Source organism: Symphalangus syndactylus, chromosome 3, assembly GCF_028878055.3.
Source record: "Symphalangus syndactylus isolate Jambi chromosome 3, NHGRI_mSymSyn1-v2.1_pri, whole genome shotgun sequence".
Lineage (NCBI taxonomy): Eukaryota > Metazoa > Chordata > Mammalia > Primates > Hylobatidae > Symphalangus > Symphalangus syndactylus.
This window is the reverse complement of record NC_072425.2, coordinates 113,855,001-113,997,106: the sequence shown is the minus strand read 5'-3', so window position 1 is coordinate 113,997,106 and position 142,106 is coordinate 113,855,001. Positions and strand designations below refer to the sequence as shown.

At 39.1% G+C, this 142,106-nt stretch overlaps 3 protein-coding genes and 1 long non-coding RNA gene across 20 annotated transcripts; 2 read left to right on the top strand and 2 right to left on the bottom strand.

Moving 5' to 3' along the window:
- The first annotated feature begins 1,680 nt into the window (after positions 1-1,680).
- Positions 1,681-7,734, top strand: LOC134736026 (uncharacterized). The gene is made up of 3 exons (XR_010119688.1): positions 1,681-3,210; positions 3,519-3,596; positions 4,307-7,734. It is a non-coding gene; the product is annotated as an uncharacterized lncRNA (long non-coding RNA).
- Positions 7,735-36,546: 28,812 nt separating this feature from the next.
- On the bottom strand, positions 36,547-40,223 carry LOC129478562 (uncharacterized). The gene is made up of 5 exons (XM_063636649.1): positions 40,154-40,223; positions 40,041-40,065; positions 39,333-39,669; positions 38,573-39,238; positions 36,547-38,030 (listed from the first exon to the last, which is right to left on the bottom strand). The coding sequence occupies exons 1-5, from the start codon at positions 40,221-40,223 to the stop codon at positions 37,878-37,880; spliced, it is 1,251 nt and encodes a 416-aa protein (XP_063492719.1). The 3' UTR covers positions 36,547-37,877.
- DMTF1 (cyclin D binding myb like transcription factor 1) lies at positions 38,799-82,793 on the top strand. Of its 14 annotated transcripts, XM_063634868.1 has the most exons (20): positions 38,810-38,928; positions 40,753-40,891; positions 46,263-46,450; positions 50,148-50,270; positions 51,546-51,662; positions 53,079-53,201; positions 57,581-57,675; positions 60,106-60,220; positions 61,160-61,236; positions 66,023-66,180; positions 67,785-67,817; positions 68,703-68,812; positions 70,883-71,111; positions 72,320-72,471; positions 74,574-74,783; positions 77,384-77,469; positions 79,650-79,805; positions 80,171-80,548; positions 81,138-81,282; positions 81,481-82,793. In XM_063634868.1, exons 5-20 carry the CDS (start codon positions 51,554-51,556, stop codon positions 81,588-81,590), a joined length of 2,286 nt encoding a protein of 761 aa, XP_063490938.1. In that variant the 5' UTR covers positions 38,810-38,928; positions 40,753-40,891; positions 46,263-46,450; positions 50,148-50,270; positions 51,546-51,553; the 3' UTR covers positions 81,591-82,793. The 14 variants fall into 14 exon arrangements, with proteins under 14 accessions (XP_063490936.1, XP_055128838.1, XP_055128840.1 ...); XM_063634866.1 differs by lacking the exon at positions 46,263-46,450 and having other exon boundaries at positions 38,799-38,928; XM_063634877.1 differs by lacking the exon at positions 81,138-81,282.
- Positions 82,624-107,441, bottom strand: TMEM243 (transmembrane protein 243). Of its 4 annotated transcripts, none has more exons than XM_055272870.2 (5): positions 107,220-107,441; positions 106,120-106,412; positions 85,489-85,539; positions 84,425-84,529; positions 82,624-83,243 (listed from the first exon to the last, which is right to left on the bottom strand). In XM_055272870.2, the coding sequence occupies exons 2-5, from the start codon at positions 106,195-106,197 to the stop codon at positions 83,121-83,123; spliced, it is 357 nt and encodes a 118-aa protein (XP_055128845.1). In that variant the 5' UTR covers positions 106,198-106,412; positions 107,220-107,441; the 3' UTR covers positions 82,624-83,120. The 4 variants fall into 4 exon arrangements, with proteins under 4 accessions (XP_055128845.1, XP_055128844.1, XP_055128841.1 ...); XM_055272869.2 differs by having other exon boundaries at positions 107,054-107,285; XM_055272866.2 differs by having other exon boundaries at positions 82,624-84,529; positions 107,054-107,283.
- Between the last annotated feature and the right edge of the window lie 34,665 nt (positions 107,442-142,106).

Genomic DNA, 142,106 nt, shown 5'->3' with positions numbered 1-142,106 from the left:
TTAGATATGCATTAGCATATAAATGCTTATATAATTTTGAATTCATAGAGTGCTCCCTGAAAGAATCTTATGTCCTAAAAACTTATACTCAAAATGGCCTGAATGATAAAAGACTTTTCACTGTGAGAAATGTGCTCCTCCCCCAAAAGCAATTGGGAAATGAGAAGCAACAAGCAAACAAGAGGCAGATAAGGCATGTCTTAATCAAATATATATATGGAGTCTTAAATATTCTTACATACTTTTACATTCTTACATATACAGAAAGATTCTTTAGGAAGATGGCTATTTTTGTTTATATATATATATATGTGTGTGTGTGTATCATAACTTCCTCCAGGACATTTTAAAATACAGATCTAATTTGATGGCATCTAGACTGCCGGAAAAGAAGTAGTTCACAGCTAAGATAAATAAAATTTAAAGGGCAGAGATCAATGTCTGTGGAATTCAAAATGCTTTGAGCCAACATGTAAAAGCTATATTATAGCCTATGGCTTAGGACAGAGAAGTCCTACTTACAGCAAATAAAAGCCTGATCCAGGCAGTTAAGGTTTATAATCTCCCTCCCTTCAGTGTGGGCTGGACTTAGTGACTTGCTTCTTACAAATAGAATATGGCAAAAGTGATGGCATGTCACTTCTGAGATTTGTTTTCATAAGTTGTGGCTTTCATCTTAGATGCTGTCTCTCACTCCCTTGCATACTTGCTCTGAGAGAAGTCAGCTTGCTATGTTCAGGGCCCACATAGCAAGGAACTGAGGGAAGCCAATAGCCAATAAAGAACAGAAACGTAAGGCCAACATTCCAAGAGGAAGTGAATCCTGCCAACAACCATAGAAGGGAGCTTGGTAATGCATCTTTCCCCAGCCAAACCTCAGATGAGATTGCAGCCCCATCCAACAGCTTACCTATAGCCTCACAAAAGACCCATAGTCAAGACTCATAGAAAATATGAGATAATGAATATTTCTTATTTTAAATCATTAAGTTTTAGGGATAATTTGTTAGGCAGTGGTAGAAAACTAAAACAAAGGATGATTTGGAGTCCTGAAGAGAAGCTAAAATAGAACTCACCACTATAGCTCAGCATTGACTCAAACTTGAAAAGGGGAATGTATTTTTGATGTGTGTAATGCAAAGGTCAATCTTTAGGTAAGAGAAAAGATCTTGAGACTCAGGTAGTAATGACAGCAGAAGAGATTGGAAAGATGAATCCAGGTTCTATATCTTTCTCAAGTAACCCAGTAAAATGAGAATTTACTTTTAATTTTCCTTAAAATATATGCCTCAAAATTTCTTTGTGAAATATAAACATTTAGTTGTACATTAGAACTAACTCTTCTGGACTATATTAAAGAAAAAGGTAGAGAGGAAAATGGGGAACTGATATGGTTAGGTTGTGTCCCCACCCAAATCTCATCTTAAATTGTAACTCCCACAATTCTTACATGGCATAGGAGGGAACTGGTAGGAGGTAATTGAATCATGGGGGTAGGTCTTTCCCATGCTGTTCTCCTGATAGTAAGTCTCATGAAATCCGATGGTTTTAAAAAGGAGAATTTCCCTGCACAAGGTCTCTCTCTCTTTGCCTGCCGCCATCCATGTAAGATGTGACTAGCTCCTCCTTGCCTTCCACCATGATTGTAAAGCCTCCCTAGCCATGGGGAACTGTAAGTCCATTAAACTTCTTTTCCTTCACAGTCTCGGGTATGTCTTTATCGGCAGCATGAAAATAGACTAATACAGTAAATTGGTACCAGTATAGTGGAGCACTGCTGAAAAGATACCTGAAAATGTGGAAGCGACTTTGGAACTGCACGACAGGTAGAGATTGGAACAGTTTGGAAGGCTCAGAAGAAGGCAGGAAAATGTGGAAAAGTTTGGAACTTCCTAGAGACTTCTTGAGTAGCTTTGACAAAAGTGCTGATAGTGATATAAACAATAAGACTGAGGTGGTCTCAGATGGAGATGAGGAACTTATTGGGAACTGAAACAAAAGTGACTCTTGTTATGTTTTAGCAAAGAGACTGAAAGCATTTTGTCCCTGCCCTAGAGATTTGTGGAACTTTGAACTTGAGAGAGATGGTTTAGGGTATCTGGTGGAAGAAATTTCTAAGCAGCAAAGCAGTCAAGAGGTGATTTTAAAGCCACTCAGTTTTATAAGGGAAGGAAAGCATACAAGTTCAGAAAATTGGCAGCCTGACAATGAGATAGAAAAGAAAATCCTGTTTTCTGAGGAGAAATACAAGCTGGCTGCATAAATTTGCATAAGTAATAAGGAGCCAAATGTTAATGGGGGAAATGTCTCCAGGACATGTCAGAGGTCTTCACAGCAGCCTTTCCCATCACAGGCCTGGAGGCATAGGAGGAAAAAGCAGTTTCATGGGCAGGCCCTAGGGTCCCCATGCTGTGTGGCGCCTAGGGAGTTGGTCCCCTGTGTCCCAGCCACTCCAGCCATGGCTGAAAGAGGCCAATGTAGAGCTTGGGCCATGGCTTCAGAGGGTGCAGGCCCCAAGCTTTGGCAGCTTCCACATGGTATTGAGCGTGCGAGTGCACAGAAGTCAAGAATTGAGGTTTGGGAACCTCCGCCTAGACTTCAGAGGATGTATGGAAATGCCTGCATGCCCAGGCAGAAGTTTGCTGCAGAGGTGGGGCCTCCATGGAGACCCTCTGCCAGGGCAGTGCAGAAGGGAAATGTGGGTCAGAGCCCCCACACAGAGTCCCTACTGGGGCATGGCCTAGTGGAGCTGTGAGAAGAGGGCCACCATCCTCCAGACCCCAGAATGGTAGATCCACTGACAGCTTGCACTGTTCACCTGGAAAAGTCATAGACACTCAACTCCAGCCCATGAAAGCAGCCAGGAGTGAGGCCATGCCATGCAAAGCCACAGGGATGGAGTTGCCCAAAGCCATGGGAACCCACCTCTTGCATCTGTGTGACCCAGATGTAATACATGGAGTCAAAGGAGATCATTTTGAAGCTTTAAGATTTAAGTGCCCTGCTGGATTTTGGACTTGCATGGGGCCTGTAACCACTTTGTTTTGGCCAATTTCTCCCATTTGGAATAGCTGCATTTACCCAGTGCCTGTACCCCATTGTATCTAGGAAGTAACTAACTTGCTTTTGATTTTACAGGCTTATAGGCGGAAGGGACTTGCCTTGTGTCAGATGAGACTTTGGACTGTGGACTTTTGAGTTAATGCTGAAGTGAGTTAAGACTTTGGAGGACTGTTGGGAAGACATTATTTGTTTTTGAAATGTGAGGACATGAAATTTGGGAGGGGCCAGGGGTAGAATGATATGGTTTGGCTATGTCCCCACTCAAATCTTATCCTGAATTGTAACTCCCACAATTCCCACGTGTTGTGAGAGGGACGAGGGACCCAGTGGTAAGTAATTTAATCACTGGGGCAGGTCTTTCCTGTGCTGTTATCATAATAGTGAATAAGTCTCACAAGATCTGATGGTTTTAAAAAGGGGAGTTTCTCTGCACAAGCTCTCTCTCTCTTTGCCAGTTGCCATCCATGTAAGACATGACTTGTTCCTCCTTGCCTTCCACCATGATTTTGAGGCCTCCCCAGCCACCTGGAACTGTAAGTCCATTAAACCTCTTTTTCTTCCCAGTCTTGGGTATGTGTTTATCAGCAGTGTGAAAACAGACTAATACAGGAACTATAAGAGGAAGAAAAAAAGATTAGAGAGACATTTGACCCTACAAGGTTAGCCTTTGAGAGAGAAAGTTTCCTACTTGGGCTTTCTAAAAAAAAAAAAAAAAAAAAAAAAGGCTCACTATAGCACTTATTTTGTAGTACAATTATTGGTTTATCTGTCATATGTACCAGACAGAGAGAAACTTGGATAGAAATTAGGCCTTATTTAGATATGTATTCTAACACACTTTTCAGGGTAGAACAAAGTAAGCATTTATGTATTTAGTGAATAAATATATCAGTGAGTAACTTTAATGGTTAGGGTTCCTTATTATGGTGTCATATTGAAAGTATCAGATTACACAGAATGAGCTATCTCAATTTAAGAGATAACTTAAGAAGTTCTTGGTTCCATTTAAGATGGTGTTAAGCCCACCACACCCTAACTATCCTATTGTACAGCATTGAGTTTGCCAGCTTAGACATCAGGGCAGCCCAAATCCTAGAACTGTGCAGCAAGTGTGGGCAGGAAAATCTCCAAAAGAAGTATTATTTTTATGATATCAGAAGACTGGGTAGAAGCATGCCTGAGAGTGTGGAAGAAATCTCTGGGTTTTGGTTTATTTATTTATTTATTGTTTTCTCTATTCCAGCCCTACCCCAAAGTAAGCCCCCATGTTTGTGACAATGGTGGTTATACAGATTCCGAAAAACCTCAGAAAAAGCACTTATCTGTAGCCAGAAGACCCAGGAAAGAGCCCTTTGACCACCCTGAAGGGCGTGGCAAAAAGTCAGGTTATTCCTCTTTCGTCTTGCCACTGTGTGGCAAATAAAGACTCAGTTACAGGAAAGGCACAACAGTGTGAGAAGACTAAAACTCAGGGAGAAACTGCAGCTTTCTAGCCAGAGAACTGGGATAAGAGATCCCTGGAAGCTGGGGAAATCACAGAAGAGGTGAAGTGCTGAAGGAATCACAGAAGAGGTGAAGAGCTGAAGAAGGAGATTCTCTAAATCTGTGTACCTCTATATGTACTGACAGAAGTCTTAGGCTCACCTGCAAGATGAACATGCTTAAGACAGGCCAAAAAGAGCAACATGAAGGCTTTAGAACGGACCTAGAGTGTAGACTCCACAGAGGTCCCAGATTGGCACCCAGTGGCACACACATGGGATAGGTACAAACAGCTGTAAAGTCTTTAAAAGCTGAACCACTGCCTACAGAAGGTAGTCAGAACATGTAGTCTAAACCTCTCCGGGTTGATTATCTACTAAAACAACCAGAACAACAAAACAAACGATTTCCAGGAGATTTTTACATGACCCCAAGGCTCATAACATAACGCTCCAAATTTTCAGGATAAAATCCAAAATTACTTGGCATATAAAGAACCAAGTAAATCTAAATGGATCATAAGAAAAAAGCAATCATGAAATGCCAATCCCAAGATGCCAGAGGTTGGAATGATCAGACAAATATTTTAATTCAGTTATTATAATCATCTTCAAGTATAGTCATCTCCTCTTGCTAATGTGATTGTTGTAATAAACTGTCTTTCATCTTTGACCTGGCGGCTTCATGTTTTTCTGCCAGTATCTATGAAGCTGTGACAAACTTGTTAGTTTACAAGTAGAGTAAAATCTCAGATTCTTCACAATTCCTGACATGAGAGTTTAACAAACATCAAAAATGAAAGAAAGAATATCACGATTCCTGACATGAGAGTTTAACAAACATCAAGAATGAAAGAAAGAATATCACAAGTCCTAAAGACATTTAAAAAAATAACAAAAGAATACTACAAAAAATGATATGTCCATTAATTCAACAACATACATGAAATGGACTAATTCTTGTGTATTTCACACAAAGAAGATTCAGTACTGTATAAAAAGGACAATACACCTAGCCAAATGTGGTTTGAGAAATGTAAGACTGCTATAAAATTTGAAAATCAATCAATGTAATTCACCATATTAACAGAATAAAGAAGAAAATATACATGATCTTTTCAGTAGATGAAGAAAAAGTATTTTACAAAATTTTATGAAAGATTTTCATCCATCTAGAAGAGTAAAAGTTTGTCTTAAAGCAAATGAAAAGATTAAAGAATATACAAGGTCTCTTGTTAACCAATAATTATGCAAATTTATTTGATTATATAAACACTTTCACAGAACCAAGAACCATGAGATGACTATTTTAGATAAGAAAGCCTCTGGGCCAAAAGTAGGAACCCTTAGAAACCATCAAAACCTTGAAATCTGCTCTGAATACACTCACATTCCATGGACACTGACAGCACAGGACAATGATCAGGAACACAGACTGATGCCTAGCTGACTGAGGTCCATCCTGGCTCCAATATCCGTCCATCTGCCAACTTTGTAATCTTGGGGATACTCAAGTAACTTTTTGGTGCCTGTTTCTTTTTTTTTTTTCTTTTGTGTGTGTGTGTTTATTTTTAGTGGAGACGGGGTTTCACCATGGTGATCAGGTTGGTCTCAAACTCCTGACTTCAACTTATCCACCTGCCTTGACCTCCCAAACTGCTGGGATTACGGGCATAAGCCATCACTCCTGGCCTAGTGCCTGTTTCTTAATTTACAAATGGAGATAACAATAGTGCCTAACTTATAGGACTGTTGTGAGGATTAAGGGAGTTAAAACATATAAAACCCTTAGAGCAGTTGCTCAGGAAGCCTTGAACTCTGCAGAAAACAAGGCAAATGGATAGCATCGTTTATTTATTCTTGAGCCTGCTCCTTCCTTTTCCACTCCCTCTAATCATAGTGAACATTTACTGACCTCTTATAATGTAACAAGTGCTATACTAAATGATCTACATTCATTATTCCATTTAATCCTTCCAATATCCCTGTAAAATAAGTACAATTATTATTTACATTTTTCAAATGAGAATATTGGATTGATTCACTTTATATAGAGACAGAAGTACAAATACAAACATACACACAAATCACCATTTAGGTTATCATCATGTCTTACTTTCATTTATGAGTCTGTCTTCTTGGGTAATCTTTTATGTCTGGCTCATCCAGTATGTATTAATTTTATAGTTTAAATCTCTAAGAAAAAAAATCTCATTTCATTATGGATGGCAAACTACTATTTTGCTCACATACCACCTACCTGATTATTGACTACTTTTTACTTTAAATATGTTATTTTGTAACTTTTTCCAAGGGTGTAGCTATTTTGGCCTAGCAATGGGCATACTGTGGTATGTGTACAGAAACCTGAGTCAGCAGGGTGCTTACTGCACCCAGGAGTAGGCATTTGTGGAGTCAGTGTGGGAACATCTTTCAGTCATCTCATCATGTGTTAATAACAGAAACACAGTATTAATGAACAGATCAAACTCTCCCTGATGTTTGGAAGCAGACCTGACTCTTTTGGAATGTTTTCTTAGAAATAAGTTGATCAATTTTTTCTGTACTTTATGCCAATGGCTGTGTCAGCATGGCTGATTTGGAGGCTAATTATGTGATTTTTATAGCTATTCTGGGAAAACATGAACATACTGGAAATAGAATGGGGGAGGATATGAGAGTGTTGACCTAAAAATGGAGACAAACCAGACTGTTAATGATTTCCATGCTGTTCAGCAGAAATCATCTCCCATGGTCTCTGTTGATAGTTTGAATCTAGGGATGACAGATTTCCAAAATATGGTTACTTAAGAAGTGATTATAGGAAATCATCTCTTCCTGTCATTAAAAGAAAATAAATCTGGGGCCGGGCACAGTGACTTACTCCTGTAATCCCAGCATTTTGGGAGGCCGAGGCGGGCGGATCACAAGGTCAGGAGATCGAGACCATCCTGGCTAACCCAGTGAAACCCTGTCTCTACTAAAAATACAAAAAATTAGCCGGGCGTGGTGGTGGGCACCTGTAGTCCCTGCTACTCGGGAGGCTGAGGCAGGAGAACGGCATGAACCCAGGAGGCAGAGTTTGCAGTGAGCTGAGATCACGCCACTGCACTCCAGCCTGGGCAACAGAGCGAGACTCCATCTCAAAATAAATAAATAAATAAATAAATAAATAAATAAATAAATAAATAAATAAAATGTCTGTGGTCTACTTTAAAATAGATCATTATGGGCTGGGCGTGGTGGCTCATGCCTGTAATCCCAGCACTTTGGGAGGCCGAGGCGGGTGGATCACGAGGTCAGGAGATCGAGACCATCCTGGCTAACACGGTGAAACCCCATCTCTATTAAAAATACAAAAAATTAGCCAGGCATGGTGGCACACGCCTGTAATCCCAGCTAATTGGGAGGCTGAGGCAGGAGAATCACTTGATCCCAGAAGGTGGGGAGCTTGCAGTGAGCCGAGATCATGCCAATGCACTCCAGCCTGGGTGATAGAGCGAGACTCTGTCTCAAAAATAAATAAATAAATATTACCCAACAAACATTTTATTGACCAAATTTCTGCCTTAGTCCTTATGTGAAGGAAGTATAGTAGATTTCACATAAGAAAAATTAGTTGTAAGAACATAATCTCAGGCAGTCCTTCAAAATTAAATAGGAGGAAGAGGTGGAAGTTAGGTAGCGATGAGAATGGAACTATTTATGAGAGTTAAGGCATTGAAACCTTTCATTTAAGTAGCTCCTCTCATTCCTAAATTAATATACAGGTGAAATCAGGTAAAACTATATATCTATATCCTTTAAAATAATTTAACTCTTGAATTCATTAACAATCATTACATGTGAAAGAAAAACCAGCTCAAATTGGCTTGAACAATAAAGGTATCTATGCCATCAAAGACTCAGTTTCTCTCCATCTCTCCATTTTGCCTTGCATAATATAGGCTTTATCCTCAGAGTCTATATAGTGGCCTTCCTGGGAAGCTTTAGGGTTTTCCTGATGGTGACCACAATAAAACCAACTTTCAAGCTATACCTCAATATCTCGGAGAAAAGAGATATCTCCCCTGGCATTTTCCATAGAATAAAATGTTTTTTTTTACCTTTCTTTTCACAAGATAGCTCAATAATGTCACCTTAAATATCATTGTTCTTATCCAGTTATGCACATAGGTCTGCAACAATCACTGTGGTCAGAAGGATGTGATAAACAGATTGGCTCAAACCAGCATGGACCACATATTCTACAACAGATGTGTGATGGACTCAGCTCTGCACTTACGCACCTCCAAGCCTTGATTATCAGATCATGTCTTTCTTCCCTAATGTTTAATTTCTCTTTGGGGGACTTTGAGGACATTCTGTCATTTGTCCTCCATCAGAACTAACACAATCCATTAAAGAGGTGCAGTAATATTGGACCGCAAAAGAAAAGCACTTGCTATTTCTATTTCTACTCTCCCAGGATGTGTCTCTTCTATATAAATTACCCACCTCAGTGATCAGCTCTGCAATACCAAGTGGTCATGGGAGAGATTGTTCTTGTAATGCCACATTTCCTCCAAAGAAATTGGTAGCTATTGGCTTTTCTTTGCATAACTTTACTCTGAACATAAGTTAATAACCTACCTCTTAAAAGAAATTAGGCATGTTCACTTTTAACCTTTGTATAAATAGAAAAAAATAGGGAAAGAGAAAAGTGGATAAGTCACTACTGTACAACTAGATAAATTTTCACAAAGTGAACATACTTTGTAACCAGCACCGAAATAAAGATATAGAACATGATCACTGGCCCAGTAGTCTCCCCCTCATATATGCTCCAAGTTACTCAAACCTACCCACCAAGACTAATGAATATCCTGTCTTCTAATACTGTAGACTGGTTTTACCTAGACTGACTTTATATAAATGGAATTACACATAGTATCTGTTAATATCTTCCCAGTTTCTGTAGCTCAACATTATATTATTTTATACAGTTATAGTTTCTTTTATTCTTGTGTGAGAAAGAAAAATAACTGATGAATATATGAGTTCACTTAGAGAAATACACAGGAGGGCCTTCAAGTAATATAAACTTCCTCCAAAGAAGTAGCACTAAGCCTGATTCTAGAGCTCCACAGGCTGCTAGGTAGTTAGATGATAATGAGTGCAGGCCACTCTGTTCAAAGCAGATGATAATAGTTAACATTTATTAAGTGCAGCCAGAAACTGTAGTAAGTGCTTTACATGGATTATTTTATTTAATCCTTACAACCTACGATGTTTGATGTTTTATAGACTGAAGAAATTGGAGCTTTAGAGAGGGTATCAGATTTGTCTAAGGTCATGGAGCATGATACAGCTTGGATATGAATCCAGAAAGTGTCTCTGGAGCCCAAGCTCTTTGCCATAAAGCCACGCTCTTCTGTGAGATACTAAGTGACATAACACTTTCCCACCATTCAATCCAAAGTACAAATTTATCTCCACTACACTACAGATGCTACTTCACATCAGTAATAAAAATAAAAGGAAAATTGCCCTAGATGAATTTCCACTGGTGTAAAAATAATGCCTGTAATTTCAAAGATGATATTTGATTAAATCAATCAACTAATTAAATAACTTATAGCCTTGATTTTTTATCCTGTAGTGGACATTTCCTCTTTCTTCCTCCTCTTAGTATACCACAATTCTCACTTCAATATCTTCCTCCATCCATTCAGTCCATGAGTATTGTTATACACTGATGGGTTTAAGCCAAACCACACATCCCATCACCTGGTCACAGGAATTAATACAGAGAGGGCACATAATCCAATTCAGGCCAATAAAACAAGAGATGTTTGCTGGAGGCTTTTGGGAAGAAAGCTTCACTATTCGCCTACTGAAGCCTCACTGAAGAGATAATCTTGAGCTTTCTGATCAGTGGGACATTTGAATGTGAGGCCTAGAATTGCAGCTGTTTTGCTAGCATAAGGGAAGTCAGCCTGAAGATGAAGCCAAGGTATGAAGGAAGGAAGAGCCAAGATAATCACTCAGGAATGAAGAGCCCTGATAAAACCATTCCTGAAATCCCCCTCCCAATGTTTCAATTTAAATATTACATAAAGTTTCAAAACTATAATACCAGAGCTATATATGACGAATTTACTCAGTTGCCACTTCCAGTAATATCTCTCAACCATCATCCACTTAACTGCCCTGCTGGTAAAGTGATACTGTCTATTTCTTCTGTAAAACATACTTACTAAGGCCCTTGTCACGCTGAACACTCATGTCTAATACTCCTCTGCTTTACACCCACAAACTTATGTGCCCATCAGTTAAAGTATGTTGTCACCAAGTCAGTTGGGTTTGCTCAAACCTGTTTACTCTATTTGAGCATATTATTATAAATATGTAATTCAAATAAAGATCTCAAAAATCAATGAAATATAATTTTTAAAGTTGTTTTAATAAAAACTGAGTTAAATATTTTAGAGAGGATGAGTAATAGAATCATACTATCTCTTAATCATTTTAGTGATTACTCTCATTGAATTAAGTGTTAGCCAGGCACTCCTAAAGATAGGTGAAAAAAAAATTACCATAATATAGGAGCTTTCTCTCAGTTTACTACACAAGTATTTTAAAGTTTCCATTCTGTTTTAAAGAAACGTAGGTGATAACTCTTGTGTATATACATTATATACATATATACATGTAAAATATATATAGTAATATATAATGTAAAATATATACACATGTGTATATATGTATATATGTATATATGCACATGTGTAAAATATATGTACATATATACACATATATATACATATACATGTAAAAGATTTTAAAACTCCAATCATGAGAACCATGTGCAAAAAAAAAAAACAAAAAACCATGACTCTATTTTGTAAATTTAGCATGTAAATATACCTTTTTTTTTTGAGTTGGGTGTCTCGCCAGTCACCCAGACTGCAGTATAGTGACATGATCATGGCTTGCTGAAGTATCAAACTCTTGGGATCAATAAGTTTGATCCTTCTACCTCAGCCTCCTGAGTAGCTGGGACTACAGCTTTTTAAAAATTTTTTTAGACATGGGGTTTTGCTATGTTGCCCAGGCTGCTCTTGAACTCCTGACCTCAAGCAACCCTCCTGCCTTTGCCTTAAGTATACCTTTTTAAGTTTGAATTACATATATACTATATTAAATTTAAGGATATTCTGTAAATAAAAAGAAAAAATATTAAGAAAAGATTCTAGGTTTTTAGTCACATTGCTGATTAGCCAAGCAGCATCAGTCCTAGTTGTGTCAGGTAAGTACATTTCCACCGTTGTTCAAAAACAAGTAAGGTTGTCCAGTATACCCCTTTCTGTCCCCAGCAAGTATCTTAGGCCCAAAGTGAGATGCAGCAACAAAGTGTGGATTATTACAATAAAATCCAAGCTTATATTGAAAACAATGATGACTTACGGAGTCATGCTGTCTTTTATTATATGTCTAAGAACTGGAATGATATCTCTTTCATAATTGGTGATAAAAAATTTCTTCTCAAATAAATATTTTGTTTAGAATATGCTATTTGTGTTAAAGACTGCCATTTAAGCAGCTGGACATCAGTAAATCATTGAACTTTTAAATCATTCTTCATATTGTACCCTAAGGGGTCTGAGATTTTTTCCTTACCACTTCTTCAAAAAACTAAAGTAGGAGAAAAAGCCAACAAAAATGTCTCCTACACATTTACTTTTAATTATATTCAGCCTCATTTTTAGTCATTCGTTTTACCTGGAAATAATCTTTATAGTGTACTAATTGTTCCAGTATACTAAATGTTCTAATCTCAATGTAATTGTCTCACTTAATATTGAACTATTAAATAGCCACACATTGGTTTGTCTGTATTTCCAAAACGGTTTCATTTAATTAATTTTTACCCTGAAAGGTAAGGGTACATATAGATAGTAACATTTACTACCATGTACAAATTGCTAAAACAGAACGCTTTTCCTTTATTGTTTTTATCATCTATTTTATGTATTTGCTGTTTCCAATTTATTTAAATAAATTAAACATTTGAGTTAAAATTTTAACTTCTGGGATAATTTTCAAAGTAACTAAGATAATATAGAATAGAATATGAAAAAAGGCAGCTCCTTTAAAGGTAACAGTATAATTTATATTCCTGTTCACATTTTTTCCTGGTTATCTAGAATTACAAATACATCTGGACTTTTTAAAAATATCATTAAAATTTGTCTTTAAAATCTGTGCTTCTCAAAATATTTATCTATGCTTCCTATTTCTACCTCTATACCTCCCATACACATTTTTCAAACTCCTAGAATCTGGTTTCTGCCCCATCACTATCATCACCAATGAGTTGTATGTCACTAAACTCAAATAATATCTTTCAGTCCTCAGATTTCTCAAAGCCTTCAACATTTGGACCAATTACACTCTCTTTCCTTGGATTTTTTGACTCCACATTCTCCTGTGATCCTTGACCTTTCTAACCACTCCATCTGTGTCTTCTTTGCAGGCTTATTCTCTTCTACCTGGCCACTAAATGTTGGAGTTCCCTCAACGTCAGTCCTAGGCTGTCTCTTCATCTCACTCCTTACTTTGTTTCTAGGAAATTTCACATTCACACAGTGGTTTCACACAGCCTATTACACCCATCCTTATACACAGATGGATTGCAAATTTATATCTTTGGCCTGGACAAATCATCTAAGCCCCAGACCCAGTTATCCAATGTCTAATTGTGTCAGACACTGAGAAGCACTGCTTAGACCTTACGCCTTTCAACAAATGACCCATCATTCAGCTGCAAATAATGTGGTGAGCTGACAGAGCTTGACTATTGGCTTCATCGGGGTCCATCTCAGGTTTCAAGACAGTCCAACTCCTCAGGAAGGCAGTGATGGTGGAGCAAGGTTCAAGGCCTAACCATGTCCACACAATCCAGGTCTCCTCTAACAAACAGTCTTTGCCCCACACTACCCACTGGACTTTGGGTAGTCTTTGCTCCAAACTACCCACTGGACAGAGACTTGTTGTCAGCTCTGCATCATCAACTGATGGCTCCCCTGCCCAATCCTCCTTCTTCCACTTTTCTTTCAGAAGTGTTACTCCTCAATAAACCTTTAAATTTCTAACTCCATCTCAGCATCTGCTTTCTGGAAAACTCAATATTTTGTATTAGGAGTCACCCATGAAAACCTATATGGATAGACATGGGAATGGGTACAAAAAGTAGATATCTTTTTTTTTAAATTTTTTTTATCATTATACTTTAGGTTTTAGGGTACATGTGCACAATGTGCAGGTTTGTTACATATGTATCCATGTGCCATGTTGTTTTAAAATATCTTGGTAGCACATTAACAACCACTGGAAAGCACCCACTGTGGAAAAGGACTACACAGCTTAAGCAAAATGAATTGACTGATTGGTGGTAGCCAGACTCTCAGCAGCCACTCCAGTGCTGGCTAATAGCTCTAGCAACAAGTTGTCAGGGTAGTCGAGATGGAGGCTATGCATGAGTCCTACACTGTAGATTCCCATGGCTACCTCTGAATGTCTTACCTGCCAACAACAGAGAGCAAAGCTGAGTCCCTAATATAGTACTAGTCTTTGAGGAGACCAACTGGCTACTTGGCAGCAAATTGAGTATATTGGACACCTTCTATCTAGAAAGGCAAGCAATTCTTGCCATAAGAATAGATAGACACCTGTGAATTTGCTTTTTCTATCCTCAAAGACTCAACCAGAACCACTATGCCTGATCTATAGGCATAAAATCTCACACAACATAGCATCTTACCCAGGAAACCCACTTTATAGCAAAGAAAGTACAGGGATGGGACAATAAGCATGGGATATACTGGCCATATCACATAACTTGCCACCCAGAAGCTGTCGGCCAGATAACATAATGAAATGGCCTTCTCAAAGTACAGCTGAAGCATCAGCTTGTAGGCAATGTCCTTTAGAATGAGGCACCATTTTTCTAGGACACAATATATGTTTTGAGTCAGAGATCTTTACATAGTTCTGTGTCCCAAATAGAAAAGAATACAAGGGTTCAGAAACCAAGTGTGGAAAAAGAAATGGCCTCAATTTCCATTATTCCCAATGACCTACTGGGGAACTTTGAGGCTTTCCATCCTCTCAACCCTGGGCTCTGTAGGTAGCACACTCTTCCAGGGGACACAAGGATCCTCTTGAACTAAAAGCCACAGACACCACCTGGGCTCTTGCACCTCTTTGTGTCTAGGGAGCAGCAGGCTTGAAGAACAGTTACTTTAGCATCACAAGTAAATGACCATAATCTGCAGCAGATGTAGAGTTCTGTGACACATTCACAGCAGGGAGGAATAAATGTTAAACTCAGGGGATCCACATAGGCGCGCCTTTTGGTTTCTCTCTCTCCAATTGTGATTGTGAAGAGAGAAGTGCGGTAACCCTAGCCTGAGACGAATATGATTACCAGCAGCTCTGACCCCTCAGGAATGAGAGGCTACCACCAGGTAGCTCATGGAGAGCAGCAGAAATGCTATCTGAGGTTGCAAATTATTCTAATAGAGAAAAGTAGTGAAAGAATTGAGTCATCAAGTGACAGGCATCCTAAATTCAAAAAACCTATACTAGATGGGTCAGTATCATATTTATGTTGCAAATAACAATTTACTTTCAGTAAAAGAGCAGCATCTTTCTCACTAAGTCTTGTTAATGTGAACTTATTTGGTTTTGTTAGATATTTTTGTATTTAATTTGTAAATTAACTTTGGGTTTGTGAATGTGTATCATCTACATACATAAGGAAATTCAACCTAGTTTTATGGTTATATTTATACAGTAACATTTGTCATCACTGGGAATTCATGAAAACTGGTTTCTTCAAAAGAGATTTATTTATAAATTACTGGGGTTTGAGAAAACACTATGCAACATTAGTACTTGAATGACTGGCCCAGTCTCCTTAAATTTTCTCTGAATCGGAATAGGGTCAGCTTGGAGCCTGAGCTAAAACAGCTCTTCAATAAAAATTACATGGCTCTGGGGGCATACATTGGAAGGCCAAAAAAAGAAAACTGCACTGGACAAATCCTAGTCTAGCTTTTGCCGTGGTGAGTTTTTCTGATCCTAGTCAAACAAAAATGATTTCTGACAATTTGTTATCATAGAATGATTGCTACTCAGCATGGAAAGTTTAACTTTTTCAACATGAACAAAATTAGATCTGTCCTTGCAGCCATCTCACATTGACTTCTTTCATGTTCAAGAGTTTCATCCAACTCATTTCTGACAGCAAACCTAAGTGTGTTCTCCCATGTGGCTTGGAATGTGATTATTTCAAAAATGCAAATAATACTATAATCATCAACAAGTTTTCAAATATCCTATTCAAATGGCGTATCAAATACTACCATCAAAGAGTCTTTTGCGCTTAGGTTATGGGAAACTGAAGCCTAAACAATTTAAGTATGGTCATAAAATGTCACTGAATAGCATGTCAGCAAAACCAAGCTCAATATTTTGGCAATCTAAAAACAGTATAGATTATGACACTGAAGAAACTGGGTGGGGGTCTACATAAAACAAGACAGTCACAGTGACTAGAACAGTTGTATTTTGATTCCGATATTTCTATAGAGAAAGGCTGAATAAAAAGGAACCACCTAGGTTTATCTTATCAATATAGAATCTGGAATTTAGCAAAACTCAGGGAGGTTGCTTAAATTAAGTAAATAAACACATTAATTTCCTACTTTTTCATCTAACTTTGTGAGAGAAAACCCAAGCCCCAAACTTATATAGTAACTGACAGAGATCCTTGCTCAGAACAATACTTTTAATATCAAGAGGAACAAATAAACTTTAGGATCTGCAGAATAGAAGGGACAGAGGCTGTCATCAGACCTAGCTTTTTTTCCAGAAAAAGAAAACAAAGGAGCTATTTCTGGCAAACTGGTGCTGAATTCTTTTGCTAAAACAAACAAACTCGATTAATTAATTGATTAATCAGTCAATTTAATTACATTAAGATAAAAAGTAAAAAAGAAACAAAACTTTTAAAGGACACCTGTCAGGAAATCCTTTCTTTTATCTAATTTCTCATTTGTGTTCATAATATCCCTATGTTTCCTGCTGATACTTTCACCCCAAAATGGAGGCAGGAAGGAGACTGTGAATGTGTATGAATACCAGTGTGCCACTAATATTGATACATTTACTAGAGAGTTACATGGATGAGAAATCTGCAGAAAATGTGCTCACAACGTGGCCACAATCTGGAGGGAGATGACTAGGGAAGATTGCCTAGCTACTCATTTAGCTGCCCTCAGGATGGCATTAACCTTAGTGAATTCCTCATAGGCTCAGCTCTCAGCCTGGAAAGCTCATAAACCTGGTCTGTCAGTTCACCAGGTAGTATCCCATTAGACCAGCTCACAAAGACTGACGTATAAACGCAAACTCATGTATGCTAATTTGCAAAGGAAAGCATTTACTGCTACTCAGTCTCACAGCCTACACCTTCTTTAACTATAGGAGCACCATATGAAAAGTTAAATTACAATCAAAAGGTTTCTTGGTAACCATAACCTTGGAGCGAGTATTGTCATTTTTCTGCTGTCTCTGCACCAAGGTCTCTTGTCTCGAGATACATTCCACTTTTGCCCCTGTGATCTTTCTCTTTCTGAAATTTCAGGGCTAACCAAGCTCCCATACCTTCTGGCTGACACGTTCTTTCTTTAGCTACTAAATACATTCAATCAGGTTACAGTCCAATGTTACTCGCTGGGAAGCCATTCTTCCTATTTAGAGAAGATTTTCCTATTCAATGCTGTGATCCTTTTAAAACATTAATTCTCAACAGGCAATCCAAAGTCTCTCTGAGGAGGAAGGGAGCTCACCTTCACCCCCAAATATTCATAGCACATCGTAATCTTGAATTTTAAAAAATCCTCTTTCTTTAGCCTCCCTTACATGTCTCCAAAGTGTCATTTGGATAGAATTCTGTTTTAAGCAAAACTACATTTAAAAAGGAAAGAGAAATAATTGGGAAGTGTTAGTTAGTACTTAGATGTGGGATTTAGCCAGTACTTAGATGTGGGATTTAGCCAGTACTTAGATGTGGGATTTAGCCAGTTTACTTTAGCCATAGTCAGTCCCGAGACCAATAGGTCAAAAGCTCAAAAGCACACACAAGGTGAAAGTAAAGACAAGGAAACCAAGAAGAGTCAGAAACTAGAAAACAGAAGTCATGATCCATAAATAGCGAAACCCTGAACATAGAGTCAATCAGAAAACTAGTGCAGGCAAGAAGGGAAAGAGTCAGAGCAAGATTACAGCTGCCCCACTGGACAGTTCTAGGGGGCACTTTTCAGATCACCATCTTTGTGAATGGTGCCTGCTGGAGTTTTGCCTGCACATGCATTGTGTTTACAGAAGGCCTGGAGAGAAGAATTAGATCAGAGGCCTAGATAGTCAGGAATAAATGAACTGAAGAAGAAGGGAAAAACAGGCAGGTCAGAAGATGTGAAGTCATTGCACTAAGAGGACTTTAAACATTCACTTTGTTTTAGGGAGCTTTACTATATTTCTGCCAAAGTGGGAAAGAAATTCCCTGAGTACAATTGGTCTATGACAGCAAATTGAAGCAGGCTACATACCCTGCTATAGTGAGGAGAGGCTGGGTGAGGAAGACGGCAAATCCCAAAAGGAAGATGTGTTTACTGTTAGGATTTCATTCCAAGGTTCACCCTTAATCTAGAGTGATGTTTCCAAACATATATTCCAATCCAGCCTGATATACTATTGAAAACAGCTTCTGTGGCCAAGAAATGTTTGAGCAATGAATACAATGTATTCCCCAGAGGGAATTTACAATTCTCAATCATTTACTATTGTTCATACATATATGGTGAATGTAGTTTATTTGAATATGGGATATCTTTTTGGTAACATTAATATTCCATGGAATACAGTTTAGGAATAGGAACTTACTATCATGTGAGATAACTATTTAATTCTTCCTCATAGAGTTGATAGTACATTTAGGTTTACAAATATACTGTATTCATAACCAGACAAGATGAAAGAAAAGGAGATCGGGGAAATGTATCAGTAAGGAAATGGTTTGGACTGGTAACTGAGTTTCAGCTACAATGGCTTGATCCCATTAGGATCTCAATCTCTCTCTCTCTGTGTCTCTCTCTTTCTCATGCACACACACACACAGGCACACACTAAGGAATTCACTAAGCTTAATGCCATTATGAGGGGAGCTAAATAAATAGCTAGGCACTCTTCCCTAGTCATCTCCCTCCAGATTGTGGCCATATTGTGAGCACATGCATTCTGGAGATATGCAGTTCAGGGATGCTATGTGATGCTACCTACAATGCTATGAGGAACTTAAACTTTGTCTTTCTTTCACCACTCATCTTGTGGCTGCCATCCTGTGATGGTTAATTTTATAATGTGTCAACTTGACTAGGCCATGGGGTGCCCAGATTAAACATTATTTCTGGGTGCCTCTGTGAAGGTGTTTTGGGGTGAGATTAGCATTTGAACCAGTGGACTTAGTAAAGTAGATTGCCCTCCCCAATGTGAGCAGGCATCATCTAGTCTATTATGGGTCTGAATAGAACTAAGATTTATGCCATCTGCTCTCCTGGTTCTCAGGCCTTTGGTCTCATGTCTGTACAAAACTATCTCATGTACCTCATAAATATATATACCTACTATGTACCTACAAAAATTAAAAATTAAAAAATTGTAATTTTCTAAGCAGTATTTCATTGCATGAATATACCACAATTTTTATGCATTCTCCTGTTGAAGACATTTGTGCTTTCAGCTTTGAGCTTCTATGGATAAAGCTACATAACTATCCTTATCCAAGTCTCTTTATGAAGATATATCTAAAGTTCTGTCCACTGAGAGGACCTCAGAATAGCCACATTCCAATAGTAACGGCCACACCTAGTGTCCACTTCTTTATTGGCAAATACCATTCTCTACTAAAAGAAAACCAGGCCTTCTTGGAATAATGACTGACTTAAGGTGTGGGGCAGAGAAAGTACAAAACAAGCCTGGAACAAGAGGTTTGTTTGTTTACTTATTTATTTTATAAATAACAATTTATAGAATTTTATTTCATAATCCACCAAAACCCATAACAAAATAACTAACTAAATAAATAAATAATTCTATAGAGAATGGGATATTTGCATAATACCAAAAATTTCACCCATAAAAGTTATTATTTATATTGAGAAAACAAAGTGAAGGAAACTGGCAGAGATATCTGCACTTCCATGTTTGTTGCAGCAGTATTGTGAACATCACTAAAAATGGGTGTGGTAGGCAGAATAATGCCCACCTCTGATGTCACATCCTAATTCCCAGAACTCGTAAAGATGTTACTTTATATGGCAAAAGGAACTTTGCAGATGTCATAAATTAAGGATTTTGAGATGAAGAGACTATCCTGGATTACCAGGGCTGCATCAATGTAATCACAAGGATCCTTAAAAGTAGATAAGGAAGGCAGAAGGAGTCAGACAAGAAGATGAAATGGACACAGAGTTTGAAGTGATGTGATTTTTGGTTCTGAAGATGGAAGGGGGCCATGAGTCGAGAAATGCAGGAAGCTTATAGAAGCTAAAAAAAAAAAAAAAAAAAAAAGGAAGGAAACAGATTCTGCCCTGGAGCCTCTAGAAAGGATACACCTATACTGATACCTTCATTTTAACCCTGTGAATTCGTTTCAGGTTTCTGATATCCAGAAGTGGAAAATAATAAGTTTGTGTTATTTCGTCCATTAAATTTGGGTTAACTTATTACAGTAGCAATAGGACATTTTTTAAAAGACAGCATAAATCAAAATATTGTGCCACCTGATAGGATACAATGTATTAAATAAGGCATTTTTTTCTATGTTATTTCTGACAAAGCCAGGGAACATAAATTTTCTCATGAGGACACATTAGTCAATTTCAAATGGGGAGATAGTTTACAAAATAACTGGCCTGTAATTTTTGTAAGTGTCAAGTTCATAAAAGTCAAGGAGAGGCTCTTCCATATTGAAGGAAACTAAAGAGACATGACAACTAAATACAACACATGATTCTGACCTGGATTCTCTTTCTATAAAAGATATATTGGGACATCTGGTGAAATTTGAATGATATCTGAAGATCAGATGGTAGTAACGTGTTGATTACAGGTATCTAAGAAAATGTCACTGTAGGAAATAACACTTTATTCATGGATGATGGTGCATATCAGCAACTTATTCTCAAATGGGCTTAGAAAAATGTTCATTATACTGTACTTGCAACTTTTCTATAAATTTGATATTGGTACTATTTGAATAAAAAATAAATCAAAACTGGGTGGTGGGGGGGACCAAACTCAAGTCTTCAGAACTCTGTGTATTAGTAAACTGACTTTCAAGTGTGAATTAACTAGTCCAAGAGCAGGTAACTAGTAAATGACAAAAAGTAACATTAAATAACAGATGCAAACTTCTGGATCAGATTTATAAAGACTTTTCCCTGCAGGAGACAACTCTATTACATTATTTTGGGTCATTTTAAATTGTCCAGTTTTTCATTTCAAAGATTTCAAATGTTTCTGCCTTCAAAATCGAGTTTAAATCTAGTTTCTGATTCTATTTTCATTGTGTTGTTCAAAGCAGGCACACATAGAGATCTTTGATCTCTTTGGGTTTAGGACATCCAAATTCAGTTCTCTAGTGGTGGGGGTGGGGGGAGATGCTAGGGGAATGAGAAATGGGAAGTTAGGGAAGATACTCTTTTTCTCCAACTTAACTCTGTGCGCTTGCCAGCATTCTTCACTTTTTCCATTTTCTATCATTCTCCCCAAATGAAAACCCCACATCAGAGATGGGTACCAAAATATTTGGGGAAAGTAAACAGTATTGTGGGAGAAAGAGAGAACCATTACATTTCCTTCACCCCAAACTAAGAAAGTATCACAATATGGCCCATATATCATTCTATATTTTTTTCACACATTATAAAAAGTATTTCACATTATGACTTTTCCACTTGATTAAAGTGCCAGTGTTTCCACTGTGTTCTCTGAATGCATTCTGCAAGATCTTCGATCTAATTTAATATCATTCCATTTTTGTCAACAGCTCATCTAAGTGCTGACAGGTCAAATAAGCAGCATATGCTCTTCATTCATTCTGTTCTCAATTATTTGAGTAATTATTAGTTAAAATTTGCCATTTGTTAGAAGTCGTTTTTATTCCTTTATTTAACTATCAAATCCCTAGTCTGTGGCTTACACTGAGATAGTGTAACTTCTTATAAGTACGTTTTGCTCCATGGAGCTCAATACCATCTCTCTCCCTCCCTCTTCCGTAGTCCTCTACCTTGGCCTAACACTCACTAGCTCTTGTTGCATTCTATTGCATCTCTAACCAGTTGTGAAACTCCTTGCACTCTCAAACACTTTTCCAAAAGTGTTCTTTCAGTTAAAATAACATTATCAAAATCTATCTTCCCCCGATTATATCTTTAGCCTTGAAACTTGCTATAATGGGTTAATTATTATTTTCTCCAATTCACATAAAAAGAGGGATAAACTTTTCCCTGCTTCCCAATGCCCTTTAGTTGTCCTCATGCCATTTCCTCTTTTTGCCAGCCATGCCTTAGGCCATCTGCTCCTTATACGTGTATGGCCTGGCTCGCAAGGCCACATAGTCTATATACTAACTAGATCTGTATGATCCAGGCTAAATAAAGGCCTATGACTATGATACAATGTCATGATAACTCTGAATATGCCCAAATTATATTAGTGTGGCATACCACTGCTACCTTGATTACTGGATTTCATTTTCCCTTTGTAAAATTTTCCAACAGTTATTTCATACATGCCTACCATTTACCCTGCCTGTACAGTTACTGCACTGTCTTCCATATTCTTCCATTTGTCCTTTTCTAGTTCTCTCCAGGTGATATAGACTGCCCTTGAAGTTGCCCAAAGTGACACTATTTTTCAATTTCTACCTATGAAGTTCCTTTTTTTGCTAATTCATTTTTATTTTTCCAAACTTGTCCCCACTCCAAGTAGTCCCCAGGGTCTATTGTTGCCATCTTTATGTCCATGAGTGCCCAATATTTAGCTCTCACTTATAAGTGAGAGCGTGCAGCATTTTGTTTTCTGTTCCTATGTAATTCACTTAGGGTAATGGCCTCCAGCTGCATCCATGTTGCTGCAAAGGACGTGATTTCATTCTTTTTTTATGGCTGTGTACTATTTCATGGTTTATATGTTCCATATTCTCTTTATCTGATCCACCAATAATGGGCACCTAGGTTGATTCCACGTCTTTACTATTTTGAATAGTGCTGCAATATACATATGAGTGGATGTGTCTTTTTCATAGAATAATTTATTTTCTTTTGGATATATATCTAGTAATGGGATTCCTGGGTTAAATGTTAGTTCTGTTTTAAATTCTTGGAGAAATCTCCAAACTGCTTTCCACAGTGGCTGAACTAATTTACATTACCACCAACAGTGTATAAGTGTTCTGTTTTTTCCGCAGCCTTGCCAGCATCTCTTGTTTTTTGACTTTTTAATAACAGCCATTCTGGGATAGCTGGCAAGCCACATGCAGAAGAATAAAACTGGAGCTCTACCTTTCACCATACACTAAAATTAACTCAAGATGGATTAAAGATTTAAATGTAACACCTCAAACTATAAGAATCCTAAAAGAAAACCTAGGAAACAATATTCTGGACATTGGCCTTGGGAAAGAATTTATGACTAAGTCCCCAAAAACAATTGCAACAAAAACAAAAATTAACCAGTTAGACCTAACTAAAGAGCTTTACACAGCAAAAGAAATTATCAACAAAGTAAGAAGACAAGATACAGAATGGGAAAAAATATCTGCAAACTATGCATCCAGCAAAGATCAACTATCCAGAATATATAAGCCCCTTAAACAATTCAACAGACAAAAACCAAATAACCCCATTAAGAACTGGGCAAAAGACATGAACAGGCACTTTTCAAAAGAAGGCATATAAGCAGCTAATGAACATAAAACAATGCTCAACATCATTAATCATCAAATAAATGCAACTCAAATGAGATACCATCTCACACTCATCAGAATGCCTATTTGAAGTTTCTAGGAGAAAAATTGTAGGGCTCAAGAGATGTGGTCAGGGAACCCTTCATTACATTTGTAACCTACTAAATTCCAACACTGTCCTACCTTCAATTATTATTTTACCCTCAGGTTTAGATTCTTCTCTCTAATTTTGGACACTATTATCTTTTGACTTCAACATCTATCCTAATTCATTTAATATTATGGACTCATATCTTAACCACCAAAACTATACTCAGCTTCTATCAACCAACACAGCCATATCATAAAAACTTCCTTCTAAAGTATACTTTCTCCATTGCTAAAATCTGAAATTCTGAGTTTCAGCTCACTGTCCCTTCTCTTCAACTCTATTCCATCCTCATGCTCTGCTCCCCAAGGGACTTTATGTTCAAGTAGAACATTTAATTACAGATAAAAAGATCCCAACTTTGAAACCAAATTATTTTTCCCTTGCCTAATGTTTTTATTAAACTGAGATCTTCAAGGGCAGAAACCATACATTTTATTATTCATCATTATATCTATCCTTCATTCTTTGACAAATGATTAGCACATATAGAAACTCATAAATGTTTGATGAGTGAATGGTCACTCCTGAATTATTAAATATTGTACATTATTGTCAGGCTTGCAGACATCTTTCATAATGAGTAGAACTGGGAGAGGTGGAGGCAAAGGAGGGACAATAACCAAATTCTTTCTCAAAAATGTTCCCTCTTTGCCCTTCCTCCATGAGATATATTTATATTATTAAACAAATCTAGAGCCATAGTACCTGAATATCTTATGTGTAAACTATTGCATGATCAGTATTAATCAAAGAGGGAATTCAGAGTACAGAAAAGGATTAATTGGTAGAAATAAAATGAGGTAAGTCAGTAAATTCAAGAGAAAGGATACATGCCAGTGAGATCCCGGGGAGAAAAAGACAAAACAATGTTGAAAGTAGAATAGTGTAGGATTTTTTTTTCTTGCAACCATGCTAATATATTACAAAGCTGGAAAAAATTGAGCAAAAAAACAAAATAAAGTTGTATTATATTATAACACAATGTATATGATAAACATCTATGAACTTATACTGATATAAATGGTTGAATACATTAATAAATGGGAAAGAATAACTAAATCTCCCATGTAGAATAATTCCTAATAATTTATGTAGATACTCTACCCTAAAGATGGAAGGTGTAAAATAACTCTCTAATCCTTAAGTGTGGGCTAAGAATAGAGACTTCCTTCCAAAAAGTACACAAAATGAGTGCAAATGTGTAACTTTATAGTAGAGAACAAAATTTCCTCAGCAGGTGATCAAGATTCACATTAACTGTGGGAAGTCATGTGAATAGTGTGTACCTTTGATACAATGCAATGAAAATGGCAATTTAGCTCTGTGGTCTTCCTCCCAAAAACCTATAATCTAAGTCTAATCATAAGAAAAACATCAGACAAATTCCAGTCGAGGTGCATCCTAAAAAATATCCAACCAGTACTCCTCAAAACAGTCAAAGTCACCAAAAACAAAGTCTAAAAAACTGTCACAGCCAAGAAGAGCCTACGTAGATGTGACAATTAAATGTAATATGTCACCCTGATGATATCCTAGAACAAAAAATGAACATTAGATAAAAACTAAAGAAATATGAATAAAGTATAGACTTCAGTTAATAATACTGTATCAATATTGGTTCATTAATTGCAACAAATATACCATACTAATGTAAGATGTTAATAATAAGGAATACCTCGCATGGGGGATATAGGGACTCTTTGCACTGTCTTCTCCATTTTTCTGTAACTCTAAAACTGTTCTGTAAATCAAGTCTGTTTTTTTAAAGACCTTTTTTGGTTACATCTAAGGTTGGTCTCTAAGTTTGTGCCCTTCCTTCCTCACTGCATACCAATTAAAAGTCCAAATTTCTTAGCTTAGTATCCAAGGACCTAGAAGATTGCAAAACATTGTCCCTTGATAATTTGCAGCTCTCCTTATCAAGCAGTGAAAGCTTTTCTTTCAACTTTTGTATGTGGTCTTGGTCAACGACTTGCTAGTATAAAACAACTAGTGGCTTGGAAAGTGCTTGAACACTGAGTCCATTCTTATGCTCTTGGAACATTGCTGCTATATGAACAAGACCAAGCTAGACAACTGAAATGATGTTATGGAGGGAAACTAAGTCATACTAGCCATCAACCTGTCAGCTACACATGTTAATGAGGTCATCCAATCCCAGTTGATCCTCTAGCTGACTCCAACTGCATGGGTAAACCCAGGTAAAACAGCACAAGAACTGACCAACTGCTGACAGCCCCAACTGCCCACCATTTGGTAATGAACTAATAATTGTTCTAATACACTAAAAGTTAAGGTGTTTTGTTACGCAGCAAAGCAGCAAAGGTTAACTAATATACCTCTCCATTACTTTATCCCACCCAAGTCACATTTCCAATGTTGTTTTCCAGAATTCTCCTATGTCCCACCTAAACTGCATGATGTTTTTATTCCATAGAAATGCTTTGCACTTTCCGGAATATTTAGTTATGAAATTTCCCTCTGCCTGAAGTGCCTTTATTCTCAAATCTCTACTAAAGGAAATGTCACTTATCTTCCCCTTCTACAGAAAGTAATATATAAATATAAGAAAGAGGAGAAAACTTGGTTCACCAGATTTCCTCTTAGAAAGAGCATTGTATTCTTAAGAAATGCTGGGTGAGAGGCTGAAGAAAATGGTATTGATTAGGATGTAGACTCAGCTGCAGAAACAGAGACCCAAACTATAAATTGATTAAACAGAATAGAAGTTTACTTCTTTCTTGTGTAACAGGACGTAGTCAACCAAAGATAGGCATGAGGATTTGACAGTGTCAATCTATCTTCTTGCTTCACTATTCCTGTTGGCCTTATCTACACAGTTCCAGATGACTCATTACCACCACATGCCAGGCAGAAGGAAAGGGTCAAGGTGAAAAGGAGGGTGTGCTCATTCCTTTAGGGAAAAAGACAGACATTGTACTTCAGTTCTGCTTGCATCACATTGGCCATGGTCATATAATTATACCTCGTTGCACAGAAGGCTGGGGAATATATTGTTATCTTGGCACTCAAATATTCTACTATTACTATAGAAGAAAGGAGGAATGAAAATAAGGCTCAATACAGTCACCAGCACAAGGAAGATCAAGTATATCAGCCTATTAAAATGCTATATAAAGGGCAAGAAGACAAATTGGCTTTGTTCCTGAGAGGTAGAAGAGTAGGAAAGACAAAAAGGAAGCCACGGGAATGATAGAAGGCTGTGATTCCTCTCAGAAACTTTTAACTCTATTATGAATTTCTTTTCTAAAATCTTGGAATGAGAACCCTGATGGAAACTGGTAAAGAAACTCAATTTTTTAAGGTAAAATAAAGTACTATATTCCTGAATGCAAAAATTAGAGGAAGAGAGAGCCATGATAGTATGAAACCCTGATAACATACAGAAGACTGTGGAAAGCTTTGAGTGTAACTGGACTTTGGAATTGGACATTAAGAAAACCTTACACTGATTTCATGAAATAGGAGATAGGAGGCCTTGCTGACGTCTGAGTACCAACAGTTTCTTTTAAAATCTGTAACATTTAAACAAACAAGGGTGCTAAAAGCAGAATTAAGCATAAATGAAAAAAACATGGTTTCTTTAAAAATAATCAGTGTAGAGTTCCTAATCATGCTACATATAGCAATCTTAAAGTTGGCAATTTTAGAGAGCTTTAGTTAGACTTAACATAGTGTTAGTTTTAGCTACTGGAAATAGAGATGAAGTATGAATCACTTTCCTAACTGAAATGTAGGCTAAATGTAACTATCACAGATTTTAAGAATGCCACCTAAATTTCTTCTCAACCACATTTTGTGTACTGACACTAAGACATCAGTAAAGGAAACAGGATGAATTTCCAGTCTTCCCAAAAGAGGCCAAATGGACTATATAGCTTATAATGTTAGTGCAAACAACACAACAGATGGACAACTGTGCACTTCTGACAGATTGAGGCATGCCTGATTACAAAATAATTCATTGCTGAAGAGGCCTCGTTACCAGTAGAAGCTCTCATGGAGAAAGTTTAGTCAGAAACAAATAAATATTAAGTCATCAGGAAAACTTAGGTAAGCTTTGATGTTTCATTATTCATAGAAAGTGAACTTTCAGATGTTAACCGCGTATAACACAGGCAGTCATCTTAGAAGAAATTGCTGTTGATCAATTAGTCCACTCCTTCCTATATAAGCTGTGGAATAATAAAAGTTTAAAATATCTGGTCAACTGATGTTCTATACAGAACATCACTGTGTCCTATTTTGAACTACTGGTGGGAACTTCAGATTTCCGCCCAGATACTCAGGTAATGTCTATGTTACTAATTACTGGCATATAGAATTCAGGTAATTTTGATAACTATTTTACTTTGTTGCAATATAATAAATACGGGAATATCTATTACACTGACAAACACATTTCTTTTCTGCACACACTATGACTTGCAAGTGCTTGTGTCCATTATATATTAAAATATGTTGAAAGTAATAAGCAACAAATTCAGCTTCTAACATGTAACGTTTGCAAAATCCTCATCTTTTTAATCCTTTAATCTCTTGTGAGCAGGCTCAACGTCTCTGAATTTTGCCCTATAACCACTTCTGATCTTGTCTCTATCACTTGGAAAGGACTGAGGTAAATGCTCCATTTCCAGCCCTTTTGGGACTCAGGGGCATCTCTATAGTCTTTAGAATACCCTCAGCTGTGCTGCTTGTCTCCTAAGAATACTGGAAATTTCCAAGTACATGTTTCTGCCAATCTGCATTTCCTATGTTGCAGTGTTGTAAACTGGAACTCTAGTCCTGGTTATCCATTCCGTTTCTCCCAAATCTCAAAATCTTTTGTAAAGAAAAATAACATAATGAATTATGCCATATATACATATTTTGTGCAAACTTGTAACTATGTAAAACCAAATACCACTTAATATAAATGCTACGTGTCAAATATTTCTTTAGCATAATAGTATCTTTGAGCTATTAATTGGTTGCTACTTCTTCCTGCACATTCTTGTACCCATTATGATTCCCCCATGTAAAGGCAGCTTTGATACTTTCTATACTGAGAGAGAACATATATATGAACTAGAACAAATAAATATTTAATGGATTGTTATAAATTTATATGAGCCAATAATATTGAAATCCAGAGCTTTTGATCTTTAAGAGCCAGGAATTATGGAGAAAAAATGGACTTGGAGAGTCTAAAACCTTTCATTTGAAAACTAAAAGAAGGGCATAGATTACCTAGATCAGAGTTTATATCATAAACCAGAGCACAGGGAGACTGCTGATGACATAAGGGCAGTTTTTCCAACCAAAACAAAATGAAACTTTTGACAAACTTACAAGTACCAGTAGGTACCTGAGAAAAGCCCCCCATATGATACTCCCTTCTTGGAGTCAAAATCCTAGGGTGGCAGGGGAGAAAATAATAGAAACCCCATATTTTGGGGAAATCTCAGAAAGAGGGAATTACTTTCTGGTTTTTCAGAGTTCAGTCCAGAAGATTCTATGTTCTGGTTAGCTAGTGCTAGGGAAAAAACGACCTTGAAACATAATGGCTTAAGACAACAATCATCATTTTATTATTATTCATAGTTTCTGTGGACCAGGATTTTGGGAAAGGCTGGGATAAACTTCTGGGTGTCTCATGCTTTTGCAGTGAGATGATGGCTGGATCTGCAACAGTGGATGGAGGGTGTCCACAAATCCCTTCGAAAGGTAGAGTCTCATCTCTGTTCCCTTGGGTGTCTGCTGGCCTTAGTGACTCACTTCTTTTTTTTTTTCGTTGAGACGGAGTCTCACTCTGTCGCCGAGGCTGGAGTACAGTGGAACAATCTCGGCTCACTGCAACATCCGCCTCCTGGGTCCAAGTGGTTCTCCTGCCTCAGCCTCCTTAGTAGCTGGGATTACAGATACCTGCCACCACAACCAACTAATTTTTGTATTTTTAGTAGAGACGGGGTTTCACCACATTGATCAGGCTGATCTTGAACTCCTGGCCTCAAGGGATCACACAGCCTCGGCCTCCCAAACTGCTGGGACTACAGGCGTGAGCACTGTGCCCCGCCAGTGACTCACTTCTAATGAATAGAATAAAGTCGAAGTGACAATATGAACTTCTGAAACCACAAAAGGCATTGCAGCTTCCTCCTTGCTGTCATTCTTAGATCACTTGCTCTCTCAGGAAAGCTGGCTGCTATGTTGTGAGGACACTCAAGCAGCCCTATAGAAAGGCCCATGTGATGAGGAATTAAGGCCTTCAGCCAGTTGCCAGGGATGATGCCTCTCATCAATAGCCATGTGAATGAGCCATCTTGGAACTGGATCTTCTCATCTCGGTCAAGCCTTTAGATGACTGCAACCTCAGCTGACATCTTGATTGTAACCTTGAAGAAGTCCCTAAGCAAATCAGACAGTCACACCACTCTTGAATTCCTGATTCACAAAAATTGAGCTCAATAAACTCTGTGGTAAGCCACTACATTTTGGGGCAATTTGATATTACTATGAGGCGACAGGTAACTAATATGGAGGAGAGGCTGGAGCAGCTAATGGCTCTCCACTCATTTGCCTCTTTTCATATAGTCTCAGGCCTCTCTGTGTGGCTTTTCTGCATGGGCTAGTTTGGCCTTCCTCCTAGTATAGCAGCTGGACTATTTACATGATGGCTGATAGGTCTTTTATGACCTATTTTCAGAAGTCACATAGTGCCACTTCCTGCATATTCACTTCATTAAAATTGCCACAAAAGCTGTCCAGTTTCAAGAGGAAGGAGTCATATACCACCACCTGTCACTGAGAGGAGTGTCAGCGTCACATTATATAAAAAGGTTGTTGGATGGGAGATACTGCTGTAGCCGTCTTTGAAAAAATATGACCTGCTACATTGCAAGCCTTATAGGGAAGTTCCATAAGGAATAGGGCATTTGAGTAGTAGATTAGCAGTTATAAATTTAGGAGTCATCAGTGTATAGAGGGCAATTGAAGCCATTGGAGTGGATGACATTACTTAGGGAAAGAGGATAGAATAAGAAAGAGACATGGGCTTAGGGGTCACCGTGAGGAACTCTAAAATTTAAAAATCAGGCCAGCAAAAAAGTGTTTAAAGAAGTAGGAGGAATTCCAATGTACTGTATCAGAAAGTCTAAAAAATGCATTTTCAAAGAAGGAAGACGTGGTTATTTCAGGGGCAAATGTTGCTGACAAATTAAGTAAAATGATCATAGAAAATTGTTCATTGGATCTAGAAGTGTGGAGGTCACTAATGATCTTCATGGCATGTTATGAGCAGAAATCAGACTATAAGGGGTTGAAAACATATAAAAGGAAGTAAGCGTAGTTCTGTGGGGAGATGAGATCAAAAGCACAAAAGGAGGAATTAGCCTTGAATAAGAGAAGGAACATCTCTAGGATCGGAGGGAAGGAATTTAGAATGAGCACAGATGAACGCATGGGGATGGAGGCAGGCTATTGAGGGAGTTTATGCTTAAAAATCTCTGTAAAGGTCATTTATTTATAGAGAATTAAAAGGAACATCCATCAGGGTGTGAGAAGCACTCTGAAAGCTCGTTACAGGGTGAAAAACAGTTACATTCCTTGCAAACCTGTAGTGTATGATCCATGACTTCTAAGATTTCATTGGAATTGAATTTCATTTTTTACTTGTTTAAACAACAATAAAAAGAAAAACAATCAACCATTTTTCTATTTAAATTTTCAAATAAATAAAGGATTTAAGAATATCACACTGTAACACCAAGTGAATATGAGAATGGTAAGAAAACTCTGGTCAGTTGTTGCATGCTACCATCAGTTGTAAGCCATTTACCCAAGAGAAATCTAAAATCCTTCATTCGATTTATTACTTTATCAAAAATATTGTTGCGGTAAAGACAGATAAGAAAGCCCTAAAAGTAAAAGACTTCAGATTTATTTTCAGTGTTACCCATAGCAGGAGACGGATTTCTTATATCATACTATATTTACTGTGACCTTTTCAAATAACAGTTATTTATAACATTATGTATGAGACGTTGTTGTATCACATATTTCTCTAGCAATTGGTCTACAATGGTAAAGTACCATGGATTCCTTCCCAGAGGAGATTCTTGTGAAAATTTATCACAGGCTCAAGATCAAGAGTGTTCTCAGAGAATGATTCCATGGCAGACAGCTGTTCGGCAAAAGAATAGAAAAAAAAAAAAGATTCCAGCATCATATGAAAATAGACTTCTGTTCAACAAAAAACAGAGCTTATCGAACAGAGATAGAGAAAGGAGTTTCACCTTATTTCAGAAAATGACTGGCCGGGCGCGGTGGCTCACGCTTGTAATCCCAGCACTTTGGGAGGCCGAGGCGGGCGGATCACGAGGTCAGGAGATCGAGACCACGGTGAAACCCCGTCTCTACTAAAAATACAAAAAAAAAATTAGCCGGGCGTAGTGGCGGGCGCCTGTAGTCCCAGCTACTTGGAGAGGCTGAGGCAGGAGAATGGCGTGAACCCAGGAGGCGGAGCTTGCAGTGAGCCGAGAGGGCGCCACTGCACTCCAGCCTGGGCGACAGAGCGAGACTCCGTCTCAAAAAACAAACAAACAAAAAAAACAACAACAACAAAAAAAAAAAAAAAGAAAAGAAAATGACTGCAATAGCCTTGTCTTGCTACACCAGGTTGAATTAACATAGGCCAAAAGTTCTACATAAAGTTTGCTGAAATAGATATAATACTACTGAAATTACAAAATATGATTATATATAATGTTATTTTCAAGTCTAAACAGCCCATAGAAACCCTCCTTTCCTAATCCTATTAGCCCCGATTTTATTAAATTACAAATTATATATTATATGACTTCGCCTCTGCCCACTTAAGATGCAGTCACTATAACAAAAGTACTATGCTATGGAATTTAATTTGATACAGTTATATTTACTACAACTTACTACAATGTAATTCTTAACTTAGGTATTAAAAGACTGGGTTGATATTTCAGGTAATTTTAGAGGAGAAATAACATGTTTGGCAGTGTTTTCTGTTGGTTCAGATCTTAACTCTTAACAACTTCAGGTCCACAAAGACCTCTACATTGCCCGTGTTTATGTACATACGTTGTATGTCTATTAAAGGGATTCAGAGAACACCAGCCAAAGGAGATTCAAGAGGACATATGTGTTTCTCTTGTGCATAAAACACTTTGCCTAGAAAGATGAAAACAGAAATTTCCAAGAAGAAACACATTGACCCATCTTTTCTAATACTAGTAATTTAGCTTAATCTGATGATACCAAGTGATTTTGTCATAGGATCCCTTGGGAGTCACGTCGCCAGCCGGAAACCTCTGTGGCCGGCAGCACCTCTGCTTAACTTTCACTCGCACCCACTGGGCTCCTTCTGCCCACTTGGCCTGGCAGACTGCCCTCGGCTCGCACTACCAGCCTTGATCCCAATGCCTGAGGATGGCAGGCCAGGCGTGAAGCGGTGAGGGGTGTGGGAGTGAGCGAGCATGAGGTCCGGCCACTGCACACGGATAGGCACACTGGATGCTGCAGGGAGGCAGGCAGTTTCAGGCATCAGCACAGGCACCTGCTCCACGCGAGAGGCTGCAGCTGGACCGGGCATACTTCAAGCGGCTTCCACTGTGGGCACCGGGGTCTGGACGAAGGGAACATGGTGGCACCTGAAAACTTGGGAGTCACCAGCAACTGCAGAGCCCCCCAAGGGTGGGGGGTGGGGGTCATGCTACAGCTCTCTTTCCCACTGCCTGCAGCTCAGCGAACCAGGGCGGGGACATGTTTCAGCTCACTCAGTCCCGCTGCCTCACTCCAGCCCACCACTCCTGGGATGGCTCAGCCCCACCACTGCTTCCCATCACGTGGGGCAGCTGCCCAACACCGGCAGATGGCGGGAGGGCTATAGTGTTACAGCTCTGGCTCAGGGAATCCCAAGGTCTGGGCCTCCAAAAGAGTCGCTGCTCTTCACTCCCCTAGTCCAGCAAGTGGGAGTGTGTCATCGCCCACTGCTCAGTGAGCCAGCCAGGAAAGCGTTATAGCCCTTTTCATGCCCTCTCTTCTGCAGGTCATGAGTTCTTGTCCCGCATCCAGGAAAAATGAGGTTATGTGGATAATCAAGAGGGTGAGCAAGGCAGAGAAGAGTTTCATTGAGTGACAGACAGCTCTCGGCAGAGAAGAGACCCAAGTGGGTAGCTTCTACCTGCAGGCAGGTAGTGTTGACTGGTGGATGAGTCCAGGGTTTTTATGGGCTCAGAATGGAGGAAGTGTGTGTTAACTGGCCTATGGGTGGGAGGAAGTGCGTGCTGATTGGTCCATGAGTGGGCCTGGGAAAAGCACCATTTGATTCATTGAAAGGCATTAAGAAAGTTCTCACTCTGGGTACTGGATTCTACGTGGAACTGGCGGCCCAGTTTTCAGGCTTCAGGCTGTCTTTGGCTTGAAGTTCAGGTTTCACTGGGACCTGTCCCATCCGCCGAGGAATTTGTCTGCCTCCTGCTGCTATCAATTTGATTCATATTTTGTTTTCATCCCTTATTGTTAATTATAAGCAAGTTTTATAGGCAGTTGCCAGTAATTTAGTGAGTACTTTACCCAAAAAAGTTTGGCACAAAGATGCACTATACTACTATAATGTAAGCTCTTCCATTAGAATATATGTTCCTGGAGAGCAGGGATCTTGTCTCTCTTGTTCTCCATCATATTTCCTGTGCCTAAAATAGTGCTCAGCCCAAAGCAGGTGCTCAGGAAGAGCTGCTGAATGAAGTGACCGAGTGTATCACAAATGTGCTAACTCCTGAAAGTTATAAACATTATCAGAGTTCCTTGTTTCTTCCTCTTTCACTGCATATTCTGTGCAAAGGAATTAAATGTACAGTGAATAGAAGGGAAGGGGATTAATCTACAAGTCTTTTAATTCTAGAGAGCTTTCTCGTATTTTGATTTCAAAGCAGAATCCTTATCCCTTTAGCTTTATTACTGTTGAGGCTTGTCCTTGGTCTGCCACAGCATATCATTAGCAATGAAGGCCCCAAAATTTCTATCTACTGTTGAAGTTACTACTTGGGAAAGAAAAAACAAACAAACAAACAAAAAAAACTCCTGCTGAACAATAGGGACATCTGCTGGCTAAAATGACAAGCTTCTATTCTTAAAATACCGCATCTAGATGCACAAGACTTGGGCAATAAGGTTTAGAGTAACATCAAATATGTGATGTGTTAAAATAACTTCTTTCCACTTGAAAAATAGGTAACGTGTTTGTTTTAGTCCAGAATTGTCCAAGTAGCAACACTATCTGGAAAAATACTGTGTGATCGCCAGTAGTCAGATGTTCTTGCCAAAGAATAGAAATGGCTAGCTTCCAAGTCTTATGGCTTAAGACAATTATCTTTAATATCAACAAACATTTAAATGTCTGCTAAGTTAAGGTATTGTGCCATATATTAGCAAATCAACGCTGATGGCAAAGGAGTAAGATGGCCCATTTCTGCTATGTATGGGCATGCACTGAGCTCTAGTCTTAGAGGAATAGGAATACTATTCAGTCTTAAAAAAGAAGAAAATTCTGCAATATGCAACAACATGGATGAACCTTGAGGACATTATGCCAAGTGAAATAAACCAGTCACAGAAATACAAATACTACATGATTTCACTTACGTTAAGTATCTAAAATAGTCTAATTTTTAGAATCAGAGTGGAATGGTGGTTTACCAGGGGCTGGGGAGAGGGGATGGGGAGTTAGTAGTCAGTGGGGATAAAGTTTCAAGTAAGATGAATAAGCCCTAGAGATCTGCTGTACAACATTGTACCCATAGTCAATGATAATGTTTTATACACTGAAAACTTTATTAAGAGGGCAGATGTCATGTTGTGTTCTTACCACAATAAAGTTTTTTGAGAAATTCAGCTAACATTTTCAAGGGACAGGCTATCACCTGGCAGTGCTGTGCTTTCACCATTTTATAAACATTTTACAAGCCAGTTGCTTTCTGCAAATATGCTTTCATGCACTAGCTGGACAAATGCTTTCCCACCTTGCACCCCCTACTATGCTTGTTTATTCTTAACTTTCTGCTTAAGTATCTTCTCAGAAAGGCCTACTCTGAACTCTTTATGTAAAAGTTCACTTTCAGAGCACCCAAGTTGTATCTCTCTCAGAACTTACAAAACATGGCAATTATTGCTTAGTTAACTAATACATTGTCCCTCTCTCTTCCATGCTAGATTATAAAGGAATAGGTCTTTGAGTCTGGGTCTGGATATTATCCTGTTTTAGTGAAGTATCTGAACTGTTTTATTTTGTTTTGCACACCAAAATTACAAAGACAGAACAAAAATTTTTATCCTTATTGGCTAGGAGTATTGGAAGTCTTAGCTCTCCATTCCCTTGATAAGGAAACACTTTTTTTGGCTAGTATCCTATCAATAGATCTCAACAAAGATTTACCACAAAAGAAGAAAAAAGTGAAGTGGATATAGAGAGGTGGTCACCAGGCTGAGGTATTAAAAGGATTGTAGAGATGAGACACATAGGCAAAATGCAAGGTGGGAAAAGGATTGTAAGATGGAGTGTCATAAGGCCCAGAGGGAAGCCTACAGGAAGAATCTGAGACAGGAGATCACCTGGTAAAGCCTGGTGTGTGGGCTTAACTGGGACAGTTTATTCGTTCCTCCACTAGCACAGCAATCCCCATCAGCTGGAAGGCCCTACAGTGTATACCCATCAGCTATATTAACAGGACTCAGAGACGATGTAGAAAGAAAATTACTCAGTAATTGTATTTTTTTTTACTTTGAACAAAAGCTTATAAACATCTTTTTTTTTCTGAATTAGCACAAGATGATCATGAAACAACAGAACCTGCTTCTCAGTATTTGAAATACTTTATATTAATATATCAACCTGTCATAAAAGGCAATTTCATCATCAATCACTGATGAGGTTCACAAAAGTGTTATAAACATCTGGAGTCCAACAAAGTCAATTTTAACTAGCAAATGCAGTAAATACCATAGCTACGCTATAAATGCTTTCATAATTATTGTTTAGGATAGAAATACTTCTAATGATTTTTCTACAAAATGTTTAATTCCTAAATAGGTAAATCCTTGGATAATATTTGAAATCTCATCCATTCCCTAGGTACACATTGACTAAGTAATGAGGTACGGATAACATAGAAGTATAACTGCAGAAAATTGCTCTGGGAATCAAGTTGTGTTATGGATCGTCTTTACATTGATTATTCAAGCTAAAGGGATAGAGATGTTATTATATTTTTTAATTACGCATTAAGCTAATATTAAAATACATTTGTCATCCCCAAATAAATACCAACTGACTTGGGAAAAGGTAGTTATAAAAGAAACTCAACCAGAAAGGGAGAATTTAGTTATGAGGATGCACTTGACTTTTTTGGGGGAATTAGCAGCGTGCAGGCTGACCTAAAATTTAGCAGAAGAGAATGGACAGCCCGACTATAATTTATCACTATTTTATGCCTTAGCGAAAATAATCTTATATGGTTATGTCTTATGAAAAATATGGCTCATTAGGAACCACCTTCTAATCAATGTTAAATGTCAACAATTTTGCATATGTAATTATTATTTTATTAGAACGGCTCTTTGAGTAGCTGTATTGCTTTCCTGGCTTTAAGGTTTATTAGTTACCATTTTTAATGCTTAATACACGTCAGATTCTATGCAAACTACGCTGTCTACAATATTCTGGAAGGTAGATCTTATTACTCCTATTTTTCTAAAGTAAACAAAGCTAAAAGAGGTGAAGTGCCATATCCACTACTGAGAAATGGAGCCAAGATTCACACTCAGGTCTGACTGCCTGAGTCCACAGCACGATACTATTCTGTCTCACAGTTTTGCTTACATAAATATTATGTACTTATTAAAAAATGAAATGATACATGGCTTAACTCCAATAGAATGCAGAGTGCCACAAATTAGTAATAAAGTTATCAACACAAGAAAATGCTGCTTCTGAGACTTATTTTTGAAAATTAGTCAAACATGTCGATCCTCCAGTAAAGTAAAGCAAAGCAAAGCATTTGTAAACTGGTTGTAATCATTTGTTTTCGTTATGAAAGTACTGCCAAAGTGTATTTTGTGAGCTGCAACCGGGTAGTTCAGAACACAGGCTTTGGAGCTGAGGCTTCAATTCTAATTCCACTGCCAACTTGGGAGCCCTTGGACACATTCCTTCACTGCTCTTTGGTTCCTGTGTAAAATGGGATTCATTTGTAGTAATTGTAGCGATGCACTTAGCACTTATGAACATTAAATGAGTTTAATACACGTAAAACATTTACCTGTCACATAAGCACTCAAAGAATGCTGGCTCACATTACAGAACCCAAAGGCTTATTTATCCTTTTCGTTTATAAGGGTATTAAAACGCATTTTCGATTTAGCATGGGTTTATACGGCTGCAAACCCAAGGAGCATCTGTACTTTTAAGAGGAACTGGGCACAGCAAAACAGCATCTTCCTAGTCTGACAGTGAGACTACACTCACAGAGGACACATTTCATCAAGAACGACTTAACACGCCCAGACATCTCATATTAAGCCCCTGCGGCAAGGCAAATCAAGTATGAAGACACACACTCCCTGTTTTCTTCAGCACTGAGATGACTGGTTCCCTCCGTTCCACACCGCGGCTCCCTCGGCTGGAAGCCACAGGGAACTATGAAAATCGGCACGCTGGGCCTAAGTGTCCCCAGAACCAGAGGAACCACAGTTGCGTCATAGCAGAAGGACCTCTTTTACAGCATCAGCAGTGGGATAGTCAGTGCTGAGTTTTCCCGGCAGGACAGCCGACAACCACCGCCACAGACCAGTACCAACATTCCAACGCAGGATTTTTTTTCGCGCGCCGACACAGCCGGAAGTGACGCGTACAGCCAGCACGCGGGCCCGCCAGCGGGACAGACGAGCGGGAGGGGCAGCGTGCGGGGAGCTGGGGGCGGGGCGCGGCCGCAGCTCCGTTTCCGGTGGCTTGTCGCGCTCGCTCACTCCAGCTGCAGCCACTCTCGCCCGTGGCTGCTTCCTCCATCCTGGTATTTTTTGGAGCCTCCATCCTGGTTCTTCCAAAGTGCCCGGACCCAAAACAGGAAGTAAGTGCGATGGAACCTTCAGGTCCCAACCACCGCCAGGGCCGCTCCGCCCAGTGGAGCCTGTCCGGCCCCCTTGCTGCCCGCTAGCTCCCGCCGGCTGGCTCAAGCTGTCGGCGCCGGGGCACTGCGGGCGGGGTCGGAGCCTGGCCTTCCTGACGTTGCAGCTGCCGTCCCCGCACGTTCCGGCCAGGGCCTCCCTCTTAGGGCCGGGCGGCGCCCGTGGCTCAGGCTGCAGAGTAGGGAAGCGAGCTGCTGCCAAGGCACAGCAGCGATCCGGCGGGGGCGGAAAATGGCGGCGGCTTCGGAGGAGCTAAATGGCGCCGGGACCCCTGGGGGGTGGGGTGGGCCGGGAGGTTGAGTAGAGAGCTGGGCCAGAAGGAGTGGAGACAGTAAGGAAGCCCTACTTGTTTTCTCGTGGTGTTCTTTTTTTCGTTTTTATTTTTGTTACGTTTTTGTTTCGGTTTTGTCCAGTGTAGGAGAGGTAGGCTTGGGTGGGGTTGAGAGAGTGGGGGTGGGTCTCGACCCAACTTCCCCCCCTTTGCTTTTTTGTTCTTTTCCCTCGTTTGCGCTTTAGATTCTTCTGTAATTTTGCGGGGGTTCAGCCTTGATCGGCGATTCACGGCCCAGACATAGAGAATCGGGATAGCTGGCCGAACCGTCTCTGTCAGTCTGAGTCTCTTTAAAGAAGGGATGTGGGCTGGGGCGCGGGGACAGAGTCGTGGTGGAGCACGGAAAATGCGTCTATAAAGTAGTAATTACCCTATTGTGCCGAGTTCCGAGAAAGTTGTTAAAATTGTTAAGTCCACTTTGTTCTCTAAAATGGACTTCGCTTTGAGAATTTCTTCAGGGAGGTATGTAGAATGTTTTACCACAATCTCCAGAGCAGATTTGAGAGAAGTGGCCAAGTGCCCTTCTGTGCAATTGAATGATAGAGCATATGTCTTTATATAAAATATTCGGTGTAGATAAGGAAAAGGATAATAGTATACAGTATGAGTCAGGACTCCTCCCTTTCATTGAATTTGTGTAGTTGTTTTTTTCGCAACTCAGTTCATCTTTGTGTACCTCTTTTTAATGTACACGGATTTGATTATGTGTGCCTCCTTTCTGACAGTCGAGGCTGCATGTTGGGACGTCCTACAAAATGCATATTATGTGTAATTATTTTTTAATATGACATGTCTTAAGCTTAAAGTGATGCCATTTGGAAAATTTTAAATTATACCTGTATTTTTAATTCGTGGGAGAAAACCATTTGTAGCTTTTAAGCTCCAAATACGAGAATATTCTTCCATTATATTGAAAGTATTACAAAATCTGTTTTTTTCAGTTAAGGGTTTTCATATTTTTTCATTCAAATTTCTTTAAGCTGGTTTTGAATTTATATTTCAAATAGCTTTCTGAGGATTACTGTCTTTTAATAATTTGAATAATTTGCCATCACTTTAACATTTAAAGAATGACTATGGCTATACACCAAAATCTTATCTTTTTGCTCTTATGGTGTACTTAGAGACAGGATTTCATGTATTTGGTTAGGATTTAGAAATTCTGTTAAGATTTAGAGAAAAAAGGTTAAAGCTACATTCCTTAACGTTACAAAACCTGTCATGCTGAGAGAATCCAATTTGGTTTGAGAATAATTTTTTTCTTCCATACAGAAAGCACAAAAACCAGCCTGATTGTATCTGGAAAAAACCATTATGTTATAGGTGTGAAAAATACATTTCATGATTTGTGGTGATTTTTATCTCATTTTAACTCCCAATATTAGGTGCTTCTGTATGCCACCAAACAAGCTAATTTTTTTTCTTACTATTTTAGTTGATAGGCTCACCCCAAAATATGCTTTTTGGGACTGATTTAGCACCTGCATATTCTGCGTGAATCTCTTTAATTGGTTGCAGTTGAGCTAATGGTGGAACCAAAATGCTATTGCCCTGTCTTCATCAACATTTAATCAGTAAGTACTGGGCATTGCATCTTTCCTAGAGCTTTAAGTTCATACTTTGCAGTTATATGAATACATTATTTTATGTAAACATTTTTCTGAGTGTTCAGGTTTTAGAAGTATTTTGAGGGGAAGAAATCAAAGTTTGGGCGTTACGACTTGAGCTTTGAAAACAGCATGGCTGGGAAATGTTTACTGGTGGAGAATCATATCAAAAGTAGGTAGCTGTCCTCTAGTCCTTTTTTTTAGAGATCTCTTTTTTCAGTGCTTTAGTTATCTCATTACACCCCAGGGGTGCTTTAAAGGTGGGGAGATAGTGTATGTATTTTATAAGGTTAGTTTGATATCACTAGTTAGTATTTAAATAACAACAAAAAACTTGCCTTTACCTCCTCCGCAAAAAATCTTACCTTTCTGTTAGCCTCATTTATCTCTCCAACATCTATAGACTCTAATTTTTATTAATGGTGTAATAAACTTACATGTCCTGAAAATAACATCTCATTATTTTAAACAGTTGCCTTTGCCGTGCTTCATTAAGTGCATTGGCTTAAATTAACACCTGTGAGGATGAATGCGATAATGTGAAACAAGTGCCTGGCACATAGATGTTAAAATATTGAGGGAGCTTAGAAGTGTTTTTGAAAGTATTGACGTCTTGCATCACTTGTATTAAACACACACCTGTCTGTTGCAAAGACATCAAAAGCTTAGGAACAAAGTTTGGGGAGGGTTCATTCTACTTATTTTTATATCATATATAGAGACTGCATATTTAACACTGAGGTGTTGTTCTGCCTTTCCAAAATGGACTTTTCCATTTTAATAGTCCATTTTTTTTCTTACCACCATCATATTTTTCCTGTATGAAAGGATTTCCTAGGAATTGATATACTTTTAAATGCTTTGCAGTTTCAGCTCCTTTATGTCTCCAAATGATACAAGAAGACCCGAGAAAGTGGTAAACTAAATGATTTTTATTAAAGTAATTGCCAAATATTAAAGATAAAATATGGATAGTTACCACATGTATGTGGCATCTGTCTGCTTTCATGTCATTTCTCCGTTTATCTTGATGGTGCTTTCATTTTGTGAAGAAAATTCCTGTAATAGAAATCACAAATGGATTTTGTGTTTGCTTTGATTCTATAAAGGTAGATAAGTTTAAAAGGAGGAACGTGGTTAGGTCTCCCCCGCCCCACCACCCAAGTTTGTAGAAAGATAATCCATTCCATGACTGAATACTAGAAATAAATTGTCAGGGAAAAGCACAATGGAGAGCTCATTATGAACAGTTTAATTTTCTATCATTTCATATATTTAAATGTCATTTTGATTTTGTACACTGTTAGGTCATTCTTCCAAGCACCAGTGGTCAAAGTTGATTCATTCACTTCCCATCAGGTGTTATGTATCAGAAATGCTCATTAGGTTTATTTTAGTGCCGGTGTATATTTTAGTATCTAATGAGTGAATGTGCTTTAAAAATTAACTTCACTGTAAATCACAGGTGTCTGGTGATACTGTATATTTCCATGTAAAGAGCCTCTGATGGTGCCTTGTAGAAAAGTACTCAGTTTTGAATGGATGAAATCTTTCAAGTGTAGCCAATGACACATTATAAGTTCCTGAACCATGCATGAAGTGAAAAATAACATTTTTGCTTTTTGAATAAGCAATATAGTTTTACTGTCAAACCAGATATGAAATGCTGCACCTTAAAATGATCCTTGCTATCAAGTAATCCTCTTTACTCAAGTAATAATGACTTTCTTTTCAGTAGTTGGTAATTTTTGTTTTTTTGGTTTTTTGTTTTTTTTGAGACGGAGTCTCGCTCTGTCGCCCAGGCTGGAGTGCAGTGGCACAATCTCGGCTCACTGCAAGCTCCGCCTCCCAGGTTCATGCCATTCTCCTGCCTCAGCCTCTCCGAGTAGCTGGGACTACAGGCGCCCGCCACCACGCCCGGCTAATTTTTTGTATTTTTAGTAGAGACGGGGTTTCACCGTGGTCTGGATCTCCTGACCTCGTGATCCGCCCGCCTCGGCCTCCCAAAGTGCTGGGATTACAAGCGTGAGCCACCGCGCCCGGCAGTAGTTGGTAATTGAAATCAACATAAAGCCTGCTAGAATAGACTCCACTAACAGCTCTATTGACATTTTTATGATATATAGTCATATTTTACCATCTTAAAACCAAGGCATAGTAAACATTAATTAGGTACCTTAATTGAATATGCCTTATGTTCATTTATGGCTCTGCTGCTCAAACTTTTCCACAAAGTATATGGAGGAACAAATCCCATGGGGCCTGGCATCATAGTCCAAAACATTCTTCTTCAAGTGTGTAGTGTTCCTATTCGTATCTTGAATAAAGTTTGTACTTATGAAGATGTTATGCTTATTCTATGACCTTACCTCTTGTCTGACAGCCCTCTGTGTACCCATGTTTAGGGTGTATGAATTTGTTACCTATTATCTTCACTAAGATTTCCTACTTAGACTTTCATTATTTCAAAATAAAAATATCTTAAAATTTATCTTCCAAATTCCTTAGATGTTACTAAGCAAATTCTCTTTTAAGTAGTTTTTAAAGCATTAGTTATACAATGATAGAGTAATAGTCCATTTGGAGTTTTATAATAACATAGCCACAAAAACAAATGTTCAGTAATAGGTACGAATTAGATAAATTTAGATCTATGTGCCCATTCAAAATGTAGAGTAGTAATGATACTGGAAGATGCTCCTGATACAGTAAGTACAAAAAAGATGTGACAGTGTGATCTTAATATTGTGAAAACAGTAAAAGATAGGCATGCTGATACATGGGTAGAAGATTTGCAAATCACACAAAGAATATGAATGATTTTTCTTATACTGTACTGGGTCAGGAGAAAAAAACATCTGAAAACTGTCCTTACTGCTTTATTGGTTGAACTATGCCAGACACTGTTTCTCAGTCAGTGTTTCTCAGTCTTTAACTCACCTAATAAAATTGTGGTGCTGTATGTTCTGTAGCTTGCAAGATTTCACAGTATAAAGTGAGTATATTAAAATAGGGAATGTTTTATATCATGTGGTCTCATCCAGTGTTCCAGTTTAGAATCACAGCTGCAAGCATCTAGGGTCAGCAAATGTTGGTTCCTGTGCTTCTCATGATTGCCACTAATAGCATCTAAACTCTTTCATACTTGTATCAGTACTGTACTTGGAAATGAGTATACATCTGTTTACAGAATTAGCCCCCAAAACTGGGAAGAAAGGTGACTTTATTCCTTGATTCTGGTTTTTAGAAGATATCAACACTTAAATGCCCAGAAAAATCAGGACGATAGGTAGACTCAGTTGATGGAAATACCAGTCTAAGATAACCCATTGGATAAGAACTTTACATCAATACTGAAAGGAAGAATAGCATGAATAACTCATTTCTTTAATTGAATTCTATGTTAAATAACAGATCCAAGAGTTATTTATGCTTATCCCTTTTTGTTCTTCCAGGTTGTAGTATATTAAATAGGGTCATCTTTTTCATTGGGAGCTATAAGGTTGTATTATAATGAAGACACAACTCCATTATAAGAGTTTTGTACCACACTTAAGGTTGTGTGCTTTTTTTTTTTCAAGCCACCAGAATGGTTTTATTTTTGTCATTGACAACATGTATAAACCTGCAATTGTATAATTGTTTTGTTTGGTTTTTAAAATACTAAGTACACCTTAAAAGTATGTTTTAAGAAATATGATGCATTAAAGAAGTTCACTGTAAACATAATTCTCAATGTATTTTCCTGCCTTGTTTTATTCATAAATAACAATCTAAGTAGTCATAAATAAAACTATCAACTTTCGTGGCCCAGAAGTATATACAAATTTTGAAGTTTGGCAGAAGGTGTTCGGTATGGTTTTATAAATTAAAACACACAGCATTTGTAGTGATTATTAATGAAATGACTTATCCCAAGTCCTTATTGTATCCCAACTTGTTCTGTCAATAATAAACCTTCGAATGTACTTGGTAAAGATGCCATATGTTTAAAAACTCAATGATTAAAATAATTCTGAAAGGTAATTTAAATAGTACTCAGTCTAATTAAAACCACTTCAGCTTGTCTGAAAAAATGCTAAGGAGTGAATTCTGTACCATTATTTAAATGGCATCTAACAAAATCTAAAATTTAAGGAGCAAATCAAATACATTTTAGTCTTGCAAAAAAACTTCATTGAGATTGTTACAGGAACAGAATGCTATCCTGAGTTTTCTAAAATTTATTCTTGAGTTATCAATGAGTTAAAACTTTAAGAGTTATAATAATTTTAGCCATAATTCTTGATGCAGAACATGATTAGTTTTTAATGACCAGAAATTATTTCTTCAGAAAGCATTAAATAACTGTTGAAACATACCACCTATCTAGTGATTTATCAAGTAATCAATCAAGATTTATTAAGTACACATTTAAATTTTATGTAATAAACTGGAATTTTGTACATTTCACTGTATTTCATTTTATACTTTTTTTTAGGTCTTCATTTGTAGGGTATAAAACTTAGAAAACATTCTTAACCAATATCTTCCTTAGAGTTAAATGATTCAAACTACAAGTAATGCTAAGCTAAGCACTGTCGTTAATACTGAAACCTAAGTTTCTAAAAGTTAAGTATTTTTCAATCAATACAAAAATGATCTGGTTCACTGTTAACTGCCTGACAAACTTTAAAAAACTTTGTTAAACAGCAGATTACAAGAAATGTTTCCCCTGTTCTTCTAAAAAACAAGATTATGAGATACATAATCTAAATAAAAATTTACAGATGGTGGCAGAAATCCTGTCAACTTTGAGCCCAGTGAAGCAAATTCCATAGTTATGCATAAATAATTCAAAATTAAAGTTTTTAATGGAAATGTCAATAAGGCATATAACTACATTTGTCAGGCACATGATAGACTAGAAAATTAAAGCTATCAAAGCTATAAATAAGGAGTGCATAAATAACAGCAATGCCAAAACATTAGGGCTGTTTAAACACATCTGATAGTTCTTTCTGTAAGCCACTCTCCACTGATAAAGCTATGGATAAAACTTAATTCCTTGCACAGCTTTCTAATAACTGATGATAAAGCTGAATTCCTTGTTCATAAAGCTGTACACCAATAGACAGAATTTTCATATCCAAAATTCTTGAAATCTCAAGCAGATTGTCCATGGTCTTCCTAACTGCATTTAGATTTGCTGCTACTCTCAGGTATTTTTTTCTTTAATGTACTAAGGGTATCGTGCTATTTAAAGATACTCAGCAAATGATGAAAACATGCAAAAATGCCACTTCATTTAAAATGGCTGTTAAAATTGTGTTTTTCTTCTATATCTTCTCGTTTTTAGTGTAAAAATAGTACATATGGTATAACCCATTACAAAGAAGGAAAATTGAAAAGAGCTGATGTGCAGTCATGTGTTGCTTAATGACAGAGTTCTGAGAGATGCAGTTTGGGTGATTTCATGTGAGCATCATAGAAAATGCACAGACCTGTACAGCGTGTGACTGTACTGAATACAATTTTAACACAATGGCAAGTATTTGTGTATCTAAACATATCTAAATATAGAAAAAGTACAGTAAAAATATACTGGTATAATCAATCTTTCAGGCTTACCATATATGCACATTTGATTGTTGACCAAAATGTTATGTGTTACATGACTGTCTTTATTTTGCTCCAAAAAGGACCAAAAAAGTGATAGCAGAGTTGGCGATTTTCCTATTTCCCAGATAAACCAAATGGGGAGGGATTCCAAAAGTTAACCGTAGGTTCATGTATAATGAATTGCAATAAAGGCACTACATTAATAAACTTTCTATCCCACTATCACAATTTGATTTATTCACCAATGTTTCTCAGTCCAACATCAGAATACAGATGTATTCTATGTAACAACTGTCTTGATTGCACTTGGTCCTTTTGTTCTAATTTGAAAGCTAAACTTCGTGATAAAAGTATCTGTGGTTTGTCATTTCTTTTCTTTTTTTTTTGACGAAGTCTCACTCTTGTCCTCCAGGCTGGAGTGCAATGGTGCGATCTTGGCTCACTGCAACCTCCACCTCCCGGGTTCAAATGATTCTCCTGCCTCAGCCTCCCGAGTAGCCGGGATTACAGGCTCCTGCCACCACACCCGGCTAATTTTTGTATTTTTAGTAGAGACAGGGTTTCACCATGTTGGCCAGGCGGGTTTCGAACTCCTGACCTCAGGTGATCCACCTGCCTTGGCCTCCCAAAGTGCTGGGAGCCACCCAAAGTGAGCCACCACACCCGGCCTGTAGTTTGTCTTTTCTTCCCTACTTCTAATTCTGTACATATTTCAGTAAGGCTTCTGCCCCTACTACTCCCACTAAAACTACTTTTGTTAAAGGCACCAGTTGTTCTCTGTATTGCCAGATTACATAGCTACTTCTCAGTTATCTTTCCTCCCAGCAATTTTCAATAGAGTTAACTACTTAATGCTCATTGAAAAAACACTCTTGCGCTTCTTAGTTAACACCTCTTAGGTTTTCTCCTGCATCTCTCTAGCTGGTCCTTCTCATTCTCCTTTGCTTGACTCCCCAAATTTAGTAGAGTGCTCTAGACTGTAATCTAGGCTGTCTTCTCTAATCTCTTTAAGAAATCTTTAAAAACAATGTGTATGCCAGTAAGATTTATAGGTCTAATCCTGGCCTGTTGAACTCTCGTTTTATATATTTAACTCTCAGTTTGACATCTTCATTTAGATGCCTTATATCTTATTAGTATTAATACTAATATTAATAAAAATAACCTACCTTTTGAATCTTGAACTGTGTGTGTTACCCATTAAAAGTGAAACTAGGTCAGTTTCTTAAATATTAATAAATGTACTGACCACATAGCTCAGAATAGAGGGGAAAAAAGTCAAGAACATATTTAAGATGACGGGACCAAGCGCAGTGGCTCACGCCTGTAATCCCTACACTTTGGGAGGCCGAGGCAAGTGGATTACCTGAGGTCAGGAGGTCGAGACCAGCCTGGCCAACATGGTGAAACCCCATCTCTACTAAAAAAAAAAAAACCAAAAAATTGGCCGGGCATGGTGGCACGCACCTGTAGTCTCAGCTACTCGGGAGGCTGAGGCAGGAGAATCACTTGAACCTGGGAGGCGGAGGTTGCAGTGAGCCAAGATCATGCCACTGCACTACAGCCTGGGCAACAGAGCGAGACTCCATCTCAAAAACCACAAAAAAAAGATGACAGCATAAAAACAAAACAAGTGACTGTATCCCCGGTATCTGCATATAGTAGAGGTAATATATTTGGATATATTTGTTGATTGAACAAATAAGCTTGTTAATTTTCAAAGTAGCATAGAATCATTCACTAATCTCTAACATGAGTTGCAGAACTTTAAAAAAGGAGCCAGGATTCCTGTTCTTTTTCTCAACGTTGTGGATTAACTTGGGTCCTGAAATGATATCATTAAAATGCTTAACCTGTGACCATTTTGCACCTATAAAATAAGCATCGTACTTTTTGCTTTGAAGTTTTTAAAAAATAACTATTGGCAAGATTACCAACAGTAGAGTTTGCATCTCAATGGTTGGGATATAAATTTGTGCAACTTTTTGGGAAAATATATTGCAGTATGATTGAAGAGTTCTAAATTTTGTCATATCCTTTGATTTAACAATTTTTATTTACAAATATTCAAGGAAATAGTGTAAAAATATGTTTTTCAGTATGGTTTAAGGAAATTAAAAATTGGGAACAACATAAATGTCCAGTAACGGAAAACTGTTAAATAATGTCACACTTTTTATTGCAGCATAAGTTTTATTTTTTGCTTTTCTATTTTTTGAGACAGGTTCTCGCTCTCACCCAGACTGCAGCCTTGATCTCCTGGCTGCAGCCATCCTCCCACCTCAGCCTCCAGAGTAGCTGACGTTATAGGCATACACCACCACACCTGGCTAATTTTTTATATTTTTCTGGAGACTAGATCTCACTATCTCAGGCTGGTCTCAAACTCCTGAGCTTAAGTGATCTTCCTACTAATTACAAGGGTTTGTAATCCCAATTACTGGGTTTATAATCCCAATTACTGGGATTACAAGGGTGAGCCACTATGCCTGGTGCAGTGTAAGTTTTAAGTAAACTTTTGTTAAATGCCTACCTTGGTTTCCTTCACACTTTTCAATCTGAGCAAATTCTAAAAAGCAGGATATAAAATTGCACAATACACTATAATCACAGACACACATACACCGGGAGATGAGATTAGAAGGAACTACACCAAAGAGTATGAAAAATCATTGTTTGGGAAGTTTATGGATGATTTTAGCCTTTCTTTTTTTACTTCTTTACATTTCTTTCCCCCATCTTTTGCAGTAGGTATTACTAAAAAGCCAGCCTTTAAAAAATTAATGGATTCAGAAAGATAACAACATGAAATCTAATAGCTTAATGTTTCTCCAGCAGGATCTGTACCTTTTTCACTGAAAATGCAAAGAGGATCTAATTAGAATGCCACAAAAATTAGAATTTTAATCTCTAATTTTTACTGAAACGTCCCCTTGAACCTCAAATCTTGTGCTTTTTTTTAAGCTCTTTGGTTGGCTTTTGAGGATAAAGATGAGAAGCTTATTGAAAGAAACCTTTAAAAACCATTTCACATAAAGTTTCACACTGCTTTCAAGAGCTTGTAATTTGTCTTTTCTGGCCTAATTGTTTAAGGTTTTTTTTTTTTTTTTCCCACAGATTCCTAGATAGGGTTGTTCACCTGTCATCTTAAAAGGGTTTTCTGGATGAATAGGTTATTATATAATTTTTAATGCTTTAAGGTAAAACATAAAGAGAGGTGTTAATAATTATAAAGAACTATAGTTACTAATAATATTTATGGTACTGTATTGATTGATATACACATCATGTTACATAATGGTACCATGGTCTACAGTTCATAGAACCACCAGCATAGCTGAGCCTGTTTTTTTGTTTTTTTCAGAGAACATTTGTCTGCCTGATGAGAGCCACTTGGGTTAAGAAACTGCCTGTGAATAGTCATCATTTCTGTCCTTTCTTTATTGGGGAATACTTTTAGAGGCCAATTTCCAAAAATTCTACTTAAAAAAGAATTTTGGTTTTGTCTTACTCTTCTAGATGAGATACCACAGAGGCTTGAGCCTAGACTCATCAGCATACTGCTATACTATTCGTTTGTTTTTATTAAGCCTTATTGTGTGTAATGCTGTTACTTTTTCAGAGTGTTGCAGAGATAGGAACATGGGAGAGAAACAATCTGGATAACATGAAAGTGATGCTGGTGGTTAAGGGAAGGCAACTTGATTCTGTGGGAAGGGCTGTAGCTGATCCATCCGTTGTCTAGGTAAGTCTGCTTTTGTTGCAAGGATCTCACATGATTTGCAAATTTGCCAAAACTAGATCATGATTTCCATTTACCTTTATTTTGGGAGTGGCATAATTACTATTGTAAAATGAATGACTTCCTTTTCAAATAGTAATTTGTATAGTAAAATTTTAATGAATTATTGGATCTTCACCATGTAAATGTTAATATATTTAAGTTTTTGTGCCAAAGGAAAATACATTCACTTCAGTGGTAAATATATGAATGGACTAATACTTTGTGTATAGGAGACAGAGAGAGCCAGGTGTGTTGGCACATACCTGTACCCAGCTATTCGGGTGGCTAAGACAGGAGTGTCACTTGAGCTTAGGAGTTCAAGGCTCTAGTGCACTTAAGATTGTGCCTGTGAATAGCCTTTGCACTCCAGCCTGGGCAACAATGAAGACCCTTCTCTAAAAACAAACAAAAAAGCTTAATAAACATTGAGTAATTATATCAGGGTTTATGTCCTCTGTATTATTTAGTTGGTAAAATATACGTGCCAAAAGTGAGTATTGAGGCAAGAACCTCCTTAAACCTTATAAGGTATTTCTGAAGACTTCAACCAGGCTATTGGTTATAGTTTCATACCTTTCCCCCCACTAGCCATGAGATACTGTATTCTGAAACTAGTTATTCCATCTGTCTGAACAAGAGGAAAATAATATTTGTGTAAAATAGCAGGTAAGGATACTTTGAACAATGTTCAAAGTTACCTGTTTCAAAAGAAGGACTAACTCATCTCTTAAAATTACAATATTTTGAAAAGAACACAGGAAGAATTATTTAGTGTTCCTATTTTTCAGATAATAGAGCTTGAATACCTGCAAAAAAAATGTTTTGGAAAAATAATTCTTAAGATAAAAGTTTTGATGAATCTACTGCTTAAAAAGAAGTTAAGCATCTACAAAGCTGTCCATAAAAACAAAATTAAAAAGTGGGGAGAGTTTTGCTGATAAGACAGATTCTCTTTTGTTGGATGTTGCAAAAACGTTTTTTAAAGTATTACAAATGTTGTAGGTTTTTAAAATTTATCAGAGCAAACAGATTCTTTCAGATATCTAATTCTAAATAATGGGTATAAATTTGTGAAAGGCAGTTTTTGAAATCCGAACTCTCATTGCAGTTTTACATGAAGAATACTGTAGGCAGATACCCAAATAAATGTGTGTGGTATTTCAGGGGATTATAAGGGAATACTTCATATTTGGGAATAATTTTTGAAATCCTGATCTGGAATCTGTTCTTGTACAGATTTGAGTATGAGCACAGTGGAAGAGGATTCTGACACAGTAACAGTAGAAACTGTGAACTCTGTGACTTTGACTCAGGACACAGAAGGGAATCTCATTCTTCACTGCCCTCAGAATGGTAGGAGAACTTGCTGACATATAATTCTGACTCTCTGAATTTATGAATTCCTGTCACTTTTGACCCCTGTTGCCCAAGTAGGGGTCTAGGTGCCTATGAGTTTAGGCTGCACAGTAGAAAAGGAGATTATCTCTTTAACATAAATGTTAGTTTTTGTCAATCTTGTTGCTATGTTATAAATAGGATCTGTTGAGCCCCCAAAGGTAATGATGGAATAACTATAATGTATACTTCTTTTTTTATACTAATTGGTACCAGCAGCATATTTAATACATTAGAAAACGTAGGATTATTCCTCAATGCAAGTAGACTTTTTTGTTAGAAACTGTGTTAAAGAATTGTACACAATCATTTGAATATGACTTAATATGCTGATCTACAATGAATTAAGATTCAATAGCCTTCCAGCTGATAATTTTGTTGTTACTCCTCTGTTTGCTCATTATTTATGTCATTTATTTATTGTGCTCTTAAGTTCACCTTTACTCAACCTAGGTTCTGTCTTCTCACTCTGTACATAATTCATAGGTTATTTAATTCAAACAGGATTTTAAGTAGCACCTACCTATAAAGATGACTCAGACTCTGTCTTTATACAGAATTCTCTGTGCTTCTCATAGGCATCTTAAGTTTCATACGTCCCAAACAATCCTTACATGTACTTCCTAAACCTAGTTCTCTTTTTTCCTTTCTCTGTGAATTTCATTACTTAGTGTCCAGATCATGAATGTGGTTGGGAATAAATTATTTCTCTCATTGCCTGCATCGTTTCATTTGAAGACTTCTTGATAGTATTATGTTTTTTAAATCCATTGCATCCTGTTTCAAGCCCTCCTTTCTTAGTTCAGTTTCTCATTTCTCATCTAGGTAGCTCTAATAGCCTTTTAACCAGTGTCCTACCTATAATTCGTCTTTCAAGCAGCTGATGAAATTGTTTCTGATACATTTAATAGCATAAAGCTTCCCAAGGTTTTTAGAATATAGTACAGGTTCTTTAATTTGGCCCATAGGCCTCCAGTCATTTCTGCTTTCCTCATAGTCTTACCTCCTGCCACATTTCATATACCTGTGTTACAGCAGATCACACTATCTTTATTTTCCTAACATACCTATACCTTAAGCTTCTCATACTTCCATGTCACTGCACATATTGCTTCTACTGCCAAGAGAGATAGTAGTTTTCCCCAGGCTTCCCTTCTCCTTCAAGTTTAAGACACCGCCTTCAGGAGTTGAATACTGCAGTAGGCATAGAAAGGCAGTGTCCTTTTGAATCCTGTTTGCACAACTAGGTTTAGTTAAATGAGCAAATTGGTAAGAAAATTTTTTTAATAGATAAGAAAATTGTAGAGCCATTATTAGAGATTTTGTTTTCCCTCATTGGTTTGAAATTTTTGTTTGTTTGTTTTCTTCCATTAGAAGCGGATGAAATAGACTCAGAAGATAGTATTGAACCTCCACATAAAAGGCTTTGTTTGTCCTCTGAGGATGATCAGAGTATTGATGATTCTACTCCTTGCATATCAGTTGTTGCACTTCCACGTAAGTCACTACGTATTAAGAGCCATAGAGTTCCCTTTTAAAATCAAAGTTTAGCTTCCAAGACATTCAGTTGGCATTTCTAGATAGACTTGGACTTACTGCTTTTTTCTTCATTTAGTCAAAACACCTCTTTTTAGCTAACAATAAACAATAAATACTATGTGCCAGGCATATTGTTGAATACTTTTACGTATATTGCCTACTTTAATCTTCCCAACCTTTTTTTTTGTCAATTGCCCCATAAGGAGCCTTTTTAGACTTTTTTCCTGATAGTACTTTTCATGAAAAGTACAATATATCCTCAAAAATTGCTTGTATTTCTTAATGTACTGTCTGTATGTCCTTGCTTTGTTCATAAAGATAATAAAATTGTCACATGCATTTCCCCCCACCCCAAGAACCATGTTTGCCCTCATTGAGAAGAAAGCATGCTTTACAATAGGTACTAATATTGTTATTCCTATTTTATAAGTCAGGAAACTGAGACACAGAAAATTATAATAACTTGACTAAGAGCATATCTAGGCATTCTGGTTCCTGTAGTACATACTCTTAACCCCAATGCCATATTGCCTCTTCAGTATGCTATATGACAACATGAAAGTTAGAAGCCTAATTAGTTTATTCTTACTGAGAAAGTTCTTAATGTATTTCTATTTCAAGATCATTTAGAGTAGACTGGCTTCTATAAGAGGTATAATATTTCAAGTGCAATACTGTTGGCACAAGACAGCATACCAACTGCAACATTAGGTTGTATTTCTGATTTGCTTAAAAAAGAGTATGGAGTGTTCAGGAAGATTCTGGAGTAGATGCTTTAGTCCATGGCAATGGGGATGGAACACATGGCTGTTGGCACTCTTAGCACAAAGGAGGGTTTTGCCATAGCTGAGAACTTTGATTTTACACTCAGCATCAGGCAAAATCACATCTTCATCTTTTGAAAAGGCAAGACTAGGTTTTCAGCATGGAAAATCATATCTTAACAAGTAGGTATGTACTCTGAATTTAGAGTTAATTGCTTGCTAAATTGAACAGAAAAACTTTTAGTTTATTATAAGACTTAATTGAAAAAGTGTTAATATTGCTTCCAGTTGTGGTATAAACTGGAAGCATAACATTTCTAATTAAATATTCTTTCCTCCTGATGATTCCTATTTTTTTTTAAGTCTTTCCTAATTTGACTATCATTATGTTGTGATTCAATTCTAAAACTTAATTGGCCTATCTATACAGATGTAATCCTAAATATTTTCTAAGCTAGAATTTTTAAGTGGCTATTTTGATATAAATTGACTTCAACCAATTCATTTTATTAAAGTGCAATGCCTTGTTCATGATTGTAGGTTCAAACTACACTTGGTATTAGTTTTATTTTATGGTGGTAAACCAAATCCTTCATGGCGCTGTTCACTTAGCTTCAGATAATAGAGGTATGTTGACATGAAAGCACATGAGCTGCTTAATGTTGGGTCATTGCATCATCACATATGGAAGACACACTGGAGCCTAATATTTAGCAATAAGACTGATAAAGTTTATCTTTCTGGATCGTAAAAATCCTCACAGCATCAGCCTAACTCTCATATTAATCATTGTAACTCACCACTTCTTTTTGTAGTTATCTGCCACTACATTTATCCCATTCCCTATTTATAGTTGTAACTATATAGTGATTACTGTATTCGTCTAGATGATTCTTTCAGTATCTTAGCCTCTTATTCCTTTTGTTCTCCATTTATTACTCCCTTGACCACTCTTACCTATTACTAGAGTCCATTTGTGATCTATTTCAGACTGTTTTCCTACCACTACTTCTGTCTTTCCAGCTCACTTCCTGTAGGAGTCTAACTCCTGTAGTCTTTTGCCACACTGGGCCCCATTGATCCTATTACGTTTTCATTGTTTCTTCTCTACGTGTTTCCTTTCTTTCCTTTTTACCCTGTTTTATGGTTAATCATTATAATTACTGTCTTGCATTCACCAAGTCCTTTTTTTTCTCTCACTTATTTGGTGAAATCATAACTGTCTAAATCTGTCTTTGCCTGTTTATGTCTGTACCAGTGCAGCTAATTGAAAAGTATTAGAGAAAAATGGCACAAGCAGGCTGACTATTCTCACTCTAACTCCTGATTATTAACCTTAAGTGGGCTCATAATGCTGCCCACCAGTAATGACAGCTCTCTAGTGTTCTTTTTCCCACTCTGAGATGACTATTTCATTTGTCCCGAAACTTGCAAATAACTTTTCCACCTTTTTACTCTGAGCTGATAACCCTACTCCCTCTTCACAAAGAAAATGGAAGTAACCAGAAAATAATTTCTGCAAATTCCCACTACCACAAATACATACCTACCTGCATCTATGTCCATCCATATATTTGTTGTCCTATCTTAGGCCTACCCTTCCATTTACTTGATTTCATCCCCTTTACCTACTCAAGGACATTGTTCCAATAATTATTTTGTCTCTTCTGTATCACCAGTTTTTCTTCTACTGAGTCATTCCCACAGTATCGCAAACATACTGATATTTTTCTTTAAAATAAAAAGTCCCTGGTCAGGCGTGGTGGCTCTTGCCTATAATCCCAGCACTTTGCGGGGCAGAGGCGGGCAGTTTGCTTGAGCCCAGGGGTTTGAGACCAGCCTGGGCAACAAGGCAAAACTCTGTCTCTTCAAAGAATAGAAAAATTAGCCAGGTGTGGTGGTGTACGCCTGTAATCTCAGCTACTAGGGAGGCTGAGGTGGAAGAATTGCTTAAGCCTGGGAGGTTGAGGCTGCAGTAAGCTGTGAGTGTGCCACAACACTCCGGCCTGGGCAACAGAACAAGCTCCTGTCAAAAAAATAAATAAAAAGTTCCTTTAGCTCACTTTTGGTTCTTATTCAGTTTTCCTCCTTGCCTTTAGAGCAGAATACCTTAAAAATTTTCTATATTTGCCTTCATTTCCTTTCCCCATTTTTCCTTAAACTTACTCCAATCAAGCTTTCACCCCTTAACTAAACTGTTTTTCCCAGCTCTCCAAAGACCTTCTTGTTGCCAAATTGAATGGTCACTTTTTTAGTGTTTGCCTTACTTGATCTGTCGGCAACTTTTGACAATATTTATTACTCCCTCCTCCCTGAAACGTTTTCACTTGGCCTGTAGAAAACATTCCTCTGGTTTTCTTTGTGTTTTTCGTCTATTTCTTCTCAGTCTCTACTGCTGACTTTTCCATGTCACCAGAACCTCTAAATGTGGAGCACCCCAGGACTAAGTACTTTAGACTGCTTCTTTGTTTTCTTTACTCACTTTTTAGGTGATCTCAACTCAAGGTTTTAAATACTATCTGGTGTTAACTACCAGATTTATTCCAGACCAGACTTCTCATTCTCTAAATATTTACAGTTGTCTAAAACTATTGTGTTTAAAGTAGAGGTTCTATAACTTCCTGAATCCTTAAATTTGCTTCTTTTACAGTCTTCTCCTACTAATTAGTAGCAGGTGTATTCTTCAGTAGTTTTGATTTTTTTAAAAAAAATTTAATGTTATCCTTGGCTCTTCAGTCTCTTCCATCTCTTCTTTGTCTACAAATCATAGTGGCTCTGCCATCCAAAATACATTCACAATTTGAACTACCAGCCACTCTCACTTGCCTTCACCCTAGTCCAAGCCACTGACCTTTTTTGTGTTTGCCCTTCAGACTGTTTTTCTTACAGCAGCCAGAGTGAGCCTCTTAAAATAAAAGATTATATTATTCCTCTATTTAAAATCTTCCAGTCGTTTCCCACCTAAGAGTTAAAACCAAACAAAACCTTTTGGCTTACAAGGCCCTACGCAATCTCCTACTGTTCTTGTTTAGTCTGCTTTAGCTACACTGGCCTCCTTGCTATTCTCATGAACACTCCAAGCATACCCTGTCTCAGAGCCTTTGCACTTGGCTCTCCTTGAAATGCTCTTCCTTGAGATACCTGCAAAACTAGCTTCCATCCTCACTTGTTCCAAGTCTTGGTCACTTTTCCTAGCCTCCTATATAAAATTTCAAATGCTGTCTTCCACCCCAACACATTCCCTTTCCTGTTATGTTTTTTCTCACTACTAATCACCATCCAACGTAGTATCTTATCCATTTTGTGTCTTTCCCCAATAGAATACAGGCTCCATGAAGAAAGGATTTTTGTTTCCCTTGCTCACTGCTATATCCCTAGCACCCACAGCAATATCTGCTATGAATTAGGTGCACATTAAGTATTATTAAGCAAATGAATATATACATGCGAAGACGTATTAACAAGGAGTGTGTTAGGAAATTAGATGATCGTGTTTTTTTTCCCATGGATATTTTTAGAATAATTAGAACTTGCCATTATTATTCTGGAGATGAACTGTTCCTTTTCTTGAAGTTTCAGAAAATGATCAGAGCTTTGAGGTGACCATGACTGCGACCACAGAGGTAGCAGATGATGAGGTTACTGAGGGGACTGTGACACAGATCCAGGTATAGTAAATCTTTTAACTGGCCTCAGGAGGATGATCCTTTACACATTGCTTAGCTGATAAAATGATGAGAAACCTCAGCCTCCCAAGTAGCAAGGACTACAGGCACATGCCACTGTGCCCAGGTTTAGCCCTTATTATGAAACAAATTACAAAGTTCTTTTGTTTTGATTACTGCCAAAGAGTTAATGAGTTATAATTTAATATTTAGCCTCTTGGTTTGTTATCACCATTTTAGTGAACAAAAAACTTTTCATAATAATTTCTAATATTTGTTTAATAAGATTAGACACAAAATGGACAAGATGTGGGCTGAAAGTCAGCATAGTTAAAAACCACTTCAGAAATAGTCTGTTTCTTACTGTATCTTTCCTGTAAACCAGGTGCAGCTATTTTGACATAGTTTGGTAGTTAATGTACTGTGTCTCATTCCAGTGATGAGACTAGCTTGAAAAATAATTAGAAACTGTTATAAGTCCCTAGGTATATAGTACTTTGTGGTTGCAAGAGGTCTTTAGTGGGCTGAATATTTTAGATTTCTAAGCCTTATATATATATTATAGGCATGAAATCCTGCAACCAACTCATAAAAGCTTCATTTTAAAAGCAATAGCATACTAAATAAGGCTGAGTAAACTTAATAGATGCATAAAGCAGTGAAAAATGGGGGTAAAATACTGTAAGACATTAATATTTATATATCATGTATAGGTAGGTACCCTTCAAGGTACCTGAGTCTCCTGCTGTTGTACTCACTAAACTCATTGAATGAGTTAGCAGTGTTGAATACTACTGCTACTGCTTAAGAATTATTTGCTCATTTGAGGGAAAATTTGAGCCATAAAGCATTAAATGTTTGCCCCCAGATAGTGGCTAATCAGCGTAACAGACTTATTCCTAAGGTTCATGGAATGGGCTCTGCTATATAGACATACTTTGAGAAATGGTGATTTGATTCTCATATCCAGCTGATTAAAAGAAGATAATTTAAGAGTATTTTCTATATTATAGTTCTTAAAAGTGAGTATTTTATGTATCAAGGTCTTTTGATATCTCTCTGTTACACTCTTTACTGATGTATAACTCTAGGATCAAATCTTACAAAATTGTGATCGTCATAATATAAGAAGCCTTAGACACATATAGTCTGTCTCAATTCTTAGCTTTATACAGGTCCCTCTTGATTTAAAAAATCAAAAAGTATGACACAAATAGAGGGCTATAAAACTTATTCACACTTGTTCCAGTGATTTCCAGCTTTTTGCCCATGGATTCAAAAACACTTTCATAAACACACTATATGTATTACTGCCAGATATAAAAGTAAAGTAGTAGGCAACAATAGAAATGTGGCTTTTCTCCTAATTGTACCTTGGTTGTCCACTGACAGCTTATCTCTTTCCAAGAGAGATGAGGACAGCTTATCTCTTTCCAAGAGAGATGGTTTCAATTTCTCTTCATATTAGAAGTTCAGTTTCTGTTTATTCAAGAAGTAGTAGTCCAATCCTTCTTAGGATTTACCTTCAGCCAGTGACATTGCTTAGTTTTTTTTAGCCCAGAGACTGAATTGGGTTGAGTGGTCACTAAACACGTGACTCTTCCTTTATTCTGCCTATACCTCAGGCTAATACCTCATATGGTAGCACTGTTGCCAGGTCTTCCTCATTTACATTATGGTTCTCTTTAGGCCAGGGTCAACTCTGCCAAAGGCAGCTTTTTTCCCCTGCAGAATTTGTTAGATTAGATATGCTTGTAACTGAAAATATAGCTAGTGGTGGTTGCACAGAAGACTTAGCTGCATTAAGAATAAGTAGTACCATACAGTTCTTTGAGAGAAAGGTGCATTAATAAGGCTCTAGAGGTTGACTAAAGCAGTTGTCAGAAGACAATAAGTGGACCATGATTTTGCAATAATGACTTATGATTGAGCCTGTTAATATTTTAAGTTAAGAGATGACATTATTGGTGATTTAGGCAGCAAGCTTATCTCTGAGGGCATTAACAAATCATAACACCCAGCCCTAGGACTTCCATTTTCCTATCTAGAACAGATAACAACTGTATATTGTATATTATTGAGCTCATTTATATGTGTAAATATTTAAATTTCCCTGAATATTCTATGTTGATTTAAATATTTAATGGACTCTTGGCCCATTTTATATAAAACTGAAGCCAATAGTACATTTACTTACTTAAATGAAGGTCATATTGTGTTAATGCATATAATTTTGTTTTCATACTGCCATAATAAAAACAGCAAGAAATATTTTTTTGTAAATTGAATATATTTTTACTATATCTAAAACAAGTGAATTCCGTATGACTATATTTAAGTTTTATAATGCTTAGCATTACAAAGATGAATCCGGTTGGGCATTAAATCAAGCTGCCGTTTTTGTTTTTTTTTTTTTACTTTTACCCTTTCAAGATTTTGCAGAATGAGCAACTAGATGAAATATCTCCCTTGGGTAATGAGGAAGTTTCAGCAGTTAGCCAAGCATGGTTTACAACTAAAGAAGATAAGGATTCTCTGACTAATAAAGGTAAGATACACTGTGAATTTTAGTGCCTAGTGGAAAAAAATGGAGATAGAAAGGGTTTATAGTCATCAGGATTCTGAGCTGGACCTTCATCACTGGGATTGAGCAGTTAGAGTAATTGAGCTTTTCTAACTGAATTAAATTTGGCCCCAAATGACTTTGAATTAAGGTTATGAAACCACCATTTGTTTTTCAGTAATAATTATTTTTCTCCTGATTTGAAGTAAATTTTGTCTTGTTAATTTTTGAACAAATGCATAGTGGTGGCATTTAAGACAATATAGTTATTGCTTATGAGAGTAGGAAGACAAGCCTTTTCAAGGGTCTACTAACTTTGGTCTGATAAGCAGCTTAGAGGCTCAAGGTAACATAGTGTTTATAGTGTTGGCTATGCTCAAGCATAGCTGGGGAAGGTGCTACAAAAAAGTGAGGGTTGTGTCTGTGCCACTCTGAAGTACAGAAAGGAAGCAGAAAAACGTAAATAATTTTCAACCACTGTATAGTAAATACTCACTAAGAATACATTATTCACTTGGTATTCAATATTTACCTTGCCCTAGAGTTTTTTGTATATGTTCTTTTTGCCCATAAAATTTTCACTGGAGAAATTTTTCAAAAAGTTTTGAGCATGTTTGGCTTTTTTTATTTTTATGTTTCTTTTTAGCAGTTCTATATTGTTGAAAGGCTAAGAGGTAATATTTTTTAAAATCTTTTAATTACCATTGTCTTTTTTTAGTAGGGTCAAATAAATGTATTCTAGCTTAAAAACCAGAAGTTACAAAAGCAAGTTTACCTATAGACCTTTCAGATTTCAGAGGAATGAGAAATGAAATTAGCTAAATTTTATCCCCAAATATAATTTAATCACAAAGGAAATCTTTGGTGTTTTATTTCTTTCAAGGAGTAACATTTTTTTATAATATTGCTTGTTTTCTTTTAAAGGACATAAATGGAAGCAGGGGATGTGGTCCAAGGAAGAAATTGATATTTTGATGAACAATATTGAACGCTATCTGAAGGTATCTTATGGCATATTTTTATGTTTCACTAATTTGTTTATTGCCAATTGCAAAAATATCAACACAGCATGTTGTATGTACTTACTAGGAGCTTTTTACTTATTTTTGTGATGGATTTTTGTAATGGCTAACATGTTGTAGCTGAATAATTCTAAAATACATTATTATAGTACAATAATATTTACTACTTTAGTTACCACCTTAAAGTTTAGATAAAATCTTAGTAGCCTCTCAACATTTTAAAGCCTTATCTTTTCAAGAAGCCTATAGAGTTTAATTTATATTGTTTAAAGCTTAAGGTATGCATCTTTGTTTTTTTTTGTTTTGTTTTCGTTTTTTTTTGAGACAGTCTTGCTCTGTTGCCCAGGCTGGAGTACAGTGGCACAATCTCAGCTCACTGCAACCTCCGTCTCTTGGGCTCCAGCTATTCTCCTGCCTCAGCCTCCTGAGTAGCTGGGATTACAGGCATGCACCACCATGCCCGGCTAATTTTTGTATTTTTAGTAGAGACGGGGTTTCACCATGTTGGCCAGGCTGGCCGCAAACTGCTGACCTCAGGTGATCCGCCCATCTCAGCCTCCCAAAGTGTTGGTATTACAGGCATGAGCCACCGTGCCCGGCTAAGGTATGCATCTTTGAATGAATTTTTGATGTCATAGTGGTCCTTACCTTTTAGTACTCTTCATTAAATGTCTTTTGAACACAGTATTTTTAAGGCTTTGGATTGTGTTAAGGCATGGATTGCTTTAACAGTGTTTGCTTTTGAAGTCAATGATGCATTTGGGCAGACTGGAAACAGGTGAAGAGTGATAGAAAGCCTGGTATCATGTGAATGATACATGTGAATTCTGTACAAGATTACAGAAAGAAGAGTTTTTAGAGCAGTTATGGAAAATTTTGGAAGAGAAAGGATTTGAGCTGTCTTAAAGGATAGAACTTGGGCTAGAGTAGAACTTGAGGGAACTGCATGAATACATGCTGAAGCAGCAAGAAATCAAAGATCAAAACCAACACACATTAAATTAACCCCTTTACCTTGAACTAAGATAAATAGCCTCTGGAAAACTGGGCTCTGAAGTCCATGCCAAAGAATTTGAATTTTATCCTATAAGAAATGAGAAGTATTAAAGGGTTTAAGAAAAGCTAGTAGTTTAGTTGAATAAGAAATTGGTGGGGTAACTGTATTCTCAAGGAAATCTTTCCAGAGACTTGCTGGCCATCTCTGTAATGGAGTTAGGTTCAAATAGTGTTATGTTTGAAATGTAGATCATTAGCATCATTTGGGGAAGGATGGTATACAGTGTTTAACCATTCTTCTATCATTTGATATATTGACTGCTTACTATTTTCCACTCTACACTAATGTAGAAATGCATTGTTGCCTAGAAGGTCCACATTTTTAAGTTTAATTTTAACTGCAACCTTCCCAAGCTAAGCTTTTTGAAATACAGAATTTTAAAACTAATTCTTCACTAATAAATGAGATCTTTCCACCATGTTTGTTGTTTTAAGAGAAACAGAAATACAGTGGCCATTGAAAATGAATCCAGAAGTGTATTTCAGTTGTCCTCTAGTCAACATATGCTTTAGTTAAACCTGAAAAATGCTATTAGTTTAGATAAAGCAGTAATCAGTGCTAAGGAACACTGAACTTTGAGAATTAAGCTGGTTTCATGTCTAGGGGATTGAAGTAGATGATCTCCAAGGACCCTTCCAAGTTAGTGATTAATGGGCAGGAGTGTGAGTAGGATTTGAGACCTTTTAGAGGACTGTTTCAGTAGACCAACTGATTGTGGCAAAGGACTTAAACTACAGTGGTAGAAATAGAATTGGTAGGGAAAGGGCAGGTAACCACGTATCTGCAAGGATGCCTGAACTGAATGTTGGGAAAGAAGGAAAAGGAGTTAGAGCAACTTAAGAGTTTTATTTTAGGCGATTGGGAGAATGATGATCAGATTGGCAGAAATAAGAAATGTCCAAAAGATTATCTTGGAAAAAGATGATTTGTTCAATTTTGGTTTTTGACCATAGCTTTTATTATGTGGTGCTCTTCTAAGACTTCTGTAGAGCTAGTTTTAAACTTCAGAGAATTCCAATTAATTGGGTGTCATATGTTTCATATTTGGGTTAAAAGGATAAATGAAAGTTAACTTCTACAAGCAAGAAAAAGGGCAAGGAGTGTGGAGGCAGGAGAATCTTTCATCTCACTCTATGGTCATCCTGCAACACAGTGTGCTTGCATGTAGTAGCTCAGTAAATATTTAGGTTTAATCATTGGCAAAGTTGGAACTGCATAAGTGAAAGAATTTTGGAAACCATTCTAAAATTTAGAAATTTTTTGCTGTGAAGTTTCATACATTTAAAAGTGTATAAAATGCATACACTGTGATTTCACTTTTTTGAAATTTATATAAATAGATTCATTCTCTGGATATTCTGTAACTCAGTATTATTTTAATATCCTTACCCTTTTATTTAGTTGTATTTCATTGTGCAAATGTGCAAGTTACCCATTTCACAGTTATTGGTCATTTGGGTTCTTTTTAGTTTTTTGTTATTCATTTGTACAAATCTAGTGGGTGTTAATTATGGTTTTAATTTGTTTCTCTGATAACATTTTGATATGCTTATTGGCTATTTGTGTTTCTTCTTTGAAATTCCTGTTTGTGTCTTTCACCAGTTTTTCTGTGGAGTTAACTGTTTTGTTTAACTTAGACTTTCTTAATGTATGCTGGGTACTAATGGTTTATTGGTCATTTGTATTACAGATACCTTGTCCCAATTCAGTGGCCTGTCTTTTCCTCCTCTTTAGGTGTCATTTGATGAGAAAAGATTTTTAACTGCAATATCAAATGTATCATTTTTTTGTTTGTTTGTTTTGCATGCATGCCTGCTTGTTTAAGAAATCATTCCCCGCCTCAAGGGCATGAAGACATTCTCACATTATCTTGTAAAAGTTTTATAATTCTGCATTTAATTGCTGTAGGTGTGAGATATCATTTCATTTGTATCTCTTTCTGTATAGATGTCTAATTCCTAATTTACAGTGTCCATTCTATTCTAAATCAAGCTGCCACAAGTTTGTTTCTAGGTTTTCTAACTTGTTTTCAGGTTCTGTTTGTTGATACTTGGCACCAGTACAGTGCTGTCTTCAGAAGTCCCAATGTCTGATGGGGCAAGGCTCTTCATAAATATCTTGGCTGTTCTTGGCCCTTTGCTGTTTTGTTATAAATTTAGAATCAGCTTACAGAGAGTGAAACACTCAAATGGAGTTTTTATTGGATAGCATTGAATTTATACATCAATTTGGGGGAATTAATATCTTCACAGTATGTCATCTTCCTGTTTAAGAACATGGTATAACTCTTCATTTAGTTAGTTCCTCTTCAATATCAAGTTTTATATTTTCCTCCATAAAGGACATTGATAACTTGCCTAAGTTCTGATGCTCTTAATTTTGATGCTGTGTGGAAACTTTTTAAAATATTATGTAAACTTTGTGTAGAAACGCAAATAAGTGCATTTTGATTTTGTATCTAGCAACCTTGCTAAAATTAGTTTTTTTAAAATAACAGATTTTATTTCATAGATTTTTGGGTTTCTACATATATATTACAAGTGATTCATCTTTTCTAATCTTTATAATTTTGGTTTTTTTAAAAATCTGATTATCAGTGAATCCTAATTTGGTAAGACTTATATGAATATTGAATTTTATGAATGTTTTTCCCACATCTGTTGAGATTTTACATTTTTTCCATAAATCTGCTGATGTGATTAATTACATTAATAATTTTCCTGAAATTAACACAAACTTGTATTCCTGGGATAAACTCACTTTTTTACCTGGACATACTAATGTTTTTATACATTGCTGGGTTCAGTGTGCTAAAATATTATTAGGATATCTATGTTAGTGAATGAGTTTGACCTGAAAATTCTTTTCTGAAACTGTCCTTCTCTGGTTTCACTATTAAGGTTATGTTAGCCTGATAAAATAGGCAAAGAAATGTACCCACTTTTTTTTTTTTTTTAACTTTTGAATAGTTTAAGAACAGGATTATGTGTCTATTTGGTAGGATTTACCTATAATGTCATCTCTGTCATGTGGGCCTAGTGTTTTTTATTGTGGGAAGATTATTTAATAACTGATTAGATTTTCTTGATGGTCTGTGCCTATTCGATTTTCTGTCTCTTCCAGAGTCAGTTTTGGTAAGTTGATGTTTGATGTCTTCTAGGAATTGATTGATTTTACCAACATTTAAATTTATTACCATAAAATTGTTCATTTTTGTTAATGGTCTAATCTCTGCAGCATCTCTATTTAGGCCTCATTTTTCCATTTCTAATACTGTTTGTGTCTTTTTTTAAAATTTTGGCAGAACTTTAATCATTTCAAGTTTTATTAATGGATGTTTTCAAAGAACCAATTTCTAGATTAGTTTATCCTTTCTTTGCTTTGATTCTGGATTCCATTGATTTTGCTCTTGTGATTTTCTTCCTTCTGCTTTCTTTAGATCTATTTTTAACTTTTTGTAATTTTAAAAGAGTTGATGGAAATTGAATTTATTGAATTTGATAGTTTATTCTTGGAACATTTAAGTGTCACTTTTGTATCTCTTGCAACATCTTAAAAGTTTATATTTGATTTATTAATGAATTAGTGATATATTATTTTTCTAAATGCCATTGATGACCTTTAACATTAAAACAAATTTTAAAAGCATAGTATATCCATATGCATTTTATCAGAAATCCCTAAATCAAAGAAATGTAACCCATTTAGGCACGCGGAATAAAAGATGCTACAGAAATCATCTTTGAGATGTCAAAAGACGAAAGAAAAGATTTCTACAGGACTATAGCATGGGGTCTGAACCGGCCTTTGTTTGCAGTTTATAGAAGAGTGCTTCGCATGTATGATGACAGAAACCATGTGGGAAAGTATGAGAACTTGTAATGCTGCATGTTTTCATGTAATTAGGGGAAATATTTGAGGAACTGTCCATTTTTTAAAAAAATAGAAATATGTCAAGGTATTAATTGAAGACAGCTATGAATTATTGTTAATATTTTTATCCTCCAGGTCCATGTTGTGAATATGGTGAAACCTTATTATTAAAGCCTCTTTTAGAAATTAGGATCTAATTCACTTTATATAGGTTAAAGACTTGGCTTACTTAATATGTCAAAGTCTGCTTTGTAGTTAAGTAACATAAAAAATACAGTACTGATTAAAGATTTAAGAAGTGTGAAAGTAACTTGAAATTTATTGGTAACATTTTTCCTATTTATTTTTAGAATATAGCATTCCTAGGTCAGTGGCCTTTTTTTTTTTTTTTAAATCCAGAATGGAAAAGAACTACATTTCTGAAAACAATGCATGGATTTCTGTTTTAGGTAGCATTTATGGGAAGGCATCATTAAGATTCTTCAAATGCAATGATTATATATTGTTACTGACATACTTTTAATTTCTCTTTGGAAATTTTAGGTGGCAGTAGTATGGCTTATTAGATACTGCTGAGCTAATGGTGGAGCTCTTTCTCTAGCTCTTCAGCAGCCTCCTAATGAAAGTACATTTGAAAGCTGAAGAGGATTAAATTATGTTTTTGTGACAGTGGAAAAAGAGAAAAAATTTTAAATAGAGCATAAATGACTTGTTAACAATTCATAAACTTTCCGTGCATTACAAATGGTTACAAAGTGAGCAGCCTTTCATAATTATTAAATGGACATTTTTAAAAAGAACGTTACATTGGCTGTATTGAGTACTTGCCTACTGAAATAAAGAGCATGTCAGATGTCCATACCTGGGTAAAGGAAATGAAGATAATTTCAATTTGTTCAGTGCTTTGAGGGAATTTTCTGTAGATTTTCTTTTTAGCTCTAGTTTACAATGTCACCCATAAGTTTTTTTTGGAATAGTTATGATTTGAGAGTGCCAAAATCTAAGTTTGAAATAAAGGAAGTGTTAGACAGCATAGGAGCAAACGTATGTTTTAAATGTTGATTCTTTTTCTAGAGAAAATTATACAATCCTTACCTTTATTATAACTAAAAATATTTACTGTTTAAAAAAAATAAAAATAGAAGCATTTATTTTCAACTTTTTTTTTTTGAGACAGTCTCTGTAGCCTAGGCTGGAGTGCAGTGGCATGATCTTGGCTCACTGCAACCTCTGCCTCGTGAGTTCAAGCTCTTCTCCTGCCTCAGCCACTCCAGTAGCTGGGATTACAGGCGCCCGCCACCAGCTGATTTTTCTATTTTTGGTAGAGACGGTTTTGCCGTGATGGCCAGGCTGGTCTCGAACTCCTTGCCTCAAGTGATCCGCCTACCTTGGCCTCCCAAAGTGCTGGGATTATAGGCGTGAGCCGCACCCTGCCTATTCTCAACTTTTATTAATCCACTTTAAAATGGGTTACTTTAAAAATATTATATGCTAAGTGACTTAATATTCAGCTCCCTAAATGAAATTCTGATTTTTATTAAGGTTTTTAGCATTCATTGTTTTAATTGATTTTTAAAAAATTTCTCTGAATTTCTAGATATACACCTGAAGAAATTGAGAAGCTCAAGGAGTAAGTTTTAATGTTTTTTTCATTAATCCTAATTTTTTATGTCTTACGTCCTTAAAAGTTTTACTTTGAAAATTTCAAGAGGTTTTTGGCAGACTGGTATAATTGAATTCTGCTATTAAGCATGATTGGCCTTAAAAAGATCACATCAAATCCATACTTGCACAAAATAACCATTCTCATAATGTATAATCTGGTCTCTTGTTGCCATTCACCAGATGCTTCCTCAGACCACTAATAGGAGTTACAGAAAAGATTAAGGGGCCATTTTTAGTGGCCTGAAGACTAAATTTGGGGAATTTATATACCAGGATCAAAACCAGGGTTGTGCTACATGGCTCAGTTTAGAATGGTGACTTGGCAAATGTTTCAGTGAATATCTGGGCTGACTCAACCTTGCAAAGGCTATTGAATCTCAGGAAGTAGAATTTTGCTTTATTGAGTTAGACCTTAAAATATGGTTTAATGAATTGTATGGATCATGAAAAAATTTGAAGGTAGATTCTATTTATAATGATAAAGACCCGTGAAACTTTAGATGTCTAAAAAAGAGTTTGTTGGGTATATGCTCAAAAGGGAAAGTCTGGGGCTTGCCTGGGAGATTGTGTCAGTAACCTGAGGGGAAATTGGTCTTTTTTGAACACGTATCCAAGTTACTTATTTCTTCTCTGACCCAGGAAAAAGGCAATTGCTGCCTGTTTTTTTTTCACCCACAGACAACTGTGGACCCCAAAAAAAGGCCACACTTTCAAACTTTGGCTCTCAAAGTATTGCTGCCCACAACTTCCAAACCAGTCAAATGGGAAGAAGAAGAATGAAGAATAAATGATGAAATTAAAAGGGAGAAAACAATTGAACCAAATGCTGATTGGCAGACTCTTGTTTTAGGCTCCGGATAAAGCATGGCAATGACTGGGCAACAATAGGGGCGGCGCTAGGAAGAAGTGCATCTTCTGTCAAAGATCGGTGCCGACTGATGAAGGATACTTGCAACACAGGTACTGTGACTACTACTGACAGCGTTTTCTTGTCACCATTTAAGCCTCCTGCCCCTTAGGATACTGCCTTTTCTTTGCTCTGGGGGAGCGATTTAGATCATTCACCTTAGTTCAGACTTCACTTTCTAGTCTTCCTTTTACTTGAGCTTATTAGATATATCAAACTACTCTTTTACTTTGTTTTTGTATAAGGTAACATTGTCTTCAGGGACACATCACCTTAATGTCAAGATGATTCAGATCTAACATGTTTCAGTTTTGTAACAATTTCAATACTTCCCCAGTTGAGAAAGTATTTTGAAGACATATATGCAGCAAGTAATTTTAATTTAGGCCCATCTAACCGTTGAATTTACATTAGCAACAGCTAATCAGTGAGTGTTTATGAAAAACTTTAGTCACAGGTTAAGTCCCAAATTAGGAAGAAGCTGTGTTCCAAAGATTTGTACATATTTTGCTTATTTTAAACTCAAAGTATATTTTTCCATAGAAAAAATTTATGATTGATGTTTCAGTCCCCTGGCAAGACCACAAATGCCTCTTAATGCATGCAGATGTCCTGATCATACTGTTAAACCTAATCTTTGCGACCAACAACGTATTTAGGCTCTGCTGTTATCTGTCATTTAACCTTTCTGAGCCTCACTTCCCTCTGTAAAGAGATTAGAGTACGTGGTCTCATAGTGCCCTTTTAGCCATAATGTTCTCTGAAGGATCCACAATCCATGCCCACTGTTTCAATTAAAAAAAAAAAAAAAAATTTCTGAAGTTAGCTTTAGCTTCTGGGGCATATACATTTTGACCTTAACCCCCTGCTCTAAAAATGAAATCAGAATTCTTTCCTGCTTAACTACTGGGCTATCACTGTTACCTGCAGGGCAGTGAGAACATAGGTTCTACCAACTTTGTCATTCTGTGACATGGCTAGCTTAATGAAAGAAGCAGGGCTGTAAGCTTTGTAAGCTTTAGATTTAGGATAGGATCTCAGAGGTTCATGTAAGATGCTGTGAGTACAGAACCCCTTTTGGTAACATAATTTGGAAGGACACAGTGGCATTTCCTGATTGCCAGCCTGAGGGATTGATTGATCTGCCTGCTTCCTTCTCATGTTGTGACATACAGCTGCTGATGAGGCCATGCCATGAAACAGCACAGTCTCAAAGTAGTCCCATCCTTTCACACCATGCTAGAATAGGAGAGTAGGACTTTGTCTTGAATCCATCCACAGTATTCATAACTGTGCTTGGCATATAATGAAAATTCAATAAACATTTGCTAGATGAATGGAATCCCAAAGCAAGCACAGTCTTTTTGAAATTTTCTAGAGGTTTTTAGCTAGTAATAACAAAATGGAAACAGAGGTAAAGATGATGAAAAAAATGGCTCTCTTTTTTCCCTTTCTGTTTTTCTGCTCTAGCTCCATAAGAAAAAGAGAGAGAGGAACATTTGGGGTTATCTGTTAGTGGGTTTATGGGTTGAGAAAACACGGGAATAAAAATAAATACTTGTATCAGACTTTACTAATATTTCATCACAGTAGCTTGGAGTTGGGATAGTGGGGAAACAAGATGGTAGAAAGCTAGTTTTCACTAAAATAGGTTGAGCCCATTGGTGTAATTTCCCTTGTCCCTCATCATTCATTCCTATAAGTAATGGCCTCTTGAACTTACTTTTGCAGAGCAGGGAATCTTAGGTGACAATAAGAAAAAAAGCATGCCATTTCTTGTCTGTCAGCCATTGATGAAGCTCTTCCCACTTCACTGTTTATAAAGGACTTAGTGTAACTTGAGAATACATTCTTCTTTGTAGTTATGTTTTGGGTGGTTTTTCTTTTCATAATTGGTCAGTGCTTTCCATTAGGATTCTTTATTTTCTTTTCTACTGAGACCCTTACTGGGCTAGTAAAATGAAACTGTCTTGCTGGGTATATATGGTTTTCCACCAGAGCGTCATTCAGAAACAAACTCTTAGTACTATTGCTTACTGCCCATCAGTCCTTGTAAATACAGGGCTGAATCAGATTTGTAAAAGAAGTTAGCAGTGGTAGTCTGGATGATTTCCTTCTTTCAGGGAAGTGGACAGAAGAAGAAGAAAAGAGACTTGCAGAAGTGGTTCATGAGTTGACGAGCACTGAGCCAGGTGACATAGTCACACAGGGTGTGTCTTGGGCAGCTGTGGCTGAACGAGTGGGTACCCGCTCAGAAAAGCAATGTCGTTCTAAGTGGCTCAACTACCTGAATTGGAAACAGAGTGGGGGTACTGAATGGACCAAGGAAGATGAAATCAATCTCATCCTCAGGTTTGTGTCCTGAATCTTGTGATGACAAAAGCCACTTAATTTCTGTGGGTGTCTTGATAGACTTTCCTCTTTTGGTTTCCCTAGATGCCTAGTGTCTGAAAAGTATCCTTTTCATAGAGCACTACTGTTTAAGATCTTAAGTATTTCATATTTCGCTCTTTTTTTGTTTTGTGTTTGTTCCTTTTTTTTTTTTAGTGGGTTTAGTGCTCATGCAGAGTTACCAGATTGAAGGCATGGAGACTGAAGTCCTCTCTATATCCACAGAACAGGTATGGCACAGGCAGCGGCAGTGCAGCTTTTCCACTGTCCCACCAATGTGCCTCAGTCCTAGCGTAGGGGGAACACGTTTAGGATAAGAGGGCTGTTCAGTCTCCATGCCCTTCAATCTTTGGCTACTGTGCTAAGATTGCCAAGAAGGGGGCCCAGTCTGTAGTTACCTCCACACCTTCAAAGTAGACCAAATCAAACACATCCATTTCATACAAATTCGAAAAAGCTTTAAGATATCATAATCCCAGCTTATTTTTTTAAGTAGTTGGTTTAACCATTAAGACTTATTAACTAAAATGGGCAAAAATACTAGCAAGAAATTATTTAAGACCCTGAAGTAATAGAGACTGTCACCATGGCTACTCCCTACTGAAAATCAAATTGTCACAACAAAGCTAGAAAATGAACAGATTTTTTTAAACCTCAAATTTTGTTGTACTATTGTGTTGTTTTTTTATTGCAGCTATTGCTTTTGTGTTATTTTGTTTTGGATTTTTTTTTTTCAACTAGTCATCTTTATAAATAGCTCATTTCTAAATATTTTTGCTTAATAGTGGAAACACTCAGATCCAGGAAATAAATGACTTAGTAAATGCCACACTATGAAACATTGCATATATACAACTAAATCTGTTCTTATTCTAACTTTTAGCATACTTCTTTTCCTTCACAGTGCCTCATCTGGCTCTAACCGTTTATGGTTTAGCCCATTGGTTGTACCTTTAATTAAAGGTGGTTGCTGTTGGTATTTCTTAGCTGTTAGCTCTGAAAGCAGATCGGCACTCCTGGAATCCTTTCCCGTGCAACTTAACAATAGCATCTCATTGGCATAACCTGCCATTCCCTTTATTTGCCAGTGCAATCACCTGTAGTCAGAGGAGGGGTTCTTATAGAGAAATTAATTTAACGTCTAACAGATGCTTATTTTGCAACTGTAGGATAGCAGAACTTGATGTAGCTGATGAAAATGACATTAACTGGGATCTGTTAGCTGAGGGATGGAGTAGTGTCCGTTCACCACAATGGCTACGAAGTAAATGGTGGACCATCAAAAGGCAAATTGCAAACCATAAGGATGTTTCGTTCCCTGGTAATGTATTACTTACTTTTTAAGCTCCTCCCCTTTTCTTATCATATTTACTCCTTAGGAGTGGGAGGTTAGAAGTTCTTTGCCCCAGCTAAAGAGATATCATAGCAGATTTCTACTTACACTTCTGCCCTGTTTCTCTCAGTAATTGTTTTCTTCCCCAGAGAAGAGTTAATACTGTTTGTAATTCCTAAAGCCCCTAAAATGAAAATGTACACACTTATTCTTGTTCTTCTGTGTAAACTATCAGGAGGAAATAAAATCATGCCACATAACGATTTAATTTTTATGTTTTTAGAGACAGGGTCTAGCTCGGTTGTCCAGGCTGACATGCAGTGGTATGATCATAGCTCACCATAACCTTAAACCTGTCGGCTCAAGTGATTCTCCCACCTCAGCCTCCTGAATAGCTCGGACTACAGGCACACACCACCATGTCCAGCTATTTTTTTCGTAGAGATGAGGTCTTGCCATGTTACCCAGATTGGTCTCCAACTCCTGGGCTCAAGTGATCTTCCCAGCTTGGCTTCCCAATGTGCTGGGATTACCTGCATGAGCCAGCATAGCTGGCCACTCATAACCTTTCAGTCAACAACAGATGTCACACATAGCATTGGTCTCACAATATTAAAATACTGTATTTTTACTTTTTTTCTATGTTTAGATACACAAATATATTTACCATTGTGTTACAGTTGCCTACAGTATTTGGTACAGTAACATGCTGTAAGGGTTTGTAGCCTAGGAGCAATAGACTATATAGGTCATCTAGCCTAGGTGTGTAGTAGGCTGTACCATCTAGGTTTGTATAAGTACACTGATGATCCCAGGACAGAATCACCTAATGGCTCATTTCTCAGAACATATCCCCATCCTTAAGTGATTGATGACTGTATTTTTATTTTGTACAAAGATGTACTTCTGAAAACCTAAGTTTAAGTCAACTTTTGTGAGTTGTATAATTTCAAATATCTTAGCTAGGTGTGTTAGAGAAATTCTGTGATAATTTTGTAGAACAGAGGCTCTGTAATTTTCTAATTTTACTAGAGATCTTAAATTGGGTTTGCTTAAAGTGAAGCATACTTACTGTTGCCTGTTTTGCATTTAGGTACTAAACGGAGTTGTACAGTCTGTTTAATTTAGGTTATTAAATTTATTCCCCTTATTATAGCACTCTTAACTTCCATTGTTCCAAAGGAAAATTTAATGCTGAGGAACTTTGGCTTGATGAAAATGTTTTTTTTAAAAAATTAAATACCCAGGTATAGGCCAGGTGTGGTGGCTCATGCCTATAATCCCAGTACTGTGGGAGGCCAAGGCAAGAGGATCACTTGATGGTAGGAGTTTGAGACCAGCCTGGGCAACAAACATAGCAAGACCCCATTACTACAGAAAAATAAAAACCAATTAGCCAGGCACGGTGGGCATGTGCTTGTAGTCCCAGCTATTGGGGAGCAAGAGTCTGAGGCAGGAGGATGGCTTGAGCCCAGGGGTTTGAGGCTGCAGTGAGCTATGATCATGCCACTCCAGCCTGAGCAACAGAGCAAGAACTTGTCTAAAAATAAAATAAATCCAGTTAGAGAGGTTAAGCGTATTTTATGAATAGAGCAAAGCAAAGTCTAGAATTGGCTTCCCTGTGCAAGAATACCATATTACTGTTTGGAAAAGATCAGTTGCTACCTCTAGACCAACAGTCAAGGGCCCTTCAGCCCTGGGGGGAGAAACGTACACTATTCGTTTAAAAAATGAAAATAAGCTGTTTAGCATTGCCAGTATTCCTCCTAAATAATAATTCTATCAAGACACCCTAGAATAGAAAATGTCCTGTTTCCATGTTCTTTGTAATGTCTACCTTTTTTTAACATTATAAATCTTAGATGGCAAGAATAATAATATTAAGAATTAAAATTTGTTATGATGGATGTTTATAAAAATCTCAGGATATGTTGTTTTTTAAAATATCTTATTTTTATAAGCTCTCACATCCAGTATGCAGTTATTTATTCCAAATACTTTCCCTCCTTACCTCCCCCCACCTCCCTTGCTGCTTAGATGGTGGTCTGTCGGAGAATCAATGTTCTTTTTGTCTACCCATCTCCCTTCAGTCTTAATAAAAGGTCTTAAACAGTTACATGAGAACCAAAAAAACAACCCAACGCTTTTGGAGAATAAATCAGGATCTGGAGTTCCAAACAGTAATACCAATTCCAGTGTGCAGCATGTTCAGATAAGAGTTGCCCGCTTGGAAGATAATACAGCCATCTCTTCTAGCCCCATGGCAGCATTGCAGATTCCAGTCCAGATCACCCATGTTTGTAAGTGTTTGATCTTCAAGATTCCTTGCTATTTGATCTATATGATTTGGTTAATGGCTCTGATGTCTTTTGGTTTTCTAGAATGTTAATAGAAATTTACCCAAGTCGGTGAACTGAAGGACATCTAAGATATTTAGTTCAGTTAATACTTGCACACAGAATGAATTGTGTGACAGGAAGGATGTATAAGCAGTTGCCCAACCGTTATAAACCATTTGAAACCATCTTAATTTCTAGTTTTTAATTAATGACTTAATAGGAATTATTAAAAACAAATTAGAATGGATAGGAAACTACCTAAAAAGCAGTCAATCAAGCAAAGAAATAGAATTCACCAACTGGTATGTCGTGTAGTAATTTCACTAGAAGACATATCAATTAGGGATTGATTTGAGGTCGTTTAGTAAAGAAGTGAGTTTTGGCAAAGTTGAGAATGATTTTCTTCAGGGAGTAAAGGGCCAGTTTCCTATTGGGAACTGTGTTTGGACAGTTTTGTGCTTAATGAGATTATGGGAACCCAGCCATTTGTTAGTGAGAACTTTTTTTTTCTTTAGGTCTAAGTCAAATTGATCTTTATCCCTTCCCGTCAGTCTTGAATTATAGTGACAAAAAAAGGAATGAGGATGAAATTCTCAGAACCATATTCTTCCTTTTTTGTTTTTGGTCTACATGATGCTATCTGCATTTGAAAAGATAACCCAAGAGTATTCCAATCACTATGTTATTCTCAACCAGGTGATTATTGGCATTTTGAGTGACAGGTTTTTGCAGACTGTCCTTTACATTGCAGGATATTCAGTGTCCTTTGATCTTGCCCACAGAATGTTAGTAGTACCTGCCAGTCATTATGAGAAACAGAAACACCCTGCATGTTTCCAAATATACCATTATGATTCCCTGGTTGAGAATCGCAGAACCACATATTGGTGTTTAACACCATATATCCATGTACATTGACTGTCAAAGTTACCTTAGAGACATTTAAACTAACCATACCTCTTAAAGTCCTAATCTGAATTTGGTTATCTTTCTACCAGTGTAATCAAGAATGAAGGATTTCTTTTCGTTTTTGTTACAGTCTGAGGATTGCAAAGCAACTAAAATTACTAGTCCAAGTAAATACGAGTTGCTATTGGTTATAAATTGATTGGGCATGTTAGTTTTTCTTGGCTATTGAGTTGACAGTATCCATTGGGAAGACAAACATTTTATAAATGATACCTTAATACTGATAGCATCATTTTAAATAGTATTTAGAATTTTCTCTCTTACAGCAAGAAAAATGCATATAGTAAGTGTTCTACAATCCACCTATTACTTGTAGCATTCTAACTAAAATCTCTTTTTGTTTTTTAGGTTAGGGAACAGGGATCAGCAAATTTATGTAATGAGCCAGATAGTCAAATTTTAGGCTTTGCAGGCCACATAGGTTTCTGAGGGATAGTCTTTGTTTTGCTTTTCAACAACCCTTTGAAAATGTAAAAACCATATTGGCCTTAAGCTACATTTGTCCCTGACGGTAGTTTGTTAACCTTGATTTAGTTTATCTGGAATCACTTCAAATTGTTATAGCTGTGATCTTATGGATCCATCAAACAGTAAGATGAATGATATGAATCAAGTGCATTTCTATTGGTAAGGGCATTAGATTCCTTTTAAATAGCTGAGAAGTGTTGTAGTTAGAATTTATTAAACTATAATAAACATTACACAGTAAAAGTTCCAAATCATATTTCACATAATTTACCTATAGGTATGACTGCAAGCACGAAAAAAGATGACATTTCTAGCATGTTCTATTTAACCTTGAGTAGACGTTGATCAAGTCTGATCCTTAGTTGACACATATGTAAAGAGATTATACTGTCTGATCTTTATTCAGTCCCCAAATGTGGTCTTCTGAAATAATGCTGTCTTAACATTTATTTGTTTAAAAGCGCTTTTGATCCTCACATCTGTATGAGGTAGGCAGGACAGGTAAAAAAAAATATCTGAACATTAGTTTATAAAGTAAGTTATTTACCCAGGTTTTATATTGCTAGGAAGTGATTAAAGCCTAGTATTTTTGGACTGCCAGTCCAGACATCCATACTGCTTACCCATATGTACAAGAAAACTAGTTTTTACCAAGTTCCTGTCTTTTTGCAGGTTGGTCTTAGTGAGTTCCTCTTAATTCCTACCATTAGAAACATTTAATCGTGTATACCAAGGGTTAGCAAACCTTTTCTATAAAGGAACAGGTATAGTAAATATTTTAGGCTTTATGACCTTCTGCTGTCTGTCACAGGTACTCAACTCTGTTGTAGTGCTAAAGTAACCACAGAAAATATATAAACCAATAGGTGTGGCTGTGTTCCAATAAACTTTATTTACAAAAACTGGCAATGGGCTGGATTTGTTTGTGGGCCATAGTTAGCCCACCCCTGCACTATATGTCATCCAAGACAAATTCATTAGATTCCTGATCTCTCATAAGAAATGTAAATGACTTCAGGTCTCCAGGCAAATTATTCAATATTAAATTGCCTTTATGATAATTGAGTACACTAGAGAAATTTAAATTTACTAAACATTTATTGTTGTCCTTATTCTTACCACAGCTTCAACAGACTCTCCTGCTGCTACCGTTGACTCAGAAACAATAACACTAAACAGTGGAACACTACAGACATTTGAGATTCTTCCTGTGAGTAACACTTCATATATATTGGGCATTTTTATGCATGAGAAAGATCAGTTGGTATCACTTTTGTGTTTCATTTGCTTATATGATTTATAAAAGTCTGAGGCCAAATGAATGGTAGACTAAGTCAGACTTCCACTTTTATAATTTTAATCAGCTTTTCTCTCATCTGTATATAAACCAAAATGTTTATATATATGAAAATGACAGTGCTAATGAGTATCTACATACTGTGGATTTGTACTGAGTTATAATTTATAACCAAAAAGTTCATATTGGTTATGTGAGAAAGTTTGTGGACAAACTAATCATGAGCAATTTAACAACATTCATTCAGTAAACACTGTACTAGCCACTGGGGATACAAAATGTAAAAGTCCCAGTGCTAAGTGGTTTAGCTGCTTTGGAAATGTGTTGTAGCTCCTGAAGAGGTTAAGCACAGAGTTACCAAAGGATCCACCTAAGAGAAATGAAAGTATCTGTCCAACAAAAACTTGTACATGAATGTTCATGGCATTGAACAACCAAAATGTCTAGCAACAGAAAAATGGATAAAATGTGCTATTGCCATGCAAATATTACTCAGCAATGAAATACTGAAACATGGTACAACATTGATGAACCTTGAAAAATAGGCTAAGTGAAAGAAACCAGACAACACAAAATATCATAGTACTTGGCTCCCATTTATTTGTAATGTCCAAAATAGGCAAATTTGTAGATCGAAAAGTAGATCAGTGGTTTCCTGCAGCTGAAAGTGTAGGTTGAAAGTACAGCATGACTGAATGCCCTTTCTGAAACAAGTAAACCTATAATTCATATTTCCTTAAGAAAATAAAAATTTTATTAAATCAAGATTTAATTTACCATGAAGAACACAGGGTTATTAGTGCAAGACTTTATTCATCCTCTCCCCAGCCAAATCCCAAGAGGATGGCCACCTTTGGAACTTTTTACTGGCAGCTTACTTAACCTAAGTCAGTCTCCTAATCCAGTGGTCTTTGAAATGGGGATGTATAAGACAACCATTTGACACAGGTAGAAAACTTTTACTTTTTTAAGCCCATTCCCCTGGTAAACAATATATATACACACCTACATATTTGACGTATGTGTTCAGGTTTTTACTTATGGGGTCACAATATTTAGGCTTTCCCTTAATTTATTAACAGGATAATAATAGTACTCCAGCTTCAAAAAATTGTGAAAATTAAATGTTAAGTATATTAAATAAAACACATGTAATATATACGTGTACATATAAAGTATTTAAAATAATGCCTCACATTTGTGATTAATATATGCTACCTTTAGGAAAATGATTTAACTTTTATGGAAAGGAAAAGAAATTGAGTCCTCACAGAGTTCCAGGCACTTTCATAATCATTTCTAATCCCAAACACTTTCCATGAGAAGTAGTTACTATCTCCACTTTAGCAATAAGGAAACCTATATTTGGGGATTTAGTACCCAGGAGAGTTGTTTTAGCTAAGTACACAAGACTGAAAAACAGGCTACATGATTTTAACCCCCAGACCTATTTTAAGTGCAAACACTTTTTTAGAATATTAAGATAAACCTAAATCAATTTTTATATAGAAGCTTATGGTCGTGAAAAGTTTATTGGTCAATTTTATTATACTTCCTTTAAAAATTTCAAAAGAAAATGTGTTATTTAATAGTTAACCAGCTTTTTCAGATAAAAATCTTTCTCCTTCAGCAGAACATTGCTCATTACTATTTCTGTACCCTGTCCCTTTCTATAAAAAATTTCCCAAAATTATACTGTGAAAAAGTGTTCAAGTAAACACTGCTGTTGTGCCTTTTTTTTTTTTTTTTTTTTAAACTGGGAGACTGCCAGTTTTTACGTGCTACAAAGAAGGAAAAAGAGGGGTGATTGGGTGTTGTGGGTTACTGCACTGGCAACAGTGGCTCATACAACTGTCTTGGTGCCCTGAAACAAATAGCTGAGACCAGACCATAGAAATACACAGGAGCAAAGAGCAGCCTCTTAAACCTTCAGGCTAGGTAATGACTTGAGACAATTATGCCCTACAGTATTACTTGTTCACACCTTCACAATGGGTAAGTACATTTGTGTCTAGTAAACTAAACTCAGTCCGTTTTTGTATATAAAAGTAGACTTAATCATTGTTAAACTATCTTTTTCCTTTTTCCTTTAGTCTTTCCATCTACAGCCCACTGGCACTCCAGGCACCTACCTACTTCAAACAAGCTCAAGCCAAGGCCTTCCCCTAACTCTGACTGCTAGTCCCACAGTAACCCTGACAGCTGCTGCTCCTGCTTCTCCTGAACAGATTATTGTTCATGCTTTATCCGTATGTTACATAAATTACTTGATTTTTGAGTACCTGTTATAGACCAGGATTAGTTGATAAGGACCAAAATAGAAGGTAGTTATCTAAACAGTTCTTCCTACTGCCGCTGTTCCAGGCACAGTGTTATACACCATCACTCTGCCTTCACTGGAGTGTATGTTTCATCCCTTCTCTTTATGTAAGATGGCTATACATGAGAATAGGGACAGTAGAATAACAAAGGCCCTAGCAAGTAAAGGACAGGGGTTCTAGAAAAATAGTGATAAAAGTATTTACGGTTCCAGAGGTAAGAGATGTGGGGGGAGATAGTGAGGTACCCCCATAAATGTCATTTGATTTACAACAGGTTCTTTAATGTTTTATAGCCAGAACATTTGTTGAACACAAGTGATAATGTTACAGTGCAGTGTCACACACCAAGAGTCATCATTCAGACTGTTGCCACAGAGGACATCACTTCTACCATATCCCAAGCAGAACTGACAGTAGATAGTGATATTCAGTCATCTGATTTTCCTGAGCCTCCAGATGCCCTAGAAGCAGACACTTTCCCAGATGAAATTCATCACCCTAAGATGACTGTGGAGCCATCATTTAATGATGCTCATGTATCCAAATTCAGTGACCAAAATAGCACAGAACTGATGAATAGTGTTATGGTCAGAACAGAAGAAGAAATCTCTGACACCGACCTTAAACAAGAGGAATCGCCCTCTGATTTAGCCCGTGCTTACGTTACTGAGGTAAGTTGTACTTTAAGAACAACTGAATGGGTTATTGCCTTGAGCCTCAAACCTGCAGTTGGGGAAACTTTTTTCTTTAGACTCATGAAATTAAGCTCAAACCCCTACCTCACACCTCACAAGCAGTGTTGTTGCTGGCAGAAATGGACAGGCAGTGATCCTGTGGCAGTCAGGAAGAATAAGAAAACCATGTTCTATCTTCACAGTTCCTCACTAAAACTTTTCCCTCTTTACCTACAATACATTGAGAAATGTTTGTTAGAACCCATAGAAGCATTTTCCTGAGAGTGGTTAGTAATCTTCGTGGTTCAGCCTGGGAACATCATCCTACACTGTAACAGCATTGTTTCTTCTATTATATTCAGCTGACCTATAACTGACCTAGTCCTTATGAGTTCATCTTTTGTTAAAGGTATGTTAGATTGTGAGGTCATCTTTTGTCCCTGTGAGACCTTAACTTTTTATTTTATATTCTGATTTTTAAATGGGTTATGTTTAAGTCTAACCTATACATGCCTATACGTGGGATTTTAAGGAAAACTAGTAAGGAATATGAGTCAATCTCTTTTTTTTTTTAAATGTTATTTAGGGTTTAGAGTCTCCCACTATAGAAGAACAAGTTGATCAAACAATTGATGATGAAACAATACTTATCGTTCCTTCACCACATGGCTTTATCCAGGCATCTGATGTTATAGATACTGAATCTGTCTTGCCTTTGACAACACTAACAGGTACTGTAATATAATACTTACTAGGTGCCTGATAAATTTTAGATGGAAAAAATCAGACATTTAATTCACTTGTTTCAGTCTTTCTTGATCCAATAAGCTACTAGTCCTGTTAACTTCTACACTGTTGCAGAATACCTTAAATTCTTGACATGGATTAGAGAATATATACATTTAAGACTAACTTGAAACTCATTACAGATCCCATACTCCAACATCATCAGGAAGAATCAAATATCATTGGATCATCCTTGGGCAGTCCTGTTTCAGAAGATTCAAAGGATGTAGAAGATTTGGTAAACTGTCATTAGAATAATTCTTAGAAATAGGCAGTTCCAGCAAAGAAGCCACAGTTAATTACAACATCGTCAAAGAAATAGGAGCAACCCCCAAGAGACTTAATTTACCAATTTAAATAGCCACAGTGCTTAAGCCACACACATTGTTGCTGCTATGACTTTTTACCTCCTTTAAACATCTGAGGTTGAGTTTTATGACAGTATGTAGTTGACTGGAGGCTGGGAGTTTTAAGCATAAATCCCTGTGTTTAATGTTACATGGGAATAAGGAATTTCATTCACTTCAGCCACTAAGAAAAGTTTACAGCCACTAAGAAAAGTTTAGAATCACGAAAGCTTAACTGCTGTGGTTTAAAGTACAGTTTCTCTAAAGATCAGACATGGCACTGTCTTCTCTCAAGTAAGCCTGGTTGTAGTTCAGATGAGTCATTTCAGCATGGTCTAGAGCTTACCAGTGATCTTCTGATCTTCAAGAAGACTAAGTTTGAGACTTGACCAGCATACAAGTACAGAGACCTAGGAGGTGGTCTTGTGGTGGTTACATTTGGTTAACCCATTGCTGGCAGTGGGAGCTGATTTAGGCAGGGTAAACAGGAAAGCATTAAAAGTTAAAATTCACTACAGGTTTTTTGTTACTTTTAAAGGGAATATGGATAAGCATAGTAACAAAACCCACCAGAATCTAAGCAGTTTTCACCCCCTCAGAAACCACTGTCATTAGTTTACAAAGTTAGCACTTTGAAGTAAAACTAAATGAGGAAGGAAGTAATGTTACCTATCCTTGATACCATGACCATTTATTAGATGTTTTGCTATATAAATTACCGAGAGAATAGTTTGTCATCCACTTAGTATGTTAGCTGGTGGGGTACAATATAACCTCTCATCTCAGGCAATTTTAAAAAAACAGGTATTTGCTTCTATAACAAAAGGAAACAAATCTAAGAATCATTCCTATACTACAGAAGGGTTAAGGCAAGGTAACCTTTTGGGCTTTTTAATGAATATGACCCCTACAGAAAAGTCAAGAAAAAAAAAAAAAAAACCTTGTATAAATTATTTTATTTATTATTGTAATTAGATCTTCACAAAGTTGTCTTTTCACTGTCTGTTTTGTCAACGTGAAATTAAATTGTAGTTATAAGCAAAAGTTGGTTGCCTAGGGAACAATTGTATATTCAGTTTAACAGAAATAAAAGAATATTTGTCTTAAAATGCAAGATTTGTTTTTACATAGCCTTTTGCCATACAGTTATAAAAATTTCATTTCAAAAGTGAAATTTTTTTGTGCTGTTTTAGCTTTAAGGGTTGGAATGTTTAAGTGCAACATCAGCTCCTTAAAGAAAAAGCAAAGGCTCCTTAAAGAAAAAGCAAAGTGATCTAGGATATGTCTCCCTTGCAAGAGGGAATTAACATTTACAATTAACATGAAAATCATGTATCAGACTTCTGCAGGAGATTCTTCAGCATACCTTATCCAAAAATTACTCACTGTCCTAACGTATCATTTTGAAGAGTCCTGGTAAGTACTTCTTGGCAGCCTCACCTTCCCACATCATGGAAGTACAAGTTTGCACATATACACAACATGATGATAGAAAATATGATATAGTAAATTAGCTTTCTAAATTTCGGTTCTAAGTCTCCTTGTCGATACCAGTAGATCTAAAAGAAGAAGAATTAAAGTTTATAAACAATTAAAATTTAAAGTATAACATTTTCTCTACCAATTTCAAATTTCATTAGTATTTGTTTATTCCCCCAAATGAGACAGACATTCTCCATATTCTTAGGTCTCTACATTCCTGAGACCAGTGCAGCCAGAATTTAATTCTTACTCTGAGTTTCCACATCCAAGATCATACTTATTCCTACTTTCTCAGTTTACTTTCCTCTATATTCACACCTGTATACTCCACCAGTCATCTGGCAAGCTATCCAAGAACATATATCTGGGCATACTACTTAACAGGAAAGGAAGACAACATTTAGACTCGTATGATTCATACAATTGGTTCAGACTGCAAAATAGGGCTTCCATAATATATTTGGATTAAACTAATTCATTGTTAGTCACTTTAGGCTTCAAGCTAGGGGAACAGGAAAGCTCCCAAAGTGGGATGGGCTAGTTCTTTTTCAGGTCATGGGAGTATATAGCAGGATCAGTGAATTAGAACACTTGGAGATGTCTCCTGGTTTAATTTTAACTCAAGCAAATTACCATGAATTGTTTTTTCATTTGATTCTGCCTCTAAAGGAACATGAAACAATGTAGCCAACTAATGAATGATTGATTGAACACTGAGAAGCCACCACCATCTTTGTTTCTTTACCATAAAAGAAACATTTGCAGTAAATCAAACATTTTTACAACAACTGCAGCTTTAGATTTCCGAGGAGGTTTTGGTGTTAATACCTCCACTGTGGGAGACAAACATGTAGATTAAACTGAACTAATTTTGTAATAATTAGAATTAAATCCAGAGTGCTCTATCTCTTCCCTTAGCAGTAACTGGCATTTCCCAAAGTCTGTTGGCCCTTATATAGTCCTTGAGTGAACATGAATTAAGTGAATTAAAATCTTTGGCCACCTACGTCTTCCCACTAATTCTTTTTTTTTTTAAGCTATCAAGGGAGTGGAATTTCTCTTTGGGGTTACAACTTTGGGATTTAGGAGAAAAGGAGAAGACTCAGATTTTACTGAGAATTCTAACGTACTTTTAGGGGGAGGATGAGGATATAATTAAGAGATACCCTTTTGTATAGACCCAAGGCTGAAAATTTTTGTCCTGTGCATTGCAACTTAAACCCTCAAGAACACTGTTTAAATTCTCAACAGTACTTACAAGTATGCAGGCAGTAATACTACTCAAAGAGATGCAGACAGCAAAGAATATATTCAACGGTTTTGGAGGTAGTTGAGGGAAAACAAAAGCACTTATCAGCGTTACCTGTATGAAGAGAAATTATGTAAGGCCTTAATAGTAATTCCAAGACTTGGTAATTACCAAGTGGAGTCTAGGCAACAGTACTACAAAATGCTTCATGTTATAAAATTACATCTGCCACCAAGTTTGCTTTCTAGAACGTTAATACAGTAATTATAAATATGTTCGAGTTATTTTAGTACTTCCTCCTTTTCCAACCTTTCCCTTACTTATGAAAGGAGAGAAAACATCAGTAATACTAGCTGATCCCAAAATAACTTCATTAACTTAACCTCACTCCCAGGATTAATGATTCTGCTGGAAAAAGTTCTAGCCATTTTGTTATTTTAAATATTTCCAGCAAAATGAATATAATCAAAGCTGATTTTGCTATAACATTATGAAACACACTGAAAGACTTCTAATATTGTGTAGTTCTAACAGATGCAGCATTATATGCAATCTTTTCATTAAGAAAGCCATGGAAAAAAATTCTCTTTAATGTGCCAGAAAAATGTCAAACTATGGAAAATACAGCTTTTAAAAATTTTGTGATAGCTCCCAGATGTATACTGTATGCAGGATGTATACAGTAAAACTACACTGTGACCAAATCTTTTAAAACTTGACCAAAGGGTAATGGATATGTTCTTTAGGAACAAAATTAATAGAAATGCAGAATTATGGTAGATGACAGAAGGAAGTGGCTACTAGCCACTGACATTTTTACAAATTTACTAGGCAAAACATGGTAAACTCAATTATCTTAAAACCAAGTTGTCTGACTTGCACCATTTCACGTATTCAACCTGGGGGTGGGGCAGAATTAAATTAGCTACTCCAATTAGCAACTGCAATTTTGTGGTAATTAAAAAGCACTTATTTAACTTTTTTTTTTTTTTTTGGAAAGTTAACCATAATTGATAAAAGTTCTCAAAACTTTGGCTAAGAGCCTGGGTGAGGCACAAAATGAGGATACTTACTAGAATCAATAAGGATGTTAAGCTGCCAACAACTAAATTGATGATTCGATCCTGAAAGAGAAAAGAATTTTTAAGCCATATGACTTGGATCCATGTTACCTTCAGTATAGTACAATGCAAGGCATTTGGATGGTTTATAATAAACCCAAGATCCAGTCCTTCTCTGAGCTTTACACATAAAACTACCAGACAAAGCAAAGTGTTCTGAGACATAAGAGTGGAAAATGTACTTTGGGAAAATGGCCAGCTGGGGAAGGTTTCTTGAAGGGACAGAACATTTATATTAGAGTCTTGATTGGGTAGTATCAAATGGGGAAGGGAGGCTTACAAATAATGCATGTGCTGCTGAGGATAGCATGAGCCAAAGGAGAAGGACAGGCACCACGGGAATGGCCAGGCCAGAGCATTGGTTAAAAGTATCAGGAACCAGACTAGATGTAGAGTACTATGATGTGTCTGGAACTATATTTGTAATACAGCTTAGGTATCCTTGTCTAGTCTAAAAATAGACGCTACTGTTAAAAGGGATGGGTCCTAGAGTGCCAAGGCTTGGCACTTGCAATCTTAAAAGACCATCCAGTCCAGTAGTTTTTCCAAGTTATTTAATAGTGAAAGGCTTTAGTATATAAACAAAATCTTGGTTGAATGAAGAACCTACCTACTGAGCTTTCTTGTCATTCCCATCCCACCCCAACCAACAAAGAATGTTTGAAAAACTGATCCAATCCTAATTTTACAGGTTAAAGTAAATTTAGGCCCAGTGTGGTTACATTATTTTCTAAGACTCATATAGCAAGTTAAAAGCAATTTTGAAACCAGAGATTCCTAAATCCAGGTCACTGGTTAGAAGTAGTTTCAGGTACTACTAAAAAGGTAAAGTATGATAGTGATATGCAGTCTTATTTCTGAGAAGTCAAAGCTGAGTCTTTAACGAATCAGTCGTCTTAAATGTTGTTTTGATAATGGTCTGAGCAGAGAACGGCAGGATATGGAACATGCCGTCAATAAACAAAACCTCAGAGATGGGAAGGGCACAGGAACAATCAGAGAGCAGCAACTGAATTCTCATTTCCAAGTAGTTGGCTTTTAAAGATAACCCAGAAGTTAAGAGTCAGGCAAAATTGGGAGGGAAAGAGTAAGAAAGCCAAGTATTGGATGTGTGTGATCTAACCAAGGACAAATCACAACTCTCCAGACCAAGGCCACTGCAACTGAAAGGTTACAGAACAAAAGAAACGACTTCAGCCACACTGTAACTCCAGAGGACTCAGAAGAGATCTTACCACGACCTCAGCTAGAGAAGCCTACGCAGCACACAGGAGCCTGAACTGAGGACCACTTGTTAGGAAAGGGACCCAGGGACAAGTCACCGCTCACTTTAACTTCTTCCCATATGGGACAAATAAGTATGTGTTTAACATAAAATGTGTAGAGAGACAAAATCCATGGGAGCCCCACTGTTTCTGAGAAGCAAGAATATGTGCTGCTGAGCGCCAGGGATTTCCAAAACGAAGCACTGCATACCTCACAACAGCTCCCACCAATAGAAGTCAAGCCAATATATCACTAATTCCCAAATGACACACAGCAAGTTGCCTACCAGGATCAAAGTAGGAGAAAAATAATGGTAAAAGGATATTAACTATGCCAAGCACATTCACCAATCCTCTCCTTAAAAATTCTGGGATGAAATGGTAATATGACTGTTTCACAAGTAGCAAAACAGGTTCAGGGAAACTGAGAACTCTCCCAAGATCTCAATACCATTAAGTGATAAAGACAAGATTCAATGCCAGGCCTCCTTTCCCCATTTATGCTTCTCACCCAAAGAACAACCTAGAGTGCTAATGCTGGTCTAGACAAAGATGGCAAGTGGCAGATGACACCTCAAAAAGCCTATTAGCAAAGTACTACACTATGTGCTTATCTTTCAAGAATGAAGATTTCCTCATAGGTGACTTTGTTCCACATTGTTGAATTTCTCCATATAACTGATTTTAATCATCCTGATGAAAATATATCTAAATTTTAATGAATACTTTCCTGCCTACCTTTTAGACAGTCACTGAACAGAATTCCAACTGATTTTCATGAAGATCAGTTATTGTTATAATGTATAATGTATTGTTCCCCTCTGAGATTTCCAAGATGGGATGAACTATTTAGGACATGGCAGAAGTGTTTCTCAGAATATTTTCTTTCTCCAAGCCAAGGCCTTCTGCTATCAACATAACCACGCATTTAGGTATGCAGAGTTAACTTCAGAAGCCCTCCTACTTCTAATGCTCTCTGTTTTAAACTTGCTACTCAAAGTGTAGTCTATGAACCAGCACATCGGCCTCACCTGAGAGACCTGCAAGAAATGCAGAATCTTAGGCCTCACTGAGACCAAATGAATCAGAATCTGCATTTTAACAGCATCTGGTAATTTATGTGCACATTTAAAATAGAGAGGCTGTGCTCTAAAGTTTAGTCTAAAGCCATTTTTAAATATTAAGTTCAAATCACAGGGTAGAGCTCCTTCCCTGGGCCTAGAGATTATTTTTCAGGGTTTTAGCAGCTCTTCTAGCTCCCAATCTCCAAAGAGGATAATAAGAGAATAATTAAATAGCTAGTTAATTAACACTTCAAAGGACAGTTCGGGAAATACATGCTCCAAATTGGAGCTAGAGTACATGGAGAAAAGTATTACATTTAAACTTTGCTGTTTATGGAATAAATTGAAACTCAGATTATTTCTACTTCTACAGCTAGTCTCTATTAACTCAATTATTTCTCACAGAAACTAGCTCTGTCTCCTCCCTAGTTTTATTTTCACTCTAGTTCTACGTACCATAACTTGTCTCTCCTACCAGAATTTTAAACCTTGTACTGTGGCTTATTTTCACTCCACAAGGAAGCTTGACAGGACAAAGGATGGCAATTAGCCTGGATCCTTGCCTGCTGAGAGGACAGGATACAGATTTAGGATTTCCTTCCCAGAGACAAAATATTCTGCAACAGGTTTAGAGATAGTCTGAATTCATATATACATGAACATAAAAGACAGATATTGTGTGCATACATACATGTGTATATATATAGTTGAGATTTCACCTATATCATCTTTTAAGTCATATATTTATGCATTTGAACATTACTATAATTCAGATGCAAATACAAAAGTGAATAAAAACATCTCTACCTTCCAGAAGTTTACACTATCCAGAGTTCAGGAGGGGCACTAAGAAGACAGAACGTGAGCTATCTTTGGGCAGTCAAAGAGAGACCAGAGAAGTCAAAACCCTGAGGAAGACTAGCAGATGAAAAGGAAAGGAAAGATGGTTCATGAAAGGAATTCCACAAAGACCCATGGGAGAAAAAAAGCATTGCTGTTACAAAAAAGCAATGGGACAAATGGAGATTGTTGACCAAGTTTCATGAGAGCTGAGAGGAAAGGAGCTGGAATGCAATGCACAGTGAAAAGCCTGGGCCTGACGGATTCATGTCTTTGTCTTCCTTTAGAATGAGGAAGGAGAAAAAGATGGAGGTATATGCAACTGGTTTGTATCTGGAATGGTGGAAAGCAAGTAAGGAATATGTTATCTCCATTTACCAATGGGTAACTAGGTTCCAGAAGACTGACTTGCCAAAGGTCACACAGCTAGGTAATGGCAAAAAATCTCCTATCCAATGCTGTTCGCAAGACAAGTGTAATGAGCAGTTCAAAAGGTCTAACAGTCCTTAAACTAATAAATACGGACCTTAACACAGTCTAGAAACCAAGGTTCTCATCTCATTCTGCCACTAGCTAGCTTTGTAACCTCAAAAGGATTCCTTAACCCATTTGACTCTATCAAATGAGAAGACTGGGCTAAATGATACCTGGTCCCTTTCAGTTCTTACACTTTATGGTTCTGAATCACCAGACTGCACTTGGGCCAGAGAAGGACTAATCCCCTACTGATTAAAAGGCAGAGAACCCCTATACTTGCCTGGTCAGTCATTAGCCAGCATCTGCTAGACAAACAAACTCAAATGATCAGGTGGTAACAATGGCCCTGGGAGGAAACTGGCAATAACATCCCAAATAACCAAAAGCTAGCTCTGCCCTCAGCTCCTCAGCTCCCTGGAAATATCCTGGTTCTAAACAGTTTGGAATGCTTACAAGTGACATTGTATTCAGCCTTCCATTTCCATGGCAATGTTTTGCCTACTTCCAAAATGAATTTCAAGGGCATGTGCTACTATAATAAAACCCTAACCTAACTAACCAATGATAAAAAGACCAAGACAAAATTTCTAAAAGGCTTTGGGGAATGGGGTTGGAGGGGGAAGCTAAAGAATTTACAAAGGCCAGGCATGGTGGCTCACACCTGTAATCTCAGCACGTTGGGAGGCCAAGGTGGGAGGATCATTTGAGTTCAGGGATTCAAGACCAACCTGGGAAAAATACTGAGACCTTTTATCTACAAAAGAATATAAAAAATATCTGGGTTTGATGACACATGCCTGTAGTCCCAGCTACTTGGGAGGCTGAGGTGGGAGGATCACTTGAGCCCAGGAGGTCAAGGGTGCAGTGAGCAAGGATCACGCCACTGCACTCCAGCCTGGATAGAATGAGAATCTTAAAAAAAAAAAAAAAATTGTCTTAAAAAACATTTCTCATTTAAACACAAATGTTTGTATGAAGATGTCTGACAGCCAAGTGGGAAGTACAACAGAATTTTAAGTTCTAACTAATAATAAAAGTAAGCATACTGGATAATTAGAGTCGAAATTGTCCTGGCTCCAAAAAGAATTTGTCCCATGAGTCAGGACAAATCTAGGGACACAGAAAATATAGATAATTCATACACAATCATTTCTTATATTGGTCCATAAAAAAATCCCAAAGGCATAATGTCAACTCATTTCCCAAAAAAGCAAGCTCTGGCATGGTTAAAATGCTACTCCCAATTTTGACTACTCATCTGTATTAGTTTCCACACTGCTGATAAAGACATATCCAAAACTGGGTAGTTTGTAAAGAAAAAGAGATTTAATGGACCCACAGTTCCACATAGCTGAGGTAGCCTCACAATCATGGCGTACAGTGATAGGCACATCTTACATGATGGCAGGCAAGAGAGAAAATGAGAGCCAAGCAAAAGGGGAAACCCCTTATAAAATCATCAGATCTCATGAGACTTATTCACTACCACAAGAACAGCATGGGGGAAACCACCCCCATGATTCAATCATCTCCCACCGGGCCCCTCCCACAACACATGGGAATTATGGGAGCTACAATTCAGGAGGAGATTTGGGTGGAAACACAGCCAAACCATATAATTTCATCCCTGGCCCCTCCCAAATCTCATGTCCTCACATTTCAAAACCAATCATGCCTTTGCAACAGTCCCCCAAAGTCTTAACTCATTTCAGCATTAACTCAAAAGTCCACAGTCCGAAGTCTCATCTGAGACAAGTCCACCTATGAGTCTGTAAAATCAAAAGCAAGTTAGTTACTTCCTAGATACAATGGGGGTACAGGCATTGGGTAAATACACACATTCCAAATCAGAAAAACTGGCCAAAACAAAGGGGCTACAAGCCCCATGCAAATCAAAAAACCAGCAGGACAGTCAATTTTTAAAGCTCCAATGTCTCACATGTAGGTCATGCTGATACAAGAGGTAGGTTCCCATGGTCTTGGGTGGCTCTGCCCCTGTGGCTTTGCAGGGTACAGCCTCCCTCCCAGCTGCTTTTACAGGCTGGCCTTGAGTGTCTGCTGCTTTTCCAGGCACATGGAGCAAGTTTCGATGAATCTACCATTCTGGCATCTGAAGGATGGTGGCCTTCTCACAGCTCCACTAGGCAATGCCCCATGGGGACTCTGTATGGGAGCTTCAACCCTACATTTCCCTTCCATGCTGCCCTAGCAGAGGTTCTCCACAAGGGCCCTGGCCCTGCAGCAACCTCTGCCTGGACATCCAGGTGTTTCCGTATGTCCTCTGAAATCTAGGCAAAGGTTCCCAAACCTCAATTCTTGACTTCTGCGCACCCGCAGACCCAACACCACATAGAAATTGCCACGTGCAGCTCTGAAGTCATGGCCTGAGCTGTATCTTGGCCCCTTTTAGCTATGGCTAGAGCTGCTGGGACACATAGCACCAAGTCCCTAAGCTGCATACAGCAGGGGGGGCCTGGGCCCAGCCCACAAAACCATTTTTTCCTCTTAGGCCTCTAGGCCTGTGATGGGAGGGGCTGCCTCAAAGGTCTCTGACATGCCCTGGAGACATTTTCCCCATTGTCTTGGGGATTAACATTTGGCTTCTCATTACTTATGCAAATTTCCACAGCTGACTTAGATTTCTCCTCAGGAATTTTTTTTTGCTATTGCATTGTCAGGCTGCAAATTTTCTCCTCAGGAATTTTTTTTTTCTATTACATTGTCAGGCTGCAAATTTTCCAAACTTTTATGCTCTGTTTCCCTTTTAAAGCTTAATGCTTTTAACAGCACCTAAGTCACCTCTTGAATGCTTTGCTGCTTAGAAATTTCTTCTGCCAGATACCCTAACTCATCTCCCTCAAGTTCAAAGTTCCACAAATCTCTAGGGCTGGGGCAAAGTGCCACCAGTCTCTTTGCTAAAACATAAGAAGAGTCACCTTTACTCCAGTTCCCAACAAGTTCTTCATCTCCATCTGAGACCACCTCAGCGTGAACCTTATTGTCCATATCACTATCAACATTTGGTCAAAACCATTCAACAAGTCTCTAAGAAGGAAACTTTCCCACATCTTCTGTCTTGTGAGCCCTTCCAAGTCTTTAGGAAGTTCCAAACTTTTCCTATCTTCTTCTGAGCCCTCCAAACTATTCCAACCTGCCTGTTACCCAGTTCCAAAGTCGCTTCCACATTCTTGGGTATCTTTACAGCAGCACCCCGTTCCTGGTACCAATTTATGTATTAGTCCGTTTTCACACTGCTGATAAAGACATACCTGAGACTGGGTAATTTATAAAGAAAAAGGGGTTTAATGGACTCAGTTTCAAGTGGCAGAAGGCAAAAGGTACGTCTTACATGGTGGCAGGCAAGACAGAAAATGACAGCCAAGCGAAAGGGGCTTCCCCTTATAAAATCATCAGATCTCATGAGACTTATTCACTACCAGAAAAACAGTAGGGGAGAAACTGCCCATATGATTCAATTATCTCCCACCGGGTCCCTCCCACAACACGTGGGAATTATGGGAGCTAAAATTCAAGATGACATTTGGGTGAGGACACAGCCAAACCATATCATCATCCTTCAGAACTCAACACTATCAACTTCACTGTAAATCCTTTCTGGACACCACCCTGAGCACCTTCCCTCAGAGCACCCACATGACTTTGCTCAGTCTTTACACTTAACTGCATCAAAATGTATTGCTTGTGTCCCACACTGGCAGTTAACAGTGGGAAAGACAGTCTACAAGAAGTCCCCCTTACTGGTAGGGAATACACTCCAAGACCATCAGTGGATGCCTGAAACCACAAATAGTACCAAACCCTACACATACTGTTTTTTCAGTCATAACAGAGATGGCTACTAAGTATGACTAATGGGCAGGTAGCATTTACTGGACAAAGGGATGATTCACGTCCCCAGCAGGAGCAGGACAGAATGAGAGTTAATCGTATTACATAGAACAGTGTACAGTTTAAAACTTACAAATTATTTCTAAAGTTTTCCATTTAATATTTTTGGACCACAGCTGACCACAGGTAACTGAAGCCTAGAAAAGTGAAGCTGTGGATTAGTGGGAACTACTACACTTGTTTTCCTTCTTGACAGTGTGGCACGCTGTAAGTACTCAATGAATGTTCGTTAAACGAAAGACTCAAAGCAGAAATGGCCAACAGTATTTTCTTTAGAATGCCTCTCACCAGTAGAGACCATTCATCTCATCTTACCACTTATCTGGGGCCTGGCCTATCGATAGGAACATAATGTGCCTCACTGCTGCAGGGCAGGCATGCAACAACACCACGGAAGCTGTGGCCTGATCCTGCAGACCAAGAGGTCACGGTCTGCCAGCCACAAAGGTGCAACACCCTAACAGATACCTCCCAGGCTAGGCTCTGTTGTTCCCAAAGAAATATCAATGGTGAACAGTGGGGATCTCTGAGGTCCAGGTTTTCCTGAGTAGAAGCCCAGTTACTTTCTGCTAGGGCAGGACCAAGGACTGATTTATAAGGCATCACAACTCTGAACTCCAGCTGACAAATTAATCCTTCAGCAATGCTCCCCAACACTCCCAGAGAGGGGCAAGGCAAAACAGAGAAAAGTCCTTGCAGAAAAGCAAAAGCCTGGATGGACAATGCCATGAAGACATTCCCTACTACATTCTTGAGGGAGAAGGCAGGGTAGAGGGTGGAGGAAGATTGAGAACTCCATTTTTGGTGTCACTTCTAAACTTTCTATGTGATTCCACAAAAGTCTTTCTCCTCAGACAGCATCACAGGGAGTCTTATAGACCCACATCCCTTACCAGGTGCTCAATCCTATTTCCAGGTTAGACCTCACACCTGCAAGTGTCCTCCTCTGTCAGACATCCTACCCCTGGAAGCTGTTCCACATGAGCAAACTGCATCCTAATAGAGCTCATGCCCCTGTGTACTCAGCCGGGGCTCGTGAGACTTATTCAGTACCACAAGAACAGTATGGGGGAAACCACCCCCATGATTCAATCATCTCCTACCGGGTCCCTCTCACAACACATGGGAATTATGGGAGCTACAATTCAGGAGGAGATTTGGGTAGAGATAACAGCCAAACCATATAATTTCATCCCTGGCCCCTCCCAAATCTCATGTCCTCACATTTCAAAACCAATCGTGTCTTTGCAACAGTCCCTAAAGTCTTAACTCATTTCAGCATTAACTCAAAAGTCCACAGTCTGAAGTCTCATCTGAGACAAGTCCACCTATAAGTCTGTAAAATCAAAAGCAAGTTAGTTACTTCCTAGATGGGAAGTATGCCCAATGGGAGTATGGGCATTGGGTAAATACACACATTACAAAATCAGAAAAACTGGCCAAAACAAAGGGGCTACAGGCCCCATGCAAATCCAAAAACTAGCAGGGCAGTCAATTTTTTTTATTTTTATTATTATTATTATTTTTGAGACAGAGTCTCGCTCTGTCGCCCAGGCTGGAGTGCAGTAGCGCAATCTCGGCTCATTGCAAGCTCCGCCTCCTGGGTTCATGCCATTCTCCTGCCTCAGCCTCTCCAAGTAGCTGGGACTACAGGCACCCGCCACCACGCCCGGCTAATTTTTTGTATTTTTAGTAGAGACAGGGTTTCACCGTGGTCTCGATCTCCTGACCTCGTGATCCGCCCGCCTCGGCCTCCCAAAGTGCTGGGATTACAAGCGTGAGCCACCATGCCCGGCCTAGGGCAGTCAATTTTTAAAGCTCCAATGTCTCATATCCAGATCATGTTGATGCAAGAGGTAGGTTCCCATGGTTTGGGGCGGCTCTGCCCCTGTGCTTTGCAGGGTACAGTTCTGAAACTTTCTTTGAAAACCCAGCTCCAGGTCACCCCCAAACCTCCAACCACGTCTAGATACCAGCAATAGGCCTTGCTCTGAAGTCTTTAAGCTGTCCTAACTACATATGTCAGTTTACTCCTCTGTCTCTTCCTCTACCTTGGAAGGTCTGGGAAGGTAAGGACCATGTCTTCCTTGTTCACTGTTGAATTTTGGGCCACCATACATGGCTATATAGCTGAAGTTCAGCCCAATGTTGCACTTTCCAAGTTTTGCACCCTGGCATCAGCCTGCATCTACCCAGAGGCAACAGCACATTTTTCTAATTCAGACAAAGCCAAGCCACATGTTTATGAGGGCTCCCACTACCCAGGGTATAAATACCCTTCCGATTGTACAAAGGTGCCACCGTATGGCTAGGTGATGGCCTTGGCCATATCCCTCTGCCAACCACAATGGCTAGCAGGACAGATAATATTAGTTGAAATAACACACTGACTGGGCTTACTACAAATTCATGTTTTCTGTCCTCACCTGGGCCTTCACTGTATTTCCATGGCCTCTTATTTTGGGTGGACCGCCCCTGCTTCTCTCCGGGAAGTGGTTTGAAGCTCCAGCTCTCCTCAGGTTCCCAGTCCTACCCTTGAAGCCTTTACATCCATTCTCACACTACTAGAAAGAACTACCTGAGACTGGGTAATTTATAAAGAAAAGAGGTTTAACTGAATAACAGTTCCACATGGCTGGGGAGACCTCAGGAAACTTACAATCATGGTGGAATGGGAAGGGGAAGCAAGCCACATATTACATGGCAGCATGAGGGGGTGGGAAAGTGTGGGAATGAGAGAAACTGGGGAGAAGAGGTTGAGGGGGAAAGAAGAGGGGAAGAGAGGTGGGAAAGAGAGAGAGACATAGCGAAAGAGTGAGACAGTGAGAGTGAAAGAGAGTGAAAGAGTGAGAGAGACAGAGACAGAGACAGTGAGACAGACAGTGAGACACTGAGAGACAGTGAGACACAGAGAGACAGCGAGAGACAGTGAGACAGCGAGAGACAGTGAGACAGCGAGAGACAGTGAGACAGCGAGAGACAGCGAGACAGCGAGACAGCGAGAGACAGCGAGAGACAGCGAGAGAGACAGCGAGAGAGACAGCGAGAGAGACAGCGAGAGAGACCGCGAGAGAGACCGCGAGAGAGACCGCGAGAGAGACCGCGAGAGAGACCGCGAGAGACAGGGAGAGAGACAGCGAGAGAGACAGCGAGAGAGACCGCGAGAGAGACCGCGAGAGAGACCGCGAGAGACCGCGAGAGACAGCGAGAGACAGGGAGAGAGACAGCGAGAGACAGCGAGAGACAGCGAGAGACAGCGAGAGACAGCGAGAGACAGCGAGAGTGAGTGAGTGACAGAGCGAAAGCGAGAGACAGCGAGAGAGAGCGGGAGAGCGAGCGAGTGAGAGAGCGAGCGAGAGAGCGAGAGACAGTGAGAGAGCGAGAGACAGTGAGAGAGTGAGAGAGCGAGAGACAGTGAGAGAGCGAGACAGAGAGCGAGACAGTGAGAGAGCGAGAGACAGTGAGAGAGTGAGAGACGGTGAGAGAGACAGTGAGAGACAGAGAGGACAGTGAAACAGAGGAGGGGGGGACAGAGAGAGACAGGAGGGGGAGGGGGGACAGAGAGAGAGAGATAGGAAAGGGAGGGGGGACAGAGAGAGAGGAGGGGGAGGGGGGACAGAGAGAGACAGAGGAGGGGGAGGGGGGACAGAGAGAGAGACAGGGGAGGGGGGGACAGATGGGGAGGGCGGGGGGAGCGCGCGGGAGCAGGGAACTGCCACATGCATTTAAGCCATCTGATGTCATGAGAACTCGTTCATGAGACAGCACTGGAGGATGGTGCTAAACCATTAGAAACTGCCCCCATGACCCGATCACGTCCCTCCCTGCCCCCTCAACATGTGGAGGTTACAATTTGACATGAGATTTGGGTAAGGACACAGCTAAACCGTATCATTCAGCCCCTGGGCCCTCCGAAACCTCATGTCCTTCTCACATTTCAAAACCAATCATGCCTTCCCAACAGTCCCCCCAAAGTCTTAACTCATTCCAGCATTAACTCAAAAGTCCAAGTCCAAAGTCTCATCTGAGACAAGGCAGGTCCCTTCCACCTATGAGCCTGTAAAATCAAAAACAAGTTAGTTACTTCCAAGATACAATGGGGGTTACAGGCATTGAGTAAACAGACCCATTCTAAAAGGGAGAAAATCAGCCAAAATGAAGGGGCTATAGGCCCCATGCAAGTCTAAAACCCAGCAGGGCAGTCATTAAGTCTTAAAGCTCCAAAATAACCTCCTTTGGCTCTATGTCTCACATCTAGGCCACACTAATGCAAGGAGTGGGCTCCCAAGGCCTTGAGTAACTCCACCCCTGTGGTTCTGCAGGGTACAGCCCCCACAGCTGCTTTCACAGGCTGGCGCTGAGTGTCTGTGGCTTTTCCAGGCATACAATGCAATCCATAATGGCTCCCCCTTGCAGCAGACTTCTGGACATCCCAGCATTTCCATACATCCTCTGAAATCTAGGCGGAGGCTCCCAAACTCTTGCCTTCTGTGCACCCACAGACCCAACACCACGTGGAAGCCACCAAGGTTTGGGGCTTGGACCCTCTTAAGCAACAGCTCAAGCTATATCTTGGCCCCTTTTAGCCACAGCTGGAGCTGGAGCAGCTGTGACACAGGGCACTGGGGCCCAGGACCTGACCCACAAAACCATTTATCCCTGACAGGCCTCTGGGCCTGTAGTGTGGGGGCTGCTGTGAAGATCTCTGAAATTCCCTGGGGACATTTTCCCCATTGTCTTAGCTATTAACATTCAGCTCCTCAACTGCATCTCATTATTGCGCCATGAGAAATAGCAGCCCGACCCTCAGTTTGGTCTAGGAACAATACCTCCTGGCACTTTGTTCTTCCTTTTATAAAAGGCTGAATCCCATTTTATACTCATCACTTACCCTCCCTACCCACGCGTTCCTCAGGTCACTGAAGACAGTGATTATCTTCTCTTGGGATGGGGAAAGAGCAAGGCAACACATTCAGCATGTATTAAATGCCCAAAGGGTGCTACTTCCTACCATTGTTTACCTGGACTGAGTGATTCACACCCTTGAGCCACATCCTACAATTTTGCCTCCAAAGTTCTGCATTTCTCAAGCAAACTTAAGGGTCCCAATACCATAAATAAAAGTTTGATTCTCAGAAATGACTTTGCTTCTCTTCTTCCAAATCACAGCAGACAGCTTCTCACCATGAAAGCTGTGTAAGTGGCCTAGTCAGAAGCCTAAGGGGCCAGGAAAAAGCATAACGAGAGGATGCAAAATGTGGAAGAAGGTTTATTTTGAGCCCCGCTGAATAAAGAAACCTCAGGCCCTGTGTCCAGGGATTTAATATGGGTCCCTCAGAGCAGCATGGCTCTGACTATACAGGAGCTTCCCCTTGCACTGTCACTAGAGACAACCAGAGGTATAGCAGCCACACAGGTGGAGACATTTTGTCTCACTGGCTAACTCTAGGACGCAGTGAATTATGACCCATAGGTACTGCTGCTCTGAGACTTCCCAAAGCAACACCAGACTTTGAACAGTGCCAAGAGCACGGGAGGTGCAAGAGAAAGCATTTATGAGAATTCAGGCACACCCATCCTTTACAACTTTTACACTCGATTCTCTCTCAAACACATGACCTCCACTGCTACATGTGGACCTGTTTTTTAAAAGTTACAACTTTTAAGCCTTAGTTTTCATATTTGTACAATGTCTACCATGTGAAGTCGTAATAAGGATTAGAAGAGAATACATAGAAAGCCCCTACAAGAGAGTATCTGACATTCAGTAGAGGGTCCATAAATGGCAGCTAATATGGTATTTGCACTATTTATAGCATGTCTAAGGGGGAATCTTACCAATGAGAGATCAGGCTCCTCAGAGCTGAGAGAGAGCTGACTGGCCTCACACCCTGGCCCCAATTTCTATGGCAGCCCCAATTTCAAATGCATTCTACCATTCTCACAGGGACACCGAGGTTTATCCACCCATATGTCCCCTTCAGCAACTCAGAAAATATGGTCACTATGGCCATACATAGCCTATGAGCCAATTATAAGAAAAAAGTGACTCAATTCAGTAAGCAAAGGATATTACCAAAGACCAGCAAAAATCACATCCAGAGAAAACTCAGTAGACCATCAGCTTCTGAGAGACCAGACCTCAGTTTTTTTTTTTAATACAATATTGTATTTACTACTGGCCTCTGCTACATACAGCTTAGCAGAAAGAAAGAGAAAAATGATTTTAATTGCATGAGAGCTTGAAGCACCACTTCCTGTTTTGATATCTAGCATATCCAGGTTTCTAAACAGTCCCTGCCTTCTACTGTGAGCTCAGAATGTCCCAAGAATGTAGGTTACTTTTTGATAACGCTAAATTCTCATTTTGCTTAAAACTTAATATACATGAAATCAAGAACTTGGTAAGCCATTGTCCCTAGGGCTAAAAAGGCTACAAAAATGAGGAAACTGGCACCTACCATTAAAGAAGAGCTTATTCTATAGTTAGGAGACAAGACCTACATGAGTCCCTCACAGCACAAGGAGTAAGTGCCAGGGGACATCTTTGACAGCCAGGCTCACAGAAGGAAAGTGAGAAGAGACTGGATTACAGGGAAGGTTCTAAAGTAGGGAATCAGACTGAGCAGAATTCAGATATTTAGAGAAGAGAGGACACAGCAGAAAGGAGAACAGCATTTATGAAGAGCAAAGAGGCAGCTAAAAGAAAGGGGTCCATGGAGAGGTATTAGCCTGGACTGGGCTTACACAGAGCAAGAGTAAGGCCAGTGCATCTCAACCCTTTCTATCCACCAGCATCCCCTGAGGACCTTCCAGAAATACCAGTGCCTGGGCCCCACACCCAGAGATTACAGTCCACTGATCTAGGGGTGGAAGAGATAAAACTTACATAGAGTACTAAAGAAAAAGTGATGGCATTTATTTTTCCTAATTACTTTTCTAGCACACACAAAAAAAGGCAAAGTTGTTTTGGCAGGCTGAATGAGAGGAGAGAAGAGAACTGTTTCACCTCTGGGTGACTAACCCTCCTTTGAGAGAAATGGCTGTGCTTGATCACCTAGAAGCTCTATCTAGAGGAAATAAACTAAAGCTTGCACTCCTCAGAGAACAGCATTGGTAGCTCTAAGACAGAGGAAGGGGCTGCTGGCACAGACCCAGCTATCTTAATCATAGCTTTATTCTTTTTCTCTTCTTTGCATTTTTTAAAATTATTTTATTACCATCCCTACTGAGCCTTGTTCTTAAATAAGCGACAACAAAAATGGCATGAAGTAGCAACTCTAATCTTACATGATTGTTTGCAGAGGCCAAATGCTCCAAGTTTGAATTGCTTGACTAACACTAATCATAAAAAGCCCTTGCTTCTCACCATCTTTGTTTTCCTTTTTATTGGGGGGAGGGGGATAAAGGAAGATACTTCTGTCTTTGGAACCAAAGATCTGAGCCTCAGAGCCCACTAAACTTGCCCCCTCCACAGAGGGCCTCCCTCTCACTATGGTATCTACTGAGGAATTCAGTGTATGTACCTTCTCCCCAAATCATTGACTTTATATATTACATCCAAGAAGGAATAAAGGAGAAAGAACTGTCACCACCCTTCTTAGAGGATGAGTCACTTATTTTGTGATCAGTGACCACCCACAGAGTGGGCTGATCTAGAAACTGGTTTGCACTACATGGCACCAAGTGGAGAGTGTTCATCCTTTTCCCATTTGCCCTAGCTATGGGATGCTGCTTTGCTTTCTCCAGAGAAAACCATTCTCTCCCTCTCCTCCTAGTTTCACCAGTCTAGATGGACTGAAACTGACTTCAGATGATACCACAGCCAGCTAACAAGTCGAGATCAAGACTGACTCACAAGCCCTGAGAATAATTTAGTGGTCTTCTAACACAAGACAGTGAGAAAGACTGTCCAAACTGTGTACCAAAGCTTGTACTAAAGCAAACTTTTAAAGATAGTTGTGGGCAGAAGAGGGGAGAACATTTCCAGGTTTTAGTTTACCCTAGGGGACAGGATGGGAGGGAAAAGCAGAGGAAGGCGATTCGCTGAACCATGTTTCCCAAAGTATATTCTGTAGAAACTTATCTAGTGAATGCTCTAGGGAGCTGGAGGTAAGAATTGAGTAAGGCATTGTGCTAGGGCTAAAAAGGCCACACTACCTAAACAGTTTATAAAGTGCTACTCATCCACCCTCACCAACTAGAGTCACAATGAAAATTGGCATATTAAAGCTTCCAAAGTCCCACAATAAAGAAAAATGTTTCACAAACTTATAGAATCATCATAACATTTCAGCTGCTTTAAAACTAAGCTGTCTGAAATGGTTGGGTATCCCTTATCCAAAATGCTTGGGACCAGAAGTGTTTCTGATTTCAGATTTTTTTTCGGGCTTTGGAAAATTTACATATACATAATGAGATCTCGGGGTGGGACACAAGTCTAAGCACAAAATTTGTTTCATATACACCTTACACACATAGCCTGGAAGGCAAGTTTTATATTTTTAAAATTTTTGTGCATGAAATGAAGTTTGTGTTAAGTACATTTGTGTGGAAATTCCCACTTGTAGCATCAAGTCAGTGCTCAAAAAGTTTTGGATTTTGGAGCATTTCGAATTTTGGATTTGGGACATCAGCCTGTACTAGCCATATGTGGTTACTGGGCACCTGAAACATGGCTAGCGTGAATTCAGATGGGCTGTTAATGTAAAATACATACTGGATTTCAAAGGCTTCACACAAAAAAACTGTAAAAGTATCTCAGTTTCTTTTTTGTTTGAGATAGAGTCTTGTTCTGTCATCCAGGGTGGAGTTCAGTGGTGCGAGCCTGAAGCTGGGACCACAGGTGGGTGCCCCCACGCCCAGCTAATTTTGTGTGTGTGTGTGACAGGATCTCATTTTGTTGCCCAGGCTGGTTTCAAAATCCTGGGCTCAAGTGATTCTCCCACCTCAGCCTCCCGAAGTGCTGGGATTAAAAGCCTGAGCCACCATGCCTAGTTAAAAAATTTTTTTTAAATATTGATTATATGTTGAAATTATAGTATTAATATTTTGGAAATAAGGGGTTAAATAATTAATATTTCACTTGTTTCTTTATACTTTTTCATATGGCTACTAAGAAATGTAAATTACATATATGGCTGCTCACATCATATTTCTACTGGACAGCACTCTTTTAGAAAATGCTAAGCCATAACACAGGCTTGGAAACTTCAGATATTTCTTATCATCTTGGTATCTGTGCCATATTTTTCACCTGAAAGAGAAGTACTATAGCACAAAACTTGGGAATGGTTTAAAAAAGATGTAAAAAGCATCTGGGCATTCAAACTAAGATTCATAAGATAGCCAACCTAACATGAAAATTCCATAGGTATTAAGGAATGAGGTCTATGTTTCTTACAAAAGATGAACACCTTTCCTTTTTTGTCAATAATCCCTAGGACAGGCGCGATGGCTCACGCTTATAATCCCAGAACTTTGAGAGGCTGAGGTGGGAGGATCGCTTGAGGCCACGAGTTTGGGACCAGCCTGAGCAATATAGGAAGCCCCATCTCTACAACAAATTAAAAAGGGCCAGGCATGGTGGCTCACGCCTGTAATACCAGCACTTTGGGAGGCCGAGGCGGGCAGATCACGAGGTCAGGAGATCGAGACCATCCTGGCTAACACGGTGAAACCCCCATCTCTACTAAAAATACAAAAAAATTAGCCAGGTGTGGTGGCAGGTGCCTGTAGTCCCAGCTGCTCCAGAAGCTGAGGCAGGAGAATGGCGTGAACCTGGGAGGCGGAGCTTGCAGGGAGGCGGAGCTTGCAGTGAGCCGAGATTACACCACTGCACTCCAGCCTGGGCGACAGAGCGAGACTCCGTCTCAAAAAAAAAAAAAAAAAAAAAAAAAAAAGTTAGCCAGGCTTGGTAGAAGGCGCCTATAGTCCCAGCTACTCAGGAAGCTGAAGTAGGGGAATCGCTTGAGCCCAGGAGGTCAAGACTGCAGTGAGCCGTGATCAGGCCACTGCACTCCGATGTGAGTGACAAAGTGAGACCCTGCCTCAAAGACAAAAAAATCCCTTAGATATTTATGGAACAATAGAGAACTGTTTCACTTTGCCTTTCTCTCCATGACTATGCCTGTAAAGCTATTCCTAAATAGGAATAACTTAGAATGAACAATTCTCATGCTAAAGATTGAATAAATCTGAGATTTCAGTAACTGAAATCACTATGTGCACTCAGCACACATAAAGGCAAAAAAAAGTTCCTTCAGGGATTCCCCAAGAGGGTGCTGCTCAAGGCCAACTTAGTTATATATTAATAGTCATTGTTCTATAATAGATTTCATTATCTCACACTCACCTCACGACTTGGGGCAAACCACTTCAACCCCTATATTCTGTGAAAGGGCAACAGGTATGCAGATGTCTGGAGTGCTTTGAGAAGCAAAAACTGCCTAATTACTGACTTCACTATTCAACTCATGAAAGGGAGTTGGTGAAGCATTACCAGAGGAAACTACTTGTATGACTGAACACGTAACTCTCTCTGAGGGTTCCACTTCATTAGCTGTATAACAGAAATAAGAGCACCCATCTGACAAAGGAATTTGATGATCAAACAAGGTAAAGCTGAATGCCCACCATGTTGCCTGGCACTCAGGAAACACAAACATACTCTAGATTCTGCTCTTTGAGCTTCAGTTCTTTTTGCCTTAGAGTTTGCACCTAAAGTTGAGAGGCTGTGTCAGTTCTCATAAAGCAAGTAAGATTACAAAATGCACAGGAAACCACCTGTGAGACTAGGATAGGAACTGGGCTCTTACTCTTTCTCGATGTTCTCAGAACTTGTAGTTCACTAACAGCAACTTTCCACTGTGAAGTGGCTATTGTGTCGTTTCCTGGCATGTAAAACAGCAAGCTGCAGACACCCACACACAAGAGCAAGTGATGGGTTTCTCAGTGTCCCCAGGACCCTGCTCTAGCAGTTGCTGTCCTCTGTGGAAATGGCTCCACTGTAATGTGTCCTACCCTTTCACTATTGAGGCTCCATTCCTGAGCCTTACCCTCCTCAGGCCCTCAAATCTTCACTTGCTGTGAACACATATGGAGGCCTCTCCTCTCTCAGATGTGGCATCTCCATTTATAAGATACATGTTTTCTCCCACTTCAGACCAGGGGTCTCTCTCCCTTCTCCATTCTGTAGAATTTATCTGTGTCCAATCACCCTGTCAACTTCACAGAGGGAGCTAAAGGGATAAATTTTGAGAGATCAGGAATTAATATATATTAACTTTTTTCTCTGAATAGCCGAAGCTATTGTTACGATGCCCTAAGGTTTCCTGAATAATCCCAGTGCGATATATTCTTGTAGTAAGTAAGTATGCAATAAAAGATACGTTTGGAATAGTAAAGTTCTTGAATGGGTTTCAAATGGATCATGGGCAATGGGAAACTTAAATCATTGGACGTTTTGGCCCAAGCTGTTCAGAAAACATCAATGTTTCTAAGTGTCTGCATAAATGGACAAGTCCATTACCAAGTCATCTACCTCTATAATTACAAGAGCTATGAGTTAAAAGAGGTCAAAGGTCTGGATCACCCAGAACCCCAATCTATGTGCTGAGGCACGCTGGGGAGGCACTCTCTTAGCTCTTGGGACAGATGGACAAATTTCCCATACAAAAGCAACCAGTTCTTGTCCGTACCCTAACATGTCCGTGTCGTAGCACTGATCCAACCACATCACATTTGTCTACATTTTTTTCTCCACCTGACAGGGTTCCTTGGCTTCCCAGGGCCAAGTACATAATGCTCAATAACGTTTGCCTAAGATGGAACATCTACTGGAGGAGGTATGCGTCTCAAACCAGGAGCACTGTGGGCTGGGATTACACAAAGCCACAAGATGAACAAGGTGCATCTTCCCGGAGATCGAGTTTAAAACGCTTTCATATTAAAACATTTTGAGAAAAGAAAGTAAAATCCACGTGGAGTTTAAAAAATAAAGTCCTGTGGCAGCCTCATAGCTTCCAAATTCAGGGCTATTCCCCAGACTGCCAGGTGTACCAGTTCCCTATCCTGTCTGCTGGAGGGCTCCTGCCAAAACTAAGAAATCCCGGAAGCTCTGGACTCTACACGTGCATTACCTTTCCAGAGCTGAAAGCACTTTATCAGAGATCAAAGATCACCAATGCCACTTTTTTTTTTCTTCCTTCTTTTAGGCCAGTCAAGTGAAGCAGGGAGATTGGAGAAGGAACAAAGAAATCTGTAACGGGCTGTGATCAATTAGTTGTCAACACCACTGCACTGGGACCAGCCAACCAATGCCACTTTTAGGTGAAAAAATAAACCAGGCAGATCTTGCCCAAACTACTCAGAAAGTTAATGCTTACGATAGAAAAAGATCTCTCCTCAATTGTTGGCCCAGGACATCACATAATTAATCCTTTTTAAAACGTGTTATACATTTAAAAGCCTAGAATAATGTGCGATAGCCTGTTTGGGTTCAGGGACCCTTTGATCACTTCCTGGAATGGAAGCCATCATTCAAGAACCCCTCCCTCACCTCAAGCCTCTCCCCTTTCCTGGCTTGGCTGCTTCACTGCTCAGCAATGAACCCTTAAGAGTTCTATGTAAACAGGAATCAGAAGCACCCCTTCTCGGGTCTCTTAGGAAGCTTTGGGCGCACACCTGAAGCCTCTGGAGGGTCAGTACTCCTGCTGGAGAGTGCAGCTGTACAACCACTAAATCAACCTCCCCTCCGGAGGGGGTTCCGCACTCCCCAGAAGGGCTTCCAACAACCCCGAACTTTCTGAACTTTTCTCCACGCCAGCCTTCAAGGCTCTTAGCCAACCATGTCCCAAAGCAAGCGACGATTGGCCGGGCAAACATCTTGAGAGGGAAGCGGGACTGCAAAACCAGCTTCCTCCCTAAAAGTGCTTTTAGGAGCCGCAGAAGGACGCAGCCCGGACTCGGCGGGAGGGCAGGCGGCAGACACACCCCCATCCCAGTCTGGAGTCACAATCCGCACTCACCTTGGCGGACGTCTCCCCAAACAGAGGTCTGTTGTCCAGGCCACTGGTGCCGTAGGTTCTGGTAGCAAAGTCCTCCATTTTGGGGTTTCTTCACTTTCCCCAAGCCACTTAAAAGCAAGCCAGCATGACCTCCCGAGGTCTCAGGTCCACGACTGCAAGCCTCCTCCTCACGGCTCCCGCATAGCCGAACCCAAGTGGTCGGGGAAGCGCTGGCGCCGGGGATGGGTGGGGGCTCACACGCAGGGAACGCGAGCGCTCCGCCCCGGCCCCGCGCACCTCCTCATCTTGAGCAGCTGCCGCAGGAAGTGAAAGGAAACAAACACTGCGTGGCGGACTCTCAGCGGGACGCCCCCGCCCGGGCAGCTCCCACTTCCTCAAATCTCAGCCCTCGGCGCCGCGTGGCTCTCCGCCCCTCCGGGCCCCCAGGGCAGCGCCGCCCGCCGCTCGCCCCCGGCTGCGGTTAGCACAGCAAATCGCAGTCCCCTCGCCCCAGGAGTGACTCCCACGCGTCAGCCCCCATTTTTTACACAATAATATCCCATGTTTTCCCAATTTTCTACGGTGAGCACGTATTCCTTCATGTTCAAGGGAGAAAAAGTTTTCTTGGAAGAACGCATTGAGAACCCCTCGCCTAGCCCACTCCGTCTCCCCCCACTACGTTCCCCAGCGGCGGCGGGAGGAGTGAAGTTGCCGGAGCACAGCCCAGCGCTCCGCACACCCCTCCCGCGGGTTCAGGTCGCTGCGGGGCCGACCCAAGCAACTTGGATCCCCTCTCATGTGTTGCATCTACCCCAGGGCCCGCGTGCTCGTCGCATCTCCCGCCGCTGCTCTCCCCGCCCTCTCTGCCGGAACCGCAGCAGGAGTACAGTCTAGGCACAGCGAGAGGGAGAATCCAGCCTCGGCCCTGCCCATATTGGTCCCGCGCCCGCCAAACCTCGGCATCCCCTAGGCGCTCGCACGCTGGGGGCCCGTGGCCGCGCCGGGGAGAGCGGGCCCTGGGTCCACACCCCCGCCGGGATCCGGTGCCGCGGCCCAGGGACGCTGGCCAGATGCGTGGGGGAGGAATCGCGCGGTCCCTGGCGCAGCGCTGCGGTGATCACCTCTCGGCTCCCTCTCAGGTCCCCCGACCCGGACCCGCTGCCTCCGTCGCAAATCGGCCCTCCCAGGTCGCGTCACAACCGAGGCCGCCAATCCCGCGGCCCGAGGCGCCGCATTGGCTGCAGAGCTTTATTTCTAGAGGTGCCAGCTTATTCCCCGTGGGGCGGCCAACCTCCGCGGCTGCACGTTTCTCAGCTCCTTAGCCCTTAGTAATTAGTGTCCATGCGATCCACGTGGGCAAAGCACATTTCTGCAGATAGCCTTGCACCTGGCTGAAATCATCTTAAAAAACAATCAACCTGCTTTAACCACCTCACTCTTCGCTTAAGGAGGACAGAATGGCAGTCACTGGTAATTTTGGTTTAGGGTTGTTTGCATGTTTGCCTTGATTTGTTCTGTGACAGGGATCTTATGTGTTTATAGAAAGTCAGGAGGCGATAGTGCTAGATACTTATTTGACTTGTGCACTCATGCCGCCAGTGATGGTGCTGACTACGCAAGTTTGCAGCTGTGGAGCCAGCGCTTCGCGTACCAATCTCGTCTTCCAGGCTCCAGGGCATAGACAACTGGAGGTGGACAGGTCGTTAAAAGTAACAACGTCACTCTGCATTTCGAATCATGGAGAAATATACAGCCACGCTGGATTCTCAGGGCACTATATAGCGCCGAGATTGAAGAGAGCTCTGAAAACGTTTGTGTGCAGGGAGGGTCTGGGTTGGAACGTTGTACCCACACAACATTTAGAATCCAAGCCATGATTCCCGGCGTCCACTCAACAGTTTAGGACACGGGATGGACTACAAACCATATAGATACATAAATCTGGAATTTGCAACATTGAGTAGGATTAGTAGGGTGCATATCTGACCTACAAGTTATATATTTTACAAATCATGTTTGTTTGCTCAGGACTTTCTGATAAAACAGCAATGCTACACAATCCTGCACCCAGTTATCTTAGAAGATTGAATGGCGGTACAAATAACTTTATTCACTCACATTCAGCCACTTTCAACAAAATACTTTTGAGAATCTGCTGTGTACCAGACAACTACCAGACATGGTAATATAGTGGTGAAGACGCAGGCATGGTCATAGTCTTGAAGCTAGAGTGGAAAACAGAGATGCATAATTAGAATCTAGAGAAAAGAGATATGGTGGTTAAGAGCACAAGCTTTGAGGTTGATCCTTTCTGCCTTCAAACCTTGATGCCACCATCGACAAGCTATGTGACCTTAGACAAGTTATCTAACCTCTCCTGAGCTCTTTCATATGTAAAAAGTGAAGATCATAATAATAAGTGGAACTATAGTATCTACATTTAGCTGTTTTTTTTAAAGTAATAAAGAATATATAAGACACCAACAAATAGTAAGTATCCAAATGGTGGCTGTCAAATGGTGACAAGTGCTGTGAACTGGATACAATGGAATGCTATGGGGATACATGGGAGGAAACCCACTAGTTTCAGGTGGCAGGAAAAGTTTTCTCGAGGAAGCCTTCAAATCAGGACCCAAAAAGAGAGTGTGAGTTAGCCAAGATGAGGAGGAGAAGCAAAAAGCCAGTCCAGAGAGGCCAAATATCCGTGGAGGCTATGTTGGAGGTGGATGAGTAAGGTATCATGACCTTAGCACTCAAGAGCTGCTTATTCCCATCTCATCAATTTTCCATGCCTCTGCTCCATTTGTTTTCCTAAAAACCAGCTTCCTCTTCTTCCTCATGATCACTAGTTTCCCAAAACTTCAACTTGCATTTGGCTTTAGTTTGTCTTGGTGCTAAACTCAAGGAAAATGGACCTTATAGCTCCAGTGTCCAACACTGCTTGGCAGGCCCAGTCTCTATTTCTCAGTTCAGTTTATCACAAGGAGTTTTTATTGTCTCAGTCTGGATTATGAATGGATTTATAGTTGCATCAAGCTCTTCACCCCCAGCCAATAGGAGGGACCAAGTGGCACCTAGCTTCTAAGGTCTGCCTCCTTTACCCAGGTGGGATAGAAGATTATTTAAAAGAAGACAGTATATGTGGAAGTCAATGGTAAGATTCTCCAGTGCCTTGTGCTCAAAGTGTGGACCTCCAGACCAGCAACATGGTCATCACCTTGTTAGGAATGCAGAATTTCAAGCCTCACCCCAAACCTACTGAATGGCAATCTACATTTTAATAAATACCCAGGAGATTCCTATGCACATTGAAACTTGAAAAGTCCTTATTTCATACAACTTTATATTTACAAATTGGACCAAGGCTGTAGAGTTTACTCTCCCAATACCATGACTTATCAATTCTTGCTCTTCATTCTGCTTCAGGCACTCATTCCCGTTTCACATTCTGGACTTTGTCAACATTCAGAACTGTACCAAGCCTGAAATAAATCCAGACCATTTGGTGAGCTTTATCTTCCAGTTCTCTCACTCATGGTCAACGTATCATTTCTTTGGCCACCTTAGTGTCTCTGATCCTTTGGTCCCTTGACTTTCTCCTGGTAGATCTACTCCCCTGTTTTCACTTTCTTCCTATTTAGATTCTGTGTTTTATCACTCTGATTGCTCTTTTGATAATATCTTCAATTCTTTTGCCTCATTTATTTTATCACCCCTGTGCAGAAAGTCCCTTGAGATATTAATCCTTCTGTGTTCTTAACACCTGTAACTAACTAGGTGTCTAGGGCAGCTGGAGGGAAAAAAAATCATAAATGCCCCTGATTGCAGTAATCTTAAATTGAGAGCAGCCAACCTCAACTGTGCCCTTAAAATCATCTGTAAATCCTGTGTTGCCTGGGCAACTCGCCTTATGTTGCCTATTTTATTCAGTCTCCTGGCCTCTCTCTGCTCCTCCCTTACTCTCAGCAGATAACTCAGCTGCCTACTTCACAGGGAAGAAAGTGAAGCCATCAGATGGGAATTTCCTCAACTCCCCAACAAAACTGCACATTCACCTATATCCAACCTGTTCCATTACTCCTCCTTTCCAATTAGAATGGAAGAGATTCTTGCCCATCTCTCATATTTTATGTCCCATTGCATCCCATGATCACAGAGGTCTCACTATTCTGATTATATTTTTTTCTTTGAAAGCCATTTAAACATGATCAGTTCCAACCATGTTAAAACAAGAAAAAAAAGCCACCTTGCATTGAGCCCATGTCTCTCTCTGGCTACCACACTCTCATCACACCCTTTGCAGAACTCTTGGTTGGCTACACAGCCATCCTTCTCCTCCCTCTTCCCTAAAAGCAGAGCCTACCTCCCAATGTAAAGGAAAAATACACCATATAGTCACTTTCTGAGACTCCCTTGCAGCTGTGGGAAGGGATATGAGTGTTTAGGCCAATGAGTCATTAGGGCAAGTCCACTGGAAGCTTTCAGGAAGGTTTCCCTCCTGGTAAGAGAGAGGCCTATGAGGAGAGTTACCTTCCTAGACGTTTTCGTGTTGAGGACATGGTATTTGGAGAGGTTTCCAACATCTTGTGACCATTAAGGGTGACCAAAAGTATCCCAAAGAAGCCAACCAGAGTCTAAACCTGTGAACCACCCACCTCTGGTTTCTTCTTATGTGGTGTGTGTGTGTTTGTGTGTGTATTCTGAGTGGAGATCTCTATTGTATAAGTCACTTTTAATTTGGATATTCTCTTGCTTATAGTTGAAAACATATTGATAACATTTTTCAAATAAAAATTTCTGTAGAAAAGTCCATACAGATTGTTTCCACTTCCTTACCTCCCACATTTGCCTCAACTCACTGAAAGTCTGGTTTACGTGTACTGGTCCATGAGTATTCTCCCATGAAAGTTCCAGTGAGGACTTATTGCTAAATCTAATGGACACTCTTCAGGCCTTCTCCCACATGGCCTTTCTGCAGCATTTAGCATTGAAAATTCCTGGAAATAGCCTTCACTGTAGCTCTTCTGCTCTTCCTCTCCACATCTTTTAAATATTATCTCTCAGCACCTTGTTCTTGGCCTTTTTCTCTTCTCATGACGTGCTTTGCAAGAGTTAGTTATCTGCATCCATGGCGACCGTTAATACACCTCTATGCTAACTTCCCAAATATATATGAATAGACTTCCACAATTTGGCAGGAGGCGTGTAATTTATAAAGCCAACTTTACAATTAACTTAAATAACTCTATTCATTTCAGGTGCAAATTAACTGTGTTTCTCTGCTTTTATTGTCTCTACAGTAAAGCTGTCACAGCGGAGAGAAGTGGTTCTGAATTCTGGTTGGATATTAAAATACTTGGGGAGTTATTTAATAGTCTCAGACTATACCCAGACCAATGACATCAGAGTTTCTGGAGATGAGACTCCAGCATAACTTTTTTTTTAATTTCCTAGATGGCTCTGGTGTGCAGCCACCAGATCTCTGGGGCATTGAACCCCTGGTTGAGCCTGAAGTTCTTCTGCGGATCCTCACTCTATTATCTGACAAGTATTAACATGGACTTTGGAGTCAACAGACCTTAGTTTGAATCCTGGCTTAACTCTCACTAGATGGATACATTTGAGCAAGTTACTTAACCCCTATCAGCCTCATCCTTTACCTTTGTGAAATAAATAAAACAATCTTGTCCTATAGGTTTTTGTGAGAATTAAATCAAATAATGTATTTTAAACACCTGACACAGTTAACACTGTAAATTATGCATATTATGCATCTACTAAAATGAACATTACAACAGTTGCAGCAAAATGGAAAAATGCATATAATTTAATGTTGAAGGGAGAAAGTAAATATCAAGTAGAATTTATATAGTATAATTGTGTGAGATACCCATGCATATTGTGACATAACAAGAAATATCTATTTGATCTCCACTCCAAGATCATAGCACAGAGCTCCAAAATTCCTTAGAATGTGCCGGGTGATGGAAGAACCTTTTGTTTAATGAGGCAACTCTTGGTGAGCCCCTAAATAGCTTCAGGATGGAGAGTGGTCACCAGAAAGCCATGATTCGAAGCTTGGAACTTTCAGCCCCATTCCCAGATCTTCCAGGGAGAAAGAGGAGCTAGAGATTGAATTAAAGATTGATCATGCCCTTGCGATAGTTTGCTGAGAATGTTCTCACTCATAGGTAGGAATTGAACAACGAGAACACATGGATACAGGAAGGGGAACATCACACACCGGGGACTGTTGTGGGGTGGGGGGAGGGGGGAGTATTAGGAGATATACCTAATGCTAAATGACAAGTTAATGGGTGCAGCACACCAAATGGCACATGTATACATAGGTAACAAACCTGCACCTTGTGCACATGTACCCTAAAACTGAAAGTATAATAATAATAAAAAAAATTGATCATGCCTATGTGATGAAACCTCCATTAAAAAAAAAAATCCCTAAAAGATGGAGTTCAGAGAGTTTCCGGGTTGGTGAACACATCTACGTACCAGTGGGTAGGACACCCCAATCCCACAGGGACAGAAGCTCCTGTACTCAGGACCCTTTCAGACTTTGCCCTATGTACTTCTTCATCTGTCTGTTCACCTATATCTTTTATAATATCCTTAATGATAAACTAGTAAATGTAAGTGTTTCCCTGAGTTCTGTGAGTCATCATAGCAAATCATCAAACTTGAGGAAGGGACTATAGGAATCCCTGACTTGTAGCTAAGAAGGGTGAGTCAGTGGGAATGCACTACTTGGAACTGGTGCCTGAAGTGGGGGCAGTCTTTTGAGACTGAGCCCTTAACCTGCAGGGTCTGTGCTAACCACAGGTAGTGTCAGAAGTAAAGTACTGAATAGAGAAAAATTGTTTTTCCTCTTTAGTTAGTGTCAAAAGTTGAGATGAGAATGAGTAGAAAAAAATATTGTGTTTTTTCTTTTACACGTGAAACAAAACTGAAAGGGAGCATGAAAAAGACAAAAATGGGTATTTTTTTTTACTAGTCTTTCTCTCTCTTGAAGTTCTGTACCTTTGTGAGAAGACAAGAAAACTGGCAATGATGCATTTGTGCCCCTTTATCTTCTCCCCCACCCTTAAAATATGCTCAGTAACAAGAGTGGCATCACAAGATTTTTTTCAATAGACAAGTGCAAGAGTATTCAGAAGCTGAAAGTAAAGCCAGGAGAAGGTGAGGGAGGAAGCAATGTTCAAAGTCAGTCCAGGAAGGTGAGAAATGAATTAAAGGAAAAAAATCCAATTCCTGTCAGGGTTGTAATAGGAGCAATGTAATTATCTACGTGCAATCCTTGCTGGTGTATAGAATTATGTCAAATAGCTGGATGTAGGGAGGGTCACACTCAGTGGAGAAGTTGGAAGATGTGTGCTTCTCTCAAAGCAAAAGTTGGAAGACTTGTGCTTTCTCTCTTCCCAGTGCTCACGGATGAGAGGAGAGTAAACCAGGTAAGCTGTGCCTGAGTCTTGCTGAACTGAGATGTCTCTTAAAGGGCAGGAAATGGGGAGAAACACACGTCTTCAAATTTCTGCTTTGACTGTGACCCTCACAGCCTCACTCAGTGGACTTCAAGAAAAAAAGGCAAGGGGAAAAAACCAAATCAAGATGGGAGGAAGGCTGCAGTTCCAAAGAAAAGTAACAGAAGGAGATTACGGGAGAAAATGTCTTTCAGCAGCACAGGAGCCAGATGGGAGTAACTGCTGCGGGTGCATATAGTCTGAATAGTCATGTAATGGGAAATTTGATTTACAGATACAAGGAATTTAGGCATTGCAACAAATTGCACACATCAATCTATATGTGCCCCTAAGTGTAGGCAGGATCTGTGGGCCTACTGATAAAACTTTCTGAATAGAAGGATGAGATTTCTACATACCCCTTGCATATCAGGCAGGTGCTATGTAACAACCATCTCCATAACTGGGAGACTTGAGCCTGGTCTGAGTTGGGGAAAGTCAGTGTCAGTGCCAATTTCCTCATCTGTAAAAGGAAAGATTATATTCTACTCTGACTGATCTAAAATGCTAATACATTAGCTGGGCATGGTGGCACGTGAATGTAGTCCCAGCTATTCAGTAGGCTGAGGTGGGAGGATCACTTGAGCCCAAAGTGGATCACTTGAGCCTGGGATGTCAAGGCTGCAGTGAGCCGTGATTGCGCCACTACACTCCAACTTGGGTGACAGAGTGAGACCCTGCCCCTGTAAAATAACATAATAAAATAAAATGCTAATACACTGTGAAATAATTAGAAGATCCATTTTTAAATTTTTATACTTTTGCACCAGGCTTGGTGGCTCATGCCTGTAATCCCAGCACTTTGGGAGGCTGAAGCGGGAGGATTGCTTGAGGCCAGGAGTTTAAGACCAGCCCTGGCAACATAGTGAGGGCAGGCTTGATGGCACATGCTTATAGTCACTGTACTGGGGAGGTTGAGGTGGGAGGATGGCTTGAGACCAGGAATTCAAGGTTGCAGTGTGCTGTGATCACACCCTGCACTCAGCCTGGGTGACAGAGCAGCAACTTGTCGAAAGAAGGAAGGAAGGAAGGAGAAAGAGAAGAGGGAGGGAGGAGAGAGAAAGAAAGAAAAAAAAGGAAGAAAGAAAGAAAGGAAGAAAGAAAGAGAAAAGAAATAAAGAAAATAAAAGGAAAGGAAGAAAGTATTTCAAGATTTACATAAAAGTTGAAGACAGAGAGAGTACAGGGTATACCCTTCACCCAGCTTCCCTAAGATTAACATCTTATCAATATAAAACCATGGTACATTTAACAAAACTAAAAAATTAGCGTTGGTACAATGCTATTATCTAATTAGGGGTGTCCAATCTTTTGGCTTCCAAAGGCCATGTTGGAAGAAGAAGAATTATCTTTGGCCACACATAAAATACACTAACACTGATGATACCTGATGAGCTAAAAAAAAAATCACCAAAAAACTAATAATGTTTTAAGAAAGTTTATGAATTTGCATTGGGCCACATTCAAAGCCGTCTTGGACTGCATGTGGCCCATGGGCCGCGGGTTGGACAAGCTTGATCTAAACTATAGATATTATTGAGAGTTCTCTATTTTTAAATAAGGCTGCTATGTAGTGAGACCTGTGTCCTTGAGCAAATCTCAGAGGCTGTCTCTTATGTCCACTAATAAACAAAAATTTCTTCTCTCATAGAGGTGTTGTAGGAATTAAATGAAATGTAATAGGTGAAATAGATTTTTTTTTGTCTTTTTTTTCTTTTTGTGGATAACGGGGTCTCACTATATTGCCCAGGCAGGTCTTGAACTGCTGAGCTCAAGCTATCCTCCTGCTTCTGCCTCCCTAAGAGCTGGGATTACAGGCTTGAGCCACTGTGCCCAGCCGTGAAATAGATTTTTACTCTAAACTGCTATTCACTGGAATAAGTCACAATGGATAAGAGGTAATTTTTAGATGTTTTAATAATTGACTTGGCAGTGCTACTGAAGCAGATAAAATCTGCAGCACTGGTCTAGCAGCATACATTGCTGAAACACTGTTCTCAATTTGAAAGTGTAAAATTTGCCCAGAGAAATTAGAGAAATACATTCATTAAGTCAATCCTCTCAAATATGAGCAAATAGATTCTTGAGCAGATAAACAATTTCCTAAAGTTCCTACAATAACTTTTGGATTTTCACATGTGTATTATTTTTAATTAATTAATTTCATGAGTCAGGAATTTGAAAATATTTAAGGAGAGGTAAATAATTTTTCAAGTTTTGAACTATATTTCTTAAGAAAACTTAGGAAAAAGTAATGGGACTAATACCAGTTGTTATTTTGTTATTTCCTTCAAAATCTAGAATATTACTGATAATAATTTTGAGTAAATTATTTAAAATTCAGGCATACCGTTAGGAAATGTGTGTACCATACCCTGGCTTTTTTTTTTCAGTTATTCATTTAGCCTTAGGAGTTTCCGTTTCTTCATTGTAAAATGGGCATAATGGAATAGTTTTGCAAACCTCTCTGAGACTGACATCATGTGACTGTTTCACCACAAGAGAGAGGCCTAACATTAAAGGGGAGAAAGAAAAAACAAAATAAATGTAAATGTAGTTCACAGATGCAGGTCAGTTATAGCCATTTTTCATATAATGATATTATTGGCCTTTATGTTTTGGACGGAGTGGTGGTTTAAACTCTTTTTCACAAAGGTATTTTCTCTGTGATAATTTTAAACACAGCATGACACAAACACTGTATACACTCAAGCTTAAACCTGCCAGCCTTGCTGTAGGTGACTTTCTCATACTATTTAAGTTGTTCTCTAAATAGACATAACAGTGGGGGTAGTAACACTTCTTTTCTTAGAATAATGCCACTCTAATATTTGAAGGAAGACTAGACAGAAATACAATCTTATTGCTTAAACATCCAGCTTCACAGTGAAAAATAAATACCTGAAGAAGTTAATAATATTGCTTAACATATCTACGACATCTTTTTCTAATAACGGGCAATATATCAATTTAACCTTTCAAGTGTACAAATATGGGCAGGGTGTGGTGGTGCATGCCTACAATCCCAGTGCTTCGGAAGGCCAAGGCAGGAGGATCACTTGAGCCCAAGTGTTTGAGACCAGCCTGGACAACATAGGGAGACCCCATCTTGAGCCCAAGTGCTTGAGACCACCTGGGCAACATAGGGAGACCCCATTAACTAGGCATGATGATGCGCACCTATAGCCTTGGCTACTTGGGAGGCTAAGGTGGCCCCCTCTAGACTTTGGGTGCCTACCAGCATGGGAGGGAGGCTGATGGGGGCCACTGAGGGGAGCTCGGAACAGGCCTGGAGGCTCCCCTCCTCACAAACAGACTGGGTGCTGTGGACAACATGATTGATGGAGGCAGGAGGCAGACAGGCTTCTGTGTGGAAAGGGGTGGTCCCCAGTGAAGCCCCACCTTCAAGTCAAGGATGGCCTGAAGCATGAGGGCTGGGCTGTCAGTTCCAGTAGAGTCAGCCAACTGGAGTGAGAGCTGGACACACCTTGGGGTGACCTGCCAGAAGAACGGAGCTACCCACTGTGGATCTCCTCTCTGCTGAGAGATGAACAGACATCAGGATGATCTGCCTGTGGATAAGAGCTACCCAGTCTAGATCTCCTCTCTGCTGAGGGCTACACAGATGTCAGGACAACCTGCCAGCAGAAAGGAGCTAGCCACTCTGGGTCTCCTCTCCACTGAGAGCTGGACAGATGTCCAGACAACCTGCCTGCAGAAAGGAGCTGCCTCACACTTCGGGTCTCCTGAGAACTGTTCTGTTGCTCAAGAAGCTCCTCTCCACCTTGCTCACCCTCCAATTTTCTGTGTACCTCATTCTTCCTGTACATGGGACAAGAACTCGAGAGGGACTGAATGGCGGGACTGAAAGAGTTGTAACGCAAACAGGGCTGAAACACACCCCCGTCCCCACTCACCATGTTGCCTAGGGTGAGAAGGAGAGGAGTTGTGGCCCTTCAGGGAGCTCAGATCTAGGGTGCTCCCTGAGCCAGGGCTGTGACACCCTCTTTGGGGCTCTCCAGTTCCTAGTGTCTCCAAGCTTCTGGGTGCCACAGCATTCCCCTTATCCAGACACAGGTGCCCACAGTGGAAGCTGTATATTGTACATCTTGTCCAGCCACAACCTGTCATGGAGCCGCCAGCCCACTGCAGCAGCCAGCGTGCCTGGCTGTGCGTGGTGGCCACACCCCATGCTTACTCACCCACACACCACTCGCTGCTCTGCACCTGGCTCGCCTTTGGCTGGTGTGGGATCTGAGCCAGTAGTGCCAGTAGTGCCAGCCGAGAGCAGCCTGCCAGGCCAAGGGGGCAGAACAAGCCCAGCAGTGCCAGCAATACTCACATAGAAGGCGCCGCTGGCCACAGAGGTTTCCAGCTGGCAAAGCGACAACCCAAGGATCCTGTGACATTTTCTCTAAAAATAAACAAATAAATAATACAGAAAAATTAACCAAACAAAAACAAGAATGAAAACATTTTGTCATCATGACTTCTGACATTTTAGATAAAATAAAGAGAACATCACAGAATAAGTTTGTCTAATTTGTTTCTCTCTCCAAGGATGAACTTTTGAGAGGCTTTATTTTTTCCTAAAGAAAAACATCAAGATTGAGAAGGAAAAAGCAAATAAACAGCAACCAGCACAAAGAAATTGTCTTGCAATCTGCCCTTCCAACAGTACACATTTTTCCTTCTTAGAGAGTCATTTGCATTCTCCCCAGTGAAAACATTGGCACCGCTATCCCTTGGCTGAGTTCCTTGACAATCCCTGCACTGAAGACATCTGTTACTGAGATAGATTAGGAAAATAAATAGATTAGGGGAAAGGTATTAGGTCTTAGAATATACAAAGGAAGAAATTTCATCTCTACCACCCAACATGGTGTTTTTCCACCTCAGACTCTAAAGAAAGAGATAACCAGAACCTCTGAATATCTAATGTAATTAATTTCTCCTGCCTGAATGTCTTCTGTTGCCTCCTGTAATGGGTTGAATTGTGGCCTCCCAAAAGATATGTCCACCTAAAACCTGTGGCTGTAACTGTGTTAAAAAAAAAAAATCAATGACACTTGTTAGAGCACAGCAAGGAAAACTTTATCCAGAAACATCATGATTGGTATAGGGACTGCTACAATGGGGTTTTGCAGCAGCAGAGAGAGATTTGGCTCAACTCTGAATACAGAATAGGCAAGTGGGAATTTATAGCCAGGGAGTAAGGTGGGACTCAGTGCATGGAAAATTACTAAAAGGAAACATCAGGAGTAAGATGGGCATTCTGGTTAAACCGGTGTCCTTGCTGAAGACACACCAGGGTGATCAGACATCACCTGGGCAATGATGGAGGATGAGGAACCCGATCAGCTACAGAGCATGATCAGATATTGAAGGTAGGGGTCTTTAGCTACCCTGACATAGCAGGGTTCTCTTCTACAACCGGATTTTACAAGGAAGTGCACAGATGAGCCTAGAAGAAGGGTCAGGAGCCTGACTAAAGTTTGGCCAAGCAGAGAATCTTTGTCAACTGCTCTGGATTGAATGTTTATGTCCTTCCCAAATTTATGAATTGAAGGCCTATCCCCAGTGTGATGGTATTTGAAGGTGGGGGCCTTTAGGAGGCAATTAGATCATGAGGGTAGAATCTTCTTGAACGGGATTAGTGCCCTTATAAGAAAATACATGAAAGATATTATCTCAGTCTCTCTCCCATATGAGGATACAGCCAGAAGGCAGCAATCTGCAAGCCAGGAATAAGTCCCTTACCAGAACCCAACCATACTGGTACCCTGATCTTGGACTTCCAGCTCCCAGAACTGTGAGGAATAAATGTTCATTGTTTAAGCCACCCGATTTATGTTATTTGTTATACCAGCCTGACCTGAGTAAGACAGTGAATGTATTTGGAGAGAAGGCTCTTTGCAGGTGTAGTTAATGATCTTGAGAGGAAATCATCGTGGATTGGGGTGGTCCCTAAGTCCAATGATTAGTGCCCTTTTAAGAGAAGGTGACCATATAGAGACACACAGAGAAGGCCATGTGAAGATGGGGTTGAGATTAGAGCATGGAAAGGATTATCCCTCAGAACTTCCTGAAGAAACAAACCATGACTACACTTTGATTTCAGACTTCTGACCTGCAGAACTGTGAGAGAATAAATAAATGTCTGTTGTTTGAAGCCACTAGTTTGTGGTAATTTGTTTCAGCAGCCCTAGGAAACTACAACTGTTCTACTGGGAACTGCTTCTTCCTTCACTAAAAATGTTTCAAGAATTTGTTAATGTTGACAAAGCTTTCTCCTGTGCACAGCCCCTAGAAAAACCACTTGTTTGAAAGTGAAAAGTGTTCTAAGAGAACAATTGCATACAGAGTAGGAAACCTATCATCTATATAGTATGAAACCTACCTATAAAATAAGAACACTGAATTTTTAATAGACCCCAGAACATTAGTGTCATACTTCAATGTCATCCTTAGACTATACACCTAAATCAAATTGCTACATTCATTCACTCACTCACCCTCTTGAAAGTCTTCTTTTGTATTCACCTTACAACCTGTTGGCAAGTTACATGAGCAAAACAATTTCATTCATTTAGTTACAACTCCAAGAATTATTATCCAATCTTTACTCTTAGAAAATTTAAGTTGCAGTGGCAGAAACAAATATTGAACTGGACCCCATTTTAAATTTAAAATGTATGTATATTCCCAAAAGATGAAGAACTTGTTCTTTTTTTTTTTTGAGACAGGGCCTCACTCTGTCGCCCAGGCTGCAGTGCAGTGGTGAGATCACAGCAGGCCTCGACCTTCCAGGCTCAGCTGATACTCCCACCTCAGCCTCTCAATTAGCTGGGATTACAGCCATGTGCCACCATGCCTGGCTAATTTTTTCTTTTTTTTTTTAGAAACAGGGTTTTGCCATGTTGCCCAGGCTGGTCTCAAATTTCTGGGCTCAAGCGATCTACTTGTCTTGTCCTCCCAAAGTGCTGGGATTACAGGCATGAGCCGCTACACCAGGCCAAAAGTTTATTTATTGTTTTTACACCCACCAAACTAGCAAAAATTAAAAGCCTAACAATAGCATGTTTTGGCAAAGATATAAAATATTAGAAAATCTCATACTTTGCTGGTGGTGAGGGTGTAACTGGAACACTACTTTACTCATCATATGGTAAAGTTTAAAATGCATTATCTCTTCCTCCAACAATTCTAAACCTAGGTGTATAGAAGAAATTTTTGCACAAATATACCAAGAGACTTGTGCAAGAAGCTGCAAGGGAACATTGTTTGTAACAACAAAAAGGTGGAAACAGCCCAAATGCCCATAGACAGGTAGAACAAATAAATAGATGAAACATACTAATACAATAGAATATAGCAACAAAAATAAGTGAACCACAGTTATATATATCCACATCCCAACAAGGATAAATCACACAACCATAATGGTGGACAACAACCAAAAAAGGAAGTTGTGGAATCTCATGGCGTTTGTAGCAGACATTGGCAATGCCTTGCTTGTATCCCATTGGACACTACCATTTCAGTACAGGCCAATCCAATCTCCAACTGCCAGTAACTGCAACTCCTTGCCCAGGGGCTTCTCTTTGCTGAAATCACTCTGCCTGCATGCATGGAAGGCCAGAAGTGCCAGGGAATCACAGGTAATGTGTGTAAATACCCCAGCTCCTTTACCCCATGGATGAGATAACTCTAAGGTATATATTCTGGCTCCAGAGCTCCTCCTTGTGATTAAGATATAGTTGCCCACAGTGGTAACTTCTCTGATAGCAACCCTAAGCTGGCCTCCTTTCCTCCCCCATCTCAGTTCCCAGCTCCCCTACTGGGTTTTTGTGGCCATTTCCCAAATCAACCACTTGCATTATAGTCCATATCTGAGGGTGTGCTTCTGACAAACAAAATTAAGACACTATGATTCTATTTGTATGTGGTTAGTAGAATGGCATTGCAGGCATACCTCAGAGATACTGAAGATTCAGTTCATGAATATTGCAATAAAATGAGTCACACAAACATTTTGGTTTCCTAATGCATATAAAAGTTATGTTACACTATACAGCAGTCTGTTAAATGTGCAGTAGCATTATATCTACAAATACAATGCACATACTTTGATTTTAAATTACTGTATTGCTAAAATATGCTATCATTTGAGCCTGTAGTGATCTTCAGTAGTCTTTTTGCTTGTCATGCCTCGATGTTGATGGCTCCTGACTGATCAGGGTGGCGGTACTAAACGTTAGGGCGATGCTAAAGTTTAGCACTTTCTAAAACTAAAACAATAATGAAGTTTGCCACATCAATTGACTCTCCCTTTTACAAAAGATTTCTCTGAAGCATGTGACGCTATCTGATAGCATTTTACCAATAGTAGAATGTCTTTCAAAACTGGAGTCAAAACTTTCAAACTCTGCCAATGCTTTATCAACTAAGTTTATGTAATATTTTAAATCCTTTGTTGTCATTTCAACAATGTTTATAGCATCTTCACCAGAAGTAGATTCTATCTCAAGAAACCACTTTGCTCATCCATAAGAAGCAACTCCCATTTATTGATCATGATATTGCATTAATTCAGTCACATCTTCAGATCCCCTTCTAGTTCTAGTTCTCTTGCTATTTCTACCATATCTGCAGTTATTTTCTCCACTGAAGTCTTGAACCCCTCCAAATCACTCATGAAGGTTGGAATCCACTTCTTCCAAACTCCTGTTAATGTCGATTTTTAGACCTCCTCCCAATGAATCACAAATATTCTTAATGGTATTTAAAATGATAAATCCATGCTGTCTTTCTGTGTGAGCAAAAATAATAAAATAGAATGAAATGATGAGTCCTTTCCAGCAGGGTTTTCATTGACTTTGCCCAGATCCACCAGAGGGATCACTATTTATGGCAGCTGTAGCCTTATAAAACATATTTCTTAAATAATAATACTTGAAAGTCAAAAATATCCCTTAATCCATGGACTGCTGAATGGATGTTGTGTTAGCAGCATCCATTCTGCAGCCCATGGATTGAGGTGTATTTTAATGAAAATAACATTCATCTCCTTGTATATCTCATCAGAAGTCTGTTTGACCAGGTTCATTGTCAATGAACAGTAATATTTGGACAGGATTCTCTTTTTCTAAGCAGTAGATCTCAACAATGGGCTTAAAATATTCAGGAAACGATGCTGTAAACAGATGTACTGTCACTCTGGCTTTGTTGTTCCATTTATAGAGCAAAGGCAAGGTAGATTTTGCATAATTCTTAAGGTCCCTAGGCTTTTCAGAATGGTAAATGAGCATCAAAGTGAACTTATTATAAAATTACCAGTTGCATTAAAAAAGGAGTCAGCCTGTCCTTTACAGACTGAAGCTTTAATGCCAGGCATTTGTTTCTCCTCTCCGGCTATGGAAGTTCTAGATGACACTTTCTTTAAATAGAAAGTTATTTCATCTACACTGAAAATCTGCTTTTTAGTGTAGCTACCAATGATCTTAGCTAGATCTTCTGGATAACTTGCTGCAGCTTCTACATCAGCACTTGCTCCTTTACCTTGCGCTTTTATGGTACAGAGAACATAAGCCTCATAAACCAACCTCTGATAGCTTCAAACTTTTCTTCGGCAGCTTCCTCACCTCTCTCATCCTTCATAGAATTAAAGAGAATTGGAACCTGGTTCTGGATAAAGCTGTGGCTCAAGGGAATGTGGCTGGTTTAATCCTCTATCTAGATCACTAAAACTTTCTCCATATCTGCAATAAGGCTTTCTTATCATTCATGTATACACTGGAGTTAACACTTTTAATCCCTTCAAGAACTTTTCTTTTGCATTCACAATTTGGATAATTGTTCCAAGAAGCCCAGCTTTCACCCAATCTCAACTTCTGGCATGCCTACCACACCAAGCTCAATCATTTCTAGCTTTTGCCCTAAAGAAAGAGACATGTGACCCTTTCTACTTGAACACTTAGAGACCATTGTAGGGGGAGTAACTGGCCTAATTTCAACATCGTTGTGTCTCAGGGAATCTGAGGAGATGGAGAGAAATGCGCAAAGTGCTGGTCGATGGAACAGTCAGAACACACACATTTATAGATTAAGTTCACTGTCTTACATGAGTGCCGTTTGTGACACCCTAAAGCAATTATAATAGCAACACCAAAATCATTGATCACAGATCACCGTAATAGATATAATAAAAGTGAAAAAGCTTGAGATATTGTGAGAAATACCAAAATGTGGTACAGAGACATGAAGTGAGCACACACAGTGGGAAAACTTGTACCGATAGATTTGCTCGATGGAGGGTGGCTACAAACCTTCAATTTGTAAAAAGTGCAGAATCTGTAAAGCACAATGAAGTATGCCTATACATTGTTTAGAGGAAGTAGATAGCTAATGGTTAAGGGCATTAGCTGGACTGCCTGGGTTTGAAACCAGGGTCTGCCACTTACGAACTATGTGATTCTGAGAAAGCCACTTAACTTCTCTGTGCCTCAGTTTCCCTATGTACTGAATGGGAGATGCTAATAACAGTATTTACCTCATATGGTTGTTGTGAGGACTAGAGTTAATACAGGTATATTAGTCCATTTTTGCATTTCTATAAAGGAATACCTGAGACTGGGTAATTTTATTTATTTATTTATTTTTTTGAGACGGAGTTTCACTCTTGTTGCCCAGGCTGGAGTGGAGTGGTGCAATCTCGGCTCACTGCAACCTCTGCCTCCCAGGTTCAAGCGATTCTCCTGCCTCAGCCTCCCAAGTAGCTGGGATTACAGGCATGTACCACCACACCTGGTTTTCTGTATTTTTAGTAGAGACGGGGTTTCTCCATGTTGGTCAGGCTGGTCTCAAACTCCTGACCTCAGGTGATCCACTTGCCTTGGCCTCCCAAAGTGCTGGGATTACAGGCATGAGCCAACACGCCCAGCCAAGACTGGGTAATTTTATAGAAAAAATAAGTTTAACTGGCTCATGGTTCTGCAGGCTGTACACAAAATACGGTGCCACCATCTGCTTCTGGTGAGGCCTCAGGAAGCTTCCAATCATGGTGGAAGGCAACAGGGGAGCTGGGGTATCACATGGTGAGAGTAGGAGCAAGAGAGAGAAAAGTGGGAGGTCCCAGACTCTTTTAAATAACCAGATCTCCTGTGAACTGAGGGAAAACTCACTAATCACTGAGGGGATAGTGCTAAACCATTCATGATGGATCCACCCCTATGATCCAATCACCTCCCACCAAGTCCCATCTCCAACACTGGGAATCACATTTCAACATGAGGTTTCCAAGGGACAAATACCCAAATCATGTGAATAGGTAAAGGATTTAGAATAGTGTCTAACCAAAAGCAAGCACTCCAATAACATTAACTGTTGCTGTTATTAAAGACACATATATTTTCAATAAAACCATAAAGGTTAACATAAAATTCGGAATTGTGGTAACAATTACTTATGGAAGGAAGGGAGAATGATAGGTTCAGGGAGGAGCATATGAGGGTCTCAAAAGTATTAGTTGTGTTCTATGTTTTAAGCTTGGGCAATGGATTTTTTTTGTTTTATTATGTTTCATAACTTACATATAAATTATTTCCTTTAACATATCACTATCATATAATTTTTAGAAGCCAAAGAAATAAAACAATCTCCACCAAATATATTCAGAGGTTTGTGTCCTTTAACAGAGTGCTCTCTGCTTCAGCTTCAGTCAGCCTCCCTCTAGAGAGGCACTGGCCTCTCTGACTTTGCCCAAGGCGGCCCCTTTGGAGAAAGTTCCCCACAGGATACCTCTGCCTTGCAAGTCCTCTTGATCCCACCACAAATCACATGATCCTTCTGGAAACATTCAGTAACTGTGCTGTTATCTTTAAAGAGATCTTGGTTTTTAGAATTTTCTTTCTTTTTAATGAAACTTTTTAAAACTTGTAAAACATAAAACAATTAGTGTATGCTTATTTTGTTAAAAAAAAAAAAACCTTGTGAATAAAGGTTAACACATGCCCACTGTGAGTAGAAAAAAAATTCAAACTGTTTTTCTTCTGCTGTCACACTACCACAACAATCAACACAGAAGACTTCTGTGACCACATATATTGATGTTTATCTCCACACACTAAGCAAGCAATCAGTTCTGCAGTGGAGTGTCCTCCAATTCATTTTAGTTCTAACGCTCTCTATCTGAAGATAGCCTCAGAAACCGCAGCAGGAGACCACCCCTCCTTCCCACCAGTCACCAGTCTGGGCCTTGGGAACTTCTAACCAAACAGCTTCAAATTGCGGTTCCCAGGCCGGGCGCAGTGGCTCACGCTTGTAATCCCAGCACTTTGGGAGGCCGAGGCGGGCGGATCATGAGGTCAGGAGATGGAGACCACGGTGAAACCCCGTCTCTACTAAAAAGTACAAAAAAATTAGCCAGGCGTGGTGGCGGGCGCCTGTAGTCCCAGCTACTCGGAGAGGCTGAGGCAGGAGAATGGCGTGAACCCGGGAGGCGGAGCTTGCAGTGAGCCGATTGCGCCACTGCACTCCAGCCTGGGCGACAGAGCGAGACTCCGTCTCAAAAAAAAACAAAAACAAACAAACAAAAAAACAAATTGCGGTTCCCACAATCCCTCTTTGGGTTTGGTTAATTTGCTAAAGCAGCTCACAGAACTCAGGGAAACACTTGCTTATGTTTACCAGTTTATTACAAAGGATATTTTAAAGAATACAAATAAACAACCAGATGAAGAGATACACAGGGTGAGGTCTGAAAGAATCCCAAGTGCGGGAGTTTCTGCTCCCGTGGTGCTGGGGCCTGCCACTCTCCCAGCACACAGAGGAGTTCTTGTTGCCCTTCCTGTCAGCCTACCCATGTTCAGTTATGTGGAAGCTCTCCGAACCCTGTCCTCTTGAGCCTTATATGAAGACATCACTGGATAGACATGATTGAAGCATGGACAACCAAAACATGATTGAACAAGAGTATGATCTAATACTAAGGGACAGCGGGGAAACCCAGCAAGGCGTGCTAAGATTCTTTGTGGCCTCTCTGTGAAGCATGCTTTCCTCCAGGGTATGGGACAGGACTACTCTGGAATGATGGTCTTTGACCCACATTAGATTAGAGTCCTGCCTTGGGCAGGTGAAAGGAGGGCAGGGAAAGGTCTGAGAGAGATACGAGAGGCCCGCTTCTGATGCCTAAAGTGCCCCAACATTGTAACAGAAGACTGCAACAGGGGCTATGGGAGCTCTGAGCCAGGAACTGTGGATGAAAACCAACATATTTATATCATAATATCACACCCACATTACATTATTCAGCTATAACCTCTGTTAATATCTTAATGTCTATTCTTCCAGATTTCATACTATATTATACATTTTAAAACAAAATTAGACTTTAAAGGGGTGATATTAATATGCCTTTTAAAATTAATATACTGGAAACATTTTTCTTTTTTTTTTTCTTTCCGATTAGACTTCTTTGTAGGAATAAACAGAAGAGACTCAACTGCTGCTAGGTCAGCAAAGGTAGGAAGAGTTTACTCTAATGTTGCCAACGCACTAAGAAATACAGGGATCCACACGAAATCTAGAAAGAGAACCTGTCTGATCGGGCCTTACAGAGCCTCGAAGCTCTTGGAATGCTGGCAGCAGGAGTCTGGGGCCTAACTCTAGGGTTTTGCCGTTAATGTGATTACACAGTAATGCCTATCTCTTCCTGTCAACAGGCTTTCCAGCCCTGTGTCTTTCCCCCACTTATATCTCTTGCTTATTCATAGCTTCTATTTTCCCATAACCTCAACTTATTGAAACTTTTAGCTTATAAATGACCCATTATTACCATTCTAGCCTCTCCTTATCTCAAGGACTTTTACCTGTTGCCTACTCTGTCAACCACATAAAATCTTTCTGCATGTTCGATTTCAGATTCATGACACAGAGACTCTGATGGACCCTGACAGCCTCTTTATCAGCAAGGTTTTTTGCATCAGGCGTTTTGATAGGTGATTGATCAAGATAGAGACTGGCTACCCTGGTTGGGCTGTGCCCCGCAAGGGACAACATTCCTGCCCTTCCCAGGGGAGCTCCCTTGGTATATTATGTGTCTGGCTAGAATTGTGGTGCCCTCTCGTGGACATTTTAAGTATTACAAGAGCCATAATTTTCTTCTAGGATTGTTTTCAAACTATGGGTACGTTAATTTAGGATGATGAAATCAACGAGCAGTTGACAACAATACATTTAGTCCAGAATTTTAATAATGAAACGGAAAAATATGAGTGAATCTCATTCATTAAGATTGAGTATTGTTTTGGCCGGGCGCGGTGGCTCACGCCTGTAATCCCAGCACTTTGGGAGGCCGAAGCGGGAGATCACGAAGTCTGGCGATCGAGACTATCTTGGCTAACACGGTGAAACCCCGTCTTTATTAAAAATACAAAAAAAAAAAAAAAATTAGCCGGGCGTAGGTGGCGGGCACCTGTAGTCCTGCTACTTGAGAGGCTGAGGCAGGAGAATGGCGTGAACCCCGGAGGCGGAGCTTGCAGTGAGCCGAGATCACGCCACTGCACTCCAGCCTGGGCAACAGAGCGAGACTCCGTCTCAAAAAAAAAAAAACAAAGATTGAGTATTGTTCCATGAAACTTTTGTTTTAGATGTGAGTGTGTGTGTGTGTGTGCGCGCGAGTGCATGCATATAAATGTATTTGGTGCAAAAGCAATTGCAGTTTAAAAAATGTCAAAAACCACAATTGCTTTTGGACCAACCAAAATATGTGATATTCAAAATATTTAACAACTGACATAACATAGGCATAGACACCCATTGTAAACAACTAACACAGCTATACTAGAGGGAGCTAGCTATTCAGCCTTAAATGGATGGCCAAGATTGAGATGTCAAATGTTTATTTTTTAATATAGGTCATGTCAAAAGAATTTGAAAGATACTGTTCTAGAATACAACTCAATATAGCTATATATCATAAATGTTAATAATTACATAGTATTTGTACAATTTACTATAATTCAGGTAACCCAGTGGTTCTCTCTCCTTGTATAACACATTCCTACCAGTAAGAGAGGCTCTGGGTGATTTGGAAACACTCTCATGACACTTCTCTCTCCCATCTGACACCCACATTCTCTCTTTTTCTCTCTTTCTGTCTCTCACACACGCACACACACGTTGAGCATTACTAATTTTAACAATTTTCCTATCATTGGCTATTTAGATTAGAAAGCTTGGAGAGGGAATAGAATGAATGATTAAGAACGTAGGCTGTAAAGCTAGACTGCTGGGTTGAACTCTTCCATTTACTGGGTGTGTGACCAGGTTACTTCATCTGTCAAATGGGGATGATAATAGCCTCAATAGTACCTCCCTCATAGGGTTGTCTATGAGGTTTGAATGAATTAACTTATCTAAAGTGCTCAGATCAATGTATGGTAAACACTCAATTAAATGTTAGGTATTATCACTATTTCGGTTGTATTCAGTTTTTCACTATTATAAGTAAAAATATTGATGCAATGAATATCTCTGTAGCAAAATCTTTGGAAAGCAGACTTAATGTTAAGTCTACTTGTGAAAATAGAATTGCTAGGTATAATGATAAGTACATTTTTAAGGGTTTTTAAAAATTTTGCTAAATTATCCACCTGGAAGGACCCTTTACCACAAGTGTTTGAAAGGCCAAACTCTAGTCAACCCTGGATCTTAAGATTTAAAACAAAAAAAGCTTTGCCAATTTCATCAGGGAATGATATTATTTAAATTTTGCTTGTCTTTGTTTACTAGTGATGTAAAACAATTTTTCACATTTTTCAAGCTTATTTGTTGATATGGTTTGGCTGTGTCCCCACCGAAATCTCAACTTGAATTATATCTCCCGGAATTCCCACGTGTTATGGGAGGGACCCAGGGAGAGGTAATTGAATCATGGGGGCTGGTCTTTCCTGTCCTATTCTCATGATAGTAAGTCTCACCAGATCTGATGAGTTTATTAGGGGTTTCTGCTTTTGCTTCTTCCTCATTTTATCTTGCTGCCACCATGTAAGAAATGCCTTTCACCTCATGCCATCATTCTGAGACTTCCCCAGCCATGTAGAACTGTAAGTCCAGTTAAACCTCTTTTTCTTCCCAGTCACGAAAATGGACTAATACAGGAAATTGGTACCAGTAGAGTGTAGTGTTGCTGAAAAGATACCCAAAAATGTGGAAGCGGCTTTGAAACTGAATAACACGTAGAGGTTAGAACAGTTTGGAGGGCTTACAGGAGGCTGAGACAGGAGAATGGCGTGAACCCGGGAGGTGGAGCTTGCAGTGAGCCGAGATCGCGCCACTGCACTCCAGCCTGGGTGACAGAGTGAGACTCCATCTCAAAAAAAAAAAAAGAACAGTTTGGAGGGCTCAGAAGAAGACAAGAAAATGTGAGAAAGTTTGGAACTTTCTAGAGACTTGTTGAACAGCTTTGCCCAAAATGCAGATAGCGATATGGACAATAAGGTCCTGGCTGAGGTGGTCACAGATGGAGATGAGGAACTTTTCGGGAACTGGAGCAAAGATGACTCTTGTTATATCTAGCATTTTGCCCACCCTAGAGATTTGTGGAACTTTGAACTTGAGAGAGATGATTTAGGGTATCTGGCAGAAGAAATTTCTAAGCAGCAAAGCATTTAAGAGGTGACTTGGGTACTGTTAAGGGAATTCTGTTTTATAAGGGAAGTAGAGCATAAAAGTTTGGAAAATTTGCAGCCTGACAATGTGATAGAAAAGAAAAACACACTTTCTTGGGAGAAATTCAAGCTGGCTGCAGAAATTTGCATAAGCAGCAAGGAGCCTATGTTAATCCCCAAGACCATGGGGAAAATGTTTCCAGGCCATGTCAGAGATCTTCATGGCAGCCCCTCCCATCACAGGCCCAGAGGCTCAGGGGGAAAAAGTGGTTTCATGGGCCAGGCTCAGGGTCCCCATGTTATATGCAGCCTAGGGACTTGGTGCCCTGTGTCCTACCCACTACAGCCATGGCAGAAAGGGGCCAACGTACTGCTCGGGCTGTGACTTCAGAGGGTGCAAGCCCCAAGCTTTGGCAGCTCCCACATGGTGTTGGGTCTGTGGGTGCACAGAAGTCAAGAATTGAGGTTTGGGAACCTCTGCCTAGATTTCAGAAGATATATGGAAACGTCTGGATGCCCAGGCAGAAGTTTGCTGCAGGGATGGGGCCCACATGGAGAACCTGTGCTAGGGCAGTGCAGAAGGGAAATGTGGGGTTGGAGCCTCCACAGAGTCCCTACTGGGGCACTGCCTAGTGGAGCTGTGGGAAGAGGGCTGCCATCCTCATGACCCCAGAATATTAGATCCACTGACAGCTTGTACTGTTCACCTGGAAAAGCTGCAGTCACTCAATGCCAGCTCACGAAAGCCACTGGGAGGGAGGGTGTACCCTGCAAAGCCACAGGGGCAGAGCTGCCCAAGACCATAGGAACCTACCTCTTACATCAGTGTGACCTGGATGTGAGACCTGGAGTTAAAGGAGATCGTTCATTTTGGAGCTTTAAAATTTGATGGCCCTGCTGGATTTTGGACTTTCATGGGCCCTATAACCCTTTGTTTTGACCAATTTCTCCCATTTGGCTGTTTTTACCCAATACCTGTACCCTCATTGTATTTGGAAGTAACTAGCTTGCTTTTGACTTTACAGGCTCACAGTCCAAAGGGACTTGCCTTGTCTTAGATGAGACGTTGGACTGTGGACTTTGGGTTAATGCTGAAATGAGTTAAGACTTTTGGGGACTATTGGGAAGGCATGATAGGTTTTGAAATGTGTGAACATAGATTTGGAGGAACAAGCGGTGGAATGATATGGTTTGGCTCTGTGTCCCCACCCAAATCTTAACTTAATTGTATCTCCCAGAATTTCCATGTGTTGTGGGAGGGACCCAGGGTGAGGTAATTGGATCACGGGGGCTGGTCTTTCCCATGCCATATTCGTGATAGTGAATAAGTCTCATGAGATCTGATGAGTTTATTAGGGGTTTCCATTTTTGCTTCTTCCTCATTTTCTCTTGCCACCACCATGTAAGAGGTGCCTTTTGCCTCCCACCATGATTCTGAGGCCTCACCAGCCATGTGGAAATGTAAATCCAATTAAACCTCTTTTTCTTCCCAGTCTTGGGTATGTCTTTATCAGTAGCATGAAAACAGACTAATATATTTGTCATCTATGTTTGACCCACCAGTAGGCCCCCTTGAGAATGTGTCTTGATGCAGAGTAACTTTTACAATGTGACAATTTCCCAACTAACCTGTGAGGCTCTCATTTTATAATCCTATACCCTGGCCAAGTGCAAAGTCCTGCACATCACTGATCCAAATACATTCAGTTGAATTGAGTATTCCAGTTTCCACATCTGATTTCTGCAATGAATTTTCGAGCAGAATTATCTGGCAGTCAGGAAAAGGAAGACATCAGATTGATCTCTCCCTACTGTCTCAAAGTGGCCTTAAGGTATCCTTCCTTTGCACTTCTGAGAATCAGATAATTACATAAGAACATTTAAATGCATTTCTTTATTATTACTGCTTCTCTCTGGTGCTTATACATTAAAATGTTCCCCTTGTCAAAGAAAAAAATCATTTTCATATTTGAGACATTGTAATTCCAAATGGGACTGCCTTCTCATCAGCAGCAAACATTTATAAAGCACCTACTGCATATCAGACATGGGGATGGTGTGGGGGGAAGAGTATGTACAAAGAGGATGGAATACATTTCATTCCCACAAGGAAGTTAGCCCTTAGCTGGTGAGGGAACAAGCATAGTGAGGGGAGAATGCTATGGAAGGGGCATTGGAAATTGATGTTCTATGCCCAGGCCAGATCTAATTTACCCAGTAAGTTACTGGGTAACCATGGATAAATCCCTTAACCTCTCTGCGCTTTCATTTTCTTACCTGGGAAGTTAAGAACATGAGATTATATTTATACCATCCTCCCAACTGCATCATTCTATGAGCTACAGGGTTTAAGAAATAAAAAGATGGAGTAAGAAAGACAGACAGTCAGATTACTAAGTGGTCACTGCCAGACAGCAAGATGGGCACCAGACAACAGGGAAGGGCTTAAAGGAGAGAAAGGGCATGTCCAGTTGAGGCAATAGAGTGGGATTTGTAGAGGGTGAAGTTTGAGCTGGACCTTGTTGGGAGAGGGTTCAGTAGGTAGAGAAGATGGTGTGAAAAATGAGGTTAGAGAAACGGCATGAACAAAGGGCAGATGCCAAGGTGAGAAAGTGCCACACATGCTCTTGGGACCCTGAATAGAGCAGTTTAGCTAGAACAGAAGGTTCTTGTAAATTTCCAATGAGATTTCACCCTAATAATGAAATGATTTATGGGGAAGGCCTTGACTAAACAGCATAGTTTAGCTTCAAGGCTTCATGTGCACCTCTGCCAGATGAGATTTTCAGGAACACTGAGTGTGAGAGGAGAGCACTGTGGTCTGTTAGTGCTATGCACTGGGATAAGAGTCAGGTGTGGGGCAAGGTGGGGCTTCTCTGTGACACGAGTTTGTCATTCCAGTCATAGGTTCCAGGATGAATCAAAAGCTTTTGAACAAGGTCAACACAATGCAGTGTTTTAGGGTAACTCACCTGTGTGAAACACAGATTACACTGGAGAAAGAAGAGATTAGAGGAAGGAAACTGGTTAGGAGGTTATCATAGTACTCAAGGCCCCGTGCCTAGCTTTGGGTACTGGCCATGGGCATGAAAAAGCTATGGCCAAAGATGGTTGCTGGAATGGCCAATAGAAAATTCCTAAAAGGAAGTGATGATGCAGGCCTAGAAGGTTGGAGAGGCGAGGAGAAGGCCTGGGAAACTGCAGGCAGTGGAAATGCAGAATACGGAAGGCGAAAGGAGCACTAACTCCTCTTCTGAGCTGTAAGGAAGACAAGACACTGAAAAGTTCCAGGTGGAGGAAAGGAAGCTCATACCTTTGTCTTTTTCTTTCTTTTCAATGTATGGTACAGTGGGAAGTAATCTATTGGCATGGCTGGGGGCATGAGTTTTGCAGCCAGACAGAATGATTTTTAGTCATAAAGTTTTACTTCAATTCTCCCATGAGAATATTTTTAGAAAACACACGACTAAAATTTAAAAAGAAAAATTGCTGGATTAAACTAAAGGGGAAGAAAACTGTTAAAAATACAATGAAGAGTTGGCAAGAAAAAGGAATTTTCAGAGGCAGAATAAGTGAAAGTAAGAATCAGAGAATTAAGCAGAGAAATGAAACCAGGTTTCACTTTGAGGATTTTAATTTAACCCAAATGAACTTGAGCTTCTATTCTTAATGGTTTCTATGGATGCACTGGACAGGACCTAAAACCCAAATCCATACAAGATGGGAGTATGAGAGATCACCACTCTTCCACATTTACTGGGCTCCCCTGGGGCCACATCTTCAGTGGTAATGTAAGCTAGAAATAGCCAGCTTCTCAGGGAGCCACAAGAAAAACCGATTGCCTCAAACCTTGATACTGAGCGACGCAGAAAAAACATCTATGAGAATTTATAACCACAAAATACTCTCTCAATAGGTTCTCAGCCCCAAAACAGCCCTATCAGAGTACTTTAGAAAATGAAAAACCCTCAGGGCAGGAATTTAAAGTGGCCCTGAGTTAGCAGTGGCCTCAGGCATCTGGCAGACACAAACATATGTTCTCCGTGGAAGAAAACAGCTTAAATTTGGGCTCCCAAGAATTTCCATAAAGTTCCAAGAAACTGTAACTCACTGTCAAAAACCACAATACTCACAAACAAACATGAATGAGAGCTAAGAAGAAAACAGGCACCAGACACTAGAATCAGAACCACAAATCCTTCACATATAAGAATCATCAGACAAGTATCAGAACATACAGGTGTAGGTAAAGCAATTAACACTAAGAGAAGTAAGTAACCTGCCTAAGTTTGGAGAGCTGTAAGTGACAGCCAAAGTCTTTCGCCACAGTCTGAAATCAGGTCTGTCAGATGCTAAATAAAGCTTTTTATTTTTTCTTTTAAAGGAAATATTTAATGCATTAAGTATATACCTCCCACAGCTTTGCCAATGCTTTATCATGTTTGCTTCATATTTTTGTAAAGAAATAAAATATATTTAATATATAAAATTGAAGCTCCATTTGCATCTCTGCCCCATACCATTTCCATCCGACATACACTAGAAGTTTATAATACCCTTGCATGCTTTTGTCATTCTTCTGCAACTTGCTTTTCCCCTTACCACTGCATTTTTTAGTTTCATCTATGTTGATACATAGAGCTCATCTAGTTAATTTATTTTAATATTGTATAATTCTCTATTATTTGAAAATATACAAAGACTCATTTACTCACTTTTACAATAATGGAAATTTAGGTTTTCAATTTTGTACTGCACTCGGGGGTTTCTTTGGTATATACAGAGGGCAGGAAGACATGAGCATCTTTAACTTATTAGATATAGCCAGATGGATTTCCAAAGTTGCACAGTTATTATTACTATTATTTTGAGACAGAGTTTCACTCTGTTGCCCAGGCTGGAGTGCAGTGGCACAATCTTGGCTCACTGCAAAGTTGCACAGTTTTATGTTCCCACTAGCAATGCATCCAAGTTACTTCAGCTCCACATTCTTAACAATACTCAGTATTGTGAGATGTTTTTATTTTTGCTAATATTACAGGTATGAAATTCTATCTCATTGTATTAATTTGCATTTCCCTGATTACTAAGGAGACTGAGCATCTTTTCAGATATTTATTGGCTTTTGGGGTTTCTCGTTAGTGACTTACCTATTCAAATCCTTTGCCCATTTTGCTATTGACTTCTTTGCCATTTTTCTTGCTGATTTGTAGAAGTCCGATTATATATTCTGGATACCAATTTTTCACTGGTAATAGATGCCAGTGAATCTATTAGTGAATATCTTTTCCCTATCCATGGTTTGTCTTTTCATTTTTAAAAGGCATCTTTTGATGTGCAAAAGTTTTAATTTGGACACAATTTATTAATCTTTCCCTTTACGGTTTGTTCTTTGCATGTCTTGTTTAAAAAGCATTACTCTATTCAAGGTTATAAATATACTCTTCTATACTTCATGCTAGATGTTTTAATTCTGCTTTCCACATTTAGCTCTTTAATCCATTTGGAATCCATGTATGTGTTTGATGTTAAATAGGAACCTAATTTTACTGTATGCTGTGTAGGTAACCAAGAACCCGTCCTTTCCCAGTTAATTTAGTAATATAATGTCAATGAAGACAAGGAAGATGATGATTCAGAAACTCACTAAGAACCAGGACGTTTATCAGAATGTGGCAGAAATGTTTATTAAGTCCACTAGAACTGAACTGAACAATAATTGGCAGACAACCCGTTCTATGCTTCGGAAACTGAGCAAACTGACCTGCTTTCAATAGAGGGAATATCTTTAGCTTTTTTGCCACTGTATTTCAGAAAGTCAAAGTCTATTGGCCAGTCACAGGCACTGTCTTTTGAGGCAGCCATTGTGCTTTTCCCATTTTTCCGACTGCCAGCCCCATCAATTTACTGTTAAAATTCCTTCTCACAATATATATCTTATTCACCTTTGTATCCCCAAGTGCCATTTATACTATTTAACTCATACTTTTGAGTAAATGTTTCTTGCATAAATATCTTAAAAGAATCAGTCCCTTTCTTCATATATCAATCCAGGGACTTCAACCTTCAGAAAACAATTAGACAGAAAGCTATTTTCAGTCACACAACACATGCTGGAACATATAGTTCCCATAGCAAAAGCTGTAAATACAGGCAGAAACGTCCTGGGCAATAGTTTTGTTTCCGCTATTTGATTACCAAGAGTGAGGCACTGAGGGCAGAAGGCTCCACTTCATTTGGCAAAATCACATCGGAGTGACTGTCAGACACTGAGCATCAGGAGAGAGGCATACAGCTAAGGGTGTGGGAGGGGTGCCTGCCAATTCAACATGCCTATTGAACATCTATAAAATGATAATGTCTGTGTTTTATACAACACCTGGCATCTAGTAGAAGCATATTAAACTGAAGTTTACCATTGTAGCTATTGTTTTTATGTGCCAGTTACTTACAAACCAGAGAATAATAAGACAAGGTTCTTACCCAAGTACATTTAAAAGGGTGGTTGGGGTGGAGCAGTAAGGCCTTCAGGAGGGAGAAGCAGACATGGAAAGGAGTGGGATGTTTGATTTTGTACAATAGGTGAAATTTAAGCATGTGTGTAGACTGAGGGGAAGGAATCCAGGAAGAGAGAATAACAAAATCTAAGAGAATCAGAACATCATGCAGAAAGCTTCCAGTGAAGTGACAAGAAATTCCAATCAAGAGCTCAGATGGAGGAGTTACACTTGGAAAGCAGGGAAACTTCTCTTCTTAGAGAAGATTGGCAAAGGGCCAAAAAACTAGGGTGGACTCCAGATCTTCTGGGCTTCCCCACAAGAAAAAATCCTGGTGACTCCGGCAAGGAGACAGCATAGTGGAGAGAAGGGACTTTGGAGACAAACAGACCCAGTGTTACATCCTAATTCACCACTTACAGCTTTGGACCCTTAATCAAGTTTCTGATGTCTCTTACCTTCCTTTTCATCATCTGTAAGATGGAAATAAAACACAAGCAATGACTGAGTGTTTACATAAAATGCACATAATCGCATGTAATTATTTGATGCATGTAATGGGCATAGCACTGTGTTGGGCAATAACCCGTGAGTGGTAGCAATCATTAGGAAGCTAAGAAAAAAATGACACTAAATTCTGACCAAGTGAGTTTACAGCTTTGTATAAAAATAATTACCTGAGTAAAAATCTTTTAGACTCCTTTGTCTGCCTGAGAATGTTCCTTTATTTAAACAAATTTCAAAGTAAGCCTTCCTATATGTCTTCCCATTACTCTCTACCACACTCCCAACAACTGAAGATATTTTTTCTATTCAAACTTATTCAATTAATATTAAACAAGAACAGTTTTAGAAGTCAGCTATTTAAAAGAAACTTTTAAGAATAAAACAACTTTTAGAAAACATATTTATTAAATACATATATTATTGAATATTAGTCATTTGGGTTAAATATATAATTTAATACTTGAAGTTATATATTATCTGTATTATATATTATATAATTTATCAAAATCAAGTAAAATATGTATAATATTTGTAGATTAATTTTTAATGCTGAATTGCCAAATTTAGAAAGATGTTGATTTTTTTGTTGAAACTTTGAAAGAGTAGAAAATTATTTATTTTCTTACTAAATAAAATGAACATTTAGATATATGGCATGATGAACTACCCAATTATCATGTTATCAAAAATTTTTTAAAATAGTAGAGAAAGACTCACAATAAAAATGCAATAATCCCCTGCCCTACTTCTACCTAGTTTGATTCTCACCTCCACAGACAACCACTATTAATCATTTGTTTTTTGTCTTTCTGGCATTATCAACAGAAAGACTATAACAGAAAGTATATATTATACTCTCTCATACTATTTTTTAAAATTCTTGTCATTGAAAAGTTCAAACAAAGTAATCACATAGCAATAACTAATTTAAAAACCTAACTGAAGATCATTTAAAGTGTACTCAGCTTCTGAATAGCATGTATCTATATTAAACAAGTTCTCTTTAAACATATGCGTATTAGTCATTTTCACACTGCTGATAAAGACATACCCAAGACTAGGCAATTTACAAAAGAAAGAGGTTTAACTGGACTTACAGTTCCACGTGACTGGGGAAGCCTCACAATCATGGTGGAAGACAAGGAGGAGCAAATCACGTTTTACATGGATGGCAGCAAGCAAAAAGAGCTTGTGCAGGAAACTCCCCCTTATAATAACTGTCAGGTCTTGTGAGACTTACTATCATGAGCACAGCAAAGGAAAGACCTGCCTCCATGATTTAATTACCTCCCACCAGGTCCCTCCTGCAACATGTGGGAATTTCAGATAACATTTGGGTAGGACAAAGCCAAACCATATCATACGATATAACTTAATTGGCAATGTATGACTCTAAATAGTCAAGTAGTTCAAATCAACAAAAATGGTCCAGGGTATGCCAACTTACGTACGCTTACAAGAAAAATTATTGACTGCCAAAATTATACTCACATTTTATTTATTTTTACCAGACTGTAGTGAAAGCATGCACCATATCACAGTCATGTATTGAAGTAGAAATAATATATCTCTCCCTGCTGGGCTACTAGGGAAATTTCAAATGGGTTCTGTGTAGTTCTTATTAAAAAGTGAGAGGCCAGGTGCTGTGGCACATGCCTGTAATCCCAGCACTTTGGGAGGCTGAGGCGGGCAGATCACAAGGTCAGTAGATCAAGACCATCCTGGCTAACATGGTGAAACCCATCTCTACTGAAAATATAAAAAATTAGCCAGGCATGGTGGCAGGCACCTGTAGTCCCATCTACATGGGAGGCTGAGGCAGGAGAATGACGTGAACCCAGGAGGCGGAGCTTGCAGTGAGCCCAGATCGTGCCAGTGCACTCCAGCCTGGGTGACAGAGCGAGGCTCTGTCTCAAAAATAAATAAATAAATAAATAAGAAGAAGTGAGATTCTCCCTTCCTCCCCACAAGATAGTCAAGTGTCCAGCCCTTTTTCTGGCAGCTTGCTTTGCCCTCAGGTACATTGGATGGTGGTCTGATGGGCTGGCAACTGATGGGACTCACTCTACTCCAGCTGGGCACAGAGCTCCTTCCACACTGTTCCCTGGGCCCTGTGTTGGACCATCTTCTTCCCTCCCTTTCTAGAACTCAGGTGCTCCACTCTTTCTTCTCCCTCTTATGCTAGTCTCTTTTTTCACTCTTCCATCCTCTTCCACAGTCTGAGTTGCCTCTGGTTTTTGGATATGGAAAAGTTTGCTTTGCAAGCCGGCTTCTAAAATAAGTAAGTTAGATTCATTGCTTTTGGGGGTAGGAGAAGGAAAAAGCAGAGATTAGAAAGAGCAGCAAGAAGAGAAAACAAGCTTACATCCTTATAGACATGGACCCAGCATATATGTATTATGTTGAAGACATTTTAAATATGATTGTGAAAAACAGAAATATCTTAGTTATTGAATTCCTTTATAATTCATGACTCAAATTTGGAAGTGGAAATCTGATACCTTTTCTTCTGTTTCTAGCTGCCAGTCTTAGGTCTGATACCTATTATAAAATTTTTGCCTTGGATTCTTTAATTGGAGGCAAAAGTTAGTTTTATTGAAAATGGAAAAGAGTGATTCACAAACATATGTTCTTCTAAACATGAAAAGATATCATCATTTTTTGTTTAAAAATATTTATTTTATTTTATTTTATTTTATTTTACTTTTTAGAGACAGGGTCTCACTCTGTCACCCAGGCTGGAGTGCAGTGGTACCATCATAGCTCACTGCAACCTCAAATTCCTGGGCTTAATTGATCCTCCCACATCAGCCTCCCAAGTAGCTAGGACTATGGGCACCTGCCATCAAGACCAGCTAATTTCTTATTTTTATTTTTGAACAGATGGGGGTCTCACTTGGTTGCCCAGGCTGAACTGCTGGCCTCAACCAATCCTCCCACCTCAGGCTCCCAAAGTAGTGGAATTGTGTGAGCCACCATGCCTGGCCCCAAGAAAAGGATTTTAGAGATATTTGTAATAAATTTGATTTTCTAAGGGTCTGATGTTTCATTTTCAGTATTATATTGCATCACTGATCTATAGTTTCCATTTTTAGTTCTTCACTCTTACTGTCAATATTCATTGAACAAAGAGAACAGAACAATGTTAATTCATTTTCTCTAAGTTTTAAGACAGAGAGCCTTTCCTGAAATCTATTTTCCAACTCCACAATTTTATGAATGTAGCTGCCTAGAACATCACTTTAATATCTGGAAAACAACTTCATTGCAGAAAAGTAGAACACATTTTTTCTCATGAAATTAGTGATTTAAATCACACATTTATGCAACTATTGTTAAAAATTATGCAGAGAAATATGTTTGAATGAATGGGAAATTCAAATCTAAAGGTTTGGTTCATTCTTCGCTGGTGACCTAAGGTAGGGATTTTTGTCTTAGATGACATGAGCTATCTGATTTCTTTAAATCTAATCAACAAAAAATGTTACTTTGCATTTTCTTCTGTTCTAAGTTCCCTAAAAAAAGGGATACTTTGATACTTAATTATGTTGTTTACATAATCTAAAAACAGTGCCTGTTTTTTAAAACAGGAATGGATTTCATGAGAAGTTTATGCCTGATATAATTCAGTATTATTGCAAATGTTATTCATATATATCTTTTTTCTTTCCATCAACTAACAGGCAAAATAACCAGCTAGCATCATAATGACAGGATCAAATTCACATATAACAATATTAACCTTGAATGTAAATGGGATAATGCCCCAAGTAAAAGACACAGACTGCCAAACTGGATAAAGAGTCAAAACCCATCAGTGTGCTGTATTCAGTAGACACATCTCATGTGCAAAGACACACATAGGCTCAAAATAAAGGGATGAAGGAAAATTTACCAAGCAAATGGAAATAAAAAAAAAGCATGAGTTGCAATCCTAATCTCTGATAAAACAGACTGTAAACCAACAAAGATCAGAAGAGACAAAGAAGGCCACTACATAATGGTAAAGGGATCAATGCAGCAAGAAGAGCTAACTATCCTAAATATATATGCACCCAATACAGGAGGACCCAGATTCATAAAGAAAGTTCTTGGAGACCTACAAAGAGACTTAGACTCCCACACAATAATAGTGGAAGACTTTAACACCTCATTGTCCATATTAGACAGAAAAAGAGGCAGAAAATTAACAAGGATATTTAGGACTGGAACTCAGCTCTAGAACAAGCGGACATAATAGACATCTACAGAACTCTCCACCCCAAATCAACAGAATATACATTCTTCTCAGCACCTCATCGCACTTATTCTAAATTGACTATATAGTAGGAAGTAAAACACTCCTCAGCAAATGCAAAAGAATGGAAATTATAACAGTCTCTCAGACCACAGTGCAATCAAATTAGTACTCAGGATTAAGAAACTCACTGAAAACTGCACAACCACATGGAAACTGAACAACCTGCTCCTGAATGACTACTAGGAAAATAACAAAATGGAGGCAGAAATAAAGATGTTCTTTGAAACCAATCAGAACAAAGACACAACATACCAGAATCTCTGGGACACATTTAAAGCAGTGTGTAGAGGGAAATTTATAGTGCTAAATGCCCACAAGAGAAAGCAGGAATGATCTAAAATTGTCACCCTAGCATCACACTTAAAAGAACTAGAGAAGAAAGAGCAAACAAATTCAAAACCTAGCAGAAGGCAAGAGATAACTAAGATCAGAGGAAAACTGAAGGAGATAGAGACACAAAAAAACTCTTCAAAAAAATCAGTCAATCCAGGAGCTGATT

Bases quoted from the DNA above. Each gene is read 5' to 3' on its own strand.
- LOC129478562 (XM_063636649.1), bottom strand. From the start codon at position 40,223: ATGGAAGAATATTCTCGTATTTGGAGCTTAAAAGCTACAAATGGTTTT. The intron at 40,066-40,153 runs GTATAATTTAAA...TGCATTTTGTAG, and splicing joins CCCACGAATTAAAAATACAG to GACGTCCCAACATGCAGCCT. The intron at 39,670-40,040 runs GTCAGAAAGGAG...ACTACTTTATAG, and splicing joins CCCAACATGCAGCCTCGACT to ACGCATTTTCCGTGCTCCAC.
- DMTF1 (XM_055272860.2), top strand. From the start codon at position 51,554: ATGAGCACAGTGGAAGAGGATTCTGACACAGTAACAGTAGAAACTGTG. The intron at 51,663-53,078 runs GTAGGAGAACTT...TTCTTCCATTAG, and splicing joins TCTTCACTGCCCTCAGAATG to AAGCGGATGAAATAGACTCA. The intron at 61,237-66,022 runs GTATCTTATGGC...TAACCCATTTAG, and splicing joins ATATTGAACGCTATCTGAAG to GCACGCGGAATAAAAGATGC.
- TMEM243 (XM_055272866.2), bottom strand. From the start codon at position 106,197: ATGGAGGACTTTGCTACCAGAACCTACGGCACCAGTGGCCTGGACAAC. The intron at 85,540-106,119 runs GTGAGTGCGGAT...TTTCTCTTTCAG, and splicing joins TTGGGGAGACGTCCGCCAAG to GATCGAATCATCAATTTAGT. The intron at 84,530-85,488 runs GTAAGTATCCTC...CTCTTCATACAG, and splicing joins TAACATCCTTATTGATTCTA to GTAACGCTGATAAGTGCTTT.